This window comes from Corvus moneduloides, chromosome 1 (genome assembly GCF_009650955.1).
Source record: "Corvus moneduloides isolate bCorMon1 chromosome 1, bCorMon1.pri, whole genome shotgun sequence".
Taxonomy (NCBI): Eukaryota; Metazoa; Chordata; class Aves; order Passeriformes; family Corvidae; genus Corvus; species Corvus moneduloides.
This window is the reverse complement of record NC_045476.1, coordinates 152,823,296-152,924,344: the sequence shown is the minus strand read 5'-3', so window position 1 is coordinate 152,924,344 and position 101,049 is coordinate 152,823,296. Positions and strand designations below refer to the sequence as shown.

General features: G+C 38.6%; 2 protein-coding genes across 3 annotated transcripts; both read left to right on the top strand.

Annotated features, from left to right (window-relative positions):
* Window positions 1-22,876: 22,876 nt before the first annotated feature.
* On the top strand, window positions 22,877-38,599 carry DSCC1 (DNA replication and sister chromatid cohesion 1). The gene is made up of 9 exons (XM_032132259.1): window positions 22,877-23,113; window positions 24,663-24,831; window positions 27,299-27,433; window positions 30,316-30,406; window positions 32,655-32,793; window positions 34,388-34,437; window positions 35,557-35,714; window positions 36,188-36,336; window positions 37,129-38,599. Exons 1-9 carry the CDS (start codon window positions 22,902-22,904, stop codon window positions 37,235-37,237), a joined length of 1,212 nt encoding a protein of 403 aa, XP_031988150.1. The 5' UTR covers window positions 22,877-22,901; the 3' UTR covers window positions 37,238-38,599.
* Window positions 38,600-39,165: 566 nt separating this feature from the next.
* Window positions 39,166-100,261, top strand: TAF2 (TATA-box binding protein associated factor 2). 2 transcript variants are annotated; one of them, XM_032132236.1, is made up of 26 exons: window positions 39,166-39,885; window positions 41,376-41,430; window positions 42,223-42,383; window positions 54,032-54,150; window positions 55,474-55,615; window positions 56,003-56,234; window positions 56,566-56,750; window positions 57,310-57,423; window positions 58,698-58,797; window positions 60,375-60,460; window positions 61,731-61,866; window positions 62,899-63,053; window positions 65,208-65,322; window positions 65,423-65,532; window positions 66,206-66,271; window positions 68,220-68,472; window positions 71,886-72,026; window positions 73,367-73,477; window positions 74,812-75,005; window positions 75,552-75,691; window positions 81,327-81,396; window positions 82,896-83,005; window positions 85,245-85,474; window positions 88,104-88,256; window positions 88,670-88,775; window positions 98,638-100,261. In XM_032132236.1, the coding sequence occupies exons 1-26, from the start codon at window positions 39,833-39,835 to the stop codon at window positions 98,901-98,903; spliced, it is 3,603 nt and encodes a 1,200-aa protein (XP_031988127.1). In that variant the 5' UTR covers window positions 39,166-39,832; the 3' UTR covers window positions 98,904-100,261. The 2 variants fall into 2 exon arrangements, with proteins under 2 accessions (XP_031988127.1, XP_031988137.1); XM_032132246.1 differs by lacking the exon at window positions 88,104-88,256.
* The last annotated feature ends 788 nt before the right edge of the window (window positions 100,262-101,049 follow it).

The following is a 101,049-nucleotide window of genomic DNA, read 5'->3' as shown; positions in this document are numbered from 1 at the left end:
CCAACTTTTGAGCACTAGAGTGAGACTCATATCTGTTTAGATTCTTATATTTCATGTGTCACTGACCTGGTAGTTGTTACAATAGTGAGCTGAAGTGCAGAGAAAAACGCATTTTGATCCTGAGATATGCAGAGACAATCTGAAAGGGGTTTTCTAAGCCTGTCCTTACACAGCTTTTCCATTTTGCATTAAATATTCAAACACTTACTAGGCCAGACAGAGGTAGCGAGGTTCCTGTGCTGACTGACAGCTAAGGCATGACCAAGAGATGGGTACCTGCTTTAGTGCTTGCTCTTGTGAGCAGGTAAGTATTTTATAGAAACAAGCAGCTATAATAAGGTAAAAGATCAGAAATTTGCATTAGACCAGTAACCCAAATAATTCCAGTTGACAGTATGCTCTGTTAAACCAGCATTTTGCACTACCCAATGCATGTTGACATTTGTTCTGTCCACTCAAGTCCCCCTACTTTATTATACTTGGAATATTTTCTAATTCCTCTTATTTCATATATTCATTTGTTGTGCAATGATTTCTAATTTTGAGCATCACAAAAATATTTACAAGTCAAAAAGCACCTGTAAACCTGTCTGATATCTCAGGTTTATCTTTAAAGAAGTTCTTATGTATTTCCAGTAGTTTTTTGTTTGTTTTCTCTTTATTTTATTCTTCATTTTAATCAACAGCAATTATGAACGTGCTAGAGTTACGTCTATATCATATATTTAGTCCTAGTCATAGTTCTAGACTTGTGTAGTATCCAGCCTAATCCATGGACTGGGAGGTGTGAGTCAGCTGGGAAGTGTGACTAAGAGCTGAAAAGGAACTGCTTTCTAAACCACTTCTCAAGTGTGAAGACAACACTTTCTAGCTCAATGGTAAAAGCCAGCTTCTTAAGCTGTCCGCCAGCCGCATCTGTGTTAATGTGCTCTGATGTCTGGTTGCAAGACTTAAAATGTTTACTTAAAGCACTGTGGCTTGAACTGGCAGTTTGACACTGAGTTGTGATCAGCCCTGAACACTCAGGCATGGGTTGGTTTTCCTGTTGTTTGGGAGACAACACCTAACAGCTGAGATTCAGTCTAAGATACCTTAGTGTCCTACAAGTCCTCTGCTACCTATTCCTGCTTCTCAGTGCAAGTTTCCATTGACTATTTTTCTTTCCACGCTGCCCATGATGGAGCACACTCTGCCTTAGGGGATCTGGCTCTTTGTTTCCTAGGGTGAGCATCACAGCCAGGGCTTGGGGTAGGTGGTGGGTGCAAGCATGCAGTGTGCATGTCTCTGGGGATACATGGTTCTGGTAGCAGGAACAGAGGCAAACAGTTTGACAGATGCCAAACAGCTGCATCTATGAGGCACAGAATCACAGTCCTCCTCACAGACTAATGAGGCTTCAGCATTGTCTCTGTCCTTCACCACATCCTACCCTGTCATTCATTAGGTGAGGCTGTGGGGCACAGAGAGACATCCCGTGGCTGAGAAACACATGCCAGTGAAGCTGCTCCTCCGGCTGACAGACCTCCCTGGGACACGGGCAGCAACACGGCACATTGACAACGTGCCACGACTGCTGCGGGACATCGCCAATGCTACAAACCGATGGCATCATTCAGCTCCACTGGGATAATCACCACAGCAGCTACATTGGCATGCCTCACTCTTGTCCATGTCCACTTAAAGAACTGTTGCCAGTGTTTAACCGTTCTGCCACCCTGTGGCCCCTTCAAGAATTTAAGTATGAAAATGCCAATTAGGAAATTGTAGTTAATCGATGGTCCACAAAAGAAAAATACTGTTAAATTAAGCTAATTTTATAAAAGAATAATCTTTAGGCAATACAACCTCTGCACACAATTAAAAACACAAACATATTTTACTCCATCATTTATTTCCCTCCCCAATGAATACAAAAAATCTAGTAAAAATGAAAAATTAAAAAGTCAGTGAAACTGGCTAAGTCAATATTCTCTTTCATGAAGGCACTTTGCAAGCATTTGTCTGGGACTTTCTGGGTTCTCAAAATATTTCTAGACGTCCTACAGTGCTAAAGCAATGAGATTAACTCAGTAGAACATGATTCCAAAATAAATCAGAATCTGCATTGTGTTGAGATATAGCAAAATGATCAGCAAAATGATCAGCTATCACCAGTCCCTTTATTGAACTGAAGAGAAGGTATCTTTAGTGCTATCGAGAACCAGAATTCTTTACGGAGTGCCGCGGTGCCATCCGGCTAGCACGCTGTCCCGGCACCGGGCTATCTTCCGCCTGCTCCGAGCGGGAAGGACGGAATCCGAGCGCGGCGCGGGAGGGCAGGCGAAGAACCTGCTCGGGTTGGCCTTGCCCGCCGATGGCGAGGGCGCGCGAAGGGGGCAGGAAAGAAGCGGAGGGGCTCCTTCGTGGGGTGAAACATTTCCTCGGAAAGCAAAAATCCCCGGAGAAAGCCGAAGCAACGTGTCTTGCAGGGGGTCTTGTACCCCACAGTGTGGGCGTGGAAAACACACAGTAACCAATGGAACATCAGCCAGGGGGAGTTACCAAGGCGGGGAGAAGGAATTACAGCAAATGGGAGAAGGGGGTAGGCGGGGAGGAGTAACATGGGGCAATTAGATACCGAGGAGCATAGAACTCTCTGGAAGACAACACAATATGAGAAATAAGGGGAGGGGAGGGCTGCGGCCAATGGTAAGGCACTGATTTACATATTTTTCAAAGTCTTTTGAATGCTCAAGGCTTTTGGGCTGTGGAAACATTAAACCAATGTGATTTGGCTGTTCCTGGCTCACCGCAACAATGGAGAAAGAGTTCTGCAGCCCTGCATCAGGGTAACTGGATGCCAAAGAAACTGTTGGAAGGAGGCACGGAAGACAGAACTGGGATGAAACAGAACCGTATCAAAGTTTTCTCGTAAGGCCAAATTCAGGTTTCTTGAAATAGAGAACCTGGTAAACAATATTGCCAAGGGCTGAACTATAGTGGGAAGACTATTCTGCCCTCAACACCTCAGCAGAAAAAAAAAGCATGTAAAAATCAGTCTGTAGTTCTTGTGTCCAAGAAGAAAATTTCACCAAGGTGCATTCCCACAGGGAAGAGGGGTGAAATGAGGATAAAATGGTCCAGGAAGCACCAGAGAAAAAAAAGGTTGGTGGGGAAAGCATCCCACTAAAAACATAAGTAGGACTTGAGCTGAAGAAAACAGAGGGAAAGAAGCTGGAACGGCAGCACTAAAGCCCAGCTGAGGTAGGGGATGGAAGGAATAATTTTTCTTTGTGATGTCCCTCAGACCTTTTCCCCCTGTATTACACTGGCTTCACAGCAACTGTCAGAGAGACAAGACCTTCCCTCCCTATCTGCACTGACTTCTCTCTCTGGAGAGAAGCCCTCCAAATTGTCACACTTAAAGATGTCAATATAGAAAACTCACCTGGAAGCATCTCAGAAGACCAATACTGCACATCCCCACCATAGAATAGGATCAGCTAAACCTGTACTTCTTCTATAACACAATTTGGCAGATCCCAGTGTGCAATCCCCCAGGAATGGAACCTGCATAGAAATTTTAATTAAAGCTTTGTAAGTTTTTAAATTGCCTTTGATGTTTCTCTCATTCAAATCATTAAATTTTGGATGAAAACTCATTTAGGTCTCCAAAGAGGGCAGTATTTCCTCTCATGCCTCACACAGGATCTCTTCTGAAGCAGTTCATGATGACAGCAGCCTCCTCATCCACCCTGCTGAACAATGTCCCAGGGAGAGGCAATTCCGTTAGATAAGGTCCGTGTCAAAACTGATGATCCAGTCTCCAACACTTAGGAGAAGATGAGAAGACAAGAATCTCTCCTAAGTGTACAGGCAGTGAACTTACTTTACTGAGCCAACAGTGATTGGGAATCTGAGAATGGAAAGTTACTCGTGTTGTCCCAGTTATAGCCTACCACATGATGTCAAATTGTCCAGCATCTCAAGACATTGATAGCCCTTGTGATATACTCAATACTATTCATTACTCACAGAGTTGTAAGAAAAAAATTCCAGCTACTCATTGACACAGTGATTACAATGGAAAAATGTTTGTCCTCATGACAAACTCCATTATTCAGCAGCAGGAGAAAAAAATAGAGATGGTTAGCATCTTCACAGAAAAATTTCAAAAATATAATGCTTTAGGCATAGGCCCCAGTACCTGATGAGAGGGGTAGATGGAAATCTTCAGAACAAAATGTTTCCTGCAGAGATGTCTGCAGAGTTTTTCCACTTCCATGTCAGGTTGATGGTTTGGGGCTAAAAAGGGCATGGGACTAGAAAGGCTTCTAGGTATATTGGGGAGCAGGATGGGAAGGGTATAGCCTGCCCATCTAACATTTCAGCATCAGGAAGGAAGTGGAGAGTGGCAAAATTGAGTGAACTGGTAATTCTCAGATGGTTACAACCTGAGATCTCATTATTCATCACAACTGAGAGTGAAACTAGAAGGCCCTACAAGCAGAAACATGAGAAACACCTGGAATGAAGGAGAATCAGATATTTGTTCTGTAGCTCATTCCAGCATTACGTTTGTTGGACAGAATTTTTATAATGTTTTCATTTGTATTGCATTTTATTCTTTCCCATGTAAGGCTTCTGCTCGCTTTGTTACATGAGCTTTTCCTGTATTGGCTTCTTCTCATTTAAGTTTTCATCCTGCTATTTTTCACTGTCATTTTTCTGTGCCACTATACTCCTCTACTGTATTCTCTTATCAATAGAATACTTGGTGCATTTTCCTGTTTGGGTTTTTAAAAATATTTTGCATAAAATGGCTATGGTTTTCACATGAATTTGATTAATCTATTTATTTATTTTAGATTAATATAGAAAGTGTAAGTATGTGGTTTGCTGGGAAATATTTGTAGTACATATCCCTAGCAATGCCTTAAAAATTCATAATAGATTAAATAAAAATCACCCACTCTCTGAGGTTACTACTTTGCAGATAGTAGCTAGTCAAGAAGTGAGATGATGGGATAACTTGCCAGATGACACATACTGATATTTAGGTTGTCACTATTAAAAAGGTCTTCAGACTGAGCCTTGAAATTAGCCACACAATTCTCTACACAATATTAAAAAAATTACATTTATTTGCATTTATCTCATGTAACTCCTAGATATTAATGATAACACCATTTCAAATATTTCTAGCAGCAGATCTTTTATGTGATTAAATTTTAAGGCCTGCAGTAAAGTATTGCTGTTAATTTTCCCAACTAGCAAAATCATCTAGGTCTGAATTACAGGCTTTGCTGTGGTAGAAGCACTCCGGAGATCTACCCAGAAAATAATGTACAGGGAGCAAAAGATTTTAATGATGTACTCATGCATGAACTAACATGGCTGCCTGACATATACTCTAAATTTAAAACAATTCCTGTAATTATTACATTCTTGAAAAAAATAGCTTGCTCTTTCATGCCAGCGGGAACAGACATCACAGCACCTTCCCACCCGTTGCACCAGTGTTTAGACTGTGAGGACACGCTGTGCAGCAATGAATGTCCTGGCTGACTGGCTGAGACTGGGAGAAGCTCTGAATGAGGCTGGATACCAGCTTGTTCAGGTTTACCCCAGCTTATCACGAAATCAGTGTGGCAGCATATGTGTTACCTCTTTTGGGAGTGCGCGCAACTCCAGTACGTTTTACATTTTCGTATCCCTAGTCCATCTCGGGTCTAGAACCAAGAAGGACACTTCACTCTCTAACCTCTTTTTCTCTCGAGTCCTTTTGGTGGGCAGGGCCGCCATTTTAAGTTTCCTTCCTTTTGGTGGGCAGGGCCGCCATTTTAAGTTTCCTTCCTTTTGGTGGGCAGGGTCGCCATTTTAAATTTCCTTCTTTTCGGCGGGCAGGGCCACCATTTTAAGTTCCCTTGAGCGGAGAGGCCACCACTACTGATGTTACTGCCGAATTTAAATTATTTATTTTACACACCTTTAGCACTTTAGATTTTAAGATTTAATTAGTCATATGTGTGATTGTATTTTAGTTGGACTGTTGTATAGCATATTAGCAAGTTCTTTAATTTTATTTGTGGCTTTCGACCAAATCATTTGGTGGTTTTTCACAGTAGTTTTCATTATTTGTTTTAATCCGAAAGTACTGCTGTGGTATTCAGTCGTTGCTTTTATCCTAATCACAATAATATTTTTATTGTAAATTATAGATATTTATAATTAATTTCATTTTCCCAGAGATCCGCCATTTTTTCTTATATTTGCATTAGATCGTTATTCTATTGTCGTGTTTATTCTCTTTACCATTAGAGTCTTTATTATAAAATATTATTTAAATTAATTTTTACTTCTCCCGTGGACCTACCAATTTTCTTAATTTCTCAGTGGATTGTTATTTCTAATTGCTAAAAAGTCTTGATTTATTGCTTATTACATTACACAAATTGTCGTTTATATTGTTCTAAGTATTAAATTATATTGGTTTTAGTTGATTTAATTTAAAAAAGGGAATTTTTCATCAGCTATTTGTTTGTCCTAAACTAACAGAATGGGGCAGTCAAATAGCAAAAGGAACAACCCTTTTAAGAAATACAAAATTCTCCCTGACAGCCCACTAGGGCAGATGTTAACTGAATGGGAGAAAAATAACTAAAGAAAAAGACCAATATCAAATGATTCAGTACTGTGTATTTAAATGGCCAAAACGTAAGATCAGACATGATGGCCTTACATGGCCAAAACATGGGTCCTCAGAAGCATGGCTCTGCAGGGCACTTTATTCCTGTGTGCATTACAGAGCCTCAAAAGATCCTGATGAATTGGAATATGCAAAAATTTGGTTAAGATATTGGGAAAAACCAGAAAGAGAACAAACCAAACCAAACCAAATTCAAGAAGAATCAAACAAGGTCCTACCATTTTAGAAAAACCAAAAGAGAAATCTAAAAAGAAATTAAATAAACCAAAATGGGATCCCTTAGACCACCTTCCTCCAGCAACTCCTCCAAGGGAGAGAGTCCAAATTGAATGTAAAAGAGTTTTTCCTCCACTGATCCAATCAACCGAAGGGGATTATGAAAGTAAAAGCGAAAATGAAATGGAGACAAACGGGGAAGTGTCTGTTACCTCTAACTCTCAAAAGAAAAAAATTGAACGTGAAGTTCTTTCTAGCCAGAAGGGCCCAGCCTTCTGTACTAGAAAGAAGTCCATTAAAGCACCTGAATGTCCCACCTGCTCTAGCGCACCCCAAGATTCCCAAATTTTACTCCTCAGAGAGGTACCTGTGGGAGGTGCTCAGGGAGGAATTGGTTATGTCATCGTACCACTGGCATCGTCAGAAGTACGAGAGTTTAAAAAGGAAATGAAAAATTTGTTAACTGACCCAGTGGGTCTTGCAGAACAGTTTGACCAATTCCTCGGCCCTAACATTTATACTTGGAGGGAAATGCAATCTATCCTCCAAGCTCTGTTCACCGTTGAGGAATGAAAAATGATTAGAGCTGCAGGAGTAAACATATGGGACAGAGAAAACAATACAAACCAAGGTCCAATTGGCGAACACAAATTACCCATAACCGATCCTAACTGGAACCCAAATTCAGTAGAGGGAAGGAGGTACATGACTGATTACCGGAATTTAATTGTTAAAGGAATCAAAGTGGCTGTTCCCCGTGTTAACAACATGAAAAAGGCTTTTTGTGGGGAACAGGAAAAAGATGAGTCCCCTACCGCTTGGATGACTCGGTTGAGGAATAACATTCAATTGTATTCTGAAATTGATTTAGAAAGCGAAGGTGGAAAAACTATGCTAAAAGTCCACTTCATATTGCATTCCTGGCCTGACATCAGAAGAAAATTAGAGAAATTGGAAAAGTGCCCAGAGAGAGGACTGGATGAGTTGTTGGAGGAAGAACAAAAAGTATATGTTAGGAGAGATGAGGAAAGAATAAAAACCAAAGCCAAAGTTATGTTAAACATGGGAAACAACCCCTCCTTTAACCCTTCTCTCCAAAAGAAAACCTCTGAGGGATCCCCACAGCAATATACCTCTGAAACCTCAGGACCCAGAAGAATCACATGCACGTACTGTAATAAAGAGGGCCATGGCCATTGGTGTTGTTTTGAAAGATTAAGAGATCAAGAGGCTTTCCAAATGGAGGGCCAGGTATTAAATAACTGAAGATGTCAGGGGCTCTACCACCTGGGGAAACAGGAATATCTACAAGACCCCTTGATAAAATTAAAAGTTGGTCCCTAGGAACAGACAATGGAGTTTTTAGTAGACACAGGCGCTGAAAGGACCTGTGTCACTGAACAAACCAAAGGATGTACAATATCAACAAGCACTTTAAACATTTATGGAGCCAAAGGAGAAACCTTTGCGGTTCCTCTGGTAAAGGATGTGACAATTACTGGTTATGAATGCACCCATAAAGGTGATATGCTGTATTTGCCTCAAGCAGGTGCCAACCTATTAGGCCGGGACTTCCAAGTACCACTTAAAATCGGAGTGGTACCTCAAGGAGGTCAAATGAAAACTAAACTGTTTGTTTTATCTTTGACAGATGAAAAAGAAATCAATCCAATAGTTTGGGCAAGGCCTAAAAACAGAGGTAAAATGGATCTCACACCCCTTACCATCCAACTACTTTCTGACACTGATACGAGTACCACAGTACCCACTCTAAATACAAAAGACAGGGACTAAAACCTGTCATTGTGGACCTCATAGAGGATGGGATCCTTGAGACCTGCAAGTCACCCTACAACACCCCAATTTTGGCTGTCCAGAAACCAGGTAAGACCTTTCGGCTGGTACAAGATCTGCATGAGATCAGTAAGAGAGTTCAAACCAGGTACCCTTTGGTACAAAATCCTTACACCCTTCTAAGCCAAGTACAGCCAGAGCATACCTGGTTCTCTGTTATTGACCTCAAGGATGCATTCTGGTCATGTCCTCTAGATTCTCATTACAGAGACATCTTTGCTTTCACATAGGAGGATCCAGACACTGGAAGGAGGCAGCAGCTGCACTGGACTCGACTCCCTCAAGGTTACACCGAGGCACCAACACTCTTCGGTCAAGATCTAGATGACCTGTTAAGCTCCTTCTCTCCACCTACAGGGACACAAGTAACATAGTATGTGGACGACCTGCTACTCTCCGGAGAGCAGGAGTCCACAGTCAGATTGGGCACTATTCAATTATTAAATTTTCTGGGGAAGAATGGCTTGAGAGTCTCAAAACAAAAATTACAATTCGTCCAACAGGAGGTGAGATATTTAGGACATGTACTTGGCCATGGCACTAGAAAGCTGAGTGCCGAGAGAATTTAAGGGATCCTAAATGTATCACCTCCAACTACAAAAAAAGGAAGCCAGACAATTATTAGGCTTGTTTGGGTATTGCAGACTGTGGATCAACCAGTGTACCCAATCTGCTAAATTCTTACATGAAAAATTAACCGAAGATGAACCCATCAATTGGACAGAATCAGACAATCAAAAACTGCAAAATCTAAAAGAGAAATTGACAAAGGCACCAGTCTTAAGCGTACCTTGCCTAGAAAAGCCATTTGACCTGTTTGTCAATGTAGAGAAAGGAATCGCCTATGGCATCTTGACCCAAGAGTGGGGTGGAGTCAGAAAGCCAGTTGCTTTCCTCTCAAAGTTGTTAGACCCAGTGTCAAGAGGATGGCCAGTCTGCATCCAGTCTATCACCACAGCAGCCACCCTAGTTTTGGAGAGCCAAAAACTCATCTTTGGGTGTAAGTTGACCATTTACACACCACACTCAATAAGGACCATCTTGAGTCAGAAAGCTTCCGAGTGGTTAACAGATCCAAGGATGGTGAAATGTGAAACTATATTAATGCATACTGATCACCTGAGCTTGGTTACTTGCTCAATCCAAAATCCAGCTCAATTTTTTTACAGAACCCCCTCTGAAAACATCCTTGAACACAATTGTATTGATATAATTGACTTACAAACAAAAATTCGGGAAGATCTAGTGGACTGCCCCCTTGATCAAGGAGAAGTCCTTTTTATTGACAGGTCATCCCAAGTTGTAGATGGGAAACGATGCTCTGGCTATTCTGTTGTAGATGGGCTTCAAATGCAAGTTTTAGAAAAAGGAAAGTTACCAGCTACTTGGTCAGCTCAAGTGTGCGAATTATATGCCCTTGAAAAAGCCCTCCACAGACTAGCCGGAAGCATCGGAACCACATACACGGACTTGAGGTATGCCTATGGGGTAGTCCACACATTTGGCAAAATTTGGACAGAGCGAGGGTTCCTCAACACCAAAGGAAAAGACATCCTCCATAAAGAGTTGATTTTTAAAGACTTTGGAAGCACTTAAACAACCTCAGGTGATTTCAGTGGTACATATTCCAGGACATTAAACAGGGAACACGAGAGAGGCAAGGGGAAATGCTCTTGCAGACCTCGCAGCTAAGGAAGCAGCTGTAGAAACAACAGAGAAGGTAATGGAGGTGAAAACACCTCCCAATAACATCGACAGTACTTTAACAAACAGCACTTTACCCACACCCATTTTTAACGATCAAGAAAAACACGAATTAACTTTAATTGGAGGGAAAGAAGATTCACAAGGCCGGTGGCATCTGCCAGATGGCCGACAAATTTAAAATAAAAATCTGGCTAGAGAAATCCTGTGGAACATTCATCAAAATCATCACTGGGGTTCAAAAGCTCTAGCAGACCACTTTCTTAGAACTTTTGGATGCATTGGAATTTACAAATTGGCTAATCAAATTACAAGGAGTTGCATAATTTGTCAAAAGGTAAATAGAAAAGTTATGAAAAAGAATACAAGTGGGGGAATTGAATTGGCCACTAGACCTTTCCAAAGCATACAAATTGATTTTACTGAAATGCCCCCTGTCCAAAGGTGGAAATATTTATTAGTGATTGTTGATCACCTTACTTACTGGGTTGAAGCCATACCAACTGTAAACGCTACTGCTCAAACAGTGAGCAAGGTGATCCTCGAACAAATTATCCCTCGTTACGGGATGTCGCGATAGAGGGGAAACCCAGACGCTCAATATGAGTGATCAGCAGGAATCCGATTTATTGATTGTACCAGAACTCCTTATATACTAACAATAATAAGCTTTATGCATATTCGTAACGGCGCATTCTAAGTGGTTCACGTCGACTAAGCTGATTCTAAACCCCTCCTTAGACCTCCTTTCGTGGTCAGCAGTTCTGCCTTTTTCCCTGGCCTTCTAACCACAGATGTCTATTGTTTATACTGCCAAAACCTAACCTTGCTGGCTCTGCAAATAAACCCATAGTTCAGCAGTAAGACTCAATGGTGGTTCAGTTACTGAGCAAGATACATGTAATATTCTGTAACTTCAGTTGTTACACAGGAGGTGTAGTGCATTGTCTTATGAGACCTTGCTCAGCTAGCTGCAAGGGCCTATGTGCCCGTTCTCACGTAGCCAGCTTCTCAGATCAGTAAGCTGCAAAGAATCTGTATATCCTGAATCTATATGTCCCTTTTCACGTAACCAATCTCTCACAACGGGGTAGTCACCAAATTGATTCGGACTGAGGTACACACTTTACCTCCCAAATTCTACAACAATTGGTACAGCAATTAGGCATTAATTGGAGACTACACACTGTGTGGCATCCACAAAGTTCTGGGAGAGTGGAACGAATGAATCAAGCCCTCAAAGGCACTTTAACAAAGTTAATGATCGAGACAAAGTGGTCGTGGATAAAGTGCCTCCCACTACGGATCCAAACCCAACCAAGATCTGACTTAAACTGTTCCCCTTATGAAATGTTGTGCGGGTTATCATACTTAGCCACCCAATATGAAGCTGATGCGAAAGAGTATGGAAATGTTCAACAATATGTGCAATTGATTGCAGGAAATTTAAAGCAGCTGAGAGAGAGGGGACTCATACCACAGACACCACCACTGGACTTTAATTTACATCACATCAACCCAGGAGACTGGGTATTGATAAAATCGTGGAAAGAAAAGTCACTGACACCAGCTTGGGAAGGTCCGTTCCAAGTTCAACTGACCACTGAGACAGCTGTGCGTACTCTAGAAAAAGGGTGGACACACATCCAGCGTGTCAAAGGACCAGTAGCACCACCAACTGAAGAAAAGTCATCAGAGTAAAACTCCAATAAAACTGTTTATCTCACCTTTTATATTAACTCCCAGTTTCCCTTTCAAGACATCCAAGTTAATTGCTACCTTTTCCCCAGTTATGAAGTGTTAAGAGTGTTGTTCCAAATGTTATTGTTGCTATAAAGTTGTTATATCATAAAAATTGTTTCCTCAATTTCCACATCAGAATGCTCCAGTTAGAGATAGTATTCACCTCTAATAACAGCTTAATCTGACTCTAAATTTCAGGGCAAAACCATTCAAACCTGTAACAAGGCCAGCTCCAAAAATGAAGGGATTCCTGATGTCTGACTACATGAAGAGTCCATCCAAAGGTGTAAAACCCAGAAGAAGGACCAGAGGAATAGGGATGGTACCACCCAGAGACAGAAAGACCTGGGGTGATGACAACTGTCCTCAAAGTAATCTTTCAAACAAGAGCAAATGTACCCTGTTCTACACTGTAACACTCTGGATCCTGTAGTTTCCCTTCGCCCAAGCTGACATCAGATGTAACAAAGGTTACAAAACAGTATATCAGACAGAAGGAAACTCATAACAAATTAAACACTTTTTCCGTGCACATACTTATGTGAATCCAGCTTGTTACAACTTAACTACACTAAGTACCTCCACGGAAAAAGGACACAAATACGGGATTGGAAGAAATCTTGGCAATTCTGTTCGTAAACAAAAGGGAGAATGCCCCTTCCAAGAAGATTGGCTCTGTTTTAACTTTAAATATATAACAAAAACAGAAGATTGGATCAAAAGAAAACCTTACGATGTAGACCTGATCCAAGAAGTGGTAATCAATGAGAAAGAGAAACAAAAAGCAGAAAATCCTTTGGTGTCAGGTAAAAATTTGTTCATTGATCTGGCCGAGAGAATAAGTCAACAATTGAACCTCACAAATTGCTGGGTGTACAGGCGAACTTTGGAGTCGGAAAGTTGGCCTCGGTGGGGAGTCAGTATTGGACCCCTGATTTAATCCAACTAAATGACCTCTTTCCTGATGTTGGGGAAGATGAAACAGGAAAGCCTTATAAATATGATTGCCTGACAAAAGATTTTGGGAATATGAAAACTATAAGCAACATCGAAATGAAGGCCACCTTTGAGATACCAAGTCTTAGTTACTGAACAACTGGAAAACAATGGTATGGCCGACTGAAGGTAATCCCCTCTTGATTGAACAATACCCTCTGCTTGAAGGCAGGTCCAAGGGTCAGAGCAGACCCTACTAGCTCAGCAGAAGGGGTCCAAAGAGTAGTTTTTAGGAGTTAAGATGTAACACTCTATGGTAATATAACAATTCTTATAGGCTGTATGTAAATGGTATAGGATTTGTATCTTGTATTAGATTGGTTAGTGAAAATTAGAATATTCAGTACAGAAGATGATTTATTGTATTGTAACCAGGACTTCACTCACTCTCGCTCCACTCTATCTACTCCCTTACCCGCTTACTCTCTTACTTACCTCCCCTTCGCTTAATCCACTCTACTTACTTGCTCTTACTTTTACACTCTTGCTCTCTTGGGCCTGCTCCGAGCTGCAGCTGGCAGCTCTAAGCAGTGCCCCTGTACCCACGCCCTTTGCAATAAACCGCATGTTCCAAGATCTGACTTCAGAGATCTCTCGTCTCCGTCCGTCCCGACCGTCCAACCCACCCAAAGCTCCTACACCTACCACCCGACAAGATAATGAAACCTGGCAACTGAAGAACACGGTTATTGGAGAGGAATGCATATGGAGAAAAGGGAACAGGTTTACAAAAGAAGTTGGAGAAACAATTTGTAGAAGATATTTAGTGACTGATGGGCAAAGTCACTGGTGGATACCTCAAGAACCAGAAGTTTTCTGGTCAAAAGAGAAAATTAAAAACAAAAATTGTATTTTAAATCCCACGGAACAACTCTATCAATGCTGGAATCATGGAAATCCTTACTCAGTCTTGCCACAGATCTCCAGATATTGGACTTCTGCTTCTAGCATCCAATCTCACTTTTGGGAAGCACCTCAAGATCTGTACTGGATCTGCGGTAACAAGGCCTATTCCAAACTACCACCCCGCTGGCGAGGAAGCTGTACCCTTGGAGATATCCAACCTAACTTTTTCCTTTTACCAGAAGATGTTGGAAACCATCTAGGAGCTGCACTTTATGATGAACTGACTAGAGCTAAAAGACACGTAATAGGAGGAACACAAAAGTGGAAGGAAGAGGAATGGCCACCAGAAAGAATCTTAGAAACTTATGGACCCGCAACATGGGCGCAAGATGGAAGTTGGGGTTATCGTACTCCCATCTATATGCTTAACTGTATCATCAGACTCCAAGCCTTAATCGAAGTAATTACTAATCAAACATCCTTTGCCATTGAACTATTTAACGCACAACAAATCCAAACCAGGGCCACTATCTATCAAAACCGCCTTGCCCTAGACCATTAGCAGAAGAAAGCGGAATGTGTGGTAAATTTAATACATCTGATTGCTGTTTGCACATAGACGATCATGGAAAAGCCATCACAAAAATTACTCAAAATATAAGAAAAATTGCCCATGTTCCAGTGCAGTAGTGGCAATAACTTACCAGTGCAGATTGGTGGAATTACGTCTTCCAAAAAGAATGGTGGAAAAAGATTTTACTAGTCATTGGGTTTTCCCTTACTGGTCTAATTTTTCTTCCCTGTTTAATTCCCTGTTTTATTCATTTAATAACTTCTGTTGTTCAAAGTATGCCCCTTATTCAGGATCTCCAAGGACAACGACTTCCTCCAGCCTCCACCCAAAAGATCATGCAAACTGGAAAAGAGCAAAAGCTAGCCCAGCAGATGTGGGACCATTATAAAGAACTCCCTGAGGAGTTATCCGCCTTCGCTTAAATGCAAAAGCCAAACAGCCTGCGCAAAAGAGAAAAAGGGGGACTTGTAATATATGAAATCCACCAAATTGGCCTTTGCATGTTAAGTGCCCTGATTTTGCATGATAAGATGTTAAATGTCCTAGTTTCACATTTTGCACATTAAGTGTTTTAATTGCCAAATTAGTCTTTACATACTTAAAATGCCCATCAAACTAGTTAAAGTTACTGAGTTAATTCTCAGAATCACTTAATCACACAGTTCCTAGTTAAAAATTCCTGTTAATAAAATACTCCCAAGTTTAATCCCTTCCTTAAGCTTTAAACTTACAAATGTATTGTTTTCTGCACATACCCAAGTTATCCAAGTTAATTAGTATGTTTTAAAAAGATTCTTAGAGTGTTTATGGTACAGTTTTAAAAGTTCCTTAAAATGTTTGTTGATTGTTCTGTTTTAAAAGTTCTTTGAAGTGTTTGTAGTGCAGTTTAATGCTTTTGTTAATTGTCCTTAAGTTCTACCATTTTCCAAGCCCAGCTTCAAGAGCAGACTTTTAACTGTCAAAAGCTATTTTTAGTCTCCTGTCCATTAACCTGCAACTCAGTTCCATGGCAACATGAATGTCAATGAGAACATTTTCCTGCCTTTCAAGCAAGTGACATCATCCCCAAACTTTACCCCAGACGACAGCCAGCCATTGGCAGGATCAGTTGACCTCACTTCAAGACTCCACCAATCACACCAGACCATGGGGCTGGACTGTGCGCGGACCTGGGCGGAGCATGGACACTATAAAACTCAGTGCACAGCACTGGAGCTCGCTTTTTGCCTTGGATTAGCTGTGGGTGAAGTCCAATGCTGGTGACTCAGGCCTCTATCTTCCAGAGAGACCATTTTAATTACCTAACTTGGGACTAGCCAAAGTTAACCCAGCGTTGCAGGCTTCCTGTACTGGGGCCTTGTGCCGATTAGGCCTAAAGGTCTCTAATCGCTGCGGACCTGGGTTTTGGGATTTTTATTTGGGTTTCCTTACTAGTGGATTTTCCTGGACTGAATTATTTTAGCTTTAATTAATTTTTTTAATTATTCTTTTAATAAAACAGTTGTTAATTTTTAATTAACATCAAGAGTGGTCTCATTCTTCACACAAAGAAATAACATAGCCAAGGAGCAGGTCTCTAATTGCTAGTTGTCTCATAAGCATTGGGCATCTGGGTTCTTGCTTGTCACACCTGCATACGATGAAATTCTTAAAGTCATTTCCAAACTGTTTGTGCTCTGACTATTTTGGCGTATGCTTTCCAGCTTTGTTAGTTGAGTGTTTCTTCTCCAGTCTTTCCAGACCAGAACCAATTTTTTTGTCACTGAGATACTCCAGGCTATTGTATGGTTTACACAAATATTTATGTTTGGTCACAACTGTTTATTTTCACCTAATTTGAATATAACTGTTTTGCATATCCCTGGTGGCCTGTTAAGACTGACAAGACAGCCTTGTCTGAGGTAGCAATGAGCTATCTAGTTATTTTACTAATTGGCTGAAATTTTCCCTGTTTGAGTCTTGGACTCATTAGCTCCGGCTTTGTGGTGCTTTTCTGGCTGACATCACCAGGTATGATGGTTTTACTGGGGTACAGTAATACAAATGAATCAAGGTCTGCAACACAGAATATGCAAGCCACTGTTTTGCAATTTTACCTTTCACTACAAAAAAAAATGTTTAAAAAATTAAAGTATGTCTCAATAACCAACTCCAATGGAGAGCAGAAGATTGTGTGCTCTAGTGATTTAGGGGGGTCTGAATTTATTTAGGATCCTGAGTTATGACTACAGCCTGAATATTGTATTTAACAGAGACAAGCACAACTAGCCTTCATGAACTTGGTTAACTCTTTTGTGGATCACAGTAATTTTGACTTTCACCACATCTCCCAAGTTCCTCAATGTGTTGCACAGAAATTGATTCTCTCCTGTTATCCATTACTTTCTGTTCTTTTCATCAGTAATCCCCAGTTCTTACATTTAAGACAGACTAGACAATCATTATTTAGGATAGGTGTGCACCATGGATTTGTATAGTGGCATAATGATATTTTCTGTGTGGTCTTTCTTTTCTCTTTCTTGTTTTCCTAGGAAGGAAATGTAACACATTCATTGTAGACAGTCATTCTCCCAGTGTCTCATGGGAGTCTGAAATGTGCTGAAACAGCATTTAAAGCTCTAACCCCAGTCACACCTACAGGTTCGGTGGTCACCTTCTGTACTGAAACACAATGAGCATGTCCAAGGTATTTCTAGACAATGAGAAACTGTCATTTAATGAGCGAAAATGTAACACACATGCTCATTTTAAATATTGCAGATGGCATTCCAGCTGAAGAAAGAAATCCTTGAACTAGGGTTTATGAGGCTTTAATCAAAACGAGCCTCTCTTGTGGAATAATTTCTAAGAACTGTAACTGTGAATTGTGTAATTATCACTGAGCTGATAATGTGTTGCTGTATTAAACTTGGGCACTGTGCCAGTCTTTCCAGTGCTGGCTTTATCTTTTTTTTTATTATTTTCTCAGCTACCTCTGTTGTGCTTTGAAGGACATCTCTAAGTTTCTAGTGTGTACATCTTTGTCATTTGAACACCCCATTTCATGTAGCCCAATTTTTCACTACATTTTACTGTAGAGCTCCCAAGCACTTGAATTGCAATCACATGTGGGAAGTCATCCTCCTAACACACTACCTAATGACTAGAGCCTGACAGTGGTAACGTGCACTGTTACGTTATCTCCTGCTTCATTGTTCTATGTTTCAGTTGTGGAGCTTTGGATTTACTTCTTTTATTTGATTTGTCAAATGCCCTTCAGATTTAATGGTTGCCCTTCATTTATTTAACGGTTCACATCCCTGATATTTGACTTCTGGGAAAGATTATACAGGGCCAAGAACTTCAAAGGCCAAGACTGTAACAATCTTCAACAATCCTTTTTCTGTTTGTTGACTTCACTCAATTGTCAACCACATTCCACTAACACTAATTTTCATTAACATTTGTCAATTGAAAAACTATGCCAAAGCTTGTCATGCTTGAGGCTTGACTTCATTCCTGCCCCCTCCCCAGCCCAGCTGAGGATGCAGAAGCTATTTAGCAGTTCAGTCTACTTCTCTCTTATGCTGACAGGTGTGTACACCTTATACCTCGCAGCTGTACATTCACAGCAGCCACTTAAAGCCTCCAATTGGCACCTGGGTGGGCTGATTGCAGTCAGTGATTAGTTAAATTGGGATGGCTGAATTAACTGCTTCCTCAATGTTGCGGTTTGAAGCTGGCTAAGTGCCAGGCACCCACAAAAAATTATCCGCTTATTTTCCTCTGCTATAGCTGAGCAGAGGAGGGGGAGTTGAAAACTTCATGAGTTGAGATAAGGATTAGGGGAAAAACTCTTTAAGGCAAAACAGGTTTAAAACTTAAACAGTATAAAGAAAATTTATTAACAGAATTAAAAGTAAAAAGAGTAATGAGAACTAAAATAAACCTTTAGAATACCTTTCCTTCCCAGTCCTTCCCTCTTTCCCACCGACCACACAAGGAGACAAAACATGGTGTTTTGGTCAGTCTTTCACTTCTTAAAAAACATTTTTCAGTTCACTTAAGGAAAAGAGTTTCTTCTGCTGTGCTGTGGGATTCTTCCCACTGGAGACAGTTCTCTGTGAACTTTTCCAGCGCGGTTTTAACTTTCACAAACAGCAATCCGCCCGACCTGCTGTAACGTGAGTCCCTCCCATGGGCCAAGCAGTCTTCCCACAACTGCCAAGCGTGGGCCATTTTAGTTCATGGGGTTTAGTCTTTTAAGGATGAGCTGTTCTAGTTTGGAAGCAAGGGTTCTCTATCTCTGTAAGCAAGGGTCATCTCTGTTTGGATTCCTCACTAGATTACAGCTTTTCAGTATCCACGCTCTCCAGCGTGAGTACTCTTCCTGACGGGCTGCGGGTGGATATCTGCACCCCCCCCAGGCACCTAATGAATTACAGGCAAACAGTTTGTTGTATTATAGTCCTCACCACGGCTTGCAGAAGAATCTCAGCTCCGGCGCTCGGAGCACTTTTTCCTCTCCTTCTTTTCACTGACCTCGATGCTGCCATGATGGTTCTCCTCACGTGTCCTCACTTTTCCTTTTTCTCTGACTCGGAAGAAAGTTGGTGTCTGTAGGTTCATTTCTTCTCAAGTTCCATCAGTTGAAAAGTTCTTATAGAGATTTGCTGCACTGAAAAGGTTGATTTCTTCTGGGCTCCATATTGGGGAATTGTTTGCCATGTTTTCGTTGCTGGCCACATGGTCTCTGCCCGCACTGCACAGGCGGCCCCAGCTGCGTTGTCCTGACCAGCACCACATGGGCAGCCCCGGCCTCAGAAGGGCCCCAGCGGCCGCCTCACCACCGCTCAAGAGAAGAAAAGAGAGCTTCCCGCACTTTTTCCTTTCTTAAATATGTCATCACAGAGGCGTTACCAACTTGTCTAATCAGGCTAGTAACCTGCCCATCATCAGAGCCTTCAGCGACTGGCTCTGTGCTGGACACAAAAGTTTCGATCAGCTTTTCTCCCACCACCACCAAAAACCAGGCTGTGTTAAAGCAACACATTCAACTCTTGCTTCCATTCTCCTACAGGTGAGTTTCACCCCTGCTTGTACCATGATGCAACATGCTCCTGACACTTTCAGCCCACCAGACCAGCTCAAACTGAAAACAGAACTCATTTATGCTATAGCAACTCCAAAGCAAATAAATAACCCCACAATATCAATAGAAAATAATTTCAGGATCCTACCAGGCTCCTTTGCCATAGCATGCATTTCCTTATAAATTGACAGCAACATTGATAGTTCATCATCTCATTTTCTGTGCAATTTAAATTCATTAAGTGATTCATCCATGTTTCAACAAGCCAACTTCTTGAGTTCCCAGACAAAACCATTTTTGTCAGTTAGGTCACTGCTCTAAAGCATTCTCAGTGAAAACAGACGCATAATACCAGTTGTTTCCTGAGAAATGAGACATATCTATAGATTTATGTCCATGTGTTTGCTGATAGGCCAGTTGGCTTCTGCCTCTTAGAATGGATCAGAGCAGCATTCCCATAAGTAGGGGCTTCAATATACAATCCAGCTGCTGATTTCTACCAAACTTCCAGGAAATTTACCTACCAAATTTGCTTGACGTTGAACAGCAAGCGAGGGACAGGCAGACAAAGATGGCAGGCAGCACAAGCATATACGTTTCCGTTCCTAAGCAAAAATATGTAAAAAGCATCTTCAAGCAGAACTACCAGGATAAACAAAACTGATTAGAAAAATTAATAACTACTACAGATGTTCCTGACCACAGATCAATTCCAACTCCTGAATAATATCCAGTGATTTAATTCCTATTGGGTTTCTGTTACATAGCAGAACTCTTAAGATACGAACTCCAGGAACTTATGCCTTGGATTCAGTCTCTTGGCTATACCAGAACCTTTTTTTATTTCACAGAAGGAAAACTAGAAAGAAGAAGCAGGCACGCAAGGTCATTGGAAAATTGCACAAATTAAGGTATAAATTAAAGCCAGCACAATTAAAGTGCTATTTAAACAGTTAGTAACTATGTGAGCATTTACTTGGTAAAGTGATTTTCTGGTTTACCTAAGAGGTGTGCAGGAAGAGATTTACATTAAAGCAAAATGTAAGTCTCAAATAAGGCTGTACACATATCAGTTTGCACCTACACATTAGTAGAAACTAGCCAAAGCTGGAATGCCTCTCGTTTCCTGTGTGCACAATGACGGTATTTCCACCTCCCAATAACTGAAATAAAACATGAAAACATGATAGATGTCTGAGTCTTTGAACAAGCCACTGCACATGTGTTCTGACAGATGTAACTGCCTAATAACTTCGGTCAAAGTTTTCTCTGAGGCCAATTGCCTCACTGGCACCACTCAGGCACCACCTTCTGAAGGCAGAAGATGCCTGACTAAGTCACATACAACAACAGTTGGTCTCTGCCAGGCTGGGACTGGACCAAGCCAACTCCATCCCACCAGCTCCCGCTTCAGGTTCCCACATAAAAGGGGTTACAACTGCCTCATCTGGGTCATTTGGCACAGACTTTGACCAAGCACAGAGGTACTCTGCAAGTGGATAGACATAACTTAGGAGCACTGAGTAACTATTTGTTAGCTGATGCACACAGCAGGCAGCTAGGGCTAATACACTACCAGGCTGAATGTTAATATGCCCTGCAGCAAAAATCAGTGAGTGTCTGAGGAGCCAGTTGTCCTGGACAAGGCAGAGAAGAGGCATCCTGTGCTGCTCCTTGCAGAAGTCTGACTCCCACTGCTGCTGAGCTGCTGTGTTCTGAGCCTCCGCTTCTGTTTTCTTATGGTTTAAGGACGTCAGTAGACTTCCCCTTGCATCTCTGAGCTGCAGACTATTTCCATTGCAATAATTGCGCATGCCTGTGGTTTCCACTCATTTCTGCCATGACTTTAGGTCAAGCATTTCCTCACCACTTCCTCTGGCAGAGGGAGCCCTGTCAGGCCACAGCAAGAACCTGAGATGAGTCCTGAATCATGGGGAGACAAACCTCTGTGTGGAGGATGTGCAAGCCCTTTCTTAAGGGGTCATGCATGGATGAGAACCTGCAGATAGCTGCCCTCAGTCAGACCGTCCCCAGAAGGACAGAAGGACCTGGCGTGGGTGATGCCAGTGGGTGGCAGCTGCCTCAGCAGTGCTTTCCCACCCACAGCCAGGCCCCATTGCTGTCTCTTCCTCTCTCCACAGTTGCAGTCATGCTTTGGTGTCAAGGAAGAACCTAGAGAGTGCCACAGCAATGCTTCAGGCTTGGGGCAGTGTGGCTGGAAAGCTGTCAGGTGGAAAAGGGGTGCTGTTCAGTGACTGAACATAAGCCAGTGTGTGCCCAGGTGGCCAAGGCAGCCAGTGGCATCCTGGCCTGTATCAGAAACAGTGTGGCCAGCAAGACCAGGGCAGTGACTATCCCCCTGTACTTGGCACTGGTGAAGCCATACCTTAAGTCCTGTGCCCAGTTCTGGGCCCCTCGGCTGGAGTATGTCCAGAGAAGGGCAACAGAGCTGGTGAAGGGTCTGGAACACAAGTCTGATGTGGAGCAGCTGAGGGATCTGCAGGTGTTTAGTCTGAAAACAGGGAGGTTCAGGGTAGACCTTAATGCTCTCTACCACTTCCTGAAAGGAGGCTGTAGCCAGGCAGGGATTCTCCCAGATAAGAAGTGACAGGATGAGAAGAAATGGCTCAGGTTGCACCAGCAGAAGTTTAGATTGGATATTGGGAAAAATGTCTTCACAGAAAAGGTGGTCAGGCACTGGAACAGGTTGTACAGAGAAATGGTGGAGTCACCATCCCTGGAGATGTTTAAAAGACATGTAGATGTGGCATTTAGGGACATGGTTTAGTGCTGGATTTGCCAGAGCCAGATAAAGGCTTGGACTTGATTATCTTGGAGGCCTTTTCCAACCAAAACACGTCTATGATTCTATGTTGCCTCAGAGCTGGGCAGTGACTTCCATATTGGGCCTGGTTTTGTAGTGTTTTGTCTTGATATTTGATTGCGCATTTTGTAGATTTTTACTGCATTTTTGGCAAAACGAGAGATTGTACTGCAGCACAGCCCGGCTCCTGTGCAGCTGGGCAGAAATCGGGAGGTTTGTCCCAGATCAGACTCGGCGGAGGAGCGGAGGGGAGCGATTCCCCGTGCTGTAATCCGGAGCAGTTCCCGCCCGCCCCGTCGGGCGCCGCTGAGCGCGCGGCCGTGAACCGCAGAATCAAGCCAGGCTGCGCGCGCCGCCGGGGCCCGCCTCCCCGGAGGGGCGGGGGATGGAGGTCGTGGCGCGGAGTTCGGAGCGAGCGGGGGCCGCCATGCGGAGCCGCGCCGAGGTGGACGCCACGCTGCAGACGGCCAAGCTGAACCCGGCGGAGCTGCTGCCGGCCGTGCACTGCCTCAGCTTCGGCCCGCAGGCCGGCGGCGGCGAGTGCTGCCTGCTGCAGCTGGAACCGGGGCTCTGCGCCGAGCTGGAGGCGGGGCACAGGTACGGCGAGTGCGGGGGAGGCGGGGCCGCCGCGGTTCGCGCCGCGGGGACATCCTGTGAACAGCGCTTTGTCCACATTTGTGTTCTTCTGATGCGGTTTGCATAACAGCTCCTTAAATTCCTTAAACCTGTCTGGGTTACATTGGAAACTAAAAACTCTTTAACCTATAAGAAGCTTGTTGAGTTTGTTTGGGGGTTTTTATATGGACAGCCTCCTGCTGTGAAGGCTTCTAAACAAAACTCAGAAGGTGCTGGAATAGGCTCCCCGAGAAGTGGTCACAGCACCAAGCCCGCCGCAGTTCAAGAAGCAATTGGACAGCGCTCTCGGGCACATGGTGTGATTCTTTGGGCGGTCCTGAGCGGGACCAGGAGTTGGACTCAATGATCCTTGTGGGTCCCATGCAGCTTGGGATATTCTCTGATTCTATGATCAGTTCTATGAATATAGGTTTAGAAAAGAGATTATGTCTCTAAAAGAATCCTGCTGACTTTGCGATTTTCCTGTATGGATGGCAGGGTGCCTACAAGATAGATAAATTGGCAGGGAAGGATGTACAGTATTAGCATGGGCATGGGGTAGGGTGGTTATGTGACACCAAACTCTGGACCAAGAGCCGCTTCTAGATAAGTTTTTGATACTGTTTTAAATTTCTTCCTTTACAGCAATGCCAGTGACATAAGGAAAAATCTTTAAAATAATACAGTATGAAAACTCCCTCTAAAGAAGGTAGTCTCTGAGATGTATGTTAGTAAGCCCATTCCTATTTAGTGCAATACTGATGAAGTATCATCTGTTAGAGGCCTGAACCATGTTGAGGACCCCTTGGGGCACAGGTGAGCTTTGCTCATGCATGCAGGCTTTGGGAAGCAAGAGGAGCAGTTCAATTAAATTGAATCTGAGCACTTAAGTTAGTGTAGCCTGGGAGGGAACTGTATGTTCCCCTGTTGTGGTCCTGCTTTGGTATTACCATATTCTCATGCAGAATCTTTACTTAATCAAGTATGTGAGCTGAAGAGAGTAGTTTACATTGTCCAGAATTGTTCTAGAAGATGATTTTCTTTCCCGTTTGGAATCACTTGCAAGAAAATGGATATTAATTATCTGAAGGGCTCTGCACAATAGACACAATTTCTGTTTGCTTTCTTGTTTCACAGTGGGCCAGTTTCAGTCCTTATTAAAGAACAGCTCTATCTGTAATCTAATTTCTAAGATTAGTGAAGTAGTTCAGGCGTTAAGCATCACTTAATCAGTGTTTAAGGGGGTCCTGTGAATCGGTGTATGACTATAGGCATTCAGCTGTGATCTGCATGAAAACTTCAAATGCTTGTGTTTTGAGTTTTCTCACATTAAAATGAGAGGGGAAAACATAGATTAATTGACATTTGAATCTTTATATTTTGGTAAACTGTGACTGCTGCTACAAAACAGAACTGCAGTTTATAACTTCTTTACAAATGTATAAATGTGAGACAATATCAGACAAGTTTAACAAGTGTTCATCCTGAAATAGAGGTAAAAATACATCTTTATGCTGGTTTTTTTTTCCAGCCTAGTAATCCGTGGTGAAAAGGATGAACATGCAGTGTTGTGCAGCAAAGATAAAACTTACGACATGAAAATAGCAGATACCTCAAATATGCTCCTGTTTGTTCCTGGTTGCAAAACTCCAGAGGAGCTGAATGCAGATCCGGCATCTTGTAACGTTATTCATTCACAGGTATGTCTTTTAGGGTTTTTGTTTGTTTGCTTTAGTTCTCTGCTTTCTTATTCTCTGTAATTTTTTTTATTTTGTCCAAGATGTATATATGAAACCCAGCTGGGATTCAGTTGCCTAAACATAGGCTTCTAATGCCATTTTAGATGCCCTGTGGTATTGCTTAGCTGCTATTGCAGGCTGCCACTGGAGAAAGGATGAGTCTCCTGTAGCTTCTTTGTATATTGACCAGCTCCAGGAGGATGTGCTTATAAATATGCTTTTTACACAGGGCCGTGCTATGTCTTTAGGGCCCTTCTTTTGAGTTGAACTTTCTCTGTAATATACGATTATTATTGTTTCCAAGAAGTTAAAACTTTGGTTTATTTTCAGTGCATAGTAATTACTTGTGGTTGATATTAAAAGCTTGCAAAGAAAATATCATTCCTCAGCGTTAGCGACTATTTTTAAAATAAGCTACTTACAGGTTGATTTTTTAGGAGTGCATTCCCCAAAAGGTAGATTTTACCGTGTCATGCCTGAATACTTTTTTTAGTATTTTTTTTATTTTTAGTATTTTAGTATTTTATTTTTTTATTTTTAGTATTTTATTTTTTTTTAGTATTTTATATATATTTTAAATATAGGAATATATTCAAAGGTGGCTCTTTCAATTAGCATATCAAAACATTTGTTGGAGTGAATGACTTCAGAGTTCTCAGTTTAAAGAATTCATTGTTCTCTGCACTTCTGAAGCATAGTTAATAAAATTCTATTAAAAATAGCTAGGCAAATATTAGTTAATTATTTGCTGTAATGGACATAATGGCGTCATTGAGGAATAATCCTGCTTCAACATCTTCCAAGTTCTTCCATGAGGTCCAATGAGCTAATGTAAAAAGTTAATTCAAGCTGAAGTAGGTTAATGAGAAAGTAATATTCTTCCATATACTTTTTTTTTTTTTGTGCTACATTTAATAATTTCACTATTTCTGTGAAGTTACACATCATAGATGTGATTTTTAGGAACTATTTTAGAAGTTTTATTTCTAAGAGCTCTCAATTATTTCAAAATTGTTAGATGGTTCATTGACACAGAAAATTGTGAAACACAGCAAAAGATACTATATGTACTCAGTTCTTTGGGGGCTTCACTGCCCTTCACTTGCAGTCTCAGTGCTGATCTTTGTATCACTTGCGTGGCTGATACTCGCAGCCAAAGCATCTGCCATTTTGTTCACCTCACAGAGCCCAGCACAGGTTATGAGCTTTGGAATATAAATTAGAATTAGTTATTTTCTTTTCTATGCAGAGTATCTTACTACCAAATTGATCAGAAAACAACTTGGCAGGAAAAAAGCCTAGCACTTAAGTAAATGCTATTTGACATGGAGCTTGGAAGTTTATCAGGAAATTGGTGTTTACGTGAATTTTTTGCCAAGCCAGCTATGGAATAGTTTGATTAAAATTGAGAGATTTCTCTGTATTAGAATTTGTATAGGATTTCTTATCTATATAGGTGATTCTTCTTATAATTCATTTAAATGGAATATTATTTTAAAGTTTTGGTGCTTTTTTTTTTTTAATGGAGAACTTGTAAAATACCCCAAGTACTCTGGTAAAGCACTTAGGGTATTTTAAAGTATTGTCTAGTGGTTTTTTCATGGAAGCTTTTTTAACACAGAACTAGTGATTGGATCAGGAGTCACTAAGCTGGAGCCTGTTTCGCCTCTGCCATTCTGTTCCCGTTTCTGTCAGTTTGGTAAATAGCAGGAACAATGCTGAAAAGTCTCCAATAGTCTGTCCTCTTCAAAGAATTTTGTAGGAAGTCCAAGCTGTACCCTGTGAAACACCACAGGATTACTCTGAAAGTAAAGCTTTGGTAAGTTGGTGTTGTTGAATCAAGGACAGCCGAGCTTCCTGTTGCACGCTCTTCATTTGTGTGTGGACTCAGGGCAAGGAACAGAGATGTCTGGTCAGTTGTGTGCAAGTGTAGCTTACTGTCCTTGTTAATGTCTGCTTTGCTTGAGCTTAGGGCTGTGATGATTCATTAAGGAGTAAAAAGGCCGTGACAGTAGATCCCAAGCATGGGAAGAAGTGGGGAAGATAGAGTCAGGTTAATATAGGAGGGCTTTTATGGCAGTAGTATAATTTACTATTAAGACAAAAAGCAGTTTTGAGGGGAATTGTGCAGAAATATCTCCCGTGGTGATTTCCTGTCATTTGCGTGCAGAGTTGAGTTGTTACCTTTGTCTTACGCACTACAAACATATTTTTATCAATCAAAAGTGGATTTTTATTCTTCATTGTCTGTAGTAAATTTTTTTACTGAAAACACTGCAATGATTGTTTTGTCGTCAAATTAATTACCCTATTAATAGTTTCTTGTTTTCAGTGACTTGATTAACACTTCTTGCTGATAATTTTTGGTAAGGAGCTTTGAATCCAGATAGTATGTTAGTGTTTTAAGAGTCACTGTTTTTTCTTGTAGATTGCTGGTTTCTCCAATAACTATTGGGAATTAAGGAGATGTCGACCAAAACTGAAGAAACTGAGGAAGCTTTTAATGGAATATCCATATGACGGGCCTGATAGTCAGAAAGATCAGACTTTGACATTTTCAAAGGTAAATCAGCTGTGTAGATTGCTTTCTTGTAATTGGTAATGAGCAAATTAAAGTGAAGATACATTCTTAAGTAGAAAAATCCCTTTCCTCACATGATTCAGAGTGTTTCTTTGAGTTAATTTTTTAACCCTTCTATTCTAAACAAGTTGGTTGTTGTTAGCACTTCCAGTGGATACAGGTAAGCAACCTTTTTATTAGTTACAAGAGGAAAATGAAGGACACAGAAGGAGACTGGGCATTTCCCTTTTCCTATGGGAAGTTTCCTGGAGGACAGCCTTCAGAACCTTTTCTAAATTCCTTGACAGTTTATATGACTACTAAGGTATAATGCAGCCTTTCCTTCTTCTTTGGGTCTGTCATGTATGAGGTCAGAGCACAGCCATGTGCAAGTCATTTGCCAGTCAGTAACTGTGATGACAAGGAGAAGAAGGGAGTTGAAGAGAGTAACAGGGATGATACAAGGCACAGAATAAGACTGACACTACAAGAAGGGAAAACACGAATAAAATCCTGTCCTGTCCTATTGTGTTTCCAGGAAATTCAATTTAGGATCTAAAGAGTAATGGAGAGACCTGGACTGTGCAGCATATGATCTCAGATAAAAGGCTGATAAAAATTCTGTGGTTTTGTTAGTTTGGTTGATACATTCTTTTCCTTTTGACTTTAAAACAAAAGATAGTTGCTCCCAAGTATTTTATGCTGAGGCTTGGTTGAAGCTGATACCAGCAAACCATCTGCTGTGCTTGGACGTGCAAAGATGGATGTTACTTTTCTCCCTTGGAGAGACATGATGCCTTTCTCTTCTTGGATGATTAACAGACTGATTTCTGATCAGTTACAGAATCTTGCCCCCAGAATTGCCTGCCTACTCTGATCTAGGAATAGAAAGATGTACAGCAAAATAAGAGATGGTAAAGGTTAAAGGGCTTAAATTGTCTAAAAATTATAAGCATTGACAAAGGCTAGCAACACGGAAAAAATCATATTAAATATTTATTCATAATATTGAGTATTATAAAAAGATGTCAGTGTCTTCCAAACGTTAGTGCCTGGTTTGAGGATTGATGACCATTTATTTGGAAGGAGAGTGTATTTCCTCTGAATGAGCTTACTCAAGAACAACTAGATATATCTTGATAAATGTAGACAAGTCTTAACCTTGCCTCTGGTGGAACTCTGAAATGAATCTGAAAGCTCTCCAGGGGAAAGCTCTTTCCTATGGGACTAATTCTCACTGAAATCCCCAACAATATATGTGTAGTAATGATTTCCACTGTTTTGTTTGCTTACACTTAATATTTATCCTGAGGTGCTAGGGTCACCTTTAATCTGTTTGAAAACAAATTACTTTCTTCTGGTCGTTTACTGTAAGCCTCTCATGGTTTTCAGGACTATATCATACAAGAGAACCCCAGCAAAAAAGCCATAAAGATCAATGGTACTGTAGGCAAGCTGTTGCATAGTGATGTGATTTAGTAAACTAGAGGAAAGCTTATAAATAGATAGGCTAGTACTGAATTTTACAGTGAAATGATAGGGCATACTCAGATGATCACAGACTAAGATCTGTGAATAAGGATCAGAAACATATTACACATATTCTCTAGAAGTTGCTGGTGTAGACATGGTGCAAGTCAACCCATTCCATTTTATGTTTGCAAGGGCAATGCAGCTGATAGAAGCATCAGAGCTGAGAGCAGTGATGTCTTCAAAAAAGCTGTTGGAATTGCTAGGCTGGCCTCGAAGCAGGAACATGCCAAGGACTTGTGTGCAAGGCATCTGAATGGCAGAGTTAAATTTTCAAACACACTTACTGATTTGGGGATATTTTTGCTCTCAATTGCTAGCAGTGTTTTTTTTAAGTACTGTATAATATGGTCATCGCTCATTGACATACTGATGGGAGCTTGGCCTGATGGTATTTCAACATACTCTGACAGGAATAGCATAGCAGGACGTGGAGATCTTTCCATATTTATTAAATGGTTTTTTAACATGTGAACGTTCCAAACTTAGTGTTGGTTTGTGCCATTTGTGTTCCCATAGTCTGATAGATCTCAATCCAATACTTACTTAATCCAGTGTTTTTCTTTCTGATAGGAAATATTCTTAAGCTATAATCAACAGAACTTTAATACTAAAGTTCATTAAATAGGCTGTAATGTGAATAAAGGAATTGATGCCCTATTTCCTGTGGATTGAAGTCTGGTATTTCTTCCATTTACTTCACTCCTCATGGTACCTTCTCTTCCACCCATGTCTTTACCACAGTATCCCACAGCACCTTCCCATCTCACCTCGTAACTGTTCTGCAAGGATGTGTTTGTGTTATGGCTGGCTCTGTGCTACCTGTGTGCCAGTTGATTAGCAGACAGCAAAACACAACATGTTGCTGTTGAGGTCATGGTGGAGGAGACCTTCCCTCAGTGGAGGTACTAAGTTCAGGTTCTGATTTCTATCCAGATGTGATAAGTGATTTTTGCTTTGCCTTTTCTTTGAATCTCACAGATTAAAATATGTGATTTCAGAAAAGCCAGAACACATTCACTTTTCATTCTTGCTGGGATACTTTACTTACAATGTCTGCTTGTGCTAGTTTGACATTCTGGGAATACAGGTATATTACTTACGCCTGGTACAAAGACTTTCCTGTAGTTAGACTGGGTTTTATATTGAATAACCCTTTGAGAAAATGTTTTAAGTTACAGGAAAAGTTTCAGAGAGTGTGGTAAGCCTTAGAAAATTCAGACTCTGGGGGGAAAAAAAATCTATCTTAAGTCTTCCCTTCATTATAGCTTATAATGCATTTAGCGTGGTCACTGAAGCAAAGAAGGAATAAGAATAACCTCTTTTATTTCCTTCTTTTTTTTTCTTTGTTGCAGTATACAACAGAAGATTTGTTAAGTTTGATTCAGGCAAGTGAAGAAGAAATACTCCACCAATTGCAAGTTATAGATGCCTGCAAAATTGAAGGTATTCATATCTGAAGAATATTATTATCTATGAGGAAGTAACTCTGTTATTTTCCCCAAAATATATGTCTCATTTTTCTAAGGCCCATTCCACATCCTCGTCTTTCAAGGTGCAAGTTATTTCAAAGTTGTAAGATACGTTTCCATAGATTTATGTCCTCTGCTGCTATGAATCTGATCAGAAGGATAAAGCTGAGCAGGCACTGCCAGTTTCTCTCTTTCCAGGATGATTCCTTCTTTGCTGCTACAAACACTGGCATCAGTGTCCCACCCTCAGCATATTTTTCAGCTGGTCACCCTCTTCATGAATACTGGGTATTATAGTGGGTACTGCTTTCTGTAGCCCTAGAGGAAAAAATAGCTGATTCTCAGGTAACCACAGCCCACCCTTTTCACAGTCTTTTCTTCCTCCCAGACTGAGTTTATCTCAGTGTCTTCCTACCATGTGAGGCAAGGCTTGATCAAGTGTCTCACCTTGGGACAGCTCCTACTCCTCCTTGTAGTGGTTTGGTCCAAAATACTCATTACTGTTTATCTGCTGTGAGATAAGAATTAGGAGAAATGCAAAGCAGGCACCAAACTTGAAATAATATAAAGAAGTTTATTAACAGACCTAAAAGAAGGAAAAATAAAAATACCACCTTCAGAACTCTCCTCCTCCCCCCACCTTCCTCCCTTCTCCCACTGACAATGTAAAAAGACAACCCTTCAGTCTGTTTACCACTTCCATAATAACCTTGTTCAGTCCATTTAGAAAGAGAAGTCTCTTCTTGCTCCTGCTATGAAAACATTATCACAACGAGACAGCCGCCCACTTCCAAATATTGTTCAGTCCATTTAGGAAGAGGAGTCTCTTTGCTCGCATGTGAGTCCCTTCCCCCAACTTGCAGCTTTTCCCGCAACTGCTTTCGAGGGTCCACTCTTGAAGTTTTTTTGGGGTACAATTTTAAGGTTGAGCTGTTCAGAAACAAGAACAGAGGCCCTTCTCCTTCCCTGGGAGCAAAGGGTCTTCATCATCTTCATCATTAGGACTATCTCTGGGGGCATCTCTAGGAACTGAGGTTTTCTCCTTTCCCATTTGGAGCAAAAGTCCTCATCTGGTCCATCTCTAGGGACTGAGGTTTTCTCCTTTCCCGTGTGGAGCAAAAGTCCTCATCTGGTTCATCTCTCCCTGTCCAAACGTCTCATTAAATTACAGCTGCGTCAGCATCTGCCTATCTCAACGCAGGTGCTTTTGCTCACGAGTTGAACACTCCACCCCCCATATCTTCATGAAATTACAACAGGATACTCTGCTATATCATAGCTTCACAACAGAATTTCAGCTTTAAGCATCTCCTCTCTCTCTTCCCTCAGGTTTTTCAGCTCTTCACAGCAGTAAAAGGGTTAATCTCACCTTGGCCTTGCAGCTTTGCAGCTGGAATGTTGAATGTTTCTTATCGCAGTGGAGAGGGGGGAGAGCCGAGCCGCTCCGGCTGCCCACGGCAAGGCAGTGGGGGGGGGTTCCACGGCTGGAACAGGTCCATCGGCTCCAGGATGGCCGTGGCCTGGCCGGGCCCGCTGGCCCCCACTCGGGGCCTGCAGCCACCTGTCCCAGCACCGGAAACAAGAGAGAGCTTGGGGGGGGTTTGTCTATTCTTAAGTGTGCATCACAGAGGCGGTCACAACTTTAAGTGGCTTAAAGAATTGTCCATATTCAAACTGGCCAGCTGATAGGTTCTATCAGGTCCCAGAGGAAGCTGTAAGCACCCCTTAGCAAGGACATCCCTTCCAGGACTATGCTTGCTAACCTATGACACTCCTTTACTTGGCCGTGCCCAAACCCCACTGGGACACAAGGTGATGGCAGTCCTAGAGTCATCTGGATTTCTAGATTTTTGTGAACTTCTCTGGACCTGACCTTGCTTTGTAGGGCCAATGTATGCAGTTCTGTGCCTGAACTAATTATTAGTTTTTTCACATCTGATTCATCTTGGAATGATATTTGTAGTGTCTTTGTATCTGTGGCAGTTAAAGAATTACTAAAGAATTACAAACAATTGAGATAACTAAGTTTCATTCTCCTTTACATTTGCTCTTATTATTTAGTTCCTTTTCTCAGCTTTTAATCCTGGAAAAGACACAATGCTGCTGCATTTTGTAGAGGTGTGACCTGAATGTCCAGACTCCAGTAATGTATCTTTATGGCAACAGAACTAAGGTATTAATTTTCTCCTTCTAATAGTGTTTTGTGGTGCTCTGTTTGGCAGGATATTGGAGAATCCTAGACTTTGACTATGAGATGAAACTCCTGAATCACGTGACTCAGCTAATAGACTCAGAGTCCTGGCCTTTGAGTAAGGTTCCTCTATGTGCCTGCCTTGAAGAACTTGGATCTCTAGAACCCAGGTAAACAATTATTTTTAGTACTTAAAATTGCCTACATTTGTTATTAACTATTAATAATTACAGTACTTGTTAACTGTTTATTAGAATTATAGTCTTGCAAATCTAGATTCTAGTTACCATGGTCTAAATGATACATTTTCTTTTTTTCTAAAAATATACAAAGGAATTTTTAGACAGATAGGTTAGTAAACTGATTTTAGTGTTTATTGTTAGTATTTCCATTGATTCATAGTAGAAACATTACTGCTGAGTTGTAAATGATGGAAGTAGCATGTACTTAAGTTGTAAATTGCTGAGCATCTTGAAATACCTGTTCTGAAGCTATAGCTAGCCAAAAATGTTTGGTTTACCTGTTGCATACTATCTGAGAAGGTATCCCCTGGGCTTCCTTTTCTCCAGGCTAAACACCCCCAGCTCTCTCAGCTGCTCCTCATCTGACCTGTGCTGCAGACCCTTCACCAGCTATATTCCCTGCCTCTGGACTCACTCCAGCCCCTCAATGACTTTCTTGTAGTGAGAGGCCCAGAACTGGACACAGGATTGAGGTGCAGCCTCACCGGTGCTGAGTACAGGGGGACAATCCCTGCCCTGGTCTGTCACTATCCCTCTGGCTCTGTGGCTTCTGTTCTGGAGCGCGAGGTGTAGCAATCTCTGAAAGGCATCTCCAAAGCGAAGCCGCTCCACGGGATCAGCTATATCCACTCACACACGCGTGCACGCACAAATGCACAGACAGCTTCAGTAATATGGTCAGTGGCAGAGAGGCTGGAAGGTTCTTTGCATAGATTTCCACGAGAGCAGTTTATTGCTTCTACACTGTGAAGGGTTCTAGAGGCAAAGACCCAGAACAATGGAGAACTCAGGCTTAACTACGGGGGTGGGGCTAGCACCAGAAACCAAAGGTGTGAGGGCACGGGGGCGGTACAAAGGCGAGACAAGGGAATGGGGACCCATGGGGGAGCTCTGGCAGAGTGGCGAGGGGCAGAGGCCAGTGGGGGCAACCTGGAGTGGAGAACTTTCTATGGCATGGAACATATAAGGTAGCAAGGAGGCAGAGCAGCCAACAGCCAACCGGGGAAGCAGAACTGGGGTAGATTAACGTAACAGAACAAAGCATCCTGGGAGAGGCTTCTTTTATCACCATGACCACTAAGTCTCTGGCACCAGGGACTGTCTTACTGAGAACTCTCTGTCCCTTGTACCACAGGCTAGCTGGCCACCACACTGGTCCTGCTGAACACACTGTTTTTGATACCATTCTTTATCATTTCAAAGAAGTGATATTGCAAGAATCTCTTTTCCTTATTTTCCTTATGCATTTTAGTCTTTGCTAGTAACACCTAGAAAGTGGAAGAGACCTTTGTGGTTGACAGGCTAAATCAGCTCCCATCTGTTATTTGTCCCCTTTTGTTACCTCTTTTACTTCTATTTTTTTAATCTGTTTCTTCATTTCACCCACAAAAATGTGTCTCATAATCTAGTCTCTTCAATTTATTTTTTTCTCCATACCTTAATCTTCTTGGTAACTGTTTCTGTAGTGTCCTAAAGAACAGTGTTAGAACTTGATTTCTGGGTTTGGTTTTTTTTTTTCCAGAGAGATGATAGAACACATTCTTGTAAGCTATGGCAGGAAATACGTTGATGGTAAGTTTTAACTTTGCATAAAAGACATAGTTATTAATGAGGAAATGTAGATTTTGTGAAGGATGGTCAGAACAAACGAGTTTGTTACAGTGCCAGTATAAGGAGGGAGCAAACTGGGCTAAAAATCAGTACAGTTATTAAAGGAGGTTTCATAGGAAAAAAGGCTATTAAACTGTACAAGACACAAGGGAAAATTGTGAACAGAAGTACTGGAAGTGATTTATTAGGTGTCCACAAGCCATAATTTTGTGACTAAAGAGAGATCACTAGTAAAATTTAGATGACCTCTCTCTTTAATACCCTAGAAGGCCTCAGATATTTAAGCAATTAATTGTGCTATTGTGAATAGTCAATGGCATGAATTCAGCTTGCCTGAAGTAGGTATCTGCCTTTGATCTCTTGAACTGCACCACAAGATCCGCTGGTTGTATTGATTAGATTTCCATTGTCCATCTCACATGCAGATACAATATTGCACTGCCTTAGTCTGAATTCTTTCCCACAGTTGCTTTCATCTCATCTTCGGCTGAAGGAGGAGTTGCACTCAACCTTAAAGCACATAGGAAAGTAACTGGAGTGACAACAGACTCTTAATATATTTAAGTAGGTTGCACAAGGAACAGTTTGAATTACAGACAGGTGGCTGAAACAATAGAAGGAAGTGTTTATTCCTGATTTTGTTCAGAGAATTTTAGCAAAGTCAGTGTGAGAGAAAATGAAGTCTTATCCCTTCATAATCTCATAAGGGTGATTAAAGAAGTGAAAGTTTAAGTGAAATTGTTTAAGCAAATGCTTTAATACAAGCCATTCAGAAATAGGAATGAAAGCTGTAGGAGAAACAGTACACTGTGAAAGGGGAAAACATGGAGGGCAAATATGTTTATTGATATGAATTGATACTGTATTTGCTGTATATGCTGTATTCTGCATAATTTGTTCTTGAGAATAAGATATCATAATTTATCCAAATTAATACCAAGTCTCATTACTTCCCAAGGAAAAGAAAAAAGAGGATACTTGTTGTATAGAAGACTGTAGAACAGAATGGAAATACAAGGCTGTTCTCTGTTCTTTTATCAAAAGGCAAGAACCCAAGATAACCTAGTTTTTGCTTCTCAGCAGGGGAGGTTTTCTTTGAAATGTGTGAAGATAAAATATGCAGAGCTATAGCACAAATGCTTTTGCAAAATGCAGTTAAATTCAATCTATCAGAGTTTGAAGAAGTCTGGCAACAGAGTGTCCCTGAGGGGATGACAACAAGGCTTGATCAGCTCCAGGTAAACACATAAAGATGTATGGATTCTTTTGTGAGTAGGCTGTAACTGACTTGTGTCATACACAGATTTTACCCATTATTGGGTATTGTGTTGTTTCTGTCAGCTTTTGAATTCAAGTACGCTTTATGACATCCTCTATGAGCACCAGTAGTCTGGAATCATAACAGTTCAGGTTGTTGAACAGATTGTAGAGACAGCCAGTAGAGTAGCAAGCGCTATGGGAATCCTTTTCCTCAAAGGAAGGCAGAGAGATGTTGGAAGCCAATGGATTATCCCTTCCTTCTTGTCATAAAGAAAATTATAAACACTGCATGTAAAACAGCATCTTTATGATACTTCTTCAGTTTGTCTCTGGTAGTGCAGTTGTAGAAGGCTTTGGATCTGCAAAGAGCAGCTTGTATGGAATACTGTCAGAAAGATGGAAGTTTAATTGTATCTGTATTTAACATTTTCTTTCTGATGCTGATCTGCAGGGCTTGGCTCTTGTGGATAAAAGTTCAAGACCAGAGACCATCTGTCTGCTAAAAGTAGAAGAGTTACCTGAAGACAACCAGGAAAGATTCAACAGCTTATTTGGCATACGAGAAAAGTGGACAGAAGTGGATATTACCCCTTATATACAGTAAGGATGTATTTCTTTTTATTAAAATACAATAAGTATTATATTCTTTCCTTTTTGCATAACTGGCTTCTGATGAGCTATGATCCAGTAGCCTCAGCTACTAAACTTTGCATTTTAAATGAATATGGATTCTGTATGAATAGAATACCCACCTCTGGGATCTGTAACTCTTTTTTGGATTTAAATGTGTGTAAAAAGCTGATGCTACTGGATTTAAATAGGTGATAACTCTCATTTGATTAAGGCAGACTTAATTCAAAGGCCAAACCTCCTGACACGTAAAATCAGTCTCTATATTTACAACACTAGAACTATAGAGCAGTAGTGCTTCCTGTACTGCATCTTTTGTTCCTTTGGTCGTTAAGACTTACACTACTGCACTATCTGGAATGCCCAGCTGTGATATATTTGAGCAGATATTGATGGTAACCCAGAAGTAACTGCATCAACCCTTTATGAGTGGCTCTAAATTTACAGTAAAATAACTGAATAGTTCAGAGCTAACTGTTTTGCTAGACTGAAAACTCATTAGACAACAGTAATAATAAAAACTCCCCCTAAAAACCAAAATTTTTTTCTGAAGTAAGAAATACAGTTTTGCCTATTCTTTAAACGTCAAGAAAAGTTCTAAACTTTAGGTAATTTAAAGCATTATGTGACAGTTACAGTAGTTTGGGTTTTTTTCCTAATATCCTAATCCAGTTTATTGCTTTAGTTACAAGTATTTTACAGATTCATTTTGTGTGAGAATATCTTTTAATGCCAATGTCGTGTGCTTTATTTCCTCTTTAGAGACTTGTGTGCAGAGAAGCAGACTGTTGGTGCTCTTCTGACAAAATATGCTCGCTCCTCAATGCTGAATGGTGTTAAAGTTTATAATTCTAGAAGACCCATCTCATAACAAGTATTGTTTGAAGAACTGAGGATACTGAATGTAGTAACAGTGAATGTTACTTGCTGCTGCCTTCTGGGGAAAAGAGTTGCCAACCAACTTATACAATAATGTTGTACTTGAGTTTAAGCAGCTAAGCTACTTGAACCAGCTGTTTTCTGCTCAGCTAAGGAGAGTGTGAGGGGTTCAGCTCACCTTCCTTTGCCAACCTTCCTTTGCCCAACTGCTTTTTCCTTTGTGTCTAGTTAAGCCAGGAGCCAAGCTACTTCTTGAGTACACTTAAATCTGTTTATCTCTACGTCTGAAATAAAAATTTAAAACCTCCTTGATGATAATTCAATCACTTGAATGGATTTGAGTATCAAAATGGAAATTTTAGTCTTCTGCCCATTAGTGATCATTCTTAAAGATTAAGGTTTCATTGCAGTGTTCACATTTTAAATAGCACAGAGCTCATCAAGCTCATGAACAAATCATTCCCCAATTGAGACTACACTAGTCTTGATTTTGAAAAGTGGTTCTTTTGAAGGTCATGTCTATGAACACAATCAGCACAAGCACCTGACACTTTAATACTTGGCAGAATGGCCTTTTATATATTAAAAAAACCTCGAATTGTAGTGAAGTGTGAATATAAGAGAGTAGTTGAACATTGTGTTACGAATTTCCTATAAACTTATTAAAATGTAGCTGAGGTAAAACTAATACTTTACAGAAGACTACTTGTGCTTTTTAAAAAAGAACCTACAATTATTTTTTTTAAAACTTCGTTATGACAAATAACTGCACATAGAAATTGTGCCTTAAAAACAAGGATTGTTTGCATGTCAGTAAACTAGAGTTTAATATTAGGTAGTTTTCAGATTTATATTTTAAACTTAACAGTTGTATGTTAATTGATACAAAAAGCATTTTTTCCATCAGACTCAGATGTGAGGTATGAAATACCTTGGAACTGCCAGCATTCCAGCTGTAGGATGAGCAGGGAGAAGAGACAAACTCCTCCTAAACCAAATGTAACTCTTAAGATGCACGGTGTCTGTACTTGGAATTTGGAACAGATAAAAAACAGAATAAAAGCTACTTCCTGAGCTCTGTTTATTGCCCAGTAATGCAAGGTCAGTGCCCTGTGCTCCACATTGCTGGTGCAGAGGTGTGGTGTTTGACCAGCTGTGCAGAGATGTATAATGGCTCTCTTCTGGGAAGAACTGCCTTGTTTGCCGTCTGGTTCCAACAGCTGCCGTCCTCCAATAGCACCAGAAAGTTCACTCTCGAGAGATCAATGGTAATATGAATGGAAAAGCCTTGGAAGTTCTTCCATTGCATCACAGAAGGTTCCTTAGTTGAAATAAATATACAACGCAATTGCTACTTTTGTAGTCTGTTGTCCGAGTTTTTTACATAGGGGTTTCTTTGTAAAAAAAATAAACTAAGTATTTCATGAATAGTGCTTTATTACAGCTGTGAGAAGAGTTCCTGTAAATTAATTTTGTGTTTTCATTCCATGTGTTCAGTGCTGCTAATTGGTTTTGTTAGACGTTCAAAACGAAATGATGCTTTCAAACTCCATCAGTTTCTCTGATACAAGCGTTTATTTTAACCTAAAATAGGTGAATCGAAACTTACTTATAATAGAGCAGTCTTGGTTCTGAAGGAGCTTCATCTCGTGTCCTGCTACTCGAAGTGACACCCGTGGGTGGGAGGCAGAGCTCGCTGCTCGGGGCGGTGCCGCCGCTGTCCCGACTCGCGTTCCATTCCCGGGCGCGCGCCGCTCCCGCCGCGCCTTCCCGCCTTCCCCAGGCCCCGGCCTGCGCCTGCGCGAGCTGCGGCGCCTGCGCGCGGGGACACGGCCCGGCTCCTCTCCCGGCTTTTGGATTATTGCGGGGGTTATTCTTCCTTTTATTTTATTTTTTTTTTCTTTCTTCCGGCTGCCGCCCCTGTCGCTGGGCCGCCCTCCTGTAAAAAGCAAGACTCCCAAAAGCCCTTCCCGCCTTTAGCGATAGAGCTCACTGAATCGGGCCGTGACCTCTCACCCGCGGGGTCGGAGGTGACTGGCAAGATGGCGGCGGCTGTGGCAGGGCCGCAGCGGGCGCGCTGCTGAGGGAGACCCGTGGGGCCGACCCTGTCCCGGGCCCGGCCACCGCCCGGCCCGCTCGACCCTCGGCACCTTTCCCGGCTCTCAGCGGACGGCGCTGCCCCCAGCCGGCGCTCCCAAGAGCGCGGACCCCGGTGTCTGCCCGGCCGTCCCGGCTGCGGCCCTCCTGCTTCCGTCGCTCCCGCCGCCACTGCCCGCCGAGCCGGTTGTTTTCCGTACTTGCCGCGGAGAGGAAGCGCCTCTGGACTGGTACCAGACAGACAGAGCGGACAGAGGGGCTGTGTGTGCACCTATAGAAGGTTATGAGCAAACACTGCGTGTTGGTGGTGCTGTAACGATGGTGCACACTCGAGCTGAAGATTCCTGACTACTGGGGGTCACACATCCACTGAGGAGATGAGTGATCAAATACGACGTGACACGGGGAAAAATCGAAGGACCCATTGAGCGAGAATGATGTTGATGCCAGTCTGACGGTCAGCAGCGTGTGTTTAGTGCTACGGTTCAGGATGAATAGGAAGAAAGGAGACAAAGGATTTGAAAGCCCAAGACCCTATAAATTATAAGTATCCGGTTTTTTTTTAATTGCTGTACTTGAAATCAGTGCACGTTGAATCAGGCCACAGGCTGATTAATAATGATTTATTTCAGAAGGTTGGAGCTGTTGCTTGTGGTGTAGCTTGCATTCAAAAAATATGTGTTGCAGATGTATGTTTTAATGTGTAAATGGACTTACTCATGGGCAGCGAGTCTGTCAACTGTTCAGTCTCACGAAGATATTTACATTATGCTCGTCAAACCTCAGACATTTCTCCACCCAGTCTCAGTACTAAAGACCATACTACGATGTTCCATATTTACTGCTGTGTCAAAAAGCCCTTTTGACTTAAGGGCTTTTTTACATATGAAAAAATGCTTGCTTTTGCAGCAAGCAGCTTTGTTAAGCAAATTGTCATTTTTACACATTCACTATTTGGCTTGTAGCCAAGCTACAGAGCAGTTGTTGGTGGATTTCAGTGCATCTTTATATATGTCTTGTTATATCTTCTTGATTCCTTTATAAATGTGTCACACAAATGTATTTTTCTAAGTAGAATCAGTCTTGTTATATACACTTACATGTAAGTAATGTCTGAATCCATATTTAGGTGTAATTTCTTGTAGGAATTTTTATCAAATTTCGTCTCATCTGAAGCAATGTCACTTTTTAATGCACAGAATATGTGCACATAAAGTGTGATGTGCCATAAAAGTTGAATTCAAGGTTTTGTCTTGAGTCATGAAATGCACTACTGTGAAGGTGCCACCTACTACAGAAAAATACATAGAAATAACTTGTAGGGTTTTAAAGAAGTTGGAATTACTTTATCTTCCACCTTTTAAATCAATGAGTTTTACTTACTAGGAGTTCTAATACGTGACTCCAAATTTAAGGAAATGCATTTGACTAGTATAAAATGCCCATAATGATTGATATATTATCATTCATTATATTCATTATGCATTATTTTGCATAATGAATTCTTCTGGCATGCTATTTTAAAAGCACACACTCTATCTTTTAATGTGTAATACCTGCTTATATAAATTATGTACAAGTGTCAACTCTCCAGGTAGACTTTCCACAGGTCTCTGATTGCAGGTGTTAGGCTGCATGCCATTACTGATACTGCTCACCACTACAGTGTTAGTAGACCTTGACATTCTGCCATTAGTAATTCTTTGTTTTTACGTACAGATAAGTGATGTTCAAAAACGGCGTTGTTATCTTCCTGTATTACTAGTAGTGTTCATACTGGTATGATACTATGTTTGATATTTTTTGGAACTTTCCTGACGTTGTGGGCAACTTCTATTCATGATTTGGTTTAGACTGTATAAGAGATTTAGACAATCATTAATTCTTTTTATGCAAGTATATTCTAGATGCAGTATTTATCTATATGTACATATATCTTCTTTGACTCTTTATTAAACTGGATTAAAGTATTATTTTAAATGTTGGCATTTGTGCAAAACCTTACTTACTTTATTTTTTTTTTCTTTCAGCACAACTCATCAGGTAGTTTGTATCAACAACATAAATTTTCAGAGAAAGTCTGTTGTAGTAAGTATTTTTTAATAAAGTGTGAAAGTAGAAATTAAATGTCTGAGTTTTCTTCATACTTTTAAGGAAAAAACTGCACTCAGAAGCTAATTATGCTGTTCAGCTACTTCAGATGTTACACTTTTCTCATCTGATTCTTCTCATAAGTCTGTCATTGCTTGAGGTGTATCAAATAAAATGCCTTCTGGTGGTGAACACTTTTTTCTCTGTAAGAGAAAGCTTTCTAAACTAAGGCTGCTGCATTGTAAATATTACAGAGCAATTTGCAGTTCAACACTCATGCTCAGACCGTGTTAGCTGATGTTAGGGATAGGCTTACAGGGTTTTCTGGCATGTGTGTGAGTTCACTTGGGCTTTGAAAAGACTTTCATCATTTCAGGCCCAAAGTCTTCAAGGGTCTTTGTCAATTTACATATACGCTTAAATAGATTCTGCTTAAGTTTTAAGAATCCCTGTCTCAAGTTCAGATACCAAAACCTACAACATAGTGATGCTAATAACTTGAAATGTAGTCATAGGGGCAGATTTTTTCCAGTAAAACAAGCATGTCTGTCAGTCAAGTTCAATTTTTTTGTTTTGTTTTGTTTCATTTCATAGCTGGGAAAATTCACCTGTTAAATAGCATGAAAAAAATCTAGGCATTTAAAGGGCAAACCGTTTCCCTTTTTAAATATGAAAATACCATCTTTATACCAGTGATTTTCTTTGAATTGTATTAATAATAATTTTTTTTATATCTCTCTAGTTTTTGAGTTAGGATTTTACAGAAGATTTTGATTTGTGTTTTCATAGGGTTATGTGGAACTGACAATATTTCCCACAGTTGCAAACCTGAACAGAATCAAGCTGAACAGTAAACAGTGCCGGATTTACAGAGTGAGAGTCAATGATTTAGAAGCAGCTTTCATTTATAATGATCCAACGCTGGAGGTCTGTCACCATGAATCAAAGCAGTAAGTGCTATGTTTAAGATTCTGCAGATGTGTTGTTTTCTGTTGCTCGTAAGTATATCCTATTCTATTTTACTTTCAAGTTTTACCTGGTAGTTTCCTAAAGGTAACATTTGGTATAGCACCTTAATTCTGGGGAAGTATTTTGGCAATAATTTTGACTTCTACACTATTCTTCTTTAGAATTTCTTTTGCTAACATATCTTTGTACTGTTTTGTGAAAGTATCCAAAAATTTTCTATAAAGTACTTTATGGGGAAAAAAGTCCTTGGATTTGAATTGTGTGCTTGTTACAGACACTGTGTATTCCTTTATTCATCAGTTACGCAAAAGCTCCAATAATTCATTGTACAAATACAGTGTTAGTTTATATAGGACACCAAATTTATTATCAGAGTTAAGAAATTTACTTTGAGTCCTGATACTGAACCACTTGACTATATTAATTCTGTCATTCTGTTTGCTTTGTGACTTGATTTTTTTTGCTGTTGACACTATTGCTCATTATGTCAAAAATTCAGAATCCTCATTGCAGGGATTCTAGATTGTTACAAAGAGCTAGTAAGTAAAGCTTTTGGCCTTTCCTGGGGAATCAAACTTTCATTATTTATTGTTGTAGATAACAGTGTAAGTCCTAGAATGTTACCTGAACTCACTTTAAAATTTGAAAGGAAAAGTTTCAAATTTCTTCACCATCTGATATTGAAGAGTAAGTTTAAAAACATGTGGCATCCTACATGTTCGGGGAACTGATACGGGAAGGGGCTTTAGCAAAAAATGTCATAGCCTTTTCATTTTTGGTAAGAGCATGGTGGGCAAATGATTTCCCTAAGTATTCTCTTTTGATTTGCTGAAACGTTCATATTCTCACACGTTCTTTTGGCTGGCTCAGTTGAATTTACAATTTGCTGACTTGTTAAAAACTTCTAGTGAAAGTGTTGTACAAGTTTAATAGCAGCTGATACGAAATCACAGAGTCCTTTAGGCTGGAAAACACTGACTGAAATCACCTAGTCCAACTCCCCTGCTCATGCAGGGTTAGGTAGAGCAGGTTGCACAGGGCTGTGTCCCTTTGGGTTTTGAGTATCTTCAGGGATGGAATCTCTGCAGTCTCTCCAGGCAACCTGCTCCAGTGTTGATGACCCTCACAGTAAAAAGCGTTTTCTCGTATTCTGATAGAATTTCATGTATTTTAACTTATGTCCACTGACAGGAGCAGACACAGTGGGCACAAACTGAGACATAGCAGGTTCCCTTCGAACATCAAGAAACTGTTTTTACTGTGAAGGTGAGCACTGATACGATTTACCCAGACTGTGGAATCTCTATCCTGGGAAATAGTCGAGTCATCTGGACATGCTCCTGAGCAACTGGTTGTAGGTGACCCTGCTGGAGCTGAGGGGTTGGACCAGAAGACCTTCAGAAATCCCTTCCAACATCAGTCATTCTGTGATTCTGTAATAACTGGAATCCTGTGTAACTCCTGGAAGATGTGAGAAGGGAGCAGCATTTAAAGTGATCAGAGTGAGCACTCCATTATGTTAAAAAAGGGATTAGGAGAGGTCATTTTTCATTCAAACTTTTCAAACTTAATAGAAAATCTCTTTATTTCATAACTCTGTGTTATTCATAGTTATGAAAGACAGAGGTCACCAAATATTCATAACAAAAAACTAGTATGACTCTTTCTGTATCTCAGAAGTTAAAGGCAACACGAGTTACAAAGTATTAGATGAAGTTAGATGTATCTTTCCATTGAAATACCAGGTCACAATTGGGTAGTTAAATACAGCACCTCTGTTCTTAAGGCAGGATTGCAAACAGAAATACTAGAAATCTAAAAACTCTAGAATTAGTACCTCAAAAAAATCATCAGTGCGTTTCTTCTGCCCTTCTTTACAAAGAACTGTTTCTAGAAACAGTGGTTTGTAGTAGTCTTTACATCTAATCATCTGGTCATCTCTTTCAAGTTCTCATGTGTAATGGCAAGTTTAGTGATAATGTCCTTTGTACCCTTGCAGCTGAGCTAGCTGCAGCAATTATTTTGAATGGGACACAGATCAGACAGTGTGGTTCGTTTCTGATGTTACAGGGATAGTTACCTTTTGCACAGCTTTCTTTAGTAGTCTGTTGAACTAGTAAATGTGAAATTAAGATGGTTCTTGGCGACCTGTTTATTTAAAATATTTTGTTTTCATTCTTTATTCTTTCCTGTGATGTGTAGCGAATATAAGTTCAAGTTATATGATTTTATATACAGACGCTTTCGTTTGTTTTGATAATGCTTTTAGTTTCTTAGATGTTGTTTTCTAAAAGAACACATAAAATCATAGAAGCATTAAAGTTGGAAAAGACCCATAAGATCATCAAGTCCAGCTGTCAACCCAGCATCACCATGACCATTAAATCATGTCTTCACGTGCCATGTCTACGTGTTTTTTGAACACTTCCAGGGATGGTCACTCCACTACTTGTTGCTGCCCGCATTCTCCACCACAGTAACCACTTACCTGGACAGTCTGTTCCAATGCTTTGCAATCTTTTCTGTGAAGAAATTTTTTCCGAATAGCTAATCTGAGGCATAAGTACTTAGAAAAGTTGTTAATTTAATGGACATTTTACTACCTTTTTATCAAAGTTAAAATAATTTGAAGACTTCTTACTCCCTTAGTTAGCAACAGAATTCTATTAAAAATGGAAAACTCTGTATGGAGTAAAGGTTAGAAAACTTGCTACAGCATCTCTGACTTGAAAGGTTATGTTTGCTGATAGGAGGTTAAGAGAAATGGTTGGTTCACTGTTACGTTGTGCAAATTTTGGCATCTGAGAACACAGTTAAAAGAGGGTTAAGAAATTCAGCTTTATGTATGACACACAATTGTGTCTGCCTCACTGTGATGTTCTTTGCTACTTCTTGGTGAGATCTGTCTGATCACCTCTTTGTGTTCTGAATTGAAATATTCAATTTGTTTTCAGTTCAAATAGTACTATTGGGTTTTAGCATCTTTTGATGAAAAAATCATTGACAGGTGGTCTCTGTCATTTCACATTTTCAGTGTTGCAGAAGGTGAAACAATTTTTTTCAGTCATGTATGTTGTCAGTTCTCCTGAATATCTCACTAAAAAGGTAATTAAAAATTGGTGAAGTTTGTAGGAAAGGTTGGAAGCCATTAATTAGTGCATTAAATATATTTTTAGCTTTGATGTCATTGCCAATTTACCCATTAGTCCCAAACCATAACTTCAGGTAACAAGTGAGAGAGTGTTTTAACGGTTTATCTAGAAATAAAGTCAGACTTCTGTCTTGTAATTTCCTCTGGAGGCTTCAGGCAACCTGAATACCAGGCTTTTCATACCAGAATAGATGGATGAACTTAGATAATGCAGTCACTTCCTTCCTGACTGAGCAAACACCTGAACAGTGGTGTAAGATATGAAATAATTTACATTGCTTTATTGTGTGTACACAGGATGGCAGAGAATCCCGTTTTGCTCATGCTTTTGAGAAGAGTTTCAAGTCTTGTGAAGACTGCAAATAATGGTGGAGAATGTCTCTTTGGGTCATGGTTTGGGGCTGCTGGTTTTGAGTGTTACAGCTGTCTATCCTCCTCATCTTTCTTTTCCTTGTAAATTGGTGCTTTCTTGATTCTGTCAGCATAAGAGAAATGAGTGTGCTTTTTCTGGGCTATACTTCTATATTCTGTGTAGAAATCCCAGTGCATATTCTGAATACTGAGACAACTGCTTGTATCTCAGCCCTATTTATTTAAAACTGGCAAAGGAGATACATTTTTCTTAATCTTGTGGTTGAGATTGTAAACTGTTAAATAGGTGCAGCAAAAGTTTGGAGTTTGGATGCAGTGGTTTGTTCTGTGATAAGTGAAGTTTGTGATGATCCTACTGTGCCTGCTTACATGCTTCACGTTTGTGGGATAACTAGGATCCCAGGCCAAGAAGCTGTTGCATTTTATTGTTATTTCTGTATGAAGGAAGCTGTTTTCAGTATAGCTAGCTAATATGCACATGCTTTCCTGGGCAATGCCAGTTCGTTTGTCCTTTTTTTTAGCTTGAAGCCTGTACTATTTAAACATTACAAGTATGAAGATGTTTTGATATCCTCTGACTTCACTATTGCTTTAGTTACAAGCAGCAGTAAGCTGTGAGAGAGCAATGTGGTAGCCTTCAGGGCATGTTTGTCTTGTCTGTCTTTATTCTTCTGAGAAGTCCATGATCAAGCCTTTAGCCTTTGCACTAAATAGAAAAATTTTTGGTGGACTGAGTGTGTGTTGCCTTGCTGCAATAAATAACTTTTATTTCCACTGATACAATGCTTGTCCAATTCATGATAGACTTCATTAGAAAGAAACCAAGTGTCCTGGCCAGGACAGGGTTGATTTTTGCAGTAGTCAGGAGGGGGAAGGCTAAGGCCTGGAGATTATTCTATACCACCTCACATCATTTTCCAGGGATGGAGGACGGGCTCACTCTGGGGTCACATAGTGTGGTGGAGGGAGCAGTCAGGTATTTTCAGGGTGGGGGTGTTCTGCAGGGTGAGCAAGAATTGTTTGCCTCTTTTCTTGTACATTCTGTCATTAGTATTGTTGCTGTTACTGTACTCTTACTTTATTGCTGTTTCCAGTAAATTATTCTTATCTCGACCTGTGATCTTTGCCTTTTATGCCTCCAGTTCTCCTCTCCCAAGCCCCACAAAAGACGGGGGTGGGGCCAGTGATCGAGCTGCCAGTGATTTGGACTGTTTCAGTGGGAACACTAAATGGCAGAGTACCATTCCTAAGCCAGGACAGCCTTACTTGGCGCCCAGGTTGGGCATGAAGGGTTGAGATATCAACAGATCTGCCCAGAGCGGGTTGGAAACAAATTTCATCTAAACATTTGTTGTATTAGGTAACAGAGCCGCTGGTCACTCTATGTCTTGGTTTGTTCAAAGTGGTTGTGCTATCTAGCCTTCTGTATGCTTCTGTATATGCACTCTGTGCCCATCATGGTGCTCTTTTTCAGACTGGGAAGAGGGATCAGGATTGCTTTGTTGATGTACTGTGGGATATGATATGATGACATCATGGACAATGAGGATCATTTGGGATGTGTGTTCAGTGTTCTCCTACCCTTACCTCAGGTGCTCCCTTTAGGAGTCCATTAATAACTGTACCCAGTCTGTGGGGAGAATAGGGGAGGATGATTTCCCCCAGCTTGTGAGCCCCTCTTTCTCCTTTGTGCCTTACAACAGCTTTTGAGAATTTTGGATTTCCTTTGGATGTTAAGGAAAGCAGACCAGCAGGCACTGGGGCCACTCAAACTGCAGCTGAACCAGAGGAGCAACCTGTGTCGGTACCAGGCACCCCTATACAGAAGAAGAAGAAATCTTAGACAAAATCAGTTCACTTAGTGAGGAATGAAGAGGAAGTAGGGCCCTTGCAACAGGAGGAAGAGGCAGGGCCAGAGGTAATCACCCGATGTTCAAAGGGAAAGTCCCTGCAACACATCATAGCCCTGATGCTACACGGAGTAAGTGAGTTGCGCCAATCATAGCAGCAAGTTCAAATAGGAAACCCCAGTCCCCCAGGGATCTTGGAAATCATCACAAACTGGCCTGAGGGTGAAAATTTCGGACTATCATCAGAGGAGGAGGAGGAGGAAAAGGTGACACGTCCTGAGGAGGCCCCACCATATAATCAGCTGCCAGAAAATGAAAAGCAACACACCCTCTTCACTGACACTTCCTGTTGTATCATAGGGTTACATCGCAAATTGAAAGCTGCTGTACTGAGTCCTATGTGATGAGTCACAGAAGCTATTGAGGGACAAGGTGGATCAAGTCAGGTTGCAGAGCTGAAAGCCATCCAGATGGCTTTGGACATCACTGAGTGAGAGAAGTAGCCAACACTCCACTTCTATACTGACTCATGGATGGTAGCAAATTCTCTGCAGGGTGACTAGGACAATGGAAAAAGACCAATTGGCAGCCCAGAGGTAAACCCATCTGGGCTGCTGAATTGTGGTAAGATATCCCTGATGGGGTAGAGAAGTTGGCTGTGAAAGTATGTTATGTACATGTAACCAAGAGTTGGGCTACTGAAGAGCATCACAACAAACAGGTGGATCAAGCTTCCAAGACTTAAGTGTCTCAGGTGGGTCTGGGTTGGCAACATAAGGGTGAATTATTTCTGGCTTAGTGGGCCCATGATGCCTCGGGTCATCAGGGAGAAGATGCAGTATACAGATGGGCTCATAATTTAGGGATGAACTTAACCATGGTTATCCATAACTGTGAAGCATGCACTGCAGTGCAGGCCAAGTGGGTAAATCCTCTGTGGTGTGGTGGATGATGATCGAAATACAAACATTACAAACATGGGGAGGCCTGGCAGATTGATCCCATCACATTCTGCAAACTCACCAAGGCAAGTGCTGTGGGCTGAGAGTGATGGAAGCAACCGCTGGATGGCTGGGGATGTATCCTGTGCCTACACTACTGCCTGGAACACCATCCTGGGACTTGAAAAACAAGTCCTGTGGCAACGTGGCACCCCTGAAAGAATTGATTCGGACAATGGGACTCATTTTAGAAACAGCCTTATAGACACCTGGACTAGAGAACATGGTATTGAGTGGGTGTATCATACTCCCTTGCACATGCCAGTCTCTGGGAAAGTTGAGTGGTACAGTGGACTGTTAAAAACCACATTGAAAGATTGAAAGCAGTGGGTGGTGGAACCTGGGTAGTGCAACCTCCACCTTCCTACATTTAGTGGAGGCTGCCTGGTTAGTTAACACTAGAGGCTCTAACAATCCAGCTGGCCCTGCCCAATAAAAATTCCCATGTACTGTACAAGGGGATAAAGTCCCTGTGGTGCATATGAGAAATGTGTTAGGGAAGACAGTTTGGATTAGTCCTGCCTCATGAAAAGGCAAACCTATCTGTGGATTGTTTTTCCTCAAGCACCTGGGTGCACTTGGTGGGTAGTGCAGAGGGACAGGGAAGCATGATGTGCACCTCATGGGGATTTGATTTTGCATAAGAACAGCCTGTAATGTTGAATTGTATAATACTGGTTCCTGAATGACACTGCACCTGTATGTAGTAACCACCAAGGAAAATGAATATGGGCTGCTCCAGTTAGACCAGTTGTGAGTGCCTGAGGCAACTTGCAACCAGCTGACAGCACAGCACCTCTCCTGCCCTGGAAGGCATCTAGGATGGACAGAACACACATGGACTAAATGAGCTCAATAGATGCGTTGGAGGGATGGTCACTGTGGAAATATTATATATATATATGTGTGTGTGTGTGTGTGTGTGTATATGTATGTGTAGTTGAAAGGTGTAGGATTTGGGCATGAAGTAGACAATATAGAATAAGAGGTAGATAATGTCCCTGTTCTGGCCAGGACAGGTTTACTTTTTGCAGTAGCCAGGAGGGAGCATGGCTAGGGCCTGGAAATTTTTCTATACCACCTCACCTCATTTTCTAGGGATGGGAAGAAGGCTCGCTTCCAAGTCCCATAGCATGGCAGAGGGGTCAGGTATTTTCAGAAGTTTTCCACAGGGTGAGCAATGCCATGTGAGTTGTTCGCCTCTTTTCTCGTACACGTTGTCATTGGTCTTGTTGCTGTCACTGTTTGTTGTTTTATTGTTGTCTCTGGTAAATTATTCTTATCTCAGTCTATAATCTTTACCTTTTGTGGCTCCAGTTCTCCTCTCCAGCCCACCACAGGGGCAGGGGGGAGAGATCAAGTGGCACATGGTTTGAAGTAGTTTCAGTGGAAACATTAAATGGGAGAATTCCTAAACCATGACACAAAGGTGCAGAGAACTTTTGAAAAGAGATGACAAAGCCCTTAAACTTGGCCAGGAGTGAAAATTAGGTTTTTCAGCATGACAAAGATTTAAATCATTACCCTATTAGTAAATCACCTATATATGCATGTATTATATATTTAAAATGCTATATCATGTATATACTCCAGTATCAAGTGCTTATTCTATCTGGGAAGCAAAGTAGAATAGTAAATGAATTACAGGTAATGAATTACAGGTAGAGCAAAGAATTATTTTGCCAAGTTGATGTTAAGTACTCTAGGAAAACAGTGGTTTATAGACTATATGTTTGGCACATATATTTGTAGCACTGGTGCAGCTAGTAGTGAGAAATGCTATGGGAAGTTTGAAATCAATTAGTAGCTTTAAAAAAGTCTCTGCAGGATTGCTTCTTTACAGTCGGTCAAGCTACATGCTTGGGCTGTAATTAACAGTGCTTGGGGTGAATTCTGATAATAAAATGTATCTCTACTGGGAAAAAAACCATGAATGTGTATTTGTTTTTCGTTGTCAATCTACACTTAGCATTAGGAAAATTTATCATTGTTATTCCTTGGGCTATAACTTTTGGCATGTGCTCTGTTTTTCTTAAAATGGCCATATCCAGTTTATTGAGAATAGTTCAGCCTATGAAAAGATTAATCTGTAGTACTAAGCCTTTCATGGATTCTTTTACAATGAATCACCCATTTGAATTGGAACACTTCACAAAAATAGAACTATAAGAATAGACTTGTTTTCCATAAAATGTTAAGCTCTGGTGTCTACCTTCTTTGCTGTAAAATCATAACCTTTTCCTGTCTCTGAACCCACTGATGTTTAAAGTGTAGCCACAAGCTCATCACAGTCTTCAAAGTTTGAACAAATTCTCACTGATGTGTAGGAAGGGGATCCTGTATCAATAATAGTCAATTTTCAAAACCAATTTGGATTAAAATTAAAAACTTTAGACTTTACAATCTAATGGAATGTTACTGTTGTTTTCTGTTGCTAGCTTTTTTAATTACTGATAGTTCTTAGTCATGCAGTCTTTTTTTAAATAGCGTTTTTCCAATGGTATTTGTTTGCCTTTCTAGGATGCCATTTGAAGGATAGCTTAAAGTAACTTTGCTTAGGAGTGTGTTTTGACCCCTCAGTATGACAGTTCAAGGAAATAAACCAACTGCTGCCTACTTAGAAAAAAGGACTTATTTTTCCATTGGACACTTTCAGCTGCATCACCGCAGGGTCAGATGAACAGTAGTGTCCTTAGTGAGTGAGGTAGTAGGAATGCATGAGTGAGACTAGGAGACAGCACATCAGCTGGACTTAAGTGGGTTGGAATTGTTCTGGAGCCATACCCGGAGTTGTAGTGTATTCTAGTGTACAAATTCAACCTTGTGCTTTTGAAACTTTTTGGCATTGTATCCTACCTTTAGGTATACTTCAGCTGTGAAAAGGGGGGAAAAAATGTATTAAAACTTGAGATTTGTGTGTTTCTATACTGAAATGGTCTCATTTACTATTCATGTCCAATTTTCAGAAGCTTCCAAGCAAAGTAGACAAGTTTACTGCTCCTGACATTCTCGGTCTTGGTGGAGGTGCCAGGGAATTTGTGCGTTATTAGTGCCAACGATGAAGAACTACATGAAAATATGTTCTCAACATATTTCAGTGTTTTAGCAAAATTTTATGTGTGTGGAAGACTAGGAATATTAAGCATGGTGTTTGACATACCTAGACTTACAGGATGGTGCTGGTGGCATGGTTAATTGTACTTCATTCTTCCAAGTAAGGTACTATAATTTGGGTGGTTTTCTCTGTGGATAGTGAATAGAGACTGGTTAGATGAAAGCAAAATCCTGAAATGAGATCATGTCTGCTTTGTGTGGACTTCAGATTGGAAGGTGGAGTCCCCAGCCAAAAGTTAATTTACTTCATTGTGGTGCAGTAGTCCTGGGTCAGGACAACCCCTAATATCAGTACAGGCTGGGAGATGAAGGGATTGCATGCAGCCCTGTGGAGAAAGACTTCAGGGTTCTAATGGATGAGAGGCACAGCATGAACTGGCAGTGTGCATTTGCACCCCAAAAAGCCAACGGTGTCCTGGGCTGCATCACCAGCAGTGTGGGCAGCAGGGCAAAGGAGGGGATTCTGCCCCTCCACTCCACCCTTTTGAGACCCCACCTGCAGTGCTGCATCCAGCTCTGAGGTCCTCAGCACAGGGAGGACATGGACCTGTTGGAGCAGATCCAGAGGAGGCTACAAAGATGATAAGAGGGGTGGAACACCTATTTGTGGTGAAAGGCTGAGAGAGTTGGGGTTCAGCCTGGAGAAGATACAGCTCTGGGAATATCTTATTGCAACCTTTCAGTACTTAGAGGGGGTTTATAGGAACGATGGGGCAGACTTTTAGTAGGGCCTGTTACAGTAGGACAAGGGGTAATGGTTTTAAACTAAAAGAGGGTAGATTTAGACTAGATGCAAGGAAGAACTCTTTTACTGTGAGGGCAGTGAAACCCTGGAACTGGTTTCTTGGGGAGATGGTAGATGTCCCATCCCTGGAAACATTGAAGGTCTGGTTGGACAGGACTCTGAGCCACCTCATATAGTGTAAGATGTCTCTGTCCTCTCCCAGGAGAGCTGGACTAGATAACCTTGGAAGGTCCCTTCCAAGAGTGTTCCATGGTTCTGTGATTCTATGGCTGCTTTATGCTTGGTTGTGTCTTGCTTCCACAGTGCTTGGATTCATCAGCAGTACCTAAATTCTGGGGAAAAGGTGATAAGTTATTCGAACACATCTCTTCAGGTATCGAGTTGTGCAAACTTCTGAAAAACTGTGTGTACTGGAGAATTAGAATTAAGAAAGATTTTGCTCCCATGCTTTAAATAGTTTAAAAATGCATTTTGAGAAAGTATAAAGGCTATTGCATAAAGCTGTTAAAGCAGGGTTATTTTTGAACTTGACTGGTCGTCCTCCTGTAGCTGAATATAATCACATTAAATAATAAGGTAACATCCTGCTCATAAGTACTTTAACAGCAGACATATGCTTGTTTCTGCTCATTTTAGTAGAAAACAGTTACTCTAAGTCATAACTGAAGTGATAATATGACTTTGGAATGAAGTGAGCAGTTAATGAGCAGATGATATATAGTTGCTCAAACCTAATTACGAAAAACTGTGTTTACATCTTAAATGAATTACGGTACACTTTAAAGAAGAAGAATGTTTCTAATATAACTAGAAACAAAAAAGTATAGCACATATTTTTGTGTTTGTGTATTAAGGCCAAAACTCTTAACATATAATATTTTATGTGTATTTACAAGTGCATTAAAACAAACCCTATTCTTATCCATCAAGCTAAAGGGGAAAAATACCATTGCCAAGCTAAAATCTCACATTTAGAAAACCAAAATAAGAGCAAAACTGCAATATATGAGGAAGCAGATCTTCAAGACAGAGCTTTAGATAAAGACACAATCTTCATCCAAAATAAAAACCAGAATTTTTTATTTCTATTCCAATAAATGTAAAATATTACTCATATTGTCAAGAAAAGAACATCGAGCATTTCTCAGTTTATCGGGAATTATTACTGTTTAAGTCTTTTTGATCACAGATCACTTCTGCAAGAGCCATATTTAAAGTTCTGGTTGTTGAAATCTAATCTTTACTCCTTTTCTCTTCCACTCCTTTAAAAACAAAACAAAACACTTGGTTGAACATGCACCTTGAAATTCAGTATAGAAATTGTCTTAACTTTCAAACTAGTATTTTGTGGTTTAGCACAACTGTACTCTAATAATTAACTGGGTATTTCTGACAGGAGGAATCTCAACTATTTTTCCAATGCCTATGCTGCTGCTGTCAGTGCTGTGGACCCAGATGCTGGAAACGGAGAACTCTGCATTAAGGTTCCCTCGGAGCTATGGAAACATGTTGATGGTAAAGACACTGTACTGAAAGCTTAATTTAAGATGTCATAGAGTTGTCAGCTACAAGTTCCCTTAGGAAGATAGTAGCTTTATATAAATAGAAGTAGTGTTACATTATCTTATGAATTTATGGTTACTGTTTCCTTTTCCTCTCTGTTTGAACTCTGAAAAACACCTTTACTTTTCGGTAATATGGAGAACTGTAGCAAGGTTTCTCGACGCTATTATACAAACATTCTCTTGGGTGGTCACAACCCCAGAATACTTCAGGAAGTGGGAATAATGGAGTATACTGGGTGCTAAATTGTAATTTTGAGGTTACTTACAATATATGTGATCCAACAAAGAAAATAATTTACAAGGATATAGTTATATACCTCTTTTTACAAAGCTATATTAATTTCATGCCATCTCACTTTGAGGAATGGTCATTTTAAAATTGATTTGGTAGTGAAAGTAGACTCCTTTATAAACTGGCATACTAGATCCTGGAATAAGTAATTGTTTTAATAAGTTACTCTCCAGTGTTGATTATTTTATTACAGGGATCTTGAAAGTTTCTTGTATTATTTCTTGCATGGTTTTATCAGTTTTTGCCATGGATTTATGAGATCTCTGAGAGAATAATAGCAACTGTATCATGAGGCTGACTCACGCAGCATTGTCAGATGCACCTTAATGGGAAAGACACCTTTGTTTATTTTGATTTTTGTGTGAGTCCCTGTTGCCTTACATGCAAGCCTAGAAGGAAAAATAGTCAAACATGTATAATTTCACTTTTCAAAGTTTGAGTTCCAAAATATGGTGAGACTTGTGGAATAAATTTGAATTTCTTTTCTTGCCAATCTCTTCATAAGTGAGACTTCTGTGAAACTAAACCAAAGCAAAGACACTTAAGTTACAGGAAAAGCATTTACTGTAATAAGATATTTTAAGCAACTGCAAATGACAATAATAGGTCTTTTAAGAATGTGCCTGCTACATGGAGTTGTTAGAGAAAATTTTTTAGCAAGGTACCAAGCAGATCGTGGTTAGGGGACAATCTGTATAAAGATGCTTTACTGTTGGGGAAATGGAAGATGAGATGTGACTCCAATTGCAGTTTTTATTAATCAATAAAGATTCTTATAAATTTATCTCCTGTAAGTTGTGCTTACAGAGGTCTCAGTTTTGTAAGTTTTGATCTGTACTTTGTAAGTGGACCAGGAAGTCCATGAGAATGAAGTTATCACATAATCTTGAAAGACCTAAAGTCCAAAACTGAATTACTATCCTGAAATAACTTTCATGTAAGTTGTATATACTTGCTCCAATTTTGGTCTTTGTGCTGCAGAGTTAAAAGTCCTGAAGGTGCATATTAACTTTTCTCTGGACCAGCCAAAAGGAGGCCTTCATTTTGTGGTACCCAACATGGAGGGCAACATGGCAGAAAGAGGGGCTCATGTCTTTTCATGTGGTTATCAAAATTCTACAAGGTAAGAAAACTGTCTTGGAATGTTAGACTCGTATTTCTTCCTTATTCTCAAAGTGTAGGAAATACAAATAATTTCTTCAAATTCTTTTAAGTTTAAAAAATTCTAAAACTTAATTTGTGCTTTAAAGGAGCTTACCAATGTGAAGTAGCATCTAATGACTAGTAATTAGAATGTCTAGTCTTTATAGCTCAGCAGGAGATAAAGACAAAAAAACTTGTGAAGCTTTATAAAGTTAATGTATTATAGGAGTCAGTATGTCAATATTCATATATTCTTAAAATATTTAGGGATATAGTTTGGAACTTGAAAGAAAAATCACCTGTGAAAAAGAGTATAATTGTTAAGTATTATTGTTAACCATTTTCCCCCCAATCCTAACTTTCCTAGATTTTGGTTTCCTTGTGTGGATTCATATTCTGAGTTGTGTACCTGGAAACTTGAGTATACTGTAGATGCTGCAATGGTGGCAGTTTCAAACGGAGATTTGGTGGAAACTGTGTACACCCATGATATGAGAAAGAAGACTTTTCATTACATGCTGACTATTCCAACTGCAGCTTCTAACATCTCCTTGGCAATTGGACCATTTGAAATCCTTGTTGATCCGTACATGCATGAGGTAATAATCTTCGTCATAGAAGCCTCCTTTTTTTTCCTAAAGAATTACTGATGTTTTGTGTTGCAGTCAGTATATATTAGTCCAAGAATGCGTATGTCTAGATCAACCTTCATCAGTACAGTCATATGATAAAGCTTGTCTAGTAATGCCTGTATTTAAATTTGTCTCCAAAAAAAAAAAAGCCTTTAAATAAGCAATAATTCCATTTATGTCTGCATTTATGGGGCGAATTTAGTTGAAATTGGGTTTCTTCCCTGATATGTAATATAGCTGATATTTATGTATTTAAATATATTCATAGGTCTTGTAACAAATTTTCCTTTGGTTGTAGGTGACTCACTTTTGCTTACCACAGCTCCTCCCATTGCTCAAACATACCACGTCTTACCTTCATGAGGTGTTTGAATTTTATGAGGAGATTCTTACCTGCCGCTATCCTTACTCCTGTTTCAAGACTGTTTTTATAGATGAAGCTTATGTTGAAGTAGCTGCTTATGCATCCATGAGTATTTTCAGGTTAGTATTTGAGAAAGTTACAGCTTCTAAATCCACAGGTCTTGAAGCTCTAGATCCAAGACTGGTGAGAAATGTGTGAAACTCTAGTTATTTTTGTAGCCTGAGTTTCGGGCTCTCTGGTTTGAAAAGGCTTGTTTTTATTGACACTACAGGCTTTTAACACTGTTTCCGTTGTCATCTGTTATAAAGATGTTGGATTTACTTTAAGAAAAAACTGGCAATTCCTTGTGAGTTAGAAATGCCCATGCATGAAATATTTAATCTCAAACTAAATGCAGAAGTTTGACTGTGTTTTATTTTTCTTCAGCCGAAATAAGGTATCAGAAATCCAAGAGAATTTCACCAGTTAAGCTACGTAGGCTCTACACAGAGAGTTGTGTATAGATAATAATAGCAGGAGATCTGCCTGCATTAAGATTATTTAAAAAAAGATGTTACTATCTCACTGGAAAAACAGTGAAGAAATTATTTTACGTGTTTTGGTTTTTAAGGCAAGGTCTCTTGTGTTTCTTTGGAGCCGGTACTCATGTTGTGTAATTTTCTTTCTATGGTGGTCCAGCACAAATCTCTTGCACAGTGCAATGATTATAGATGAAACTCCACTGACAAGGAGGTGCTTGGCACAGGCCCTGGCCCAGCAGTTCTTTGGATGTTTCATATCCAGAATGTCCTGGTAAGTATTTTACCATAGTATTCTCCAGAAAATGGGGAGGATCTAGGAAGCTCAAATTTTAATTTGCAAATTGCATTTAATCAGAAAAATACATGAAACGGTAATTGTAGAAGAAAGCAAAAACAGGGGAAAAAATTAGCAATAATAAACTCAATAAATGAAAATCCATTAGTATTTTTTGTTGTTTTGAAAGGAGAATGTGAGAGAGAAAAGTTCGAAAGATTGTGTAGATTGAATATATCTTCCTGAATGTTGTAGTATGCTTTGGCATCTGAAAATTTTAGAAAGGTAACTCTTTTGCATTATCAGTCAATTTCTGTTAGATATTTTGGATGATGAAGTATAGCCTGCATGCAAAGTACTTGCAGAGCACAGAACTAATAAATTAAGAAGTTTTTTCAGGGAGGAGAATGCAGAAGTTAATGTCAAATGGCTATAACTCCATGTCTCAGAAAACCTTCCCAAATGGCTCTTGCAGTTTTGATCCGTATTTATTTTAAATCCCTTTGCATACGCTTTATTTATTGGGCACAAGTAGCCCATGACTTTTTATTTATGGCAAAAGTCTATGTCCCAGCGCGTCCTTGTCTTAAAAACAAGGGAAATCAAAATGTTCTTAAATTGATGTTTGTACTGTTGTAATTTCTCTGGCTCTCTTCTTTATTTCTAGCCTACTTCTGTGGTGAAGGCAATTTTTTCCATCTTTCATAATGACTCCATTGTCATATGTTCTTCTGTTACTTACTTCATCATACCCTGTGTACGATGTCATTCTTCTGTTTAAGGTCCTAGTTCGTGATCATGTTGTAGTTTTTGTCCATTTTTTTCTCTCTTAGAACATAACTCACAGGAGATGTGTTTAAAAGGGTGTCCACCAAATGTGAGATAGGTATTTTGTCTACTTGCTGTCCAGATCTTCTGCACTGCATTGAGATGTTTATCAAGAAATTAAGGTCATACAGATGAGCACTTGCTTTAGCTTTAGTGTCCATTTCCACCTGTTTATTATTATTGTTTCAGCTAAAATAGTTTGATTTTATATTTTAATCTGGATTTCTCTGGTAAAAGTTCAATTTTCACTGACTTTTCAGTTTCATTGGTCTCATCCAGGTGCCAAGTTCCATAAATTGGTTCACAGCTCATCAGACTTCTGTTGACTTAGAGAAGTTATACAACCTCTTGAAATTTGTGGCTATTTTTGAGCTGGTCAAAAATACCATCCCTTACAAAACATCTTCTGAAGTGATATAATTCATGTTTCTTTCTTATAATAGGTCAGATGAATGGGTACTAAAGGGAATCTCTGGTTACATTTATGGCCTTTGGATGAAAAAAACCTTTGGTGTTAATGAGTATCGGCACTGGATTAAACAGGTAACATCATAGCATTTTCTATACCTGTCAGACATTTTGCATCAAAGAAGATACAGTATAAAACCAGAATATAAAACAGCCTTGCATTGCAATCTGAAGACCTCTTTAGTAGTGACAAAACTTAGAGCTAAAATATTTTGACCACTTGCTGCAAGGAAGAACACCAAACATACAAACCAAAATAGATTTTTGTGACTGCCATATGAGTAATATTGTCATTGTCTCTCCATGAAATTAGTTTTACTCTTTTTGTTTGGACTTTTGCACCAAAAAAAGAGTCGAAACAGATGTTAATTTTGAAATACTTAGAATAGAATATAGGATTCATAAGGATATGTATTTGGTGAATTTATTGTGCTGTGATGGCTATCCATACAGCTCAGAAAGGCTCCAGTATTAGCTTGGATCAGTGGTGATTCTGGTATCTTTCAGTATCATTGAAGTACTAAATGAAATAATGAAACAGCAAAAAAACCCCTTTTTGAAGAGGTTCCTTTTCTTGGAAGGTCTCTGTGGCTTACATTTTCAAATGTAATCTTTGAGACAGGTACTTTCTAGAGATAGCAGCAATGACTCCTCATTCCTTGCCAGTAACATTTATTCACAAAAAGATACGTCTTCTTTCTCTCATCACATTCTCTTACTCTCCCTATTCCAAAAAGTAAATCCTAACCCCACTACCTCCATTTACATCCCTTACTCACATGGGGACCCAGTACCATGTCCTCAACTGCCTAATGCTCATTCAGTTCACCAGTCGTGTGTTGTCTGTGCTGAAGCTGTGGGTGCTACAGAGAACAGCAGAACTGATGGTCTGTGCTAAGAGTTCACTGCTGTGTGCAGCAGAAGTTGCTCGCATTGTTCCCCATGACTTGCTAAAGGTGCCCACGTAGAACTGAGAGCTGCTACTATCACAGCCTGCCCTTCTTTTAATGTATCACCAATATGTGAAAGTGTGTAATATCAATACATATAAATATTTGGAAATCTTTTAACACTGGGTTGCAGACAGGCATCGGTTTACATTTCCTGTGCTTAAGCTGACACAATTTGATTCATGTTGAATTCTGGGTGACAGTGAGCCCTTAAAAACATCCTGCCTTAAAGTGTGCTTGTTAACCCGGGTGTAGCATCACACAAATTCAGACACAGTGCAGGGCTTGGGCCCAATGTAAATATATATCTTTATTTATTAATATGTATATTTAATACATTATATTTATGTGTGTGTGTGTGTCTCTGTAGTTGTTTTCCATTGCATGAAATGCTGACCACATTTATTTCTTTTGGTTGGAGACAACTTATTTATTGAATAATAATACTCTTTAGTTATAATGTTTTTCAGTATTGTTGGAGGTTAGCTCCCTGTCCAGCCCCAAAACAAGTAAAAGCTGCTAATTTCTACTGTTTTGTTATTGTTCTCATTTGAGGAACATCTCTGATTTTAAAATACTTCTCCTTTTGTAAACAAGCTTAATTAGGAGGTATGGCTTGAACAATATTAAAAGCTTTCCTGTCTTTAAATAATTTCTCTGCTCTTCAAAATGACACTCACTTATGTATGTTGTTCTTCCCAGGAGTTAGATCAAATCGTGGCATATGAACTGAAGACTGGTGGAGTTTTACTGCATCCAATATTCGGAGGAGGAAAAGAGAAAGACAAGTATGTTTATTTAAGCTGCAAGTTATTGCAGGGTATGTTTTTATGGGGCCATTAATATATGCCTTGGGTGTGTTGTGTAGCACAAGGCCAAGATCTCAAGCTGCCCAAGGCATGTATTACCAGTCTCATAAAGTACATCTTGAGTATATTGTAATACCTGTTGTTTTATTTTTCTTTCAATGTGAATTTCAAAGGAAATTAAGTATAATGAATGTTTTTAATGCTGTTATGAAACTGCTTTTTAGTAAGAGGATAAGAGAGAATGTGAAGCCGGAATTTTGACGTGAACTATTTCTGGAGTGGTTAGTAATTTTCAGGCTTTTTTACGGTATCATCAGCTTTCTGTTTCTTTGCTCCTTTTTCTTTCTGCTCTCAGATACCACCTTGTAGTCTTAGACTGAGATTTCTTAGTATATTGTGGGTAAAAAAGTATTAGGTCAGTCATCTGTGAAGTACTATTAGTTACCAATGTGAACTGGCAGGGTTTTTATTTGCCTGATATCTGTAGCTTCAGTATGTCTAGTTTAGAATGATTCCTCTTCCCTCTCCTGTAATTCTCCCACTGAGTAGTACTAACCACTGGAGGTAGAAAAATATTGCTAAATGTCAGATCACTAAGTGGATCTGGGTTTCAGTGACAAGCTTTGCTGGGTTTTTATTTTCTTGCATAAATTGATCCAGTTATGACACAGCCTCACAAGGAGTTGTTTTGCTGTTAAGTAATGTAACCAGTACCAAAATCAATCAACACTTAGTAAATTTAAGAAGGCCAAGAATGTGGGTCCTGGCTCAGTTGTAATTTGCAAGAAAAGAACTTTACAGAAGTCAATCAACTGTATAATTTGAAGCTGGATAAATACTTTTTATACTGAGACCAAATTATTATATAATGTCTGAGCCACAACCTCAGTTTCCTCCTTGAATTTCAATTCTTCCATGGTTGCTAGCCCCTCCCTACCTCAGAACAGAGAAGTATCTAAAATAACAGGAGAATTGTGATAAGGAGAACTTCAGTGATCGCCTATCAAGTAGCTATCATGTGCCACTGATCTCTGTACAGTACTTGCTGGATGCCAGGTACATACACCCTTGTCACCTCTCTGGACAAGTGAATGGTCATTTTAAGCATGCCATAATTTGTAACAAAAAGCAATACAAGAAGTCTTAAGTTGGTGCAGCTCTAAGCTTGGTTGCTGGGTTACATTTTAAGTTTCATTCAATAAATGAAAAATAGAGAGCTTTTTTTGATTTTTTTTTTTTTTTTTTTCAGCCCTGCATCACATTTACATTTTTCTATCAAACACCCTCATACACTGTCCTGGGAATATTACACTATGTTCCAGTGTAAAGCACATCTTGTTATGAGACTGATTGAGAACAGAATTAGCATGGAGTTCATGTTACAGGTAGGTATTTAAATGATTATGTGGAATATAGAAAACTCTTCGTCTTCAGTTGCATTTCTGTTCTTTAAATGGAGTTCAGAGAAAAACAGAACAGGTCATCATAGGATTCCATCAGTTTTAGCAGGATTGAACAAATGTTAGGTCTTTTGAGTTAGGATGACGTTAGCTGTTTTTCTTAAGCATAATTTACAAAGCTTTTTATATTCTGCATATTCTCTTTAATCTTAGGGTGTTTCATTGGTTTGAGTTATTTTGATCAGTTGTTAACACTGAGAGCCTGTTTTACTGTCCCTAACTGGTGTTGCTGTGAGGTAATCTAATGAAATTATAAAGTATGACAATAATGAGAATCCAGCCTCCGCTCTCTCCATTATATAAAATTTTCAGTGCTAGGTGAAACATAGATGCTTATATTAAAGGAAGCATTTGAATAGAAGATCGTAATTTTATTCTGAAATACTGAACTTCTGCAGAACTGTAGTTTCTCTTCTTTACTAAATATCTTTTGTGACTTACCTTAGGAAGACTATGGTGCTACAAATAAGCAGTTAGAAACTGAGTAATATTTTCGTATCAACTTCACGTTTTTGGGGGGGTTGGGGGTTTTTTCCTCAATTTGGGGTTATTTTTAAGAAAAATGTGTGTTACTGTGCTAGAGCTGTTATAGGTAGTTGTCAGGTTGAAAATACAGCAGAGAATCTAATGAATGTTTCATTTCTGAAAAAGGAGATATAGTCAGTGATTTCTTTTACTGTAGATAATTTTTGAAAGTTGATCATCTTCTAATTGATTTTGTATATTTATATGTATGTGTAACTTCCAGGAAGATACATTTGGACTGAAAATCACAATTTCTGATGTGGTCAAGCAAGTAATTTCCCTGTAATGTCTTTATTTTGAAAACCTTTTTTTAAAGCTGCTTATCAGAAAGTGAGTGTATTGACCTTTAGTTGCAATTCAACTGAAACTAAACAGAAAAGCTTATTGTATATATAAGTATTTAAGGAAAGTAATAACGTTTTATCATTTTAGGTTTTCAACAAGTTGTTGAGTCTGGCCAGTACTGCTTCATCTCAGAAGTTCCAGTCACACATGTGGAGCCAGATGTTGGTTTCCACATCTGGGTTTTTGAAATCTATCTCAAATGTCTCAGGCAAAGACATCCAACCTTTAATAAAGCAGTGGGTGTATCCTTTTTATTCTTGGTCTGGATTGTTAATATGGAGAATGAATTTTGTTTTTTAATTGGCACTATCAAAGGAACATGAAGAGGAGTATGAAACACATTTGCATAAAACAGTGAAGTACATTATTCTGTGAATTAGATGTATATGTGAACCACAGGTTCACAATCTTTTCATAGTCCTTTGAACTATGCTGGCTTTTTTGCATGTTCTGTACTAGAAGGGATTTCATTATTTTAAGGTTTCCTTTGAAAGAAGCACAGGAACTCTGCTGGAATTTAAGGCCAAATTACACTAAAAGGATTCCAGAGGACACTGCCCATAGAAATATGCTGAAGTTGGACATGGAAAATGCTATAGTCTAGTGCATTTTAATATGTGATTTCCAGTAAATCACCATGAAATAAGTAACCTAAAGCACAGACTATTAGTTTACAATATACTTTAATATCTTGGTAGCTTGTGTTAATAGTACAATTGCAAGTAAAATAAACCTCTGTCTGTTGATTCTTCAACAGACAGATTTTAGTGATATTAGTCAAGAAATAGGGTTTCTTATTTTGTATTGATATGAGGGGAAATTTGAAGTTGCTCCATTTAAGAGGTTTAATTGTTAGTTTTATTTAATGTGACTCCAGGCTAGAATTGTATGTGACTGCAGCAAAAACATACCTTAAACAAAAGTAGGTATTTGAGCTGACTTAACAATGTTCATGCATCTGAATATCTTAACTAAAAACACTGTATAATTAGTATTTATAGAGTAATTTGAGAGGTTAGTATTTTATTTGCATCTGAAGTATTCATAAAGTATACATACACATTATTCTAATTTCCATACTTCGCTGTGCCAAGCATTTGAGAAAAATAGGAACTGTATTATGTACATATTTTCACACTGCAGCTACATCTAAATGTCAGTGTTACTATCAGAGCTGGAGGAATCTTAACTACATCTGTTCTGTAAGGAAGAAAGAATTGTAATTCATACATTTGGGGATTTTTTCACCTTCTCTGTACTTTGGCCCCAAGGCTGATCCTGTTAACTGTAACTTGCATCTAATCCTATGATTGCAACCTGCCTGCCATGCTTCAAACCCTGCTATTCCTGTGGCAGTAGATTTTCCACCTTGTGAGATCGTAGCAGGTCTCTATGTTGTTTGGGAGGAGATCTTACTGCTGTTAACTAGTGCTATCTTCTACCGTTAGCAAGGGCTGCGTTGATGCTGAGTTTAAACCTTGTGCTGAATAAACCACTAAAAATGTCTTAAACTCTTACCTGATATCACTGAGCTTCATGAAGGCAGCCTCCACAAACAGAACCAGTCTGAGGTATTTAGCCAAATGGCCAAATTTTGGGAGAAAAGTTAATAACCCCTGTATGATAAGAAGTGTCTTTGAATATGGAAGCTCCTCCCTTAAATGTTGGTACATGAAAGAACAGATTTTCCTTCCTTGCTTGTCAGAGACTTGTGAGAGTGTGCATTACACTAAAATGCTTCATTTTAGTATTTTTGTTTACTATAAGTAAGGTGTAGTAATGGCTGTCATACAGAAATGAATGATTAAATTATTGACAGGAAAGGTTGTCTTGAAGGAATCATTGCCCGGGCAAAAATGTAGAATGAGATTGTTACTTTTTATCATTCATATTGTACACTCTCATGTATATGTGAACTCATATACACACACATGTGAATGCTCACATGGCCCAGTTTGAAAAACTGCAATAAAATAATGGAGTTAAATGTAGTGTGGGTAGAAAACAAACTAATGTCTACATTTTCCCCTTAGTTTTATTTAACTAAAATACATAGTAAAACAAACCATATACTGAAGTCTTACTCAATTACTTTCTCTGAGAGCGTGCCAAGGACATTGGATGTGGTGGAGTCCAGAATAATTTTTCATAATGAATTTCTTCATACTAGGTGGTTTTTATTGCACTTCAGTTTTTCTTCATAAGAAACATGATTGGACATTAAAGAACCTAAACCCCTAGAATTTCGTGAATGAACATGGGTGTTTTCATTTCCAGATTTTCTTGGAATGGGTAATTCTAGGAATAAAGAAGCATAAAGCAAGTGTTAAGAATTGAGAATTATGGTTTTTTATAACTATTGCATTGAGCACTAGAATTCCTATACTGCTTATTAGGGATCAGAGTGGAGTGGTAAAATTTTATGGTAGCTTTGCATTTAATAGAAAACGGAATGTATTGGAATTGGAAATAAAACAAGATTACACCTCTCCTGGGACTCAGAAATACGTGGTAAGGTCCATTTTCTATATTTTACCTACACATACAAGTATGATGTGTACATTAATAAGCATAGGTTTAATGTTAATAACAAAATCTTATGAACTTCAAGGGTCCTCTTAAAGTGACAGTGCAAGAACTTGATGGCTCATTCAACCATACATTGCAGATTGAAGAAAACAGTCTTAAACATGATATTCCTTGCCATTCTAAAAGCAGAAGGTAAGAACTAAAATACTAACTGCAGGTATTTTTAGTATGGCTGTATGAAAACATACAGGGCATTTGGTGATAAATATATTCTTTTTCTTTCTTAGTCTTACTAAATAAAACTTACTTGTGATGTAAGTGGAAAATTTCTTACTGTTAGGGACAGCAGGAGACTTTACACAGTTCTTAATTATAAGTCATTTTGTAAAACTTTTATAAAGACCTAATTTATGTAGAATTAGTTGAACGAAGACTCTAATTAATCAAATTATTCAAAATGCCTTTGAATGGGAACCACAAATTAGAGGGAAGACAAATGTAGGCCAGAGGAGTGCCTCAAGTGAAGAGGGTGCCAGGACTATTTGGTAAATCAAGGGAACAAGAAAAGTGACATACTTCCCAAATAGATTCTCTCCATTTTCTAATGCATTTTAATAATTACTTTGAATTCTGCTTCTCAAAGTTCTATGTTTATGTGTGATTGTAAAAATGGTGGAAGTAAAAATTATAGAAATGGATACATAGCTCAAATTTGTAAATATTTTTTGCTGGAGAGAGCATTATGTTTTTATGTGATTAAATACACAGAGTACTTTTTGCAGTGCTTAACTCCATTTATAAACATATATTTGCCAGTCTGCTAAGTATACTTTTTTTTTTCTTTCTATTTTCTCTTTATTAATAGAAATAAGAAGAAAAAGATTCCACTGATGAATGGAGAAGAGGTGGACATGGACCTTTCTGCTATGGAGTAAGTTAGCTTGTTGGAGTTTCCCAGTGTGAGTCTGAGCCATGTTCCCCTTGTCTAAAGCATGCTATTTCGAAGGATTGGATAATAATGTTGTACTTCATTATATGAGTGACCACTTCCAAAACTATCCCACATTTCTTTGTCTTCTTTGAGACTTTTTTGCTGTAGCTGGGGAAATGCTGGCAAAGTGTAAAAAGTACAGGTTGACCAATATAATCAGATTTTATAAAAAAACTTGGGCATGGTAGGGTGATGCAATAAATTACTTGACTCTAATACATTTCCAATGATACCTTTCAGCTGACTTTATAGGTAAAATGTAAACAAGAATTTGTTTGAAACTAAGAGCCATTTTTGTTGGATCTTGATGAAGACCATTTAACTGCCACTAATACAGACAAGTTCCTGAAATCTGTAATTACAAAAGAATTCTTCTAGATTAAAAATAATGATGAGGTGCTTCACACTGAAATCTACACTGTCATTAATTTCAGTTGGAACTGTTAAGATCTTTGGAAGCAAATTGTTGCTCAGTGTAAATACCTGCCTTACCATCCTTGACTTGGAACCAGTAGTGCCCTCAGAAATAGTGAAGGTGTTGGTATCTTGTTTTCTGGATGAGGGAAGTAAATAATCTGCTCTTGAAAGCCAGTGGTGGCTCTTTGAAGGATAGATTGCTTCACCTTAAAAATGTTGCAGATTCTCAAAATTTAACCTCATCTAATATATGATGAGAAAAAATTTTATGACGTACTTACATTGAGCAAGTTATTGCTGTCATTTTCATATGACATTGGAAATAGGAATAATTTTAATTGTATTAAAGGATAATTACCCTAAATATTTGTGAGTATTTTTGATCAATTATGCTCAGGTCCCTGCTGTATTATCCTGAGATGAGACTTCAGGGATCTTAGAATGACCTTTGAACTGGTATAGAATTTTATGCAAGACACTTGCACTTTATCTGATAACCTAATCTGTGGCATGGTCATTCTGTTGTCTGGTTTGGACTCCTCTGCTGCAAGCATGTATGATAATACACATTCTATCCTATTTTCTAAGTCTTGTGTATGCACACTTTCACTGTCTTTTCTTCTCTAGCTACTATCTTGATGGTAATTCTAGTTTTTCTACAAATGTATTCAGAAATACACATCATATTTATAATTATGCCCTTTTCATCATTCCAAACTCTCCTAATGCCATGTCGGTATTTTGGGGTTGTGATTTTTATGTGGAAAAATGACTAAGAGAATGTATTGCATAATTCGTGCTTCTTGCTTCCATAAATTATTTCTGCAGTCATGGTGCTGTGTGAATACTAAAGTGTATTACTTTTTTTTTACTAAAGCGTAAAATGCTTGTTTGGGTGGAATACAACTGGGTTATTCTGTCTGTAGCATAATTTTAATCCTGTTGGTTAATACTTTCACTTTTATCATCATTTATATCGTTACCCTTGTCAGCTTTCATCATAGCATGTGAGTGGTTGTAAAGGAGTTTCACATCTATTGATTAAAAAAAAGTGTATTTACCACCAGATTTTCTTTCTTGGATTTTTTTTTTTTTGTAGTCCTAACCTTTAGAAGGTGATAAAGTGCTTATCAGTTAGGAAAATTGTTGCAACTGAGGAAGTAGAATTAAATACACTGAGATTATACAGTAGTTTACCATAAACAGAGATCTGTAGGTTAAAAATACTAAAACAGTGTTCACTTGGATGTATTAGAGGTTTGGACAGATTGCCCTGGGAGGCTATAGAATTGCCATCCTGGAAGCAGGAGATCGGACCAGAGACTTTCAAGAGTTCCCTCTAACCTATATTCTGTTATAGTTCTTTGAATTTAAATACTTTACAAATAACTCATAACAAGTTAGGAGATCTTTAGAATTTCTGTAGTCTTGAAATTTTATAAGCTATTACTGTTTTTAATGTCTGTCTTAGTGCTGATTCCCCCTTGCTCTGGATAAGGATAGATCCCGATATGTCAGTACTGAGGAAGGTGGAATTTGAGCAGTCTGATTTCATGTGGCAGTATCAGCTGCGATATGAGAGAGATGTGGTGGCACAAGAAGAAGCCATTCTGGCATTGGAAAAGTTCCCTACTCCAGCATCACGGCTTGCACTGACTGATATCCTGGAGCAGGAACAGTGTTTCTACCGGGTGAGAATGCTGGCCTGCTTCTGCCTTGCAAAGGTGAGGTTGTGTGGATGGGAGTAAGGGAAGAAATCCACTAGACTTTGTAAATGGCTGAAAATGGGTCAGAACTCATCACAGTTCCTAAATTGGCTTGATATTTAACTTCTTAAATTTATTTGCCAAGTATTTTTAACATGACTGATTTGAAAGGAAAGTTGTATTATTTTAGTCTGTAAATGGAGACTGCAGAAAGCTTTCATAATGGTCAAAATTGAGATGTCAGACATGAAAACCACAAGGGATTTTTCCAGATTTCATTAAGTGGCAGAAATAAAAGACTTTTGTTGAATTTTTTTTCAGAACCAAAGTATATTTTTTGTTATTTTACTGGGAAGTTCCTTGGCCAGTCTGTTGAGAACTCTGAAGTGCTGAAATTCATCTTTTTCTAATTGGAATTCAGATTGCTGCTTTATGTTGTTTCAGTTTGAATAAGGTCACAAAATAAACATCAAGTTGGGCTACAATTAAATATTAAGAAGCCAAATAATTGCCTTGAAAAAGGAAGATCTTTTTTTTTCCTAGACATACAATTAGCATTAAGAATAAAAATGAGTAAAACCCTAATTTTACAATAACAGAAAAACAAGAATTTCTAAAAATGTCATGTTGGTGACATACTTTTATGGACATGAAGACATTGATTGCCAATTTGTAGAGTTCAGATTATTGTCATAGAGCTTGCTTTCTGCTGTGTACCTGTTGGGAATAATTTCATTCCCATACAGAAATAAAATGTTTGGCCATATTTTGAAAATCAAAATCCAAATGTTTTTGACAAACTATTTTAATATTATGAAGCACTGATGTAAAACTGCCAGTGTATGTGCTAGTATTGGTGCTGCCAGTATCTGACTTAGAATATGCACTTTTCATGATGAATTCACTCGGAATATCTAATAGTGTATATTGCACAGGTAAATATTAAAAGAGCAGTTGTTGCAATATTTAAATGCAATAGTTTTTTTCTGTCTTTAACTTCTTAGGCAGTTGGGCTGCAGATAATCATTGCTGGTTTTGTTCAGTTGTAATTGTATGGAAAATCTTGGGTCTATGGATAAGGTGGTTGACTTACAGAAAAGAAGATAATAAGGCAAGCAAAAAGTTTGGCTGTGACATTAAATGAAGGTGAAGTAGCATGGCAGAACAGAGTTGTAGATATATTTATGTAAGTTACCTGGGAGGAAAGTGTAATACATTCTATTACTTATTCCAACATCAGGACATTAATGAGAGTAACTTCCTGTTGTCATTGAGTTTAATTTTCTCAGCTTGTAAATATTCAGGATCTGTATTCTTTATTGAAAAAAGCCAAGTCACTCGTGGTTATTCGGAAGGAGGGTACTTTTTTGTTGGTTTGCAGTTTCTAGCTGGGTTGCAGTTACTGTTGTCAAATGTTCTTGGTGTACTCATGTGAGACAGAGAAATTATACGTGACAATGCAGTTATCGAATTTACTACACTTTCTTGGTATATTTCATTGTAAAAAAGACTTCAGTCTCTCAGCCATGAAGTATCCAGGTGACATATTAAATCCTCATTGATAAATTAAGAGATATGTGTGAAGATACATGCACACACACTGTGCTGAGTCCTTCAGGACAAAAATACAGAGAAAGCAGCAAATAATGTCACAATCTTAATTCCTGAGAGTACACAAACTGATTTCCCAGTTCAGATCCATTGCAGTGTGGGTGATGTGCTATAAACTTTACGATAGGAACACTACCACCACAAACTTCTCCCTCCCAAACATTGAGGAGTTTCATAGATGTGCATGAGAGTTACACCTTAGTCTACTTTTTCATGCTGTGCTAAATTGAATGGAGAATGCAGAAATTGAGTGTGCCTCCTGCCTTTTTAACTAAAAATAATGCAAGAAACACCACTTGTGTTACTGTGTGGGGAATGCACAGATTCATTTAGTTCAAAGTGTGTAATGTCTCAGTAGAATAAGTAGAAAAATCAGATTCTGTCAGTAAAGAGAAATTCAAATGAGTCGGAACACATTATAAGACAAAAAAAATACTGAAATGATGATGATGATTTAACTACTGTTGATTTTACTTGAAAATAGTTGTTCATCTACGGACTTTGTGAAATGAAATGCTTAAAATAAGAAGTTCATGTTTAAAAATGTACACCCTGATATTAATGGAATAGTGAGTATTTTGTAAACATAGTAAACTTTGATATTTTGGGGATTGAGTTGTATTGGACACTGCTACATAAATTTCATACTTGCAGTTTTAAGTTCTTTATCATGGTTTCTAAGCAGTCTTCGGGATTAATCTTCATCTGCAGGAAGAATTATTGTAGCTTTCAGAAAAAGCTGTACCTGCATCTTTAGTTCAAACACTTCCGTTATTGCAAAGGGAAGATCGAGCCTGTCTGCAGTATTTTCCCTCTCTGACTTTCCTTTGAAGCCTGGATTAGTGGGAAGATGGTTTTTAGTAACAGAGCACCCATCTTCCACAAAAGCAATGGTGAAATGGATTGCTGTGCATGTTCAGATAGCCTCTTGCTTTTCCTTCACTTAATGCATATGCAATAACCTTTGAAACAAGCTAAATAATTTGGAAGGAAGTCATCAAATTCAGTTTTTTCTTTGTGAAAACAGATTTTTCCTTAGTTTGTGGTGGGTCTGTAACAATGGAAATTCCTGCTACATTGTAGGGTGCATTGGTACCATTTGTTTGTGTGCACACACATCAGGCAGATTAACCATCAGCCGACACAGGTGTCCTTGTCTGCAGACTTTCAGTGCTCCATACAGCAAATGTATGAAACCCAGGATGCTGGAAAGGCACAAAAAGCAGTTTTGTCTTTGTGGAACCTTAACTGCCTTACACCAAAGCAGACTATAGTAATAAATAGTTCTCAGTGCACAGTCTTTTAGTGCATTACAATTAAAGTTAGAAGGAGCTGCCTTGTCTTAATTTTAGAGGTGGTCTTTAATTCATAGGGTGGCTGAGACCTATTTTAAAGTCTAGGTTGAGGTTACTGGCAGGGTAAATTTGGGAAGTTGGTATTGCAAAATCCCCTTCCATCACTGGCTTCTGTAAAGTCAGAGAACTTGGCATAGTAAACACAGAATTTTCATCTAAAATACATAGAAGAGAAAATAATTAAGAACAGAAGTTTATCATGGAAGGGTAGTTAGTTGCAGATGTCTTCCAAATGGAACCATTCTCATAAAACTTACCTTTAACGTAGAGAAGATATATTAGGAATGTCAGTGAATACTTAGCTAATATAAGATAGTACACTCATGAAAGTAACTATCTGTTTAAAGGAGAGAATGTTCTTGGCAATTATCCTTTTTGATTATGGGAAATGTGTACTTTTTTACAGCCAAACTAAACTTGCAGTGGTCATGTTAATACAGTTTCCCTTCCCCCCTACTTACTCAGATTGCAAATTCCATGGTAAGTACGTGGACGGGACCACCAGCCATGAAGTCACTCTTTACCCGAATGTTTTGTTGTAAGACTTGTCCAAACATTGTGAAGACCAACAACTTCATGAACTTTCAAAGCTACTTTCTTCAAAAGGTAAAATTTATTTTTCTCAATGAATGTTTTAAAAGAATTGTCGAAATACTAAAATGTTCCCACAGTTGACAATTACAGGAACATGGATCGCCCAAGCCTCAATTATTCTGTAATAAAAGTCAAAGTAACTAATTCTTTCTCATATGGCTTCAGTTGTTCCTTCTTAGTAAAAAATCAATTAACAAATATTTAGTAATTTCTTCTGAGTAGCTGAAGTTAAATTAGCAGTTTCTTCAGGAGAATGGAGAATTTTATGTTATTATATAATAATTATTTGTAATTATTTCTGAGCTCGTTCTTAAATAACACTGTAAGGAAGATACTAATTTTATCTTTTAAGTGAATTCAGCAACTGCCTTTATTCTTTAATAGCAATTATACCATACTGCAAGTAAAGTCTTAAAACTCTTATCTTGGTGGGCTTTTTAGTTCAAGACATTGGATAATCCTTCTTGCCCTCTTCTTTCTGTTATCAAATCACATATCATTGCTGCTTATTTTGGTGTTAGCACAGTTTTTTTTACTGTAATCTATGATTTTTGGTTGTTCATTGGATAACAAAACTAATTACAATGTTTTTCTCTCAAGATTCACTTTACTGGGTGATTGAGTTCTTATTTCATAGATTTCGTATTACTGATTTTATAGAAGACTCAAATTTTGGTTTTTTACTCTGTCCAAAACTGTTTCATCCTTCCTGTCATTCTTGGACCTTCTTTTTGTATTTTTCTGCTTTTTTTGTCATTGTTCATTCTTTACCACTAAATCATCAATTTTTCTCCCTTTTTAATCCTGTGTGCCAAGTTTGACTATCTAGAGTAAGATTCCTAAATCTATGTCAAGTGGAGCCTAGACATCTGCTTAGCTCATTCTAAAATAAATACCTAGTCAGAGTAGCACCTGTCTGGCTAGTAATTCTTCAGGCTTCATTGACCCTGTTGGGTCTATATGTCTCAGTCAAAGTGGAAGCTTAGACATTGTGTCTACATGAAACACTCAAATTCAGTGTCTATCTCAAAATAAATTCCATCATCATTTTCTGTGTATCACTGGTTTTCATTTGATACTTTTTTAATAGTGTCTTGACTTGGGAGTCTGGTTTTGGATATACTTTTTCTTTTTTTTTCCAAATAGCTGTACTGTCACTAATTACTGAACAATAACTACATAGTTTATTTGATCTGAAAATTATACTTTCAAAAAGTATGTAAATACAACTTTTCAGACACTTGCTATTGTAAATTTGTTAATTGCTGATTTTCAGGATGTACCTCTTTCCAGTGTATAACTATCATTTCCTTAATGTAAAGAGTGATGTTAGTATTAATTTTATCACACAGACTATGCCTGTTGCCATGGCCCTTCTGAGAGATGTTCACAACCTTTGTCCTAAGGAGGTTTTAATGTTTATTTTGGATTTGATCAAGTATAACGATAACAGGAAGAATAAGGTAAAGACTGTGTTTATTTTAATCTCTTACTTCTTTTTTTGTTGAAAAAAGTTTTAGTTAATACCTGCATGACGTTTGATACCACTACTGTAAATACCTGGCTCAGAGTTGATGCAAAGGTGATGTGCTAAACTAAATGGTAAATGTTAGAGAATGTTCTGTAACTGACATTCTATGGTGGCACTTCTTGGATATTTCAAGCTCTGTGTGCTTGTTTGACTTACTAAGGACCTGCCTGTGGCACACATACTTTCCTTGCTTTACTCTTTTTCATTAAAAATACCCGAGTGTTTGGAGAGAATGTAGCATGCAAAGTTAAGCACTGGTTTTTATGATGGTTTTTTTGACCTTGAAAAGAATATTTGAAAGAGCAAAGAAAGGAAATAATCTTTTTTTAACAATATACAGGACTCTGGGTTTCTGTGTTTTGAATATCAGTTCTAGTTCACAGAACTGGATTGTCTTCATCTAGTTAAATAGCAGCTGAACCACAGGTTAATATTGTTCCATCACTAAACTGAAACATCTGGGTTGGAAATGTCACCTCAAGTTCCTTCCCACACAGACCTCTTCTGAAGGAGGATTAGATGACCTTTGAGATCCTGAGATGATAAGAGAATTCTAGCTCGGAGCCCATCATAATCTTCCCAATTAAGTATCCAAAGTTAAGTGGAACCAGTCTGATGTGTCTTAAGCCTAATTTTTTCTTGTGTATAGAACACATACTGTAACAACACTTGTTGCTTATTACTGAAATAAGGATGATGGAGGGTGGAGAGGTAGAGAGTTGGACACATGAATCAGTAGTCACAGAAAGGGGTGAGGTGTCTGACATCTTCTTACCACTGAGGGAGAGATCCAGCCTCACTTTTCCACGTCCCTTCTGCACATGCTTGACATCTTCTGCTGGATCTGACAGATGTGGGGCTTGTTTAGGTTAAAGTAACTTAACACTCAAATCCAGTACTTCTTTCTGCTTTTGTAAATTTTATTTTTATACTTTTTGCTGCTTACTAACACAACTAACAGATGCAAAGGCCAGCATAACAGAAGGGGTGAAACTACGAGCCCAGGTAAGAGGGGTGGATGAAGAAGCGAGATTTTCTTCACTAAGCAGCAGTGAGCTCATTAGTTCACTTCAGAAGCTCATGAAGTTGCTGGCTGGATTAATGGTATGATTTTCAGAACTAATTTTTTCCTGTTTTGCTTTCTCATGCAGTGTTTCCCACTGTCTCGGCTTTAAGATCTGTTCTGTAACAGAGTTTAAGCATTTCTTAGCTTTGAAAGAATATATATCATTATATTTTCTTGTGTTAAATGTTGGTTTTATTTAGTTTTCAGACAACTACTATCGTGCTGAGCTGATTGATGCCCTAGCCAACTCTGTAACTCCCGCAGTCAGTGTGAACAATGAAGTTCGAACATTGGATAACTTAAATCCTGATGTACGACTTATTCTTGAGGAAATTACCCGTTTTCTGAATATGGAGAAGCTTCTTCCCAGTTACAGACATACTATTACAGTCAGGTAGGGTTTAATGACACTACTTTTCTTGGGTTTTATGTACCTTTCTGTAGTTAGCTTTTGAGATTTTAGCTTGCTTGTCTTAATCTTAAATGTCAAATTCCTTTCAAGTTTCAAAAGCTGATAAATGCAAGTTTGTCTTGATTGCTTTATTTTTCAGCATTAATTTCTGTCAGTGTAGACTTTTAATAACAGGTTGATCGTGCCATGCCTCTTTAAGAAGAGCATTTATGAAAGTTTTGCCTTGTAACAGTAACTGTAGAGCACACGCATCATCTGAGCTGTGTTTTCTCTAAATTTTTATGGCTTTACTGAAACCAAGCAATGGATTTGACAGGGTGGAGAATTTAATTTGTGTTTCTGCCTGATTCAGAGGTAATAAGAGCTGTATGTTAATGCTGTGAAAATAATTGTAACATGGAAATCATGTTAATATGGATAACATAATTCAGAAAATCTTCAGTATTCAATTTGGGGAAAGGTAGTTTTGTTTTTCTTGGCTGGTATTTCATAAACCTGATGTAAATTTTCTCTTTCTACCATGTCTAGCTGTTTAAAAGCTATTCGAGTGCTTCAGAAGAATGGTCATGTCCCAAGTGATCCTGCTCTCTTCAAGTCGTACGCAGAATACGGGCACTTCGTAGATGTACGAATAGCAGCATTGGAGGCTGTCGTTGACTACACAAAAGGTACTTTTTTCCAAGTATTTTGACATTTTTTAACAATTCTCATACAAATGTAGGGCTTACCTCATTAATATTAGGTTGAAATTGTGTCCACCAGAAGAGCTTGTATGATGACAGCTGTATTAATAAGAAACTGAGATTTCTATTATTGCTTTGTCCCAGCAAGTATAAGTGTGATGAAGATGTGCTGAACATTGTTTCTCAGTGCTTTGCAAATTGAATCAGATACCAAAGTTTTGAAATAATAAGTGGCAGTAAGGGGATTTGGTAATTTCTCTTGAACACTTCAGTGACTTTGATTTAGTTGATTTCAGCCATAATTTCTAGTCAAAGTCCTTGATTTTGCTTTACCTTTTTCCTAATATCTTTATTGTGCTTTTTGCATGCATTTTATGGTTATAAATATTGGAAACAGATTATTGTAGCGATATTTTGGCTGATTATGTTTTGCCATTCCTTATGCATAGCTTATGTTTATGAGATGTTTACATTCTTTTAATATTGCCTTTATCCAAGTTGACTATTGCCGGTCCATGAAAAAAAAAATCAAACGGGGCAGTTTCTTAACTGTATTGTAGTTAAAACTCAATCCTGACAGATTTCTAATGCAGTTAGAAATTACAGCTTCAGTGATTTGCATTCCATAAAGTTAATTTAGTATTATATTGCCCCGTTCATTTATTTGGGTTAGTCTTTCTTTGTTCAGCAGATTTGTAATACTTTTGTGTTTGAAGGTTTATACCTTTCAGAGTGGCCAAATCCTTCAGTTCTTCCTCTGTAGCAGACTGGTGGATGTAGATTTCTAATTATTCTGTCTCAGATTTCATGGGTTTATTTTGTTTTCAGGGTAAAGGAGAGTTTCCTTTGCTTGTTACATGAATAATTGTTTTCTCCCTTTTTTAAGGGCTGTATTACTTTGACATTACTCCTGTTATTCTATCCAAAGACTTCTCAAACTAGATGAGCAGTGGGAGGTTTTAAGGTAGTTAGATTCTTTGAGTGAATGCATTCAGTGGAACTCAGGCATCCGCTCACAGACTGAAACCAGGCTGTCATTCCAAACAGCGGGTAACTGTGAGGGAGCCTGTGTGCTGAGCAGCACTCAGGCTCCCTCCTGTAATCCACCAGACACTCTGTATCCATAACCCACTGCACATAGACCATTTGGTAATCCTGTGAGTGATAAAAGCTAGAATTCACAATTGTGCTAGTGCTATACATATCTCTCATTGGTGGGCTAATTGCTTTATTCCACCCTTCATAGAATGTTCATGGAAAGATTTGCTGGAGAATAGAAAGCTTACTCATCAGCTCTTTTCCTTTAGAATAATGTCACTAATTCATCCCACCCTTTGGAAAGACAAACTGATAGAAATAATGTTTTCTCATTAAATTCTTGACCTTTTATGGATGGTATTTATAGTTAATAAGTGGCTTGGATAAGAAAGCATACTACAAGGTAATAAAGTACATCTTTAAAACAGTTGATCAAATGGGGTCCTGTATAAGCAAGATAGTAGGGTAAGTTGCTTGAAACCTTGTACAGGAAGCTAAAACTTGAATGGTAAAAAGTAGATTACTTGAAATCAGTGGTTGAGATGATGAACAGAGTTTTTGACAGAGCTCACTGTGAGATCTGAAAATGACAGACCAGAATACTACTGCGCCTAACTGCCTTGCCCCTTGCCAACAGCTTTTTCTTGGATGCAGAGGTAGCAGATGCAAATACCTATCTGCTATAAAGTCACTACAGTTCACCACACAGCCTAGTGTCTAGCTGGTCATCACTGTCATTTCTCCAATACAAGCTTCCAGCACTGAACACAGGAGCTTCTGCTCCTGCTGTAAGACTGGTGAGTTTTTGGTGGAGGGGTGATCTGGAAACACAGTTTGCTAACTGACTTCTTCCACTACCCATAGAGAAGCTAGCAGTGCTTGTCTTGCAGAGCCCTAAACCTGGCTTTAGAAGGAGAAATGATTGGCCATGTGTTGCCAAGAGATCTGATTCTTGTTCCCAGTTACCTGGTTTCCAGTTCACACTGGATGCAAACCAGCAGCTATCAAAAGCCTGTTGCTTGTGCCAAAGCTGGCTTTTAACAGTTCTTGTAAAGGAAGCTGACAGATTTTGTAATTTCCATAAAAAGGAAAGTCTGTGTTTTCTGGGTGGAACTTTTAGAGTAGGAATAACACTACCTTTTTTTAAGTTACTTGAAAAGAAATAATTTCTCCATGGAACTGAATAAGTTGTTTTCTTTGCCATTAATAGCAAGGGGTTTTTTCAGACATGGTAACTTTTTAAAATGCTTGAGGCAGCATACAAGGGCTTTGACAGTTTATCTAAAGTGGCTTGAAGTGAACAGAGTTTATTGACTTTTAAAAGTTAACTTGTGAGAGCTGTATGACTATTAATAGTTATTTGCATGGAACAAGGCAGTTGCATACTTAAAAGAGATAACCACAAACTATTCTAAATAAATAACCATTATCAAATTTGATGAACGTTAAACTTCAGTGTCAGAGATGGTCTGCTGCAATTGAGAACTGAGACAACACTGCTTATAATTTGAAAAAAAATCACAAGGGGATTTTTGTTTCTGAAAGCAATGACTTGTGTTTATATCTATCAGAAGTATGAAAATCTACACATGCTGCTTTTCCCACAGCATTCTCCTAGACAAACTGGCAAGCTACAGACAGGATGGGTGGTCAGTGCAGCGGGTAAGAATTCAGGTCATGGGCCACACTGAGAGCGTGGCGATCAGTGGTTTTTACTCAGGCTGGCAGTCTGTCACAAGTGGGTCCCTCGGGGAACATCTTCAGAAATTATGTGGAGAACATCACTGAAAGCAGCCTCACCAAGTTTGTTGATGACAAAGCTGGTTGTGAGGTGGACGTAGCGGAAGGGAGAGACATCTCACAGAGAGACCTGGGCAGGCTGGGAGAGCGGGTGAGCGACTACTGGATGAAGTTTAACAAGTGCAAGGTCCTGCACCTGGGACAGCATAACCAAAGAGCCCAGAACAGGCCAGGATCTGTGCTTGGGAAGCAGCATCACTGAAAGGGACCTGCGGTCTTGGTGGATAACAAGCTGACCTTGAGTCAGCAGCGTGTGGCTGCAGCAAATCAGATCCTGGGCTGCATCTGCAGGGGCAGTACTAACAGAGACAGAGATGTGATCATCCCACTCTACTTTGTACTCAGTCTGTACTTCCAGCAGTGTGTATAGTTGCAGCCCTCACAGTTCAAGAAAGTTGTGGGCAGACTGGGGTCCAGAGAGGGACCATGAAGATTATCAGGGGGCTGCAGAACCTGCTCTGTGAGGGAAGACTTGACAGCATTAGGTCTTTTCTCACTGGAGAAGGCTCAGGAAGACTTCATCAGAATATCCCAGTACTTAGAGAGCAGCTACAAAGTGGATGGAGTGTCTCTCTCCTCCACATGGAAAGGAGAAGGATTAACAAGTACAAGTTGCACCAAGAGAGGTTTCATCTTGATACAAGAAAAAATTTTTTTACAGTAAGAACAGTCAGTCAGTGGCACAGCCTCCCCAGGGATGTGGTGGAGTCCCCATCACTGGAGGTTTTCAAGGTGCAGTTGGACAGAGTGCTAGATAATCTCATCTAGGCTCCCTTTCCCATGGAAGATTGGAGCAGATGATCTTGTGAGGTCTCCAAACCAGGCTGGTGTATGGTTTTTCTGGGTAATAAGATTGGTTCTGCCTGAGGTCAGGTTTAATTTGTCATTGCTGTCCAAACTGTTTCATAGTTCCTGTGTAAATTTAAGGAGCTGGTTAAATGCATTAGTAGCAAAGCTTTGGAAGCCTAGAAGACTTAGTTTACACTATAAGGCAAATAGCAGGGACGAGTTACTTCATCTCTAGCAGAAATAAGTTTAAAAAACAACAACAAAAAAAAATTACAAAAGTATGGTGTTACCCACTTTTGTTATACAGTACTGCCAGCCTAAAGGATTTATCTCTCAGGCTTTGCATTTTCTAGCAAAAAAGCATTTTAAAATACCTTCTGTTAGTCAAAGTAATTACAATTTGCTAATGATTGTGACTTCATGTTTGCAGTGTGGTAATTCTTTGCTGTGTGGTAATACAATATTATTTTTGTTACATGCAAAACAACTTTTGTTTGCAGTGTTCTAGCTGCCTTCTGTTCCAAGCCAGAAAAAGCAGCTGTGCACTGAGCTGAGCACTGAGCTGAGCACAAGCAGTCACTACTCCCTTAGAAGTATGTTCTAGGCATAGTTTTTCAAAGATTTCTCTGGATTTTAAGGCAAATCTGAGATTGTAGTTCTGATGTGTATGGATACAAATTTGCTCTGGCATCATGCAGAACTGTGTAGCTGTGCTCTGAACAGCGCACTGTGTGAGCTAATACATTCTGCCTCCAAACAGGGTTTACTGGAGCCTCACCAGTGTAACCAGTTTTGTTTTGGTTGGACTGTAGGAAGAGCAGTGCTGATTCACAAGTGGCTTGCAAATGACTCTTCAGACATCTTCTAAGCAATATTTTAATGTAGTTGCCTTCTCCTTGCCCAGAAAGGGGTCTTATGTTTTAGCTGTCCAAAGTATTTCTAAAACTTGTAATAGAACTAAAGTGCTGGTTCTTCTAGTATTAATAAATGACTCTTCTGTTAAAAGCAACTTACCCTACTGAAATAACAAGAGAATAATAGGTATAAGAATTGGTTGGATGAAAGAAGTTATATTTTAAAATTGTTGACTGAAAACTAACAGAAATAAGGAAGAAAAGTTGAACTGAGGTATTTAGAACTGAAAGTATGATTGGCTAGGGGAAGAAAGACCCTTTTGCTAGGACCACAAAATGAAAGCAACAGAAGTGTTTTTTGACCTGTCTATCCAGTAATGATTAATACACCCTCTTCATTGTTTTAAAGAAAGGAGAATACTGCTATAAAAAATCTTAGTTATGCACCTGACAAAAAGATCACATAAAAATTCTTTCATGTTTTGTGTAATGAGTGATCATGATATCCCATATTTTGCAATACTACTCTGATAATCAAAGGAATTTTGTAATGTAAGTTACATTTCAATCTAACAAGCTGACTTCGTTTCTAACAGTGTCAAACAGCAATTTTCTAGAAGCATGTGCTGATAGGTTTCAAAATCCATTTTAGTTGCAAAATATAATGATCTAAAAAACTAATGAAGGCTACTGAGGGGAGCTATGACTGCAGTTTTATATAAGCCCTGTAGTATTCCTCTTTCTATCCTATTTAAAGATAATCCTTCACAGATTCCTGTGTATGAGAGTTGTATATTCTCTACAGAAAATGTTATGCTTCTGATTCTTGAAAGGATATTTGAATGTGTTCAGTTTAGGAACCTCACAATATCAAGATGAGCCTTTACTCTGATTTTCCCAGTCAATGCTCATGCAAATAGTCAAATTGGTTGTTATTGAACAATTGAGGCATGGAAGAGTTTTGTAAATGTTTCTATTTCAATGTAAAGTAAAACACTTAAACTTTGAATTTGCTCTATAATTAGTGGAATTCCTCTTTAGTTGCAATCACTCAGGCTCTTTATGTGCTAATTCAGGAACTCATGATTGTCTTCATCAAAATCCTTCTAATAGGCATTTTGGTTTATTTTGCTTTGCAGTTGATAGGAGCTATGAAGAATTACAGTGGCTACTTACCATGGTTCAGAGTGATCCTGTACCCTACATAAGGTGAGTTAATAAAGAGACAGGTTTTTTACCAGTGCTGAAGCTACTAAGTAAATTCTTCACCTGGAATCACTAGAATAGATCAGATCTTTAACTGCTTCTTCACAAAACTGTTTTTCCTTCTTGTTATTTTAGGTTAATTGAAACGTGTTTTGATGTTTCAACAATTCACATCTCAAAAATTAGTATATTCTGTTCTAATTCTGCATTATGTTATTTTTGTCTTTTATGTTCTACCTTGTGGAAGAAGTCTGAAGTTAGAGATTATTTCCTGAACATAAATAAAGTGTATAAATATGATGTTGCATATGGCAAAAAAGACTTTGTGATATTTAGAAAAGACAGTCTGAGACATAGTACACACAATATTTGGACAGCAAGGGGTGTAAAGCAATTGTTAGACTGTAGATGGGGTGAAAGGATCATGTGAAGATGTGGTGAAATTTCTAGTATTGCTTGTTTCAACTTTGTTTTCACATGATTGGTTGGGTATTTTCGCACATTCATTACAAACCTGTGAACACCAAGGTTCATAATAATTGTTTTTTCCAACACTTTATTCTTATGACCACCATTAAAATACTGAGTTAAATAATATTACTTCTAATATAAAGTTGAATAATATTACTTTTACTCTCTATAGGTGATTTCGTACAAATGTCATAGCTGCAAGATTGTTCTGTTTCATTTCTGTCACTCTTGTTAATGAAAATAAATACAGGTTTAGCTTCAGTTTAAGAAGGAGATTTAATTTGAATTGAGTGCTGTATGTTAGCCTCTTCCAAAAGAAAATGCAGAAAAAAAAGTATCTGCAAGAGTCTTCTTGTTCCAAATGTGTAAGACAGCAAGGTGAAAGCTGGCTATACAGAGAAAAATAGTTAAAATAACAAGTAATGGAAAAAAGAATTATTTGTGAAATGTTTTCAAGGCCAAGTTTGAAGAAACAAAAATGTATCTACTTTCAGCTCAGTGTGTAAATATTGTAAGCAATATGGTAAGTGCAGGATCTTCAGACACCAATGCAACTTAAGAGGTGGCAGTGTCTGTTTTCAGGAAAATGTGCAGGTCAGTGTTTTTGGGCCTGCCATTTTGTGTCCGTCACAAACATTTGCAGTTATTTAGAAACTCTTTGGTATCAGTATGTAAGGAGTTTATTTGCCAGTGTTGCTGCTTCTTGGTAAATTTCCATGTCAGTGTTCAAAAAAGATCATTACTAAACAGAAAAGCATAATGTAGCCTACAACTGTTAACAGTTGCGTCTAAAAACATCCTAGTGCTTTGCACCTCATTTTTTATCTCTAAGTTATATTGCTGATGGTAAATCTGTGTCTGTGCATAATTGTGGACAGAAGAAAGAACTAAAGGCATAAAACATTGGTTAGAAATTTGGATTGAATCTTGTAATTTAAGAATTTTGTAAGAATATTGCAAACTAACAGACTTTGTATCCTTAGGGTTTTTCTTTTGGAAGATAATAAAGATTACTGTTCTACTTCTTTCAGGCATAAGATTTTGGATATGCTGACTAAGAATCCACCTTTCACCAAGAATATGGAGTCCCCTTTATGTAATGAAGCTTTGGTAGATCAGCTTTGGAAACTGATGAATTCAGGTTAGGGTTTTTGATTTTTTTGTTGTTTTGTTGTGTTGGAGTTTTATTGTGAGGTTTTTTGAAATAAAGACTTGCTTCAGAATATGCCATGAGCTCTCTTAGTTTCAGTGATTAGAAATTGAAAATCCAGTCTCAGACGTTGAATATAATCTATGTACTTCCAGAACATTCTTAGTGACATAGGCTACCAAACCTTGTTTTTAATTCTTTTGTCTACTGATGTAGTGTGCTTTGATGTCCTTTTTCACAGAATGATATTTCTAATGTTCAAAAATGTTCAAAGGAAGTGTTTCTTCAAATAATGGTGTCTGTGCCACACTTAAGAGTTTGTTTTATGTCTCTTTTTGTCCTCTTTTGTCTCTTTTACAGAGAATACGAGAGGACAGCATTGGTATAGATAATTTAAATGAGATTTTTAGAAGTACATTATAGACCTAAAACTCAATTTGCCTTTTGAGATTAGGAAAGATCCTAGTGAGAGAAGGCTTGCGTCTTTACCATTGACCTGTTTTTCATTACTGACGCAGTTTTATCCAGTCCTGACAAGCTGCCCTTTAACATCTGGCACATTACTACATAGATTACATATAAACATTTATATAGCTTTTTTTAGGTCATTGCAGGCTTTCTGTTCTCTGTGTGTCATTATATTTAGTGTTTGAAAGTTTACAGCTACACTCCAGGGGTTGAAGTGGGGAGACTACTAGTAGTTCAGTTTCATAGGATTTTCCAAGTGTCAGACACACAAAATAAACAATTTTGATGTTCCCATCAGAGAATTTGTTTTTGCTTTTTCATGAGAGAAGAGTGTGTGCAGTGTTACAAGCGTTACCTCTTTTTGCAAGGAACAAATAGGGTATACATTCTTATTAAAGTTCATGGGGCTTTAAGCACTTAAATTTCTATGCCTCGAGATGACATAATGTTTCAATTAATTTTCTGTAAGGGATAACTGTAGCCTTCCAGGGTGCCTTGAAAAAAGTTGTTAGTTGACAAGCTAGTAGCCAGGTTTCAACATGCATGGTTCTAGAATCATGAGTTGCTTTCATTTAACATAAGCACATATAATAGAGAACAGACTCTGATTGATATATGTAATCTTTTTTTTCCTCTGTGTTAATCTGAATTAAATTGATAATATTACAATAGTTCTAAAATTGATATTTTTGAATGTGTCATTCTCTGGAGAGTATTTTAATGTTAGAAATGTCCAGATGAATATTCATGTTGCTTTCATTTGTAACTGGGTGAGTGTGACTGGTGATTTGTAACTGGTAAGTAAGCTAAGCTTACTCAAAACACTATTTTGGCCCCATAAAACTACTATTTACAAGGATAGATCTTGTAATTTTATTTTGTGCTAAGTCTTGCACAGCCACATTAACATGGCAGTTGGCACGTCTGTGTCCTGTTTACCAGATACAGTTCAATTCCTGCTGGGGAACAATATGTTCAATAAACTTGCAGTCAGTCAGGAGCTGGGCTGAGTTAACACCAGAATCACTGTATTTGCAGATTGCACCAGATGTTAAATGTCTTTCTGTTGTGATTGGTGCCAAATGTGCTTAGACCATTTGTGTATGAAGATATAAAAGCAGTACACAGTTTGCAGTGAAAAATAATAAAAAAATAAAGTATTGCTTTGTGCAGTAAGAAGACTTTTTTTTTAATACAGTATTGTGTATTCAGTGAAGTACAGGACATAGTAATGATGTTAAAAAGCATGCCTGTGCATTTCTCGATCAATCCAGTTTCTAGAGAGTAAAGATCTTAGTCATGCTTAAAGCTCTTACTACATTGTGTGGAATACATAGGCAAATGCAACCAAATCCATTGATACAGGAAGCCAGTTTGGTAATAAAATGCTCTATTTACTTGCCCAGTAGGAAAACTTAAGAATGCAACTTGAAAAATAAAGACATATGGGTGTGGTTATTTTTCTTTTATTTTTCATTATGTTATTACAGCACTTACTTTTCTGGTCTTGTTCTGCTAAACATGTCTAACTTACAACCCAGGAAACTTAAAGCCTTTCTTTTAAACAGGAAAGTTTAAGAAGAAAAAAAGTTTAAAAAGAAAGCATATGAATTACAGCTAATGAGAGCCAGGAATAATGAAGGAAGTGTATCTCCAGCACAGAAAATGTCATACTCTGCTGGGCCTAGATCACTTAAGCAGTTTTATTTGTGAGAGAGGAGGAGATTTTATCTCTGTATTAACAATCTCTTTTGGATTTTAGGAACTTCACATGACTGGAGATTACGATGTGGTGCTGTGGACCTCTATTTCACACTCTTTGGCCTCAGCAGACCTTCCTGTTTACCATTACCAGAGCTTGGACTTGTTCTTAACCTGAAAGAAAAGAAGGCTGTACTTAATCCAACGATCATCCCTGAATCAGTTGCAAATAATCAGGAACCTGTGAATAGTACTAACAATCATGGACAGTCAGTAGGATTTCAGAACACCGTAAGCACAAACTATCTGCATCCATCCTATTCAGCTGGCTCTGAGTTCTTGCATGGGTTGCTGATTGAATTTTGTATTGTGTTCAAGCCTCTCATGCTTTACCTAAGCTACCTTCTTACCTCGTTGCTCTTTATTCTGTACTCCTGAAAAGCTGGCATATACCATGATTTTTTGGACATTTTTTAACTGTTTTGTGTCGCATATGCAAGCTTTTTACTTGTTTTTTTCTAGTCTCATCATTTCTGTTCTTTACGAAACTGTATATATTGCTTATGAGATATGAAATGATTCACAGAAATGTTTGATGCTGTGATGAAAACTTTTTTCATGAGACTGTTTCTTATAGGCAAGTTATCCAATTTTCCAAAACAAAACCTTTATCAGTGAATTTATTGCATCTTAAAATACATAGATACACCTCATCTTAAATAACTTTAAGAGATGTGAAAGTTGGAAATCTAACACATCTGCATTGAACATTTGAATCTGATGTTTTAGTACTGTGCTCTGAAGGATTTGTAACAACTTCTGAAGAATGGCATACATTCAGTTTGGTATCTTTCTGGATTCGGAGGGTTCAGTCCTAACACATATTCCATTGTGTAGTTAGAAAACAAATTTTTATAAACTATTAAGGTCATACTTTCCTCAAGAATAACTGCCACTGCTTCAAGACCAAGTATTTTTGTTGGACAGATTTAATTACGAGGGAAAGAAAAATCAACACACATGGAAATGAGTGATTTTTCTTAACAGTTTCAAAAACTGCATTTGGTGGAAACTGTCCAGGAGTAAATCCTGAAAGAGAATGTAAACATGTGATTAGCATGTTTGAAACTCTCTCCACCCTTTTGAATGGGATGGTTTACTGTTACTTTATCAGTTCCATAGTTAATGTCTAAATAGTTTTTATTGAAAAGTATACTGAGAGTACTGGTTGACAGTACGCTGCAGGCCCTTTCCAGCAGGGGGAGAAAATGCTGGTAGAGTCAGATATTGTTAGACCTGTCCTGCATATTTACAGAGCATGTAGTAAGTCCAAATTTGCTGTCCCTAATCATTAGAATTAAATACTAGGAAGCATTTTGTTGGCAGGTTTTTAGGCTGCAGTTCAGTGAACACCCAAACTTTTTTTGGAGCCAGACTATCAAAAGATTTCCTCTTAACTCTTCTTTTCCTAAACTTTCCTCTTCCTTGTGCTAGCATAGTACTTGTTGCTGCATAGTGAGCTGGATCAGGAAGGATCTGGTTGAACAGTACCTTTTTATGAACAGATATTTGAGTTTCCTGAGTCAGTTCGTCACGTAGCTGTAAAAATGCTTGTGGCACCCCAGGACAGAACTGTGTGGGGATGAGGCTGCTTCATTTAGCAGTGTATTGGCTTGCACTGGTGTGGAAATATAGCACTGGTATAAGCTTCAATTCGCAATTCATCCTTTGTATCTTCTCCTATTCCTCATCTACATTTTCCTAACCCCTTACCTTAAGGTAACCATTTCACTGTAACTCCCCCAAAATTCAGGGTACTGATTTTCCAGTAGCATAAAACAAAGACTGCCTCTTATGTCAGACAGTCCAGAAGTGTTTCACAATAGCAGTGCCTTGGACAAAAAATGGTAGGGATGAAAAAAGGGATGTATGTAACTGAGGGAAAAAAAGAATAAACAGGTGATAGAATTTATCAGATTAACTAGATTCTTCGAAGGAGACATACTCTGAGAGCATAAACATGTTAAAATCAGTACTGACAGACCAGTGCCACTAAAGCTGCTGAGGATGGTAAAAGTTACCCACTTCATAAAATGGAACTTGATTGTTCAGGGCAAGAGTTTGTGGGGCTAGAGTGCTCTTTGTAGGATAGAGGCAGAGCAGTTCAGGAGAGCAATATATGCCCTTGAGAATCTATTATATATATGCCTTTTATCTAGTTTTTAGTGAGCTTCTAATTATGTTTGCTTCTGTGGATACTTTATTTTCCCTTCTAAATTTTGTGTATTGGACTTGTTGAAACACCTGTCTCCTGTTTTCATTACTATATGTATAACTTAGGAGACTCCTATTTTTATATTTCTTTGACCTTGTTCTTTTTATAATCTAAGCAGTAATTTACAAGACAGTTTTATTCTTTTTAATAAATATTGTTGTAAAATAAAGAAGAAGAAGTTATGAGTACTCATTATGATTTGAACTAAGTAAAGTAAGCTTTAGCTTTTAAAACAAACTGAAAGAAGATTTAGCTAAATCCCATGTGTAGATCAGAGGCTATCGCAGTTTTTCAACTGAGATTTGGCCTGAGGAGAGTCAGCGAGGCACAGATTTATAGAAAGGCTATTCAGAGGCAGCAAATGTTGTTGCACACCAACAGTACCATGATTGTGAGAAGCGACAGAAAAGATGCCAGTGCTAGATATGCAGAGGGAGCAGGGATAGAAGTAAAGAGAAACTATGTTTGTAGGAGTGGTTGGCACAAATCCATACAGGGTTTTAGAAAATACTTCTTGCCAGAACTACAGAGAAGACTCTGTTCAAATCACCCACTTTACTCAGAAGATTTTTCAGGTATCAGGTCTCTTTCTCTGAAACATGGATCTTGCTATCTTCTAATTGTGGTCTTTTAATGCCGCTTCAGGAGGATGATCATCTTATTAAGGAAACAGCATCCAGCATTTCTGGTCATCAGCAGGGGGTGAAGAGGAAGGCTGATATGCCACTCGGGTCTCCATTGGAGCCAGGGCAAATACTAGAGAAGAATGAAGACAGTAAAGTCAAACTCAAAATCAGAGTAAGAAATGGAAATTCAACTTGCACAATGTGTAGAGTGTTCAGAATAACAGCAGTGGTGTCTGCTGGCTTCCCTTGAAGCTGTGTTCAAACAAAAGACATGCTGTGTATATGTGTACAGCAGTTGTTATGCTTACTTTGGCAAAATCATTTCCTATCAGATTCTTTATTGGCTGGCAAGAACTAAAGTTGACAGATAATGCTCTTGTTCGCACAGCTTCACAGTAAATTAGAAAGAAGGAAACACACTGACCCTTTTTAATTTTATTGAATTTTTATTCCTTTGCAGTGGTAGATATCACTTCCTTTCCCTCTCACCCCCAGTTTACCTCAAAAATGAAATATTTTAAATCCTGTTTAGTGATGTTTTTATGAGTTATTAGCATCTGCTTATTTTTTTTCCTGATATCTTAGTTCTCTAACTCTCAAGAGGAAGAGGAAATTGATATGGACACAGTTCATGACAGCCAAGCCTTCATTTACCATCATTTGAATATGCTGGAGAGACCATCCACACCAGGTACGAGTAACTTTATAGGCAAGATGTTTGTATTTTTTTTAACTACTTCAGTTGTGAGGTGTTTTCTGCTACTGCTTATTTCCATACATACAGTGTTGGTAAGTGTTAAATATTACTGGAATTCCAGGATTATAAAGGGTGCATAAGAACTTTTCTTTAGGTTTCAGTAGATGTGTAGGTAAGTGTATACATATGTATTTTCACACATAGCTAAGTAAGACAAGTATAAATCATGCTTATAAAAGTGAAAAGCTAAGGAATGAATAAAAGAGCACAAAGCTGAAGTGGAACCCCATAAGCATTTAGGTAAAACTTGTTTCACCATAGGTGTCATTTAAAAAATAGTAATTTTGAAGGTTAAAAAAATAGCAAGACTCTTAAGTAAAAAAAAAACCCTCACATATTAATGATTTATAACTTAATATTAGCAGTTAAAAAACATACAAGCCTCAAAGGTATTTAGAAGGGCTTTCCAAAGCTGAAAAGATTCCATCTGTGAGTAAAATTGTTTCATTTCAAGCACTTCCTTTCTTTTACTACTTCTCTTAGTATCTATTTTCATACACTTGACAAAATTATTCTCAAAGCATAGTGTTTCTTAGAAACCTTAAGACAGGTTGAACATCATTGATGAACTTCCACCTTCTTTGCTTCTCTGTCATTAGCAAAGAAATTAATTGGTTAGTCTCATTTTCTCAAAATATTTTAACTGTTCAAAATTCAGTTCCAGAACATGCCAGTGGAGCTGAGGTCATGTGACAATGTACAGAGCATTTTGAGGGATCTTTCATACAGATCCAGAACAAGATTTTAAGGTTGCAGTACTGTATTGTGTTAAAGTGAAGTTTTTGGCTTTAGAAGTAGAATTCAGAGTAATTACCCTCTTGCTTGTTTTTCTCTTTTTATCCAGTGACTGTGTAATGTAACAGAGAAGTAGACCTTAGCAGCAGGATCTGGAATGTTGGTTCCATCTTGAGTTGCCCTAGGTGCTGAGCTATGCTGACAGGTGACGTCATCTGCTTTCTCTGTGACCAGGCAATTTAGTGGCCCCATTTTAAGAGAAGGGCTGGTGGATGCTGCTGCCCTGAGAATCCTGCTGAGGCTGGTGCCTTGGTGCCAGTGGTGCAGAAGCTAGATGCTCATACTCCATTAGGGCCTTGGACATAACATTTTTTCTTCTTTGGCAGATGCTGTAGCCACTAAGGAAGTTTATTTCTTTCTTTTAATTTCCTTATTTTTATAAAATGTAACTGCTGTCACTTCTCAGCTAAGAAATTAAGTTCATATGGGGACATTAAAACACAGGGAGGTCTAGTTTCTGTATTCCAGATGGCCTTCAGTTAACGACATGTGCCTACAGCCAACTCCACCAGGACAGCTTTGCTGTTAGTTATCTAGAGTAGCAAAACCAACTTTTTGACTTACTTCAGCAGGGTAAAGGGGCAGGCTGCATGTAGGTTACTCTCATGAACCTAGGAGCCTGTATCTGCAAAGCTTTAGTTTAAACTTCTCAGAGCTGCTTTGAATTTTGTTCTCAATGTTACGGTCAACCATCACATTTTCTGTTATGGCAAACAATGATGCATCCAGGGCATGCAAGTGCAAAGCTGATCTGCTGACGATTAGTATTTATAACTCTTATATGATATTTTGCAACTATTTTTTTACTAGATTTACACACTCTATGGAATATAAAGTCATAAACAAAACTCTGCCAAATACTTCACAAATAGGACTTAGGGGACCCTCTGTACGCCAGCTCTGTGGTCAGGGACTATTGCGGATTAAGTTTGTGCTGGAGGTCAGAAAGGGTAAAGTCTGACCAAGAATGGAGAAATGGCCACTTGATTGGTCCTTTTATAGACCTACAGCAGACACAAGCTACTTCAAGTCTTGCTTGTGTCCTGAATGACCTTCTCACCTCTGAGACATTCAGTGCACTGTAATACATTTTCTTTCCTAGGTAATAAATGAGACAAATGCCATGTTTTGTACCAGAATTCACTTTAAATAGTAAGCCTATGAAAAACGTTATTTTGAAGCACTTCGGATTATTTTATTCTTTTTTTTTTTAGTTTGTGCGGTTAGAAACAGTTCCACTTCACATATTCTTTGCTTCTAAAATTTCACCTGTTTCTTATTCATGGCATTTTTCTTAGAAGTAGAGATGTATGAATTACAGACTGAGTAAATAAAGATAGTTCAATCTTTAGGAAATGGTACACTGCTGAGAAGAAACAGATGGGGAGAAATAAAAGCATGCATAAATGAAATTGTTCACACATAGGAGTGTTCTGTTTTACAAAGTAATCACAGGGCCTGTGAGGTTTTACAACAATGATGGAGGATGGGTGCATTTCAGGGAGTGATTGTTGTGAAATAGATTGACAGCAGGTTCTGAAATGGTCTCAGTATCTTGTTAGTAAATCTGCCTCAGTTCTGACTCCTGCTGCTTGGAAGGAGTGAGCTCTTAGTCCACCCGCAGTTTTCCTCCCCCAGCTGTGGGCTATGTCCCCACATGTCACATGAAGTGTTAGGTCATCAGCCAAACACAGCATGCGAAAAGCAGCTGCCAGGAGGACGTTCATGTTGGGTCCTGTCTATCTGTGGTTTTTTGCTGGATTGTTGGGTTGGGGTTTTTTTTTCACATTTCCCAGACCACTGCAAATGATGATTTGGATTTGGTCAAGTTGATGTAACCCCCCTAACTCCAGGAAAATATGATTTTCCTTTAAAAGTTTGGGGGGGGGAGGGGCCGGGGGGGGATGGATTTTTTTTATGGTTCTACCCATGGATGTGAAAGGTTAAGGCTGAGACAATAAAAAAGGTAGTCTAATACAGCTTTTGCTGGATTACAGGTTTCAGTGTTACAATTACAGCACCTGTCCGAGTTCATACAGAAAATGAATGGTTTAAATCCTACTGAAGCATCCTGACTATGATAGTAGAACTGTGGACTCTGGTAGTTGTGAGGGAATCTAATAATTTTATCAAGAAATTATTAAAACAAAACAGTAGTTGTGAACTGTCTGAAGAATGCTGTTGTGATGATTATTCATCTGCCCTTAGGGCTAGGAACTTGGTAGCCTCCTTTGGACCTCCAAGGCTGTGCAAGGCTACATTTCTAATGTGAGAACAGATTTTATTTACTATTAATCATCAAGAATATTAGGAATGCTCCCTTCACTTAAATCTTAAGATAAAAGAATTTCAAGATCAGATTTTGTGTAAGCAACACATCTGAACTCTCAGGCTGTAAGGTGACTTGTCTTGCTTTGTTGACTTCAGTGAAATCAGATAAAGGTACACTTCTCTAATATTTCACTCATCTGAAAGTACAATACGTCAGAAGTAACCTTTAAAAGGTTCTGCTGTATCTGTCAGTGGTTATTGATTGGCCTGGTCTTTTCTGCTTTCAAAATAAATGCCTGGCCGTAGGCTGCATGATCTGCCAGTGAAGTTACATGTTGTTATGGCTCATCACTGATAAACACTTAATTTCACTTTTTCCAGCTAGTTTTGATTGTTTGAAAGTTGATAAAAAGCAGTATCCAATTCTCTGTTTCTGCAAAGGAAAGAAAAAAAGTTCAGTGATGTTCACTTTGTGCACTGGCAGTCTTTTTTCTGATCACATTCAGAGGCAGTGGGCTTTGAGGACACATCCTGAGCATTCAGATTCAGATCAAACAGATTCCTTGGCCATTCTGTTAATCCTTTTGCAGTTTTCTAGGATAATCAAATTGGAAATTGCCTCTGCTGACTTTGTAGGTTGTTCTGTTTGCTGTGTAGATGTACATGAAACTTTGGAGGTCTAGACCACAGTCATAGTGTTGATTATGGTCTTGTTTATCACAGTTAGTGCACTTTCAGGAAATTACAGCTTATCTGGATTGACTTTTTTCTGGAACAGTTTGGACATACTGCACATGCTGCAGTAAAGTGTAGAAGTAAACTAGTGTAGTTCCTATATTTAAGCAGTACATTTACAACAGCAGATCCAAACCTGAGGTGCAAATCACTGCACTTGGAGTTTGGACGCAGGAATAAATAGGAATTCAGTCCAAACTGCGTGAGAAGGTCTGCAGCTCTGCAGTTACCCAAGTTAGCTGTAAATGCACCAGTACCTCCAAGTCCAGCCATTAGTGGCTCTCTGCCAAAAAGTGCTGTGGAAACATCATGAATATATAAAGGAACGCTTCTTGGATATGAGGTCACCACTGACAATGATAGCTTTTTGCTTTACTTTCTAAGGAGGTAAAAGTTGTTAGAGCTGTTCTGCTAGAATGCCTTTTAATAACGTATAATATTAATACAGTATCTGTTACACTTTATTACCCAAGATATAACTGTTTCCAAACTGGTATCTCATAGGCTTTGAGGTTTGTAGATAAATTTGCCTCACTGAAATAGTATGTGGTTAATTGTACACTTCACAAGGAATGGTGTTTTCCAGTGCTTTACCCTGAAGTAAAGAAAGCAGATTTAATAGAAACACAAGCCCTGCAGATAGTGACAACAGAAATGAGAATTGCATCAGTGTGTGGCTGCAGTGTGTCAACTCCATGATTTACTAAAAACAACATATAGCTGTGACTGTCTCTGAGAAAACAACTAAACACTGTCAAATATAGAGGATGAATAAGGCTAGCAAGTTTTCAAGTGAACTACCTGAAACTGATAGAGGCACAAAGTATTCTGAATTGTCTTCTTGATATAAATGTTCTTTCTTTCAAAAATAGGAATTTCACTAGAATGTTTTAGAATATTAAAATAAGTGCAGTAAAAATAACACCATAGTCAAGCTATTCTTTTAAGTATAAGGCAATATAGTTGTTAAAGTCAAATGAGGAAATTAATAAACTTTTTACCAGTTAAAGGTATACTTTAGTTAAAACACCAGCTTGTCTATACAATACTTTAGTTATACCTTTGGTATATGTATCTGGAATTGTCTATCTGATTTTAAATCCTACTGAAAAATTTAAGTCAAATGAGTCTGTAAATTGGAACTAGTTAAAATGTTTACGTTGGAGCCAAATTAACTGATTTACTTAGCACATCTTCAGAAACCTTTGGGCTGGTTTTATTTCTTTTGACAAGACCTTTGCTTCTCACCCTCAAACTTTTTTGTCCCATGGACCTTAAAAGAGCACTCTCCTAGAGAGAAAATTGATAATCTTTTTCAGAGACATATAATTTGAAAATTCTGCTTCTTTAGACTAATTACAGGACTTTGCATTCTGGATACTTGAAATCATTTATGCTTGGTAACTTTTTCTATGTACTTTGTTGGTGGTTCAACAGATGCATAAACAGAGCATTAAATTAAAAAATGGTGTGTCTTGGATATTTCCAGGGTAACACTAAAAAGAAAAGAAGAAATAAGGAAGAACAGAAAAATTTTGAAACCGTTTTTATGGTATTTTCCATTTTTTGAGTGTTTTCTCTTTATAGAAAATGCTAGCCAGAGATGCAGTTTAACTGCTAGGCAAAGAGAGTGCATTCTCTTCCTCACTGGTAAGCTTTCTTTGAGTTCTGGGAGAGACACGTTAAGTGCTTGCGTGCTTATGTTGATGTCTCCCTCTTCCCAGAGCTTGTCCATGTCAGGTGCTGGAGCATCAGCCTGTCCTCAGGACCCATGGCTTCAGCCTTTGCTATGATTTGTGAACTTGGTTTTTCCGTCTCTGATATTTGAATAAATCAGGGTGCAAATGGGATGATTTCAAACAAGTGTCAATTTGTAAAAATCCTGTATAAGCTAGCTGTTTTACATTGATTAGCCATGCAAAGAAACAGAGACTGTAAGTTTGTGGCATCCCACTCTCTTCACACAGAAAAAATCAGAAACATAGGAGGGACCATATGAAAGATCTCATGAAAGCCTGTTGACATGTTAAAGTCTCAAGTAACAGGTTTTCAAACTGTAGAAGTTCAATAACAAAATCAGAGAAAAACACTCTACCCAACAACATAGTTGAATGTTAATGCACCAATGAGTCTTACAAAGGAAAAAAATTCAGTGAGCAGGGTGTTATCATTATCTGACAGCAATTTCTGTTACTTTAAAGCTTATCAGGACCTAAATCCCTTTAATTTTAAAACTAAGCTACCAGATCTGTATTTTCATATTTTATTCTCTCTCACAACATCTACAGCATTTGTATTTGTCCTTGGGGCAAATGGTACACAAAGATTCTGATCTTTCTCCTATGGGATCATAATCCTGTCTAATTTTAAACACCTACCCAGCTGGCTGGAACACCACAAAGCCAATAATTACATTGGAATCTCCACATCCTAAAAAGGAGGAGATCCATGTGGATAGACACATGTATGTGAATTTTCTTCCAAGGAATGCTACTAACCACTTCAGAAGCGAGCTCCTGGGCTCGGCCTCCACTTATTGTGTGTTTTTGTGTTTTGAGAAATGCGGGTTTCAGTCCTGCTCTCTGTGCCAGGAAGAAGTGGGTTCCCTGCAGGAAGAGGGAGTGCTCTGTGTCTCTTTGCATCAGTCCTGCTACCCCCATTGATAAAAGGATGATTATACTGCCCTGTGAGGCAATTTCTCTTTAGTCTTGCTTTCCTTAACTACACTTGGCATGTTCCTAGCATAGGCTGTAAGTAGATACTAATTAAAAGAAAGGAAAAAAAAAAAGGTTCTGTAGGTTCAACACTGAATTTTATGTGTGGAAATCTGTAACATTTTTGGTAGAGCATTTATAGGTGTTCAATCTTTTGGAGCCATCATCCAGGATCAATGTATTTGATTCTTGATTTCAAAGCACTCTTTAACAGTAGGAGGAAATTTTCTGGATTGCTGTTATTTTTGCATTTAAAAACTCAGCAGACTAGAGTCACTATTGACCTCTATGAAGAAATTGTGTGTGTACTCCTGTTGCTGGCTCAGTAGAAGCAGATTTTTGTAATGACATTCTTTCGTTTCTTACTGACATCTTTTCCATATTACCAATGTTGACTGTTTCCCTAAGTGTCAGTAGCCCTTGAGTTGCAGTTGGACCCCATTTCTCACCTTCCTGAAGATCTTCCTGCCTCTCTAGGTGGTGACCACCACCCCTTCAGTCCTGTTGGTTTAAACTACTGTTGTATTTGCTCCCTAACTTATTGCAGTCAATGGTATTTAGCTGCTTTAACAAACAGATTTTTTTAATAACACACCTGAAATAAGTAATGAGGTGATAATACAGACTGTTGCCTTAGCAGAGCTGGTAGTTCAGTAAACTGCAGGAAATTAGCACAAGTGGCAGGTCGTGTAACAGAGTCAGGAGAGTCTGGTTGCATCCTTCATCTTCACTTGACACTGCTGCTGCATCAACCCTGCAGACTTAAGCCAGTGTTTTTATACCAGTTCTGATTAAAATTTTTAAAGTTAGTGTCTAGACTTACAGGTTTAGTTTCCATATAAAAATAACTCCACAATTTGGAATTAATGGAGCTGAGAAGTTTTAAGAGTTTATGTCACATTGTGTGGGTTTTTTCTTCTATTTGAAGTTGACTTCAGTTTGCCATGTGTATTTTATGTATCATGTGCCTGCAGCTTGAGAACACATGACAATGTTTTCTGTACTTTAGGTAATCTTTTGTACATTTCTTTATACAACCAACCAGTGGTCTTCAGCCTTTTTGCCAAGACCTTTATTTCTGTGTTACTGGGAGCCCTGTTTGTGTCACTGCCACAGTTCACCTTTAACTATTGCAGACTATTTTAACAGTGTCAAATACTGCCTGCTTTGGTTTTCTGAGATACAGCCTCCACCCTTTCCTTTTCTAATCGCCTGAGTTGGATATACTCCTTTTTTCACTATTGTGTCTTCTGTTTAGTGACTGGTTTTGTATCCTTGCAGCTGCTAAATAAAGTTGTCTAAGCACTGAATGCTTTAGAGGAAGGAGCTCAGGTTATGGGGATAGGTTTAGATACAGGAGGAATTCCTTTAAAAATGAAGTTGGAAATCATTACATTGTGAAGCAGTCTTGTACCTTTGTACATCAAATGCAGTATACTTGCACACTGTCTGCACTGTTGAGAATGGCTCCAGACAACAAAGTGGTAGTAGGTATGCACTGAATTTGGAATTGGTGTGCATCTCCTCTACCTGCCATAAGATACATAAAAAAATAAAGTTGTGAATTCTGACAATAAATTTTTGCATTGATAACATGAGCTTACTGCTGCTTAGTTCTGATTAAATAAAAATTAAAGCTTTTAAAATACTTCTATATTAGCAATTTCAAGTTCATAGGAATCTATTGTATTCTAGACTAGCCTCCTTCATAACCTCAGCAGAGTTTTATATTGCACCATACTCCTGTCTTGTGGTTAAAACCAAACATATTTCTAGAAAGACATCATTTTGCTGTATAAGACTTCAAGCAGTAGAAATTCCACCATGTCCCCATAGTAAGTTACTGATTATCCTCACTATAAAAATGTTTTGTGTTTCTCTTCTGACTTACAAACACTTTGTGTAGGTGTAGATTTTGTTTTTTCCAGACTTACTTAAAAACAAACAAAACTTACAAACAAACAAAACAGCTGTACCATCTAGAAATTTCCTGTATATATTCATAACTGAATCAGTCCTTAATCTTTTGGGTAAGGCTAGAAAGATTGCATGGAAATTGTTCTCAATACTTGCTTGTCATAGTACAGGGAGCTGTCTCTTTAGACTTCCAGGAATCATTCCCACAGACAAATCTTTCTTGCCTTTTGAGTTACACAACCAACCAGCCAAACAAAAAGATGTACTAGAAAATAAATGTGTTTTCAAATATACAGGAGAAGGTAATTGCAAAGAACATAACACAATTTCTTGTTATTTGTTAATGGGGATATTTTCACCAAAAACTGGATGGGAAAAAAAACCATTTTTAAAGTAGCTATGAAGAAAATCCATTTTAAGTAAAACTTAGAGGATTAGTTGCCTTAAAAATCTGTTGATGCTTTTCTACATTTATCTAGTTGTTAAAGCATTCTTGCAATGGGATTTGATTCAATTTCAGCCTAAAGGAATCTGAGTGTTCCTACCTTCCGAGCATTTGCACTCTTTAACAAAGGTATCCTTAGAATAATGCCCTTTAATCTCTACTATTGAAGCTATTGCAGTCTGTCTGAAATAATGAAATATTAACTGAGCCAAAGAGAGAATGAGAATTGAGATGTCATGGATCGTATTTCCTTCCTCAGGTTTAGATAGGAGGCTTGCTCAATATATAACTGTTCTAGTGTACTTGTGAAATATGTACTGATAAAGATGGTATAATTGTCTTTACTGGGATTTGGTTTTGTTTAAGAAAAAAGCTTTGTATAATCTTTCAAATAGGCTAAATTGGTTGTAAGAGGCAATTTTTAGAAAAATCAGTTTAATTTTCCACTGTCAGAAGGTTTGTATGTTCTTGTGGGGAGCTTTACTTCCTGACTAAAAAGAGTTCACATCCCAAAAATGCACTTTTTTATGCCACTCTTGCACTTTTTATCAGAATTTTCACAAGCAATTATATTTGCATTATTCAGAGTTATAGGGGCTTTCCTACTCTATTCGAAAATGAATTTCAGGAAGCTAGTATGACTTGCAGTTTCCTAGGGCTCTTTAAAGTTCCAGATTGCCTGGAATACTTTTATGCTGTTGAGGAAGGAAAGATCATCTCTAAAAATTGTCAGTAGTGTGGGAACTTTAATGGCATGTTCAGAACCTTCTCTGAAGCTAAATGGTACAAGCATCATAACAGATTCCATGTTTGTATGTTTAAATGATAATGTAGGTTTTATCTAATATTTCAGAATTCCTTGTGTTTGGAAACAATGCAAGTTAAACATTTGCTAATCCCACTGTATCCATTCTTTTAGGTAAGGAACAATCTTCGGGAGAGATAAACATGCACCCTGTCTCAGCAGCTCCACTCTCTGTGTTTAGTAAAGAATCAAACTCCTCAAAACACAGCGATCACCACCACCATCACCACCATGAGCACAAGAAAAAGAAGAAGAAACACAAGCATAAGCATAAACATAAACATAAACATGATACTAAAGAAAAGGAAAAGGATCCCTTTGTTTTCTCTAACAGTCCAGCCAGTGCACGATCAATTCGTTCCCCATCACTTTCAGACTGATACCAGTGGCTTCTCTGGAGTTCAACTTGCAATATTCTTGGAGTGCTTAGAAGGATGTACATAACTATAGCTTCTATCTTTTTTTATGGAACTAAGAATATGCGAATTGCCTTAGCAATTCAGAAGCTCTGCCACCTTTGAAGCCTTCTTTTTGCATATGTGGTTGTTGAAATCTGATTCAAAAAATATGGTTTATGATTCTGACTCATTTTGTATTTCACTGTTCTCCACACCTCCCACTCTTTTTTCCATTTTAAACAAAGAAAACAGCCCTTTATGTAAGGGCCCCATGTCCACTGGCAACCCCCTGCACATCACGCTTACCATGTGTATTGCCAGAATCAATTATGGTTTAATCCTTTGAAGAATGTTAGAGGCAGAGTATGTTTTAAGCAGAAGCCAATTGCCAGGCCTTTGGTGACAGGCTGTTTCCAGAGCAGTATTGTGTAACTAAGTGTAGATCTCCTCAGAAGACAGGGATTTTCTTTAGTCTTCAGATGACCTGTTTCTTGCTTTAACCATTGCAACGTTATGTCAGACTTAAAAGAACAGTATGTAGAACATTTGCATTTTTCAGATACTAAAACTCTTGAAAAATTCCAGGCTGCTTTTAAGCTGGCGGTATTTATTATGGACATGAGCCTTTGAATATGATTAAATTCTGCAATTGTTTTGGGAATTTTAGCAAAATCCGTAATGCATGTTTTGTCCTGTAATCAGGCTTTTAAAAATCCAATAAAGTTTGCGAATTATTTCGACAGAGGCAGAATTTTTTCTTCAAGCTTAACATTGGAATATGCTTTTGAAAGATGTTTGCTAAAATTAAAAAAATCTGAAAAACTTAAAAATTAAAATATTGAAAAATATCTGTTTCTTCCTCCTGAGGGGTGGTTTGTTTGGAAGCAAGATGAGCTCATGAATCCACAGAAGAAATATGTTAGTAGATGAAACTAGGTCTGGGACTTGAAACTATGGATACATTTAAATTTCTTTAGCTGTGTTTTATGCAGTGTACTATTTACACCTAGGAAGTGTTTTATTTAAAAGCTTAATTTTTAAAAAGTTTTAATAATAGAGATAAATAATCTCTGCCAATTTTTATCTGTTTTCTTTGTACGTGTGTAGAAGCAGGGTTTTATTTCCATGCACTGGTTAGCTTCTGTTGCCCAGAGTTCACATGGTGTTCTATAAGATGGTTGTATTTGGGTTAATATTTTTTTTTTAATTTTCACAAATTTTTATGAGAGACTGATTCTCCTTCTTAGAGCAAAGAGAGAAGTTCAAGAGGGACCCAAGAAAACTTTTTTTTAAGCCATATTCTGTTTCATGAAAGTTAATAAATACTTTTATATTCTATACCTGCTGGTGAATCCTGTAATTCTTGGAATAAAAAGTTATCTGTAGACTAGAAAGATGATAGGCTCAGGTATTTGTAATATGCATATACTTATTTTGTTATTCAAACACCATATCCTTTCGATACTGCATGGATAGTTGTGCTGATTGTTGCACTTGGAACACGTTTGGGCTGGATTCAGACACAATGGTCCTGGGCAACACCGCAGCCTCTCCTGATCTGCAACTTTGCCTTGTCAGGGGAAGCCCACCTGGGTGTCCTTTTAGCAATAACTGCAAGCTCTTGGAGCTTAGGTGAGCTAAAGGTGCAAGAGAAACACCTAAACGTGGGATGAAAGAGGTACTGAGCGTGTTTTGGGTACTAACCATATGTGCAGCTCAGCACTGCTTGGGAGACAGCAAGTAATAGCTCAATGGAAATACTTTGAGGTGTTTTTCCCTTGGCTAAGGAGTGATGTAACAGTGCCAGGGGTGTTTGTGGGAGACCTGGGCTAATAAGCAATGAAAGCTGGCATTGTTTGGGAGATTGAAGGCAGATGCATTTATGTTTTAAAAATGAGGTCATGGATAATTTAGGCTGGTGTAGTTTCTACTTTTGGAGATGTGGATTTACACTCTTAGGCTGGGGGGAAAATGTATTGTTCAGTGATACAGGCAGAGAACTGAGGTGGAGCTGTAGCACAGAAATTGTGCCATCAGAGGTATTGCTGTATGACTTTAAGTGAACTATTAAATATATAGTAAATATATGGTGAAGATACTGCCAGTAGAAAACTGGAAGGTAGGGGAG

Bases quoted from the DNA above. Each gene is read 5' to 3' on its own strand.
- TAF2 (XM_032132236.1), top strand. From the start codon at position 39,833: ATGAATAGGAAGAAAGGAGACAAAGGATTTGAAAGCCCAAGACCCTAT. The intron at 55,616-56,002 runs GTAAGAAAACTG...TAACTTTCCTAG, and splicing joins GGTTATCAAAATTCTACAAG to ATTTTGGTTTCCTTGTGTGG. The intron at 72,027-73,366 runs GTAAAATTTATT...TTTATCACACAG, and splicing joins AAAGCTACTTTCTTCAAAAG to ACTATGCCTGTTGCCATGGC.
- DSCC1 (XM_032132259.1), top strand. From the start codon at position 22,902: ATGGAGGTCGTGGCGCGGAGTTCGGAGCGAGCGGGGGCCGCCATGCGG. The intron at 34,438-35,556 runs GTAAGTTTTAAC...TTTGCTTCTCAG, and splicing joins TGGCAGGAAATACGTTGATG to CAGGGGAGGTTTTCTTTGAA. The intron at 36,337-37,128 runs GTAAGGATGTAT...TTTCCTCTTTAG, and splicing joins GATATTACCCCTTATATACA to AGACTTGTGTGCAGAGAAGC.